This window comes from Amphiprion ocellaris, chromosome 21, assembly GCF_022539595.1.
Source record: "Amphiprion ocellaris isolate individual 3 ecotype Okinawa chromosome 21, ASM2253959v1, whole genome shotgun sequence".
NCBI lineage: Eukaryota > Metazoa > Chordata > Actinopteri > Pomacentridae > Amphiprion > Amphiprion ocellaris.
In genome coordinates, this window is record NC_072786.1 from 20,164,820 (window position 1) to 20,308,998 (window position 144,179).

Genomic DNA, 144,179 nt, shown 5'->3' on the forward strand with positions numbered 1-144,179 from the left:
CCACATGCCACCAGCCTGCAGTACAGCTACAGCGCCCACCAGGACGGCCAATCCAGCCCCCGCAGCCCACCAAGAGCCATCGCACCAGCCTGGACCCGTCGGGCACGCAGGAGAACCCCCCCCCGACCACAGCCCCCAGGTCCCGGGGACCCCCCAGCCACAACAACACGGATGATGGTCCACCCCCGCCACCCCATAGCCATAAGGGGGCCAGGTCCCACCAGCGAGGCCATATTGGTGAAATCCCCCCCATTACTCCCTATTAACATGTCTCCCGATCCCAGACTGGAGACATTATCCCTGCACCGTGATAGTGTAACCCTGAGTGTCATGTGGTGCATTAAAAGTGGGGAGGCTGGGCGAGGCGTCCAGGGGGCAGGCCAGAGGACCACAGAGGATGGCTACTCTGCAGCCTACCCTGACCCAAGTTCCCCGAGCCGTCCCAGACCTACCCCCAAGCTGTGAGTGTGTGTGGTGCATTAAAAAGAAATTAGAGAGCAGGGGAGGCAAGCAAGAGGGTGATGGGGAAGAGACAAGGCCGTAGAGCCCTGCCATCTGCCCCACCACAGAGCCCATCGTTCCTGCCCCCACCTGCTCTCGGGGCCCTAACTGTTGTGTCCCTATATGTGCCTAAGAGTAACTATATACAGTGATGTGTGAAGTATGTGAAGTGCACAGTAAGAGGCAGTCTGGTGTGGATCCGGCCCATGAGGAGAGAGCAGCGGGGAGACAGGTAGTAAGACCACCGGTACTGATGCAGAGGGCCCCCAGAGCCCAGAGGCAAGAGGCCGAGGTGGGCCCACCCGAACCCGACCGGCCCGGCCAGCACCAAAACCCCGAGAAGTCGGAGCGCTAGACCAGCGCCCCGGCAGACGCTGCAGCCCCACCACGGGCCAGCCGCATGCAGCACCCCGCCCCGGAGGGAGGACCAGGCCGCACCACCAGGGAGCAAGGGCCACGAGCCCCCATGCCTACCCCGAAGCCGGCACGTCCAGGATGCAGGGCGCCCACCCCGCAGCACCACCGAGACCCCACCCACCCCACTACACCCCAGGACCGCACCGGGCCCGGACAGAAGCCCCCAGCCAGCAGAAACTGATCTCCAGTGGCGGCACACAGGCAAGTACCAAGGCCTGTGCCCAGATGAGGCAGAGCCACCCCCCCAGAGAGACCACCCGGCCCCCATGCCAGACCCCCAGGCAGCGGAGGGCCCCCAGCCCCCCCAGGGGAGGGAGAGGGACGAGGACGAGCGGCCAGGCAGGAGAGGAGGGAGGAGGAGGGAAGCAGAGCAGGAAAGGACAGGGGAGCGACCGGAGGGCCGACCCACCCCAAACCCCAGGGCCAGCCAGGGCGCCCCAGAAGAGACCAGCCGCCGCTACCCCCAAGGCCCCGGGAGAGCGCACAGACCCAGCAGACCCAGGGCTCGAAGGGAGAGACACCGGGGACACCCACCCCCAGGCAGAGGGGCCCGAGCCACGCAGGCCCCGCAGAGCCAGAGAGCGACCCCAAGAGCAATAGGGAAGGGACACCATTAGTGCATGCACACAGCCTTGAAGTCCATGGTGCCATCCTACTTAAAAAGGTAGAGGGTTAATAAACTGAAATAAAGCAGACAGAAGTCAGACCATACACACAGACAGAATAATAATTACAATTTTATGAGGGAAATGGCATACGCCCACATACAAGCGGAGGCTATAGATTAATATTTATTGATTTAATAAATGCAGACCATTTTTCTTTGAAGGAGTCCAATTGGTTTTTTCTGATAGCAGATATTCTCTCTAGTGAGATGTGTTCTGTGAGGAGGTTCAGCCAATGGATGATGTTGAGGGCTTTCTTATCTTTCCAGTTAACTAAAATAGTTTTTTTGGCGATGGCGATAGCTGCAAGTGTGGGTTGGATATGAATGTCTGGAAGGGCTGTTTGCGTTAGATCACCAATTAGGCAAACGGTCGGGGAATGTGGAATCCCGCAGTCCAAAATATTGGAGAGTTTCTGTGTGATCGTTACCCAGAATTGATAGACGGGTGTACAAAGCCACAGAGCGTGAAAGTAAGTGTCCGTCATGTTTTGGGTGCATTGCGTACATGTGTCTGAGCGTGAGAAGCCCATTTTATACAGTTTATATTGTGTTATATGTGTTCTGTGAAGCACCTTAAATTGGATCAATTGTAAGTTGGTGTTTTTAGTCATTTTAAATGTGTTTTCACAGATCTGGGTCCAAAAATCAGAGTCAAAAGATTTGGATACGTCTTTTTCCCATTTTTGAGTTGGTAGGTGTATAGAGTGTGTCTTTGAGAGTAAACTATAAATTTTTGAGAGATTCTTTTTATTTCTTGGAGACAGTTTCACAATGTGTTCGACAAATTCGGGTGGCTGTAAATCCGTTGGCTGTAAAGTAGTCTGAAGCGATGGAATTCTACTTGTAATCGTCTTCTTTACCTGTAGGTACTGGAGAAAATTTCCATTTCTTATTTCAAATGTTTGGAATAAGTTTATATATGTCCTAAATGTGTTGTCATCCAGAAGGTGATGGAGGTGAGTGACTCCTCTCTCTGCCCATGTGCTGAAATAAAGAGCTATTTTGTTGTTTGCAAAGTCAGGGTTGTGCCAGATTGGGGAGAGTATACTGGGTTTTAATTGGGAGCCTGTGATTTCCAGTCCTTTCCACCAAGCAGACAAGGTGGAAGCGATCATAGGGTTCTTGAAGCAGGAGTGATGTTTAAGGGCAGAAGTGATACAGGGAAGGTCAGAGATTTTGATCTGGTTACAATCTAACTGTTCTAGTTCTAGCCAGGAGTTATATTCTTCATGTGGATGTATCCATTTGGTGAGATATTGTATTTGGTTGGATAAATAATAATATATGAAGTTGGGAGCCTCCAGCCCCCTTCGGATTTATTCTTCTGGAGGGTAGTCAAACTGATTTTAGCCTTTTTATTCTTTGAGTAGAATTTACCAATAGCGGAGTCTAACGATTGGGAATACTTAATATTTAAACAACTTGGCATGAAAGCACAAGAATTTTCCAGTGTTTACGTGCTCCAGTGTTAGCAGCTAACATTAGCATGTCCTGCTAACTAGCTCGCTGCCAAATGTACTCCAGAATTCCAGCGTCAGTTAGCGGATTAGACCCTCGAACAAACCATCACAGTTCAAAAACTGTAAGTCGTAGTTTAAAAATTCTTTCCCGTGAGAAGCAGAATCTAGTTGTGAACATTCTGATGTATTTTTGTGTCTGTTCTGTGTTTTCTACAGATTTGGTGGCAGGTTAGAGACACTCTCCGTTTCTGCTTTTAGAGCTCACATATAATGGGAGTCAGTGAGAGTTTTGGTCGACACACTGAGCTCTGAGGAGATTTATGAAAAAACTATAAATCCTACAGCAGTGAGACTCACGCTGGGTGGAAGAGGACAAAAATACCACCATATCTATGTTTTAATTGTTCGTGTAGAGGAGAAACTGTGAGAAAGACACAAGGTTAGCTGCACTTCATTTAAAAAAAAACAAAATAGTTCTAGTCAGTCACCCACTCTAGTTGGAGGAAAATTCCAAAATTTAGAAAACTTCATAAAACAAACTGTGGCTGTTTTAAAACCGTAACAGACATGAGAACACGGATTTCCACGGATAATGCTGAAAGCCTCGTGACTCGTTTAAAGTTCAAACCAAGTTTCTGCTATAAAATCTGCCAGAGCTACAGGGTTCATCAGCAACACTGATGTCAGAGCTGCTCAGTGGTTGTTTACTTTCAAACTTGCCTGCTGTTGCTGTGGCATCCGCACACTGTCAAAAGATGGAAGGCACATTCTGTTGATGATGTCACACATGTGTCATGATGATGTCACACACGTGTCATGATGATGATGTCACAGAGGTGTCATTATGATGTCACGCACCCAAAAGCATATAAAGCCGGGCAGAAGCTATGGTCCAGTACTGACTGTAGGCACACAGAACCAAGATGGGAGCGAACGAAGGCAAACAGCTAGTGAAAGCCGGAGTGAAGAGGCAGATCGAAGAGTGGGAGGCGTCGGTTGCCGAGAGCCTCCGACGGAACAAACTGGAGCTGATGAGGGCTCGGAGCTCAGCAGAAAGAGCTCAGCTCAAACTACAAATCGAGATCCAGAATGGCATCCTGGATTTCTTCCACGGAAGGAAAACAAACGTGAAGGACGGCTCCAGGGATCAGAGGGATGATGAGATCTCTATGAGGATGGAGTTCACAGCGTCCCAGAACGAACTGAAGGAGGCCAACGATCGTCTCGAAGTTGAGCGGAAAATACATCGAGACCTGAAGCTCCAATTGAACGAATACCGGACCAGGCTGCTGGTGCAACAAGACAAGAATCATAAGCTGACAGCTCAACTGCGGCAGGAACAAGACAAGAACCAGCAGGAGCTGACAGCTAAACTGCGGCAGGAACAAGACAAGAACCAGGAGCTGACAGCTAAACTGCAGCAGGAACAAGAGAATAACCAGGAGCTGATGGCTAAACTGCAGCAGGAACAAGAGAAGAACCAGGAGCTGACGGCCGAACTGCAGAAGGCCCAGAAACAGCTGCAGCAGGCTTCCAGGAAGGCTTCTCTGGATGAACTCAGCGAAAAGCTGCTGGAGGCACAGGATCAACAGGTGGAGACAGAAAACAGAAGCTGTGAGATCCTGAATGCAGCTGAAGAACCTACAGAAAGTCTGCAGAGTCTTGAACTCCAAGCAGCTGCTGCAGAACGTCTAGAAGGTCCTGAAAGTCCAGGCATTGTGGAGTCTTCAGATGATTCAGATGAAGCTGATGATTCTGAAGAAAAGTTAGAGGAGGATAAAGTGGACGTCTCCCAGACCGGCCAGGTAACGGAGACGGAAACCAGATTTTCCTCAACTGGAGGAACCACAGCAAACGAGGCTCCTTCTGAAAACCGAGTAGAAGAAAAAGAAGAAGAAGATGAGCTTCCAGAGCTGAAAAAGACAGACAGGGAGAAGAAAAAGAAGAAGTCCAACTGGTTTGTAAGGTTGTTTACATTCGGTTGTGCAAGAGTAGAAGAAGATGATGATGATGATGATGATGATGATGATGATGATGATGATGATCATCATTTCAACAGCTGCGGAGCAGATCTGTGGTTTACCCCTGATCTCCTGATACATGATGATGGTCGTAGATCTCAGGCTTTATACGACCATCATCTGGGCCCAGAAGTTTAGTTTAGAAGGTTTAGTATCTAGGAATACTTCAGCAGAGCTGCTGTTAAAAAAATCAACAAAAAAAGCACTAAAGCAGCGATGAAGGGCAAAAGTTTTTTATAAATAAGAAATAAAATGCAAAAAAATTCAAACTTGTTGATTGTGAGCTCTGTTTAACGAGCTGCCTTCTTTTGAATCACTTCTGAACCACTTTCATAGACTTGTTTTGTTTTCATGTGAAGTTTACTTTCAGCTTGAATTAGTTTCAGTCTTCTGTTCCGCATTCTTTATTCTATTCAATTTCAGTTTTAATAAACATATTTCATTTAACACAAATTCAAATTATGTGATTGAAATTAAAATTTTAAAACAGAATTCTTTAAGTGGAGCAATACAACTTCAATTCATGATTTAAATTATTTTTAAAAAAATACATGATTATTCAAGTTAAACTGCAAAATAAATGATTCAGATTCCATTTTTATTGGATTGTAATAATAATTAGTATTGAAGTTTAACCATATGAATTCAAATTATGATTCAAATTAGATTTTTTAATAAAATTATTTAAGTTAATGCAAATTCATATTATTCGTGTCAAAACGTACTTGAAAAAATATATAATTATCTAAGTTAAACAATGCAAAATTAAATTGCGATTCAGATTCTATTTTAATTGTATTAATTACTCAAGTTAAACTGTGCAGATTTAAATTATGATTCCAGATCTGTTTTTAATACAAGTGGTCAAAGTTAAACAGTGCAAAATAGGAATTATTTGATGAAAAAAACTAAAAGAGAAAATGTGTAAAATAACAGTGAATCATTTTGAGTCTTGTCCAGTTTTTTAGGGTTAATATGTGAGTTGATGTGTTTTTTAAATGTGATTTTTCTTGATATTTTCTGCATTTTAGCAAAACAGTTAAAATCTGTGAAATAAGAGCAATTCGTACTAAAAATTACACCAAACACATTTTTTAAAAAAAATGTAAAATTAATATTTTTATTTCAAACATTCAGTACAATCTAAAAAAAATAATGCTTTGGCTAAACAACAAGAAGACAGTTTTTAGTTTACAACAACTTCTTGTGAAGTTTTCTTCAACCAAATTATTTCCACATTATTTAAAAAGGAGTTTTCTGTGTTATATGTTTAAAAAAAATTACCACAGTTATTAACAGAAGTTTTCAAGTTTTGATGATGAAACATTGGACATCTAAAGTAAAGTTTCAGGCAGATTGGACCATGTACAGGCTACCGACACAGCACTTCCTGTTTCATGGCGAAAAATCCAAAATGGCCACCAAGTGGCACATAGATGTGATTAGGGCCGGACTCTGATCATACATGTAAAATTTCAGGCAGATTGGAGCATGCACAGGCTAGTTAGACAGCTGCAGATCACAACAAGCTGCAAAGTCCCAGGCAAAAGAGACTGTGACTCCTGTCTCCAGGCAGAGCCAGTAGCTCTAAAAGACAGAGACTGGGTTGCCATCAAATATTACATTCACAATTAGTCCATGGACCAGACCAGATATTGGTACCACCTCAGGTGACCAAACCTAAGTGTTACTAAAATGTGCATTGGGTTAATAGAAGTACATTAGGATGTGATAGCCTTTCCACACTGGCAGCTTTATCACTTATTTAGTGATAGTATGTGTTTTTCTGGGATACGTGCTTTCCATATATTTTCTTTAGCTCAAGAATGTTAAACAGAATGAAACCATATGTTGAAACGTTTACTTTAGCTATCATTCATCACAGGTTGACCTGTGGGGTAACCTAAAGGGACTAGGGACCTCCTGGCTCCCTCTTTCTCTCTTTCTTCTTCTCACGCGATGTATCCTAATGTATGCCAGATGTTGAAACCTATAAAGATCTAGTCATTGTAACTCTCTTCATTCATTCACCGCATGATGCTTGAATCACGAGCTCGTCCGTATTAAATGTACTCTTTAACTTGATCTACCTGTGTCATCTCTTCATTGATGAACATCCACCTTCAGATCAACATCATTTCATTTAGGAAACTGTCACATTCGCCATAACCACTGTATTGCAATTCATTAAACTCTCTGAGGCCCACAGTTGTAAAATTGCACCATTTTTTTTTTCAGGCTGCCTAGCTGTACCTATTTCTGACTGAATGTAGACAAACACTACATTTCCCAGCCCCCCACACTGAACTGCAAAACAAATAAATATTTTTGGCAGGAAAATATTAATTCTGTAAACAACATGTCTTCCATTGACCCCCAGCTCTCTCTTCTGGAACAATTTCAATAATTTTCCAAGTAAGTATTTGACCTGTAGTATTTTTTTTACTTCATCCTTAAAGATGTTTAGTGATAGACAACTCAAATTATTTTTTAAAAGTATAATACAGTTGAAGACAAGTATAATACAGTTGAAGACAAAATTATTAGCTCCCCTATGAAATTTTACATTTTTTCCCAAAAAATTCCCAAATGCTGTGAAACAGATCAAGGGTTTTTTAACACAGCTTTTCCAAACACCCTAGTTGTATTTTAGATGCTTGCATTATTTTGCTTTGCTCAAAAAAAAACTAAATTATTCAACAAAAAACAAAAACTACCAGGGTCAAAATTATTAGCCCTCTTAAGAACTGACCTTTTTATTGAGCCAAAACACAAACCACTGTTGTGCAATCATGTGCTTTAACTTTGTAATACACACAGCTTTTAATCAATCAATCAGTCAATCAATCAATCAATCAATCAATCAATCAATCAATCAATCAATCAATCAATCAATCAATCAATCAATCAATCAATCAATCAATCAAGTTAAAACTGAGGGTTGTCCTGCACTTTACACACAGTATAAAAACTTCCTGATGGATTTGAGCTGTCACTTGAGAAAGCTTCATGACAAACACAAAAAGAGAAAAAGAATTGTTGATGCGTACAAAGCAGCAGAAGGGTCTACAAAGTTATCACAGCGTTTCCAGGTGTCAAGAAGTGGAATGAGAAGTCTCATCAAGAAATTCAAGGAGAGGCACACAGTACAGAACAAGTCTGGTAGAGGGAGGAAGACAAAGATTTCAAAGACTCTGGAAAGAAAACATGTAAATGTGTCTAAAGATGTTAGAACGACCACCAAAACACTGGTTAATGACTTAGAGAAGTCAGGATCAAAGAAGACACAGAAATGGACTGAACCCTAACCCTCCACTTCTACAGAAGAGACACCTTCAAGCCAGACTGAAGTCTGCTGAGGACAACTTGGAGAAAGATTATGAAGACTGGAAGTGTGTCCTTTGGTCAGATGAGACCAAACTAGAGACCCTGCTTATGTTTGGAGAAAGAAGAAGAGGCGTAGAACCCAAAGAGCACCGTCCCCACAGTTAAACACGGTGGTGGCAGTATTAAATTCAGATTCAGATAACTTTATTTTTCCCCTAGGGGCAATTCAGTTTGCAGACATGGGTCGCAGCAGGACAGGACATGAAACACACATTCCACATACATTTGACTTGGATCTGTCAATAGTCCGGGTTCAGCAATAAAGTGCAACAGTGACAAAGTGCAACAATATCAATATATACCTCACTACTTTTAAAACTACATGTAAAACTACAAAACAACACGGTCACTGTCATTTAAAAGCCTAATGGCGGAAGGAATAAAAGAGTTGCCGTATCGGTTTGTTTTCCTCCTGGGAGTGAGATAGCGCCTCCCAGAGGGCATCAACACAAACCTGTGTGTCAGTACATGGTCAGGGTGTGCAATAATGCTCTTAGCTTTGTGGAGCACCTGCCTGCTCCATAGAGAGTGTAGGTCGGTAGTCTGCACACCCATGACTCTAGCACAAGTCCCAACTATGCTGGACAACGTGTTTTTGTTTTTTACTGACAGCCCATGAAACCATGATATAAAAGAAAAGGTTAAAAGACTCTCAATAAAAGAACGATAAAAGACAGATGAAATGGGTTTAGATACATTAAAAGAGTTCAGTTTCTGCAGCAGGTAAATACGTTGTTGGCCTTTTATTGAAATGACCTCCGTGTTTTTGTCAAACTTGAGGTCGGAGTCGAACATTGTGCCCAAGTATCTGTATGAGTCTACGATTTTGACCTCTTCTTTGTTTATGATGCTGACTTCCTGTTTTGCAGGTTTTTTCCTGAAGTCAATTATCATGTCTTTTGTTTTTGTAACGTTAAGATCAAGATAATTGTCTTCACACCATGTGATAAAATCAGACAGGGCTCTGCCATGCCCTGATTCAGAGTCCTGTAGAAGGGACAACAGAACACTGTCATCTGAAAACTTGACCAGGTACCTGCCCTCCTGACTGCAGGCGTCTGTATACATGATGTACAGCAAGGGCAAGAGAACACAGCCCTGAGGTGAACCAGTGCTGGAGGTGACACAGTCAGACATTTGGCCATTCACTAAAACGCGCCGAATTCTATGTTAAAAAGTTTAAAAGCAACAGTAAAATCTGCTCTGAGAGATCAAAATAAGATGCTAAACGTTCAATTAAAATATGTGGTTGCATCTTATTAAAAGCAGAAGAAAAATCAGCGAATAAAATTCTGACATGGGACCGGGGTTCTTCTAAATGTTCATAAATTTTATCCAAAATAAAAATCTTGGCCTCATCCACTCCTTTTCCTGCCTGATATGCAAACTGCAAAGGATCCAGCTTGCCATCAATAAGGCCAAGAATCGTTTCTTTAAGGATTTTCTCAAAGTTTTTCATCACAAGAGATGTGAGAGTTATGGGCCTGAAGTCATTCAGTTCTCTAGGCTGTTTATATTTAGGCAGGGGAATGATGTTGGAGGTTTTCCACAATTTAGGGAGATATCCACTGTTTAGACACAATTGAAACAGTTGTGTGAAGACCCCACTGAGCTGTTCAGCACAGTTGTACAATGTTCTGCCACAGATGGAATCAGGGCCAGCAGCTTTATGGACATTCACCTTTCTTAGATGTTTGGTGACACTTTCCTGAGCTATCACCAGGTCATTTATCTTATTATGTTCAAGAACCTTTTTGAGAATTTACATCTGTAAATTCTAACTAAAATAAAACGTCGAATGTAAGATTTACCCCATTTAAAGCAACTGATTTTATGTACCTGCCTCTGACACACACAGGCACACTGGCTCACAGTTAGACTGACAGACTTTTGGTCACTGTCTGCAGCCCTGCTGGTGGACCTGCAGTCTTTAGACCTGGGGTGTCAAACATACGGCCCACAGGCCAAAACTGGCAGGGGGTCCAATCCGACCCGTGGTATGACTTTGCAAAGTGTTAAAATTACAGAGATGACTAACTGCAATCTTTCAAAAAGCACTCAGAGAGCGCAGTACTCAGCCAGGGCTGTTCATTCCCCCATATGGCATTGTCAAAAATGCAGCTTTTTTTTTATATATATAAATGTATCATTTGTTTATTAGTTATTGATGATTACAAATCACAGCAACATAGAATGTGGCCATTTAATATAGATGTACCCACCAACAAAATAACATTGCGTTGAGCACAGGCGTATGTTAGGCATGTGTATGTTATGTATAGATACCAAATCATGTGTACTAAAATGTGTCGCGAGCGGCAGGAATTGATGGGACTCAGAAACACCCTCACAATTTAATCAATTGTTCCTTGTATCATTTCTGATGGATAAGTCCTGATAAGTCCTCAGTGGTAGATTTGTAGTAGGATCACAATCATGTGACCATTAGCAGGTAGCTGACGCAGTGTTCACTTGTCATGGTTACAGTGACACCGTGCCACTATCTCACAATGATACAGAAATCTTTAACAAATCTGTGGATCCAGACTCAAGCTGCATCACTGCCAGAATCTAATCACTTGGGCCTTGTGTCATTTCTGACCTTCCTTACAAATTTCATCCAAATCCGTTGGTCCATTTTTGAGTAATATTGCCAACAGAAAGACAGACAAACAGATGGACAAACCAATGGCGATTGTCACATAACTCCGCCACATTCCTTGGTGGAGTAATAAAAGTTACTGCTGTTTTAAATTTGTCCACTGCACTGCCACAAATTTTATGTATGTCTTTTGTATAAATTATCTACATTTACAAGACAGGGGGATAACGTAACCTTTTCCTTAATAGTTCCTGTTTAGTTTGTGTGGTGTGTCAGTTCAGGTGGTCAGGATTACTACGCTGATGTGGAATAAATGTAAATGTAAAATCATTTCTACACTTTGACAAGTTGTTTTGACCATAAAGTGAAATACTATATTGTTCAGTTTCAGCGACTAAATGTTTAGTGCCTTTGTAAAACTCTATGATCTGTAGGTTGTGATACACAAACGATAAACTGAGACATAACGTTGAAATTTCATTTATTTTTCTTAAGAAATTTCAGGATGTTAATATTTTACAAAACGGTCATTCATTAAATGTGAATATTTCCATAATGTACTTTTTTGCACTAAACCAAAGAACTGGGCTGCAGGGACAGTTGCAATGCTGAACAAATCAAGTTCTGTTCCTTGTCATGGCTTTTGCATAGAGGATCAGAGCACTAGTGAGACATAAACCTAGCAGCAGCAGGCTTGTAGGTTTTGGGTTATAAATAGAAATAGCTGTTGTAGTAGCAGAAGCAGTAGTAGTTTACGACTGCTCAATCACATACCATGTACCCTGGAAGCTAACACGGTGTAAGTCCAGACAGACGGCTGTTGATTGGTCCGTGGACAGACCTGCCCTGTAGCAGCTGCCGTCATCCCATCAGACGTGCTGGGGATGCTGGGGATGCTGGGGATGCTGACTGCTGCTGATCCTCCTCTCTCCTCCTGCTGCTGCTGGCCTCTGTGAGGACCAATCAGGTACGTCTACACTGACTCAGTCTAAGAGGCTCACGTCATTTGCACTGAATAATGATACGTGTTTCCTAGTATATATATAGAGAGATATATTTTATTTGCAGACTAGACTTCGGTTAAATGTAGATTTTCTGTGATTCCATCATAGATTTCTACCGTCTGTGGTTTCCACAGCTTTTACTGCCCCCTTCATTGTCTGTCGTTTATTTCAGAGGGTGGGTATACCTTGACAATATTGTTTTGTGCAAAATATAGCCTAATATATGCTTGCTTTATATGCTTTACTGAAAAGCAGGACATGTGCTGATGTGTTTTGTGCTCGCTGGTGTCGCCTTGCTCAGATGAATGCTGTGGATCAGGGCTGAGATGAGATAAGCGTCCTCTGTCTCCGACCTGCTGCAGCGCCTCGTACGCAGGAAAGACGTGAACACTGGAATACACGGGTTTGACGTATTCTTCTGTCTGTGAGCCGTGCCATTGGAAAGCTTCTGTTTGCACATAATCGCCACCTCGACGATGGTCCCGACGCTGCTCTCCAGAGGTGATGTGAGCTGAGCCATCGGTGGAGCCGCAGAGGAGCTGTGCGTGTGTCGAGGTGCTGATGCGGCTGTGACAGGAGCGAGCATGGCTGCCGGGAAGTTACTGCTCTACGCCGGGCTCTCTCTGTCTCTTTGCGCCCTGGGAATGCTGGCCGTGGCGATGTGCTCCGATCACTGGTACGAGACTGACGCCAGGAGGTACAGGGACCGGTGCCGAAGCTACTCCACCCGCCGCAAGGACCCGGGCTTCATCTACATCCCCAACAACAGCCTACCGCTGCGGGCCAGCCGGAGCAGCCTGCCCCGCTGGGAGGAGAAGCTGCTGCTCGCCCGGAACCGGCGGCAGCTGTTCGCCATGAGCGCTGCGGACGACTGTCACCGGCAGTATAACTCAACCAACATGGGGCTGTGGAGGAAATGCCATCGGCTGGGTTTTGACCAGGAAATCGAAGATCTCATCCGGAAAGGTAAGAGTGAACTGGATCTAAAGTTCTTGCTCAAACAGCAGTGTGCATTTCAGACACGGACAAGGCAGGCATTGTGTAGCTCTGACTGTCATTAAATATGAATCGGGCTGCTGGGTGCTGCCTGTGCACCTGAGCAGAGGGCGAATACAGCACCGAGCCGTTTGTCTGATGGATGCAAATGTTGGTTCCAGGCTGAGCTGTGTGTGTGTGTGTGTGTGTGTGTGTGTGTGTGTGTGTGTGTGTGTGTGTGTGTGTGTGTGTGTGAGGGGATGGATGGCCTGTGGCTGCAGACTGCTTGTTGTCATGCTATTTTGCAGAAGAGGCGCGCATGTTAATGATGACGCTGCGTGGCAGTGCGTGTCCTGCGTGTTCTCAGGTCTCTGGTCGCCTCCTGAAGTGGCGCTAGCCCGAGCTGCTGCTGCTGCTGCTGCTGCTGCAAATAATGACATAATCATTTCAGCCAGTCAGAGCACTCATGAGGCAGGAAGAGGTCTCGGCTGGGGTACAGTGTTTTGTGTGAGCAGTCTTCTTACACCATTTAATCAGTCTAATAACTGTAATAAAGCATGGCCCAACCCAATGAGGGCCGTTTAATCAGGTTGCTTAATACTCAGCATTTCACTAAATGCAAAAATGTATTGCTGTTTGGTTATAAATATAATTTTACTGGGATTTCTGGCTGAAGGGCCAACAAAATGAGTCATATGAAAATAATACAAATCAACACATACATGTTCTACCCAGGGCTGCACAGTGGATTGGTGGTCAGCACTGTCGCCTTGCAGCTAGAAGATCCGAGGTTCACATCCTGGTTTCCCCAGGATCTTTCTTGGATCTCTGCACATTCTGCCTGTGCATGTTTGGGTTTTCTTCAGGTACTCCAGCTCCCTCCCACAAAAACATGCTTTGGCTGAATTGTCCATAGGTGTGAATGTGATTATCTCTATGTGTAGTCCTGTGATAGACTGGTGACCTGTCCAGGTGTCCCCTGCCTTCATCCTAAATCAGCTGGGATACACTCCAGCCCCTCTGTGACCAACCCCTGGATGGATGCTCTGGTCAAGTCTGTTTGCCCAAAATCAGAATGAAGAGAGTGAAATGATCAAATCACATACATTTATCTTTGATGATGTTGAGCAATGGGAGCAACTTGGACCCTGCTCAAAGGAGGCCCAAGGGCCGACTGAGGGCCACAGATAGACCCCAGGAATGGTAACCAACGAACTTTACACTCTGCTTCCTCAGTTTCCAGCATTTAACTGCTGTTGTTGCTACCAAGGGTGGACCAATCAGTTATTAGGTTTAGGGGGGCAAAAGTTTTCAATACATCTTTAATAAATCATCACTTAAAAAAATATTCTGTTTTGTGGGTTATCTTTGTCTAATATTCAATAAATATAAACATTTAACTGTGAGAAATATGCAAAAATAGATAATAAATATACATATATAATATAAAAGTTTATTGGCTACAGCTGCTGACTCCTGAGCCAGTTTAAATAGGCCCATTTGATACACTCATTTTACTCAGCTACAAATACAACAATGGGAAAGTCAGGAGCTCAGTAGATCTGAAAAAGGAAATCATTGTCTTCAGTCAGAAAAGTCATCTGGAACCATTTCAATGCAGCTACAGGTTCTTAAATCGACCATGCAAACAATTGTTTTGAAGAATGAAGTGCATGGCAAAGCTGTGTCACTGTCATGATCAGGAAGAAAACAGATTATCACCTGCTGCTGAGAGGTGATTGGTTAAGATGATCAAAAGTCAGTAAGAATCACAAAAAGCAAGTCTGCCATGAATTAGAAGGTGCTGGAACCGAGGTGTGAGTGTTCACAGTCAGTCATGTTTTACATAGCCGTGAGCTGAGAGGCTGCTGTGCCAGAAGTAAGCCCTAAAGATTCAAATGAAGTTTGCTGCTGGTCACATGGACAAAGAAAAGGCCTTTTGAAGGAAAGGTCAGATAAAACAAAAATGTAGCTGTCTGGCTAGAATTATGTCTGGAGGAGAGAAGGTGAGGCCCTTAACCACAAGAACACCAAACCTACTGTCGGGTATAATGGTGGTTGTAAAATGCAAAACTCAAATGCAAGTGTCCATTATGTTCCTGCGAGTGGTAGTGCTACACAGGAAGGCTGTGTTCAGACAGAGAGGATGTGGTTTCTGATTGAGGGAACTGGTCTGAGTCCAATCTGAAACCAGAGAGAGACTCTCTCTCTCTCTCTCGCTGTGTGTGTGTGTGTGTGTGTGTGTGTGTGTGTGCGTGTGTGTGTGTGTTGCAGCTGTGCCTTCCTTTGAGGATGCCTCAATGGCCTTGATGGCTCACCATCTGCAGTAATGGGCAACCCACAGTCAGTGTGCTCAGTGATCAGATGAATGCCTTCATAGAGTGATCTGATCTATTTCACTTCTCAGTTCCATTTCTGTGAAAAATAATGTGGTTCATCATCTTGATGTATCTGACAATAACTTCATGTTGACGGGTCAGTAAGGGTGGAGATATGGAGATGAAAGACCATATCTCTGTGTACTTTGCATGTATAGCAGTGTGATCCCCCATCAGCACATTCAGCTCACATTCAGCAGCTGCATGGTGACGGAGTGAGATCCTATCCTGTATCTACCCCTGCAGCTACTACTACTGAAATTACTGCCATATTGATCATGAGACGACAGTCTACTGGGCACAGACATGTAAAAGGCCATTAGTCCTCCTACAGAGGACAACCAGACTCAGAGAGACACAAACCTATTTTGAAGTTGCTTAATTTTCTGTCTCTTCTTTGTGCTGTTTATTCTGGCAACTGGTAAATATAAGAAAACCTCTGGTGAGCGGGTCGGCCGTCTCGTGCACAGCACACTAGGTAGCTAGCTCACAGAGTGTCTCACACTCCCCAAATACATGTTGAAACAAGTTAAAACATTAAGTATATGTCAACACACTCCAGTGAACATCCAAACAGATCACAGTGTACATGAGTCATTCCAGAACTGGAGGACATTTTACGTCCCACCCATCAAATTTTAAATAATCCATGTACAAAATACTAAAACATGCAGTTGTTGTCCTGAGACCAAATCTTAAAAAAAAAAAAAAAAAAAAAAATAGGGGAAAAGAATGTTTGAAAATATTTTTAATAATACCAAATAAGTCTGGAGTTCACCCTAAAATGTCAATTTTCTCTTGTCCCACCCCCCTGATGACCAAACTGAATGTCAAATAAAACAGTTAAAATTAAATTTAAATCTCCTTTATTGATTTTTTTTTCATTGATGTCTCTTGTAATTGTGGGAACATTTTTTTTTATCAACATAATATTTTAAATAACAATTGTTATGCATGGAATGTATGTCCCACAGCAACCCTGTTAGCGTAACCGTTTTAGCTGGTAGAAGAAGAAAACAGTGAATCACATGAAACGCTGGAATTAACATCATCTAACAGTTTTCCTAAAGAACGGGTAGCGCAAAGCTATGTCCTTACCTATTATTGATCAATATGGAGCAGAAAATTATAACACAGAAGATTTTGAAGCCCAGATGTCCTCCAATTCTGGAATGATCCATATACCCAAAAGGACATCAAGAAAACAACCATTTATGAGCCTGTGCTGTGCTCCACAACCTACGTCGTGCACACCTCTCAGGAACTAACAGCGTGGCACCAACGCCAGTTACACACTAAAGCTCCAAAGAGGGGGCTATGGAGCCAACAACAATAAATGCAAACCAAATTACAGCAAGTGGAATTATTTACTATATATACACTGTTACACTAATCCTATAAATTCATCTACCACCACTGCCACTACTGCCCATGTTCATTCCACCTTTGCTGCTCTCACTGCTGCTACAGCTGATATTCTTTTTGCCATGGCTTCTGCCACCACAGTTTATGCTTCTACCACTAATACTCTGTCTGAATGTTGCTGTTGCTACCTCTACTGCTACCGTTTCTCTTACGACTTGTGTTACTGCCACTTCCTCTTCTACATCTATTGATGTTGCCCTTAGTCTAATACTATTGCTGCTACTACTGAAACTGCTTTTGCTGTTGCCAGTATCTCTACTACTGCTGCTACAACCACTTCTGCTCCTAGTGCTACTGATACTGCAGCTGCTACTTTTACTTCTCCTGTTACAGCTACTTCTGCTGCTGCTTACTATTGCTACTGACATTTCTACTGCCACTACGATCCTCACTACAACCATTCTGTACTATTTCTACTGTGATTACTGCTCCTCCTGGTGCTGCTGCTACTGCTCCTACAATGCTGCATCTCTTATAGCTACTATTGTTACTCTGCGAAGGAACGCAGCAGAGTTAGTTGTGTGATGATCGGTGGTGGTTCGTCTGTTTATTCGCAACAGCACTAAAAAATGGACTAACGGATTTGGATGGAATTTTCAGAGAATGTCAGAAATGACTCAAGGACCAAGTGATTAAATTTTGGCAGTAATGCGGCTTATAGTCTGGATCCATGGATTTGTTAAAGTTTTCTGTATCATTGCGAGGTAGCGGCACAGCGTCACTGACAACAAGTGAACACTATGTCAGCTGCCTGCTGATGATCACATGATTGTGATCCTACTACAAATCCACTGCTGCAGACCACAAGTTTTTGGAAATCATACAATGACTGAGCAGCCATGGCAGAGTACTGTGCTCTCTGAATACTTTTCTTGGTTCCACTGCTACTACTTCTTCTGCTATTGCTACTTCATGAAAAATCAGAAAAAGGAATATTAAGTGGACACTTTCCTCTTTGCATCCTGTGAGAATCCTCCCTGGAGGGGGTGTTTTGGAGTGAGAATCTCATTATTTCTGCTGCTACAGGTCATGTTTAGTAGTGTAAACCTAGTGTACTGTGATGTTGCTGTTAGACTCATACTGTCCAAGCGAGGAGAGTGGTCAAGAGTCAGAGCAAAGCATAAAGCCTTCCCTCTCGTCCTGTTTTACTTTACATGTAGCTTGATTTATGCATTCACAAGCTCCTTTACTTTCATCATTGCTCCATATTCCCCACTGTGCTCTTAAGATATTAGGACCTTGTGAAATGACAGCATATATAAATGTAGTTATTAGACATATAATTTGAATAAGACAAGACTGCTTTTTCTATAAATATGTGTGATATTGACAGTTTATATATGCAAGGAATGCATCATAACCAGAAAGCACTCACATTGCTATAGACACATTAATTCTGATTCCCTTTCACATTTAACTTAATATTTAACAATTTTGAACCTAGTCTTTTGATGCTTATCCATCTATCAGGCTTGTACAGTAATGATGCCTCAGCTGTTAGCGTTTGGCCAGATCAGCAACATCCATTCATCTCCTCATCGTGCAGCATCTTCTATAATCACTGACCGCATAATTACTTAGATTTATGGAAGCAGTGCAGAGAGAGGGAGAGAAGCAACAGTAGCAGTCACAGCAAGAGGATAATGTCTGAGTTTGTGAAGATGAAGTGTTGTAGGACGGGTTATCAGAAAGTGACCAATGATTTGTCACTGTCAATAAATATCATGAAAGACTCCATCCATTAATACTTGCACCCCACTATGAATTTCTGCAGTGGTGTGGGGGATGTGAACAGATTACCTCTAATACATGTAAATTGCAACTTTGAATCGAGTAGACTTGAACATTAGGTTTAGTAAAATAAAATCCATCTTAAAATGAATTCAAATGAACACTTTCTGAATTTGAGTGATCGTGTTAAATGAAGATACTTGAGTTAATCTGATGACACTGAGAGGTCAGATTTGACAAAAACAGTCAGGAGCTACTGCAGTAGAGCATCAAATGTTGAGTCTGCCATGGCTGAAAGTAGTATCCAGCAGATTCACAGTTTCCTCTTGTCCTAGGAAATGCAATGTCAGTTCAATTTATGAGCGTTCCTGAGCTGAGAGCCATTTACAGTGTAAGGATGTTGGAGAGTATTAGGTGACGGACTAACACTTTGTTGGTTCTGATCTTTTCATTAGATTTGTTAATGTGAATATTTACAATGCTTGTGCACCAATTTATGCCATTTGTACCAATTTATAGTGGAAATATTTAGTTATGTTCTTCCCCTTTTGTTCATTTTTGCTTTCGAGTAGTTGTTCTCCTACAGATCAACTTTCATTTAATATACTCGCTGATCCATCTCATATACAGGTTGGATTTACTCTTCTGTCCTCTGCTGTGTCTTTTGTTAAGGGTAGCAACCTCTTTAAAATCAATCATGACATCAATAATAAATTCATTCAGTTTTATTAATTTACAAATTCCTGGAATGCATATCACACATCTTATGTTAATGAAGCTTACTGAAAACCAGAATACAACACACTGGCCATAACTTCATTGGAGAATGAGAGTCTGTTAAAGCCTCTAAATATACACATTGGCACTACTTTGGACAAAATCTTACATGCAATATTCAAAATATTATGAGAAATCTTCAAATAAACTTCAAACATAGATCCTGTTTTTAAACAAATGTATATGTTAAAAAACCTGATCACATTTTTATGAGCAAATATTTAGACACTTAAGGATCAAGACTGGGATTAGGAGTAGGATTTTAGCAAACCTGAGATGAGAACATCTCCACTTCTGAACCTTCAATTCTCAACATGGTTCTGGGCCCCCTGACTCTTTGGGTCACCGTGTCTCTTTTCTGTGTTCATTGCCTATTTTAATCTTACAGTTTGCTTATTTGATGTAAATCTTTTCTTTGGCCTTCTGAGTTGATGTCAGTTCTATTCTCAGTAATTGTTTTTGGATTCATTGTGGTAAATCTGATAGCCATCAGCAATGACAGAAGAAAGGGTGGGTCCGAGTCTTGGCTTCTTCAGCATGGAACGGATCATTAGCACTGTCTCTGACCTTACATTAGACTTAGAAAAGTTTTGTTTTCTTGCTCATAGTGAAAACAAATCCAATTCAATAAGGTAAAGAAAGACAATAGAATAAGCATTATCACAAAACATAATCACTTATTGCATATGCAGAAGTGATGTCACCTGAAAAGATCAATAAATTCAAGGCAGTAGGAATATCTAATCACATATTGTGTGAGTGAGACCATAAAGTACAGGAAGTCCCTAAAGTCTGGACACATAGGAAGTCTCATTTACTAATTTTTTTTTTTTTTTTTGCCTCCACAGATTAGCTATAGCTTTGTCGAAAGAAGAATGAGTTGAACTGGTACTTCTCACGGGACGGACATATTGAAAGATAGCAGATGAGTTTAATGAGTTTAATGCTCGACATCCAAGGAGGATTCCACTTGACTTTTCCTCGATAGTGAATATGGTTAAAAAGTTTAAAGTGATGGGCAGTGTCATGGACAAACCCCGTTATGGATGACCAAATGTATCAGCCGAAACTAAAGAATTTGTTATGTCCAAAATTAACCCTAACCCCAAAAAATCCCTTCCCTAACCCTAACCATAACCCTAAATATAGTTAAAAAATATATATAGTTAATGAGATTTCCTATATGTCCAGACTTTAGAGACACCCTGGATAGTGTAGATTGATTAACCATTGCTTTACTTGTCAAAAGCAACATAATACATATACAAAATGTATAATATAAAACCGAAATGAATAATTGTACATTCCAGGACATAAATTTTGCATTTGAGATCTTCAGCTGTTTTGGGTCCATCCTCCCCTCTAAATAGGTCAGTCCATACCAGCATGTAATTGTTGGTGTTCATTCCATACAACTTATGTTGATAATCCTAACAGCTGCCATATGTTAGCTTTCTCTCTGATGCTCTGACTGGGCACAATATGTGAAATCCTGCTGTAGGAGCTGCTCACTCTCTCTCATTCTGTCTGTCACAGGGAAAACCTGGGAGAGGGAAAGGGACTTAAAACAGCAGCAGCAGACATCGGGCTACGAAGTGGTTTGAGACAGTATGAGAAGAAAGAGAAAAAAGAAAGCAGGAGAGCTGGGGATGGCAGTGGAGAGCAGGGTGCTGGAGAGGAGAGGATTACATAGAGAGGGATGGGGGTGGGGGAATGAAGCCTACTCATCTTGTGCCATCTGTCATTGCACTGTGAGGAAAAGGCCTTTCTGGTCCTGATCAAGACATTCACATTCCTGTCCAAGCGGAAAGAACAGAGAGAGACCTCAGATTGGATTACCTGGCTCTCCAGGGCGCCGTATCATAGGGAGGGTTAAATTAGACTCTACGGGATGCTAAAGGTGGCTCATAGTTTCCCTGCCAATGAGCCCTCTGGCAAAGCTACTCATCTAATAGACATATGGAAGTGGTGGAGGTGGGAAGCTGCTTTCACTTCTAATTTGACATGCTGCTGGATGATTATCAGGTTAGCTGGAAGAACATCATTTGCCTTTGAGTTTTAAATTTAGTGTCACTTAAACAAAACATGACTTTCTTTTTTAACAATTTGTCTTCTCACTATAGACCTGTACTAAACATTTCGAAGTCAAAATGACAAATACAGTTTTGGTTGGGTCTGACACCTGCAAGTTTGAAAAGTGAAAATCTGTGTAGTAGATGTAAGTTCACTTCCTGGAACACTGTAGCAGCAGACTTCAGACTGTATTCATCTCAAATAGTAAAACAACAAACTATTAGCAGCTCAGTTACATTGTGGGTAATATAAGCAGTAGAGGTGGACATTGAGAACTGGTTCCAACTTAAAACTGTTTCTAAATCCCAGTTCAGATTGCTTGTGATCAGTCCTTTATGTCACCATAGAGGAATTTTGGTCCACTCTTCTCTGCAGAATAGTTTTAATTCAGTCACATTAGATGGTTTTCCAGCATTAAATGCACTTTTAAGATCTTTTCACAGCATCTTTATTAGATTCAAGTCTGGACTTTGACTCTGATACTGCAAAACCTTAATTTTGTTCTTTTTGAACCACTCAGAGCTTTAGGCCATGAACTGATGGCGGATATTTCCAGGAGGATTTTCTGATAGAGAGCAGAATTCATGGCTCCATCATTTATGACAAGTCATCCAGGTCCTCAAACCATCACACTACCACCACCATGTTTCACTGTTGGTATCATGTTCTTCTTGTGGAATGCAATGTTAGCTTTACACCAGATATAAAGGACCCATGTCTTCCATAAAGTTCCACCTTTGACTCATCAGTCTACAGGATGTTATCCAAAAATCTTGGGGCTCATTGAGATATTTTTTTTCAAGCGCTAGATTAACCTTTTTGTTCTCTTTGGTCAGTAGTGGTTTTCACCTTGCAACTCTCCCATGGAGGCCATTGTCACCCAGTGTTTTCCATATTGTGGAATCATCTAGACAAACCTTAACTGAGGCCAGTGAGGTCTGCAGTTCTTCTGATGTCCATCTGGGTTCTTTTGGATGAGATATTGAAGCACTCTTGTAGAAATGTTGGTCATTGGTCCACTCCTGGGAAGGTTCACCACTGTTCCGTGTTTTCTCCATTTGTGGATAATGTCTCTCAGTGTGGGTCTCTGGAGTCCCAGAGCCTTAGTAATGGCTTTGTCACCCTCCAGACTGATAAATGTCAGTGATTTAGTTTCTCATTGGTTCTTGAATCTTTAGAACGTAGCATCATGTGCTGCTTTTTCAAACCCTTTAGCTACTTCACAATACCAGACAGGTTGTATTTAGCGATGTTTACATTCAACAAGCCTGGATCTAATCAGATGTGGGTGTGGCTGGTGAAGCTGAACCCATTTGCCAAATGAATTTGGTCATTTGGAAGATTGGTAGCTAAAGGGGCAATTACTTTTTCATATAGAGCAAGATGGACTGGACAGCATTTTTCCTTCAATAAATAAAATCTTCATTTAAAAACTGCATTTTGTCTTTTCTTGGGTTGTCTTTGTCTCATATTAAAAACAGTTTGATGATCTGAAACATTTATGAGACGTGATGAATATGTAAAACCAGAAGATATCTGTAGAGGGGCAAATACTCAGCACTGTATGTCAGCTATGCTCATCAGTTATACTAAAAGCAGAGAAGAGCGGTGAAGCTGATAATATTTTAATAAATATGTAATTTATTCATGTATTTGTTATTGGTAGTACAACAAGCAAAATGTGCTTTAATAGAGCCTTTATGCTTTAAAGAATACAGATTGCATCCTTCATAAAGCAGAGGAGAAGCAGTCAGATTATTTATGTGAGAGATAGTTTGTTGTGGCCACAGCAGAAGACACAGGCGTTGCCTCGTCTTCTTGGAAACAGCTAAATTATTTAGATGTGTGGCAACACTACGCTCATTAGTGCCCCTGCAGTCTGAAGCCCTGCTGAAAAAAGTGACTGACTGTTAGCTGCTGCTGCTACAGCCATTAAGCTATGAGACTAATGAAATACAGTGCAATCCTAAATCCGACTGAAAATCTCTGAAAAGTTTTTCAGAATGCACATGGATTTAGGCAGAGTTATGTGTAAGTGCACTCAATTATAATGATGCAGTGTTTAAAGTTCTTTGTCTTATGTGTCAGCTGGAATGCAATTCACTTTGTAGTAATTTAAAAGAAACACATCAAATGTATCATATCAGAATGCTAGCTGAAATTATTAGTTATTTAATGAGTTTGTTTATTGACAACAAATGTATTGACAGCTAAATTGATATTAATTTAGAGTGCTTGTGGCTGATTGTCTCACTATTTTCTGAATTCTTACAACCAATTTGTTTAATTATTAGAAAAATAATCAACAGATTAGTCTATACTGAAAATAATCATTAGTCAAAAGTGGGTACAAAATAGTTTAATATGAGCTCCAGCATAATTAACTGCACTGTCAAAGTCCTGATTTTACATAAATACATGAGAAACGAGAAAAGCACTCAGAGAGCGCAGTACTCCGCCAAGACTGCTCATTCCCCCATATGGCATTGTCAGAAATGCAGCATTTTTTATTTTTATTTTTTAACAATAAATGCAGCATTTGTTTATTAGTTATTGATGATCAGAAATCACGGCAACATAGAATGTGTCCATTTAATATAGATGTACCCACAAACAAAATGACCTTGTGCTGAGCACAGACGTGTGTTATGCATGTGTACATTATGTACGGATACTGAATCGGAGGGTCTAAATATGTAACGGGTGGCGGGAATTGATGGGACTCAGAAACACCCCCACAATTTAATCAACTGTTCCTTGTATCATTTCTGATGGATAAGTCCTGATAAGTCCACAGTGGTGGATTTGTAGTAGGATCACAATCAAGTGATCGTCAGCAGCTGACGTAGTGTTCACTTGTAGTCATAGTAACAGTGACGCCATGCCGATATCTCACAATGATATAGAAATCTTTAACAAATCTGTGGATCCAGACTATAAGCCGCATCACTGCCAAAATCTAATCACTTGGTCCTTGTGTCATTTATGACCTTCCCTGAAAATTTCATCCAAATCTGTCCATTTTTGAGTGATGTTGCGAACAGACAGACAAACCAACGGCGATCGTCACATCCGTTCTCCTTAGCAGAATAATAATATTCTAAGTATATAATAGCATAACATGCACAGGGGACATTTTGCTGCAGTGATTTGTTCACTTCTGTAGAATGAAGGAAGGGAGTTTATTCGTTTCTGTCTTCTTTACATGTATCAAAACAGATATACTCTACCATTGAAAACTTTGGGGTCACCCAGACAATGTTTTCAATGAAAACTCACACTTTATTCATGTGCTAATACAATTGCACAAGGTTTTCTAATCACCATTTCAACACCATTAGCTAACACAATGTAGCATTAGAACACACGAGTGATGGTTGCTGGAAATGTTCCTCTGTACCCCTATGGAGATATTCCATTAAAAATCAGCTGTTTCCAGCTAGAGTAGTCATTTACCACATTAACAATGTCTAGACTGTATTTATACTTCATTCAATGTTCTCTTCATTGAAAAAAAATGCTTTTCTTTCAAAAATAAGGACATTCTAAGTGACTCCAAACGTTTGAACAGTAGTGTCCTTTAGCTCCTTCTCCTGCATCACTCAGTTTGATGAAAGCAAAGTGAGTGAACCTGACCCTTGCTTAGATTTTACTGAGTGCAGTGCTAGCGAGCCGCTCTACTCTTCCTGAAGTCACTGTGACTCCTATAACCACAGGCTGTTAGATGGAGGGAGTCAGAAAGAGAGCGGGATAAGGAGGAAGAAGCATGATGTGGGTTGTTTCCCCACAGCCATGCAGTCAGCGGTGTTTGATGACCTCATGCTCTCTCCCACAGAGCAGCCATGGCAGTACGGTCACATCCAGCTCCACATGGAGCATGTGCAGCCTCAGGACAGTCACCATTTATAGCTGATGCATGCACACACTAATGCACATGCACAAAATTAATCTTTATCCAGATGGGTAATGTACAAACCACATACATCACACATGTACAAAGAACATGATTTGTCCACTATAAATAATGAATTATACACTTCTTTTGTGCTGTCTGAACACACAGCTTGCATGAGAATGATCCACAAACATACTGAAAGAAGATGCTGCTGATTCTCTGCTCTCTCTCTGTTCAAATGAAGATATCATTTTAAGTTTAAACCTTTAGGCGCCGGGTTATTAGAATTAAACAATATGTGAACTGAGATTCAACTAGTATGCTAGTCTTGTTTTGTCACTAGAATGGATTCACACTCCAAAATGAACCCTTGAAATTCAAAATATATGTGAAGTTGAAGAAAACTTTGAAAACCTTTTGAGGCCTGAGCTTTTTTTCTCTACAGGGATTATTTATCTGTTTATTTATGACTTCATACATTGTAATAATATGACAGAAAATAAGAAGAGAAAACCTTCAAAGTCCTCCTTTAATTTGACTCAGGTTTTATGAATCAGTATTAATTGCACTGTTTGTCAGGGTCTAGGGAGTTTTCACACTCATTCTAGTTCATGTGGACCAAGAAATCAAAACAAGTGATGCCTTTAGTTAGTCTTTAATGTCTTTTTGACCTGTTACAAACACACTGTTACAAGGGATTCTGAGACTCAGATGCAGACAGTCTAGACACAGCAGACCAGGAACTCCAACAATAATTTATTTACAACAATAAAAGCACTCAGAGAGCAGTACTCCGCCAAGGCTGCTCAGTCGTTGTATGATTTCCAGCGGATAAGTCCAGATTAGTCCGCAGCAGTCGATTTGTAGTAGGATCACAATCATGTGATCGTCAGCAGGCAGCTGATGTAGTGTTCACTTGTTGTCATAGTTACAGTGATGCCATGCCGCTATCTCGCAATGATACAGAAATCTTGAACAAATCCGTGGATCCAGACTATAATCCACATCACTGCAAAAATCTAATCACTTGGTCCTTGTGTCATTTCTGACATTCCCTGAAAATTTTATCCAAATCCGTTATTGGGTTTTGAAGTAATGTTGTGCACAGATGGAAGGACAGATTAACAGACAAACGTACGCCGATCGTCACATCACCCTGCCGAGTTCTTGGCAGAGTAATAATAATAAGTATAACAATACAAAATGCACAGCTTGTGGGAAGGGGAAGTGACATCATAAGTGCACAACTGGGCAGAGCTCTCCCAAGGGCGACCATGAGGGAACAAAGAGGAAATGACTCTGATTCTGACTCTGCTTATAATTCATAATGTCTGTACCTTACTATGCTAAGCACTGGGTTGATGACATACATTATGACTCTGCACTATATACACTACTATTCAAAAGTTTGGGATCATCCAGACAATTTCATGTCCTCCATGAAAACTCACACTTTTATTCATGTGCTAACATAAGTGCACAAGGGTTTTCTAATCATCAATGAGCCTTTCAACACCATTAGCTAACACAATGTAGCATTAGAACACAGGAGTGATGGTTGCTGGAAATGTTCCTCTGTACCTCTATGGAGATATTCCATTAAAAATCAGCCGTTTCCACCTAGAATAGTCATCTACCACATTAACAATGTCTAGATTGGATTTATCATTCATTTAATGTTATCTTCATTGAAAAAAATTATTTTCTTTCAAAAATAAGGACATTTCAAAGTGACCCGAAATTTTTGAAAGGTAATGTAAATAAAACTGAATTGAACTTAGAATGCCCCGAAATGACAAAAATATAAATTGTGGAACTACGAGCAACAACACAGATTAATTGTAATGCAGGCAAAATATCTATAGGATTGGGAGCTAACCAGAACTTGGTAACACCAAGCCAGGAAAGTGTCGGGGACAGAACAGGATCAGAAACACAGCATGGCTACAGAAATACTACACTACAACAGATTATTTAATACAATTAACGTCAACACGGCAAAACATTAAATGACTTCATGACACGTGAAGTAACACACAACAGTGTACACAAGCACAAGACACAGGCTAACTCCAATAAGCTAAAGTGACAGAGATTCTAACTAACTGTAAGCTTCCAGTGGAAATGGGAAGAGTGGTTGAGGGGGTAATGTAGGCAGAAGAGGTGTGTGGTGTGGCAGGGAGGATCGCTTCATGGGTGCAGGCGCCAGGTGGGGAATCCAAGGAGCAGAACTGGATCCGGATGGTTGAGGGTGGAGCCAAGGCTTGGGCAGGTGACAGGTGGTGCAGGCAGGGAAGGTTACAGAGCTGAGGCACAAGAGAGTTCAGGTTACTGTAGCACAAAGCACAGAGTAATGGCCTGAGTTGACTAACGAGAGTTGTTCGACAGTCCGGCGTTGAGCAGTGGTCTGAGTCTGGCTTTTATGGAAAGAGGAAATGAGTAACAGGTGGACCACTCCCTGTCACAGGTGTCCTCGATCAAATGATCATCCACTGGCCTGCACCTGTACACTTACACAACACACACAAAGCGAAGAGGGAAATGAGGGAGAAGGAGGACAGGGAAGGCTGCCACTAAGCAGAATTGGAGGCGGAGGACATGACAGACACCAAGAGCTGGGAACATCTAGTCACATGGACTGATAACCAACTCACTGATTAGATGGCTGTAGTGATGTCATCATGTCCAATCATAGAACCATGGACTCACGTGAGAAAACTGACTTGTAAGAAGAATACAGATTGAAAGACGGCGTCACTGTAACCATGACAACAACTGAACACTACGTCGGCTGCCTGCTGATGATCACATGATTGTGATCCTACTACAAATCCACCACTGTGGACTTATCAGGACTCATCCGTCAGAAATGATACAAGGAACAATTGATTAAATTGTGGGGGTGTTTCTGAGTCCCATCAATTCCTACCACCTGCTGCATATTTAGGTCGCAAGATTCGGTATCCGTACATAACGTACACATGCATAACACACGCCTGTGCTCAGCGCAAGGTCATTTTATTTGTGGATACATCTATATTAAATGGCCACATTATATGTTGCCGTGATTTCTGATCATCAATAACTAATAAACAAATGCTGCATTTCTACAGAAAAAATTGCTGCATTCCTGACAATGCCATATGGGGGAATAAACAGCCTTGGCAGAGTACTGCGCTCTGAGTGATTTTCTTGTTTGTTTTGTTTTGGTTTGGTTTTTTGCTGCCCTCATACAGAGGTATTTCCCTGGATCCACCCATGTTCAAGCTTTGCTATCCCTTCACGGAAGAAAGCTTCATCTTGAGACTCCAGATTCTCCTCAACTCCTCGACTTCATCATTATTCTAAAAAATGCCAAACACGCATGTTAGATTTCAGTTTGGTAAACAGAAGGTAGACAGTGCCAGGTCAGGTGAGTAAGGTTATCTGGATCTACAGGTAACTGTAGCTTTCATGGTTAGTCACAGTCTCTGACTCTTCACCATAACAAAAACTGTGACTGAAATAGGCAACATGGGATCATATAGATGGAATTGTTTCTAGGCGGCTGAATATTACACAGTAAAGTGGCTTATGTTTGTAAGGTTCCATTATAATGACTCTGCTCCTCAGAAATGTTCTGTAACCTGTGAGTGGTGACACACTGCATGAACTGAGCTTCAATGACTTCTGTAAGTATATTTAACCTGCCAAATAGTGTCATTACAGTGTGACATCTCCTTGGAGACGAGGTGTCCTGGACATGTTATATAGCAGTCACAGACTTTTTGGAGATGAGTGGGCAGTAGCAGAATGCACTCATCCAACACCGCAATGAGGCGTGAACACGCTGTTCACTATTTCAGACATACATTTGCTCTCTCTTTATCGGTCTGTGATGCCAAGTTTCACTGATGAATATGTTGATCGGTGGTATTCTAGTAGAGTGTGTGTCATCCTTCTGTCCATCCTTCCATCTGTCTGTCCATCCATCCATCCATCCATCCATCCATCCAACCATGTCTATACACTGCTTTATCCTATAGAGAGTTGTAGGTGGGTTGGTGCCTAAACCGGCTGACGTAGGGCAATATACAGGGTACACCCTGGACAGGTCGCCAGTGCTGAAGAAAATAGCACACCTTTTGGTACTAGTGTCACGTGTCATCCCCTGCATTCCATTTTCCATGGTTATCCACAGTTCTGTTATCTTTCTATATTGTTACTGTCTCTCTGCCCACCCCCTTAACTTTTGGTATCACACCTTTCCATCTGTATGTCAGATCCTTTGATTGAATTACTCTGTTCTTTTGTCTTACCCTCTATTGACCCTTGCATTTACATACAGCCACCTCCCTACCCTCTGATCCACCCTCTGACATCTCTATAAAATGGGTACTCTCCAAATGCTCTGGGTCGGCTTACCTTCACAGACTCATGCTCTGTGTTGGTAAGCCCACCGTATGCTGGACTACCAATAAACACCCCACTACAGCAAACTTCGCAGAACTAAGAGTGAAATTTCTTCAACACCAGTCTGAGGACTGAGTGTGTATCAGCAACATATTAATAAGGATCCAGTTGCACCTCTCAATGTCAAATTGCATTTAAATTATTATCTTGTAAAAAGACAGAACACATTTCAGAACTTATTTAGTTTTAGATATCCCATATGTTCCCATTAATCTGTAGAACTGGTTTAAGGTTGCCTTCTGCCCTTCTAAATGGAATGAACTACAACTTCCCCTGTAGTCTTTCAGTCTGATCAGTCTCTAATTCAAAAGGTGTGAACCACCTCAAGATTTTAGTACCATAGCAGCAGGAGAAATATATTGTACTTTGGACATCCTGTACTGTCTATACACTGGGACTTTGTCAGCAGACTCTTTGGGTGCTATGAGATGTGTGGCCCTCTGCCTCCTGCAAATACTTGATCAGACTGGGATCTGGAGACTTTGGAGGCTGGGTCAACATCCAGACTCTTTGTAGTATTCTTGTTACAATGCAGTTTATTCTGCATTATACTATGTATAATTGTGTTTGTGATAAATAAAGGTCATCACCACTTGAATCTTGAATTTTGAATCCACGTGAATGTCAGAATCCAAGGTGTAGTGGCTGTTAGGTGTATAAGATCACATTGCATTATGGCAGGGTATTTATACATATTTTATACACTGCAGTAAGCGATCTGGAGAAAATAACCGACATCCCAGAGAAGTTACACAGTGAAAGAGACCAATTTTAATGGCTTGAATTGACCTGATCATCTGGCATCTCTCGAGCTGAACCATGTCACGTTCTATGAGATGAATGTACAGGGGTTATTTTGTTTGTTTGTTATAACTTATTTGATTCAAATATCACATAAATTTATATTTTGTATTTGCTGAGTATAGCTAACATCTGACAGTTAATCTACAGATAGTATAAGATTCGAAGAAATAGCCACAGCAGCCCAAGTTGTTTATGTGTGAATGTCATTCATTCATCCGTCATTTGTTTTACTAGAGAATGTCAGCTCAGTGACCTCTTTTTAAATGGCTAGGCTGGAGTCCATTAACTGGTCTGAAGAAAAAAAAGTCAGTGTATTTTGTTTGTTATGTGATCTGTCTCCCATTGATTTTAGTCATATTTAGTCATTTTTTAAACACTTGTAGCTAACTCTTCTTGGTCTTCTCTTAGTTTAAGAGAATCAAAAACATTTGAGTCATCCAAAAACTTTTTATTTTAGTTATCATTTTATTAGTTATATTACCTTTATATTAATTCTCAGTGGCAACCTTAAATGAGCATTTTAATCAAAGTGCTGTCAAATACAAATTCATACAGGTGATTTTAGGCTGAATGAGCCACGGCATGACAGGCTGTATGATGCAGAATGCAGCTTTGTAGGGAGGGACTCTTGTCATCTACACATGATACATGTTCTTTGTTTATGTATACACTACTGTTCAAAAGTTTGGGGTTTTTGTTTTTGAAAGAAATTTTTTTTTCAATGAAGGTAGTATTAAATGAATGATAAATCCAGTTTAGACATTGTTCATGTGGTAAAAGACTGTTCTAGCTGGAAACAGCTGATTTTTAATGGAATATCTCCATAGAGGTACAGAGGAACATTTCCAGCAACCATCACTCCTGTGTTCTAATGCTACATTGTGTTAGCTAATGGTGTTGAAAGGCTAATTGATGATTAGAAAACCCTTGTGCAGTTATGTTAGCACATGGATAAAAATGTGAGTTTTCATGGAAAACATGAAATTGTCAGGATGACCCCAAAGCTCTGAACGGTAATGTATATGAAACCAGTATGATTCAACACCGGAGGCCCCAGAAAGACAATTATTACAAGGACAGTCTTGCTGTTTTAGTTGTGTCATTTTTTGAATCTTAGCTGTATTGTTATATGAGACTGTCTTATTAAGTGTGCAGCTAAGTATCAAACAGCTGGCTACTGCCCAGAAGATTTATTTCAAGCTATACAAACAATGTGTTTTAATAACCATTTTCACAGCCTAACTTTATTAAAGCCATACATAATCAACAAAACCTATGCCACAATAAAAAAAAAAGCTTGTCTTTTGCAAGACGTTCTTAAATTTTTCTGACCAGGCTACTGGTTTCTTTGGGGTTTTACACAACCCTATCTGCAATCAATGTGCTGTCTCAAGTAGTACCTTTCCTAACTTTGATGTTTGTCATCCGACATCTAGCTGCTGCCCAAAGGCTTCTCTTCCAATATTTTTTTTTTTATTATACTCCTTCTTCCTTTCCATTGTATTATTTGAAGTGCAGTTGGATGTCTACCTGTTTATAACTGATTAAGTCCATCTGCTGCACATCAGCATGCATCTTGCGTCAGACTTCAGCGCTGTGGTTGGTGTGCAGAGACACTAGGCACTGGGGGAATGATTCAGCTGTGCACCCATCCAAAAACAAGAAGGGACATGGCTGAAAATAAATGAGTCTATGTGATTTTGTCACTCCTTTTTGATCACTGATATTTAGAGATTTAGTCACCGTCATGTTTTGATGAAGATGGTTTTGTCTAGTCTTCATCATGGAAAATTTCACAGTTAAAACCAACGAAATTATTTTAATTTAATATACTTTCAGTCAAATGTAGCAAATTTATCATCATAGTTTTCAAGCTGGGCTGCGCAGTGCCTTGGTGGTTAGTACCGTTGCCTTGCAGTGAGAAGATCCCTGGTTTGCATCTCGGCCTTCCCGGGATCGAGTCTGCATGTTCTCCCTGTGCATGCGTGGGCTTTCTCTGGATTCTCCGGCTTCCTCTCACAGTCCAAAAACATGCTGAGGTTAATTGGTAATTCTAAATTGTCTGTAGGTGTGAATGTGAGTGTGATTGTTTGTCTCTATGTGTAGTCCTGTGATAGACTGGTGACCTGTCCAGGTGTCCCCTGTCTTCAATCTAAGTCAGCTGGGATAGACTCCAGCCCCTCAGAGACCCTAATGAAGATTAAGCAGTGTATAGATAATGGATGGATGGATGGTTTTCAAGCTGACCGTTCTGTGTGTGTGTGTGTGTGTGTGTGTGTAATGAAAAACATGTAAATGTGAAACAAAACTAAGTGGCTACCTAAGTTCCACATAATACTATTCCAGCATTTATACTCATGCATATTTGTGCTTGTGCACTGGACAAGGTGAAAGGGAGGAGAGATGGGGACAAAAGAGAGGCAGTAGGATCAATAGGGATGGTAAATAGGGTACATTCTTACTATTTAAATATCCTAACTAGCTAAAGAAGACCCCACCTTTAACATGAAAAGCCAAATATTGGATTCTGTGAGCCATCTTTCTATAGTGGTGTTAACCTTTTTGGCTCCCATTTTGAACTGTCTACTTTGCCACTGCCTACAACCTTTTAAATCAATGAATAATCTTTTATTTTATTTCAATAATTTTTAGAAGTAAAATTTTCTACAAGAAAAGAAAACATAGTGTGAAAAGTCTAGAAACCATGAAAGCATGATTTTTTGCAGACTTTTGTTTGATTTTTTTAAGGTTTTCCTTTCCTTTTTCTGTGATCCCTTCGGCTCCAGACACCTGTTCTGAAGGACCTCTGCATGCTGCTCGTTGTAAATACTCTTAACACATTAATACAGTACTGTGCAGTTGGCACCCAGGATGCAAGACAATAGGAAATCCCACAGTGTAAAAATGACAATGCAGTTCATACACAAGACAGTCGGCTTTGAAGCACTGCCGAGACTTCCTGAAGTGTTTAGGATGAAAATCAAGTTTGATTTCACATCAGTGGACATTTCCATCCTTTAGAAAGCAGCTCTTTCCTTTGGCACATCTCCAGCCACATTTTCCTCTGGCCCATTAAATCAATGGCTTATCAAGTCAAGAGAGTGCTGTGGGCCTGTAGGAAGAGCCTGCATCAATCAGGCCATTATTCTGCCTCCCCAAAGACTGGCTGCCTGTGGGGAGGTAGAGCAGATGAAGGGAGCTCTGTGGCCACAGCTGCCTCCCTCACAAGAAAGCCCTTTTTACTGCTTTGGACTGTTGGACAATACAAGAATTCTGTCCCATATAGGGGCTACTGTTGTGCAAGTAGAACATCCTGGCTGGGTTTTAAGTGAAGGCAGTAGTTAGAGTCATGCTTCGTCTTTGCTCTTATCATAATCTCACACTAACCAGAAACTGCTTATTTGCAACCACTGATTAACACAGAAGGGACTGAATTAGAGCATCATCATCATCTGCCTCCTAATAACAAACACTAGGGATGTCCGATAATATCGACCCACCGATATTATTGGCCCGATATTGGCATAAAAATGCATTATCGGTCAATATCGTTATCATTTTTTTTGGCTATTATGAAAATCGATAAAATAGTGCCTGGATTTCATTTACCGGCATGCAAATGATCACATCATCAAACTGCATCATGAAGCGTGCAAACAACCATGCCGGGGTTCCAGCATGCGGCGCCGGCGTTTGGCTCGAAAAAAGAAAGATTGGACTACATTGCCAGTTGAGTTTGTCTACCAATGGAATGAGGGGAACACAGCTTTTGCTCTCAACCAAACTAATATCACTAGCCAATGGGAAGTAGAGTGGGGGCGGGTCTTAGAAAGACGTTGCGATCCAGCTACAGGTGAGTCCATTGTTGTCATGGTTGTAATGACGCAGTGATACAGAAATCTTTAATAAATCCGTGGATCCAGACTATAAGCCGCATCATTGCCAAAATCTAATCACTTGGTCCTTGTGTCATTTCTGACCTTCCCTGAAAATTTCATACAAATCCGTTATTGAGCTTTTTTGAGTAATGTTGTGTACCAACAAGTAGACGGAAGGACAAACGTACGCTGATCGTCACATAACTTCACTGCGTTCCTTGGTGGAGTAAAAGTAAATGGCGCTTCGCCTGGTTGGAAGAGTTAAACAGAGACGGAAACCCCTTTGGTTGCTGGTGTAAAAAACTGAAGGATCCGGGTGCTTGCTTCTGTACTGTGTGTTAAAAAACACCTCATGTACGCAACTAGCAGCAAAAAAGTGTCGTTCACCAGATCTTAGCCACTTGTTAATCTGTACTGAAGATAAAAATGCTTTGTCAGAACTGTCCGTGTGAAATCAGCATGCTGGTTTCATAACTACACATGGCATAGCACCAGCATTTAAGAGAAGTATTTCTGAAAAGCTCCAAAAAAAATGTGTGTTTTCATTGAATATTGATGAAGCCACTAGACAGAGCATGGACACAATTCTTCATGTGCTTGTTCGTTTTTTATGATGATACGGCCAGAGTAAGTCAACATCTGGCAAACAGAAAAGTGAACACTGCCTCAACACTAATGGAAGAAGTAAAAGATGTCAGAAAGAAAGAAGAAATAGATAGCTTACCAGTTCTTGTAGCTCAGTAAATGTTTTTTTTTATGGAACTGTAGTTGTCTGTAGAAAACTGTATTTGTTTATTTTCTATTTTGTTACTGTTTCATGAGTTTTTTAAAAATAATTCTGTTAAGTCACGGTTCAAAAGCAATGTCTGATTTTCATTGGTTAATTTTCATAGAATTTTCATTTATTATTACTTTTATCAGATTCACATTATTTCTGTGGCCATTGTGGGTTTTTCTTTCATTAGTTGTACCAAGAATTTTGTCCACGTGTGTCGTCCTGTGATAGACTGGTGACCTGTCCAGGGTGTCCCCTGTCTTCACCCTAAGTCAGCTGGGATACACTCCAGCCCCCATGACCCAAATGAGGATTAAGCGGTGTATAGATAATGGATGGATGGATTATTTCTGTTTTTCAGCATGTTGTATGGAGGCGGGGGTCTTGTTTGGTCATACGGTATAACCTTAATTTTAAGACATTGGTCTTAGAAATGTCTTAGTGGTCTTCATTACAGCTGACATTACAAACACTGGAAAACAAAATGTGGCATGTTTCTTTGGCATTGAAACCAAGTCTCCATTGGTCTATTTCATGGCAGGCATGTAGCAGAAAATGCACAGGTAAAATGCGTTTTGTGAAGGATTTATTGCTCTGTTCCATTCCAGTGCCCCAGTGGTCCATGCCAGTACACTATCAGCATGCGCAACAGCAGGACCTCCACTGTAGTCGTTTTAAATTTTAAAGATTTTACCTGTGCTTTTTCTGCTACAATTAGGCAAAAATATCTAATGTGAAATAGGTCTATTCTCAAGAAGCAGAAGAACACATATTAACATTCATGTGTGCATGCAGTCATTATGGCCTGATACGTGAAACAGAAATCCTGAACACACTGTGACATGTTCACATTGGGTTAGCACATTACCGCATGCAGCAGGTCTTGATCCTCATAGAGTCTGAGATGCATTTAATTAATGGCCCTGACGTGGCTGAGGCTCAGCAGGTCACTGGAATAGCTTTGACATTTTGAGTGACATCCATTTCTCTCTGAATAATTGACTGAGGCCTGTCTGCTGTCAGTCTCAGACAGGTGTTGAGCTCCAGAACACTGGCTCTCCTCACCAGGATCTCCTCTCAAGATACAGAAAAGACACACACACACCCACAGCACTGACAGTCACACTCATTTCACAGTGATCCTATTCACTGCATTCATTCTGCAGTAGCCACACCCCACCCCAGACAGTGTAAATTAAAACTGTAAACAAATTATTCAAGTTGAAATAAACAGTGCTATCAAATGGCTGGTTTTAGCTCAGTTCAGTTTTTTTACTCCACCAAGGAATGCAACAGAGTTTTGTGATGACATTTGTCTGTCTGTCTGTCTGTCTGTCTGTCTGTCTGTCTGTCTGTGTCTGTCTGTCTGTTCGCAACATTACTCAAAAACGGATTTGGATGAAATTTTCAGGGAAGGTCAGAAATGACACAAGGACCAAGTGATTAGATTTTGGCAGTGATGCAGCTTATAGTCTGGATCCACGGATTTGTTAAAGATTTCTGTATCATTGTGAGATAGCAGCATGGTGTCACTGTAACTATGACGACAATTCAATTCAATTCATAGCACCAATTGCAGTTCAAATTGTCTCAAGACGCTTTACAGAACCCATATGCCTGAACTCCCAGAGCAGCCCTAAGGCGACTGTGGCAAGAAAAACACCCTTTCAACAGGGAAGAAACCTTGAGCAGAACCCAGCTCTTTATGTGGGGGGACCCATCTGCTGCTGGCCGGTGGGTTAAGAGAGACAGAAGAGACAGAAGAGGGAGAGAGGTAGAGGTAGAGGGGTGAAGAAGGGTGAGCAGGAGGGACAGAAGAAGAGAAGGGTGGGGCACAAGGAACATATAACACACAACTGAATTCATGCATAAGATAGATGATACATACAAAGTACAAGCTAACACTGAAACTGATTCATAAGTTTACTGTTATGGTGTAAGGCTCTGGCATTAAATATACTACATATATAGCTGATAGTGAATTTCAAACAGTGTATAGATGAGCATATCAAGTACAGTAAGGGCGATGCAGAGTAGATTGGCGGAAATGGGCAGCTGGAAGCAGTGGGCTGGAAGAAGGTCAGCAGCAGCATCCCACAGTGGACATGATGGAGACTAGGCTAGTTGGTGGGACAGTAACCACAGATCTGAAGCATCCAGCTCTGGGACCAGGGACACTTGGACAAAGGACACAGGGAGAAACAGAGTGAATGTAATGCAATAATTAGGGCTGTGCAGAGACCTTTGTAGGGGCAGGTGCTCAAACTTAAAGGGGGCACAGGGAGCACGAATTTGAAACACAATATAGAAACATACCTTACAATATAACTGGCTGAATTCAAGCTGTGCATTCATTTAGGACATAGGAAGATCATGTACAAGAGGGCAGCAATGCTGCAATGGTTAAGTCTCAGGACTACTGATCAGAAGGTCAGTGGTTCAAACCCTGATGAAGTCAGTTGTGACCCGTACATGAAGACCCAAGTCAGCCCTAACTATAAGATTTGTCAAAAAGGAAGATTTTAAGCCTGGTCTTAAAAATAGACCAGGTTTAAAACCCATTTTGAGTCCGCCTCCTGAACCCAAACTGGGAGCTGGTTCTACAAGAGAGGCGCCTAATAACTGACAACAAGTGAACCCTACGTCAGCTGCCTGCTGTTGATCACATGATTGTGATCCTACTATAAATCCACCACTGCAGACTATGAACTGTTGACAGATTTCATCCATAGGAAATCATACAATGACTGAGCAGCCTTGGCGGAGTACTGCGTTCTCTCAGTGCTTTTCTTGTTTTTTTAAAAGTTATAGTTTAAAAACATTGTCTATCAATCAGTCTTCTTACAATTGTATTGTTTTGTACAATAAAAGAGGTTGCTTGATGTTATAGCTACAAGTCTTCTTTCAGTAAACTGTAAAGTAATACTGCTTAAAATGACAATTTTTTTTCTTTTAAATTCTTTTTAAATTTCATTTTAATTCTCCTGGCTTTCCTCGCCTTTGGTTCTTGGATACTTCGTTACACTTTTCCCCTCGTTGCAGCATCCCTTCATGTCAGAGGTACATGAAAAAGAGCAAATGGAGGAATAGTTTTTTTCTTAATTCATTATTTATATAAAAAAGTTTTCTGAATGAATTTTCAGAAGATTATTAATTAGAATTTCACATGGACACAAAGAACATTAAAACAGAAAGAAACTGTCCTATTGACCATTTAGTTTATTATTGGTACCTGTCCCTACATATTCAGCCTTGCTTATATAACACCAAAGTTCTATAGGTAGAAGCACCACGGTGGCTTGATGAATGTCAACGGCTCAACTCCTGAATGACCGGACCTTTGTGGCATTTAAACACCTCCTCTCCATTCCTCCACTTCCTGTCTGTATTCATTGCATCTAAAAGCAACAAAGTCATCCCCAAGTTGATGTGGCTACTTAGATGTTATATCCATGTATAACAGGTGAACTTGTGAACACCATGCACAATGTATATATTTGGAAAAAACAAAACACTTGTCTAAAATACTGTATGCAATAGTATTAGGAGTGTATTCTCAGCTGGTGTTCCTCTATTGTGTGTCTTTGATAGCCTTAAACACTGTCAGATATCAGAACAAGCTCATTCAAGACAGAAAATATGCAGAACATTAAATAAAATGATTTGAGAACTGATGTACTGTGCTAAGCTTCAGCTCTTCCCTATTTACCCTCCATCTGTCCCTGTCTCTGTCAGCCCAGCTCCTCATGTAGCTTCTTCATTGTTAGAATAGATTAAGAAAGCCATATCGTCAAGGTGGCAAGGAAATTTGGATGTCTCCGCTCGGCTGCTCTGCCTGTTGTAATCTTTTTATCGCTCCAGATGGATGTGTGTGGCTCTTAGCAGTTTAGTCTGGTGTGTAGGGTGAGATAAAGGAAGCAGGGACTGGTACCTCCACTTTTTCAGGACACATTATCAAACATCAAGGTGAATGCCAAGGTATTGACTGCCAATCAGACAATAAAATCTTTAGCTTGTTTGCAAATGATGTGAGATAAAAATAAAACCCAAGATTAGTTTATATTTTCAGTATTTATGGTGATTATGATATTTAGTTTGGTTTTATGAGGCTAGAATTGCTGAACAAATGTAAAATCTGATGTACAACCTGATGAGAATAATTGGATTATGTTCATTTTGTCATTTCTTATTATAGGATAGCATTACTTTTTAACCAAAAACTGAATAAGGAAAGTATGGTTTTACCTTGCTGACATGTTTCGACTGCATCTGCCGTCTATTTCAGGGCGTCATCTGACCGATGTGTGATGACGTGTTCCTTTTATCATGTGGCCGATCTGACAGATCTGTCAGAATCTGTCAGATCGGCCACGCCCCCCGCCGTCCGGTGGTCTCTGGAGGATGGATTCCCAGGTATGTGAGAGGGTGCAGGTCCCCTCGTCCTGGTTCATGGAACTGCTCGCCCGCCTCCTGATGGCCTCCTTAGAACCTGGGAACAAAAGCCATCCACACAGCACCCACACACTGTAGACACACTTCGGAAACGGTACGTTGACGACATCCCGGAAAGAATAAAATCTGGACACACACAAGAACTCACTGACCATCTGAATAACATGGATGACATGGGAAACATTCGATTCACACACGCAGAAGAAATAAACCGGACCATTTTATTCCTGGACATGAACATTCACCACACAGAAGACGGCAGCATTAAAATAACAGTTTACAGGAAACCCACGCACATGGACCAGTACCTCCTCTGGACATCAGAACACCCCACAGCACACAAACTCTCAGTTGTTTTAACATCGGAGACCAACAAATAAAAAGGATGGATTAAGGAGGCCATCGAGATCAGGAAGCGGGCGAGCTGCTCCATGAACCGGGACGAGGGGGTCTACACCCTCTAATACCTGGGATTCCATCCTCCAGAGACCACCTGACGGCGGGGGGCGTGGCTGATCTGACAGATTCTGACAGCTGCCTGCTGACAATCACATGATTGTGATCCTACTACAATTCCACTGCTGAGGACTTATCAGGACTTGTCCATCAGAAATGGCACAAGGAACAATTGATTAAATTGTGGAGGTGTTTCTGAGCCCCATCAATTGTTTGTGGATAAATCTACATTAAATGGCCACATTCTACGTTGCCGTGATTTCTGATCATCATTTACTAATGATAACTAAAAATGCTGCATTTCTAGAAAAAAGGCTGCATTTCTGACAGTGCCATATGGGGGGACGAACAGCCTTGGCAGAGTACTGCACTCTCTGAGGGCTTTTTTATTTTTTTGTTATTATTTCAGTTGCGTGAAGGCAAAATAATAATTCTATCACTCAGGGTAACCACTGTGCTTCTGCTGTGTAAATGACAATAAAGTTCTTCAATCTTGAATCTTTGAACTTCTTTCCCTTTCTGTGTTCAACTCAGTACTGTATGTTTGTCTGCTGTTAACTAAATGCATTCTTTCTGTACTTCCGCAGTGAGCACATGCATACAGTTAAGTAGAAAGGTTAAGGTCAGAATCACTTTAGCTCCCAACCAACTGAGTGCTCCCAGAATAATAGCCTTCTCAGAGAAATGATAAGCTCTATTACTCCTGTAGGCCTTGATGGAAAATCAACAAGAGGTCAAATGAGCTGCTAGAGGTACTGACTTATCGCTTTCAAAAGCTATTTGCCTGATGAGATTTCTTTTAAGAGAACCATCTTGGCTGTAGAAGACTGCAATGATGAATGCAGCCAACATTAACACACACCATAGCAAATATTTCCCATAAGCATCCAAACACAAAGGAAGCTCCTTTCATGTTTAACCAGAGAGAAAGGGCTGCTGGGGCAGATGAGTTGCTGTCAGTGAAGAAGGTGTTGTCACACACTAAGTGAACACATAGCTGCACTGTTTGTGTTGGTGTGCTGCCTTGTGTAAAAGTTGGTGGGAATTAGAGATGGGATTTCCGGCTCTTTGAAGGGAGCTGGATCTTGAGGAGCCGTTCCTTTCAAAGAGCTGTTCAAAACACTGGCTCATTGTTATGTTCATTTATTTTAGAAGTCAACCAAGGGTAACTTGTTTTATCAAGGAAACAATCACTGGCAGCAGTTCTAAGATACGATATGGATCAGAATAATTCAAACTGACACAACCCACCAATCTTGAGTTTTATTTCTATTTTTTATGTACGTGTATACATTTTATTCTCGTTTATTATTTTAATTTTTTTTCTTTATTGTTAAAATGTTTTTGTGTGGTTTACATAGCTTTTGTTATTGTTTATATATTGTTGTCTTGTTGTTCAAGACACTTGAGCACAAGTGTCTTGTGTTTAAACCAAATATATACATATGGTATATGGCTGTGTAAGTTGTTTGAAAGAGATGTTTTTCTGATAAATATTTCATTGTGCTCTAACTTCGTCCCCAGAAAAGTGCATCCAAATGCTGTTACGTTTCCTTTGACTCTGGCTCATTTTATGTATTTATTTTCTGTCGCTAACATTTCCTCTTCCCCGATAAAGCGCTAAATGTGGCTCCACTCCAGTCTCCAGTCAGTCGGACTCGGGCAGCTCTCACACTCCTCCTCCTCTAAGTTAGCTGCATATATAACCAGCTGCGAACTGGTTCTCATCGTTCACTTAAAAGAGCCGTTCAAACGACTGACTCGTTGGAGAATGTCACATCTCTAGAGGGAATTTGACTTGTGTCGAGTGGTGTCAGTAATGGGTGTTGGTACAAACACCCATGCTTGCATCGCTCAGGGCTGCTTCCTCACCTCCTCCACGCTCCCATCTCCAGCTGCTCTGACAACAACGTGAGGCACATAGTGACCTCCCTGCAACGCTGTACAGTATAACCTGTGAATTCAAAAAGCTGATGGATAGTCGATTATGAGCATATGAACCAGGTTCTTCTCAAGCTTTCTTCCTCAGTGTTTTCTTGCCACTGTTGCCTTAGGGCTTGCTTGGGGGTTCAGGCATTTGGGTTCTGTAAAGCGTCTGGAGACACTTTGAAATGTATTTGACGCTATATAAATGAAACTGAATTGAATTGAAAGCTGTAGTTTTTCTGTAGTTACGGATACAAGACGCAAGTGCAGACTAGGACTGGGAGTGAAAGTAACACCAACTTTTTACACAACAAACACAGCTTCTCGATGTGGCTTGCCCACATGACCTGCAGATATTTTCACACAATAAACAAAGGTGTCACGAATAATACAACGGAATTCTGCATTGCATTATAATAATAGCTGGAAGACGTGGTTGAAGGAATGGAAGTTGCTGGAAGGAATGGAGACATTATTGTTAGTTCCATCAGTGCTTTTCTTGCTGTGAATCTGTGAACTGTAGTGGTACAAGCTTGCTCTGATCCTGGTAAGCTACTGAGATTCATCTTAGTGAGGGTGTGTGTGTTCATTCCATGTCGCAGCTGGTCAAAATCGCATATTAACAACTTTATTTACTGCTGGGTAGCTGGGCTCAATTAAGCTCTATCGGAGGTAAATAAAATTAATAATAAATAATAATAATTTGTGTGCTGTTCTGTGTTGTGATATTAATCTGAATATACAAAGTAACAAGCAACTGAAGTTACTAAATTAATGTAGGGACTATAAACTATTATATTGCTCTCTGAGCTGTGGTGTAGAAGCATAAAGTAGCAAAGAATGGAAATACTTTAGGAAAGTAAAAGTACTCCAAAATTGTATTTATGTAAAGTACTTGAGTAAATATAGTTTGTCACCTTGTACCAGAGGAAGAACACAACAGTTAAATGAAAAGTAGTTGTTTTCTGCTTCAGTGTTTACGTGGATTAAAGGAACCAGACAAATTACTGAATTGGGCAAATTTACTGTTGAACAGAACCTGGCTAGCTGTTCTGTTTCATTCAGTTCAATTCAGTTTAATTTATATAGCACTAGTTCACAACATCTGTCATCACAAAACACTTCACATAGCAAAGTGAAGACCTTACAAAATTTACACAGAAAACCCAACAAAACCAAAGTTTTCTTGGGATCCCCTTTGTGAATTATAGCAGTGGAGACAGGAAAAAAAATATTCCTCTATACCGGGAAGGATAAAACCCTCAGACAGAACCAGGCTCAGAAAGGGTGACCATCTGCTTTAAATGGTTGGGGTGATGGAGAACAGACAAACAGTACAAAGAGAACAATGAACATTTTTGAGGTTGGTGAGGCCAAAAACTGCAGATCGGAGACATGTAGCTCCAGATCCAGAGACATCGGCAGAGAGAACAAAATACAAACTACAGGAGAGAGAAGACACAAAGTTACTGATATGTAGTGGTGGTGTATAGCTTTATAAATTAAGAAAGGAGAGCTGAAGAGAGGAGCCCAGTGCATCATGGGAATCCTCTGGCAGTCTAAACCTATAGCAGCATAACTAAGGACAGTTCAGGTGATCCTGAGCTGCCTTAACTATAAGCTTTATTGAAGAGGAAAGTTAAAACTTAGAAGCCTAATCTTAAAAGTAGGGATGATGTCTGCCTCTCAAACCCAAACTGGGAACTGATTCTACAGCAGAGGAGCTGATAACTGAAGGATCTGTCTCCTATTCTGCTTCTGGAAACTCTGGAAACCACAAGTAAACCTACAATCTGAGAGGGAAGAGTTCTCTTAGGATAATGAATATATGGTCTTTAAGATACGATGGAGCTTGGTCATTAAGAGTTTCATATGTGAGAAGCAGGATTTTAAATTTTATCCTGTTTTTACAGGGAGCCAATCAAGAGAAGCTAACATGGGAGAACTCTAAGTTTGTTTTTTGTTTTTTTTTCAGGAAAATTGAAGGCCAGGGCAATGCCATCCAGAGTAACTATCAGGTTGCACCACTAGTTTCTGAGGTGTTTAGGGCCAAATATAACAACCTCAGTTTTATCTGAATTAGGAGAAGTAAATTTTAAGTAATCTGGACCTTTATATCTTTAATACATGCTTGGAGTTTGACTGACTGATTAATTTCATTTGGCTTTATGGATAAATATAATTGAGTGTGTTTTGCATAACAGTGAAAACATGCAGTGTTTCCTAATAATATTGCATAAGGGGAGCATGTAAAAGGTAAATAATATTGATCCTAGAAAAAGAATCCTGTGGAATTTCATAACTAACTCTGGTGTGAGAGGAAAAGCCATCATTAGGTTAATCAGCTGGACAGATACTGTCAGGAGAAGCATTCTCACGTTACTCCCTGAGTCGTCTCTGTTCCAATGGGTTTTGTGACTTTATACTTTTTCTTATTCTGCGTTTCATTTCCATATTCTTAGACTAATTTTGCATCCCAATGCTTTCGTAATCACTGCTGTTAAAAACTGCTTGGCTCTGTCAGGTTCCTACTGACTAACCACAGGTACTCAGTTTATGGCTGACTTGACTTGGTTTGTTGAGCTGTGATATTTAACCAGTAATTAGTGAGATTGTGGGGCGTCGGCTGTGTTCAAGCCTTGTTCCGTTTCACTTGAGTTGTGTCTTTTCAGAAAAGGGGACGCTACTTTTTTAAACGTGCTGTTTAAAATTTGCATACTAGAAACCTTCACTAAATGTTGTTGGATCCTTGTGAGGCTGGTTAAAAAAGAAACACATCCACATAAAGTCTCAGCAGTTGTCACATTGCACTAATAAAACCTAGTAAAGGATGTTCCCTCACTTCTTCCTGCTTTTGCAAACTTATTTGCTCTCTCCTTGGCTAAATCGTTTTGGCCTGGTTTTCTATTTTAATACTTCTGAATCAGCTGTCTGAAGGTCCAAGACTCCATTTCCAGAATGCCCACGTCCCCTCATTAATCCAGCTCACCTGAACTGCTGTTCTGGATGCTATTTGGTCTGACCAGCCCTGCCATGCTGCTGCACTAATTGAATTTCACTTACTGGCAATGGGCATGAGATTGTGTTAATGTGGCATGAGGAGCGTAAATGAGGTCCAGACATCCGAAATAATTCTCTGCACACATTACCACTGTAAATATAGCCCGTACTGACTAGCAGTTCCTCCATATTAGCATCATCATTGTTTTTGTGGAACACCTGTGAGCCTAAGAAAAAGGTTCAACATATTTTGTGATCTGTGATCAGCAGTACGCATATATTGTTTTTAAAAATGTGACTATAAAAAGCTGCTTCTCATGGTTTGATATTTTGTGCAGACAGAGTCAAAACATATATTCAGAGGCCATTTTATAGCTATTTAAAATTCAGTTCAGATTTATATTTAGGCTTTACAACCAGCTGAATTATGCTGGCAATTTTCCTTTATACTTTAGTCTCACTTTACTATTTGTAGGATAAAAAAAATAAGATAATCGGCTTTATTCTTAAAACAGTTTAGCTTTAGCAAATAGCTTTGTGGATTTAAAACATTTTCTTACCCAGGATCCACTACAGTACATGAATCCTGCACAACATAAATACACTAACAAAAAAATCATTAATTTCAAAATAACATTAAAGGATCAGTACCAGGCTGGATTAGCAGTTTGGATCAATATAAAAACATTTGCAGTTGTGGTCTTCTTTTTTTTAATGATACAGTATGCTCTTTTGTGAACTTGTGAGGTATTGATTGCTGTACCTTAGACAGGATAACTGTTTACATCTTTACACTGATGCCTCTGATCAGACTGAGACAGGATCCTAGAGCAGACTCTTTGGGATCAGGCTGCAAGTTTGGTGTGAATGGTTTCATCTTCTTCTTCGTGGTTGTTGCTGTGTTTCGTCAGATTCTTTTATTTAAAGTATACACCTGATTCATCATTTGTTATTCCAAAGTTGCATAGAGCTACAGGGTGATTATAGTGCAGGCAACATGCACCAGTGCTCTGCCTCGCCTCGTATGCGGATCACTTTGTCAGTGGCTTCCTGGCAACAAGCATGGACGGGAATATCAAACAGTAGAGAAGAAACAGACACACAAGAGCAGCTGCAGTTCATTGACGTCACACTGAGCCCAGCCAGGTGCATGGGCCTCAGTTTCACAAATATGGATCAATATCAGTCCAGTCTGGTATCAGGCCTGCAGGCACGTCTGGACTCTAATGGTATTCTACATCCTGTATTAGGTGGTATATGTACCATCTTAACAGCAAGGTCAGTCAGAGAAATATCATACATTTAAGTGTCAGCTTACTCACTGAGGTGGGTCAGTAATGATGTTAATGATATTCTAAACATCTATCCATACATTATCTATACACTGCTTAATCCTCATTAGGGTTGTGGGGGGTTGGAGTCTATCCCAGCTGACTTAGAGTGAAGACAGGAGACACCTGGACAGGTCACCAGTCTATCACAGGACTACATTTAGAGACAAACAATTAATTGGTCATTCTAAAATGCCTGTAGGTGTGAATGTGAGTGTGATTGTTTGTCTCTACATGTAGTCCTGTGATAGACTGGTGACCTGTCCAGGTGTCCCCTGTCTTCACTCTAAGTCAGCTGGGATAGACTCCAGCCCCCCATGACCCTAATGAGGATTAAGCGGTGTATAGATGATGGATGGATGGATGGATGGATGGATGGATGGAGTGAGTGAGTAAGCCAAACATTTTGTTGAGTGTGTTGATGAAATGAATGAAAACAGTCATCAGCTTTATATTTAAGATCTTACAAGACAGTGTGTGCTGCATTCAATTCCATCCAGATTACTAAGATATTAATAAATGAGCAATTTATCTGTAATTACAAGCTGATAACTTAAACCAGATGAGACACACACATACATAAACTTAGCAAGATAAATGTGTACATATGCTCACTCAAATGTTCAGCCCACTGTCAGCTCTGCCATACAGTGTCAGAATTTGCAGGCACCCTCCAGGATGTGCTTTCCCTGCATTTGGAGCAGTGCATGCTGGGATTATAGAGCTTGATTGAGTTCCGGTCCGAGGCTCACGGCTGGTCCAGACCTATCCCTCATTTTACAAGTCAGATAGGTGGGGCTGAAAGAGGAGAATAGAGGACAGGAATTAGTGAAACAAGGAAGACAGAGGGAGAGAGGAGGCGGATGGGGAACGCAGCCTGCAGCCATGTGAGAGGAAGGCTGTCATCTTTATTCAGATGTGATGCAAATTTCATACTTTCAAATGATTCCACATTTTGCTGGAAATAGGACTTTGAATCAAGACAGTAACAATATGAGGAAGGCGCATAAGCCAAAAACATCAAAAGAGAATGAATCCAATCAAAACTGAGCCAGTGAAACAGAGCAGGCCTTATCTAAGAAACAGGGCCAAAACCTTTCTCATTGACAAATTCACTTTTACTTCCAATTCTCATCTTTCCCCTGTTATGCAATGTCAATTTCCTATGCCGAAGGGCACAATAATTGGACTTGCCCGTTCTGGCCTGAAAATCTGTTCCATCAATATGTGAAATAACCCTGCAATCTTCCCTCTGTGGCTTATCCACCATCACACCACTATTTGAACTGCTCTGTAGGGAAGCAGCATCAGTTTACACCACATCTGGACATTATGTAAACTGATGCTGACATCAGGTAGACATGAACAGTGGGAAATTTCCTTATGCTGTTGATTTGTAATATATCCATATTTATGTCATAACTAGGCCACACAATATGTCCTCCCTTGCTGTTAACTAAAGTTAATCAACGGGAGCAATATTGAACAGTTTATAATTTGAACCCTTTAGTCTTCCCTGGTTTGTTCATCTGTCAGACAGGAGCAATAATGTCCACAACTATAAATAAGATTCCAAAACATTCATTCCTTCCTCTGGAAATATGACAAAATCTGCAACTTTTGTACATCAGTTGTGGTGATGTACAAAACTGTAATTATCACTTTTTTTTAGTGTATGACTGCTTACTTTCTAATGAGTTATTATGTTTGACTACAGCTGCTGACTCCTGTTCCAATTTAAATAAGGCCTCTCTGATACACTCATTCGACCAATGGGAAAGTATGAGAAGCTCAGATAAGATCTGAAAATACAAATCATTGACTTGAAAGTCAATTCAAGCCATTTCAAAGCAGCTACAAATCCCTAAATCATCTGTGCAAACAATTACTTTTAAGTATAAAGTGCAGGTTTGTAGTAAATTAAAAGCTGAAGTACAGGTGTCAGTGTCCACAGTCAAATGGGTTTTACATCGTCATTGGCTAAGACTATGACATGCAAAAGGGAAGCTCTTCCTGTGGAAATGGCACCTTTGGTGCTTGATTTACATTTGCTACTGATCACACAGACAGAGAAAAAAACTTTCTGAAGTAAAGGTCCTGTGTTCAGATGAAACAAAAAATTAGCTATTTGGTTAGAATGATTGGAAATATGTTTGAAGGAGAGAGGGTGAGGCCTTTTACCACAAGAACACCAAACATACCATCAAGCATGGTGGTGGCAGTATTATGCTCTGGAGCTGTTTTGATGCTACTGGAAGTGGTACTTTATGCAAAGTAAAAATAAATGTTCAATAAAGAAGATTACCTCCACATTCTTCAGGAAAAATCCAAAATCAGCCAGAAGGTTGGGTCTTGGACATAGTTGAGCATTTCAAGAAGACACTGACTACATATACACATCAAATTGCTGAGAAAAATGACTAATTCAGGCCAGAATTCTCACAGAACAGGACAGAGACTGAAACATGGAACGATAAAGACACAGCAGACAGGAATTTTGAAGAACGAATTTATTTACACTACAGATTACAACATGACAAAGCGAAAAGGAATGGATGTAATGAGGAAACACATGGAGCTGACTTCTCCCAAAGGAGACTACTGCAGGTCAGGAATGGAATTACATTAACCAGAAATACTACAGAAACCAGGGCAGGACAAAATACAACAATACAAACTATCACACTACCAAACAGACTCAACCTTACGAAAGCAGAATATAATCAAGGCTGAGCTAACCAGGACTTGGAACAACCAAGCTAGGAAAGTTGAGGTCAGAACAGAGCTAGAGATGCACACACGGTGTGTCAACATGATTAACACTGCAACATGTAGACACAGTGAATCAAACCAGAGCGGTATGAGAAACATGCTCAACAGTATACACAAGACTAGTCACCTGAGAGAGAGAAGGGCTAGACTTAGCTGGCAGCCAGACAGGGAGCGAGGGTAAGGGAATGCAGATGGTGTGGCAGGAATAGCATCTCGACAAGTGCAGGAACCAGGTGGAGATTCCAGGAGGTGAATCTGGGCAGGACCAGGTTGGATATGGACAGGCAGGAGCTGAAGTTGCAGCAGGAGGCAACTGAAGCAGGGAGGGAGGGAAAAGGCAAAAGTTTTAGAACACCCCAATTTTTCCATTTTATTTGACTGGAAATTATGCATGTTAATGTCTCATTGTACTCTGAAATGAAAGCATAGAACAAATAAATAAATGAAGTAAAAAATATATATATATTTAGAAACCAAAATGTATTCTAAACTTTTGACTCATCAAAGTACCACCTTTGGCAGATATAACAGCTGAAAACACTTGTGGAATTCTTTCCACAATGGAAATCAAATATTCTTCAGAAAGTTCTTCCCAACTCTGTTGCAGAAGTTCCCATAAATGTGTGGCACTTGTAGGTTGCTTTGCTTTCAGTCTTCTGTCCATTTCATCCCAAACCAGCTCCATGGGGTTTAAATCTGGAGACTGTGCTGCCATTCCATGTTTTCAAGCTTACCATCTTGTTCTTTTTTCCTAAGGTAGTTCTGGCAGAGCTTGGACTTATGTTTTGGGTCATTATCTTGCTGTAGAATGAACCCCTGACCAACTAGGAACATACCAGAGGGTACTGCATGGTGCTGCAGAATGCTGTGGTAGCTGTTTAGGTTCAGGGTTCCTCTCATTCTGTACAAGTCATCGACCCTGGATCCAGTAAAACAGCCCCAGACCATCACACTTCCTTCTCCATGTTTGACAGTTCATGTCACACACTGAGGAACCAGAACAGCTTTAAGTTGTTAACCCATTTCTTGTTCTCTGAATAAGGCCTTTTTGTATAATTCTGACATGTGCATTATTTTTCAGTTTTGGGTAACCTTACCGTTTTTTAAACCTTTGGCAGTTCATCACTTACCTTTGAACCATTTCAAGCTATTCATTGGACTTGAACTACTTGAATTTCAATTTTTTTTTTAAAAAAATGGAAAAATTCAGCTAAATCAATGAGGTAATGTTTCTGCCAATGTGCTTTGGTAGTTTCACACACTGTGGATGTGAACATTTGTGTCTGTTTCATGAGTCCTCCCCAAAAAAGAAAAGGTTACCTATCCATGAGGGCTAGCCCTGACATTTCATCTAGAAAATCTCAAATTGTGCAAAAACAGGTCTAACATCAGACAGATCATGAGCATTTCTCCCATTCTTTGGACAATAATGAATTTATGATACGTGAGCATTGTTTCACATATAAATATGCTGTCTAAATCCATTTGAAGAGTAAAGTCTTTTCATCAGATACACAGCAGTGAAAAACATTGCCTTGTGTAAACTTACCTCTGAGGTTATTCAGAAGTGCTGTGTTTAATAAGTGATTTGCTTTCATAAAAGCAGCAGGGCTTGCTATTAGTTCGCATTGTGATGAAATAACACAGTATTCAAATCAAAATAACTATTACTGATTTTAAAGTAGGACTGACTTCCTGCAGAATCTGTGAGAAACGTGGTAGCACTAACTGAGGTGCCAGTCACAACAGAGAACAAGTGTCCCTTGGGCCACAGATACTTTACAAAAAGCTTAGAAAATCTGTCACAACTCCTGCAGCTCCTTAGGGACCACACATAAAATCGACCTAACACTTTGTAGAACTTCACCTGGAGAATAATTGACTAAACTTTAAAGCTGCCTTAAGCAGGATTTTTTGTTCGCTTTCTGTGGTTCTAATAGATATGCTTAAAAATGTGACTTCATGAAAGCTTCACTTTATTTTCATAATTTAACTGACCCATAATCAGGGATCATTTGACCTGCTTACTAGATTCTGAATCAGTGTCATGATGAGAAACAACCGTGAAAATATTAGGCTTTTATCATGAACAGTTCCTGAGGTAACATCATTCAAACATACCCTCAAATTTCAAAGCATTCAAAAAAACATGCTGAATCCATTGGTCAACCAGCAGTTTTTAAATTTTAAATCTTGCGAAGTGTTTGATACATCATTTTAAATATCTGTAGTTTGTGATAAAAAAAAAACAAAGATATTCAGTCAGTCCTCAGGGATGGTTGAGCAGAAATTCAGACGGTCCATCACTTTGATCCACCAAGGAGAATTTCGACTATTAAATGTATTGCAATGAATTTAGTAAAGATACATATGCTCTTCAGAAGTCGGATCCTAATAAATTTGATGATTCCCTGAGTTTTCCTCTGATACCACCATTTGTGATTGCACAAAGTTTTTAAGGTTTTTATTTTGAATTTAGGCTGTCTCAGTGTCTTCTGTCTATGTATTCCCACACTGACTGTGTTGTGCTGCAGTCTCTGCAGTCTTATCATCTGTTAGAGAACCCACACTCACACCTGGGAGTACCTAACTGCTACTGTCGAATTTCAGATTTGACTGAAGACCAAAGGTTACATTCCTACCGGGTCTTATCCCTCTAATGACGATGTTTGCCAGAATCAACAAAGAGGCTTTCTCAGGAAAGATCAAGTTCTCCGTGATTGTCAGTTTACACAAAGCATCAGTCATACTGGTGAGCACTGATTATTTTAGTCATGGCATTGACTTTCCCTAATGTGGTCAGATAGTTTTAGTCAACTGAAGTGATGCTGAAAGACTTGTTGGTTTTAACCAGGTCCTGTCAACCATATCACAATAATGAGCTATGGTAAAATTGTCACATGTATCGCAATATTATCACAACAGCCTGATTTTCCTGTAATAATGTCGCCTCTGCTTCCCTTCCTATTCTCCTTCTATTTCAAAATTCATTATTAAATACAAATAAAAGCACTATACAGCCTTGGCTGCAGTCAGGCTGTGGCGTAGGCGTATTCCCAAGCTTTGAATTGGTCCAGGAAAGGCAGGCAGACTGGGCCTGGTGAAATCCTGCGAGCTTCTTAGGAGAAAACACCAGGTTTTCTTCTCTTTAATTGGTTATTACTGAAGAAGTGGATATGGCAGTCCTGTGTGTGGCAGAATTAGGCCAGCTAAACATAGACAGGACCATGCTGCAAGGTGATCATGCCTTTTCCGTTTCAAGCTAACTCTACAGATGGGAACCAAAGGAACTGCCGGATTTGACTGTTGTGAAGATTCATTGATAAGAAAATGATTTTAACACATTAGTCTTTTTAGATATGACCGGTGTGAGGAGAATGGTGACAGAACAGTGATTTGTCAATACTAGATTTGCACAATGTTTAAAAATACTGACACTGCAATATTTGTTTTCTCCCATGATGTATATTGTAAAATTCAAAAAATAAAAATCAGGAATTTTCCCTAAATCACTTGAATTGCTCTACTTGGAAAGAATGAATTATTCTAATAATCCAGGTAATTTTGTCAAGGAATACATCTGCTTATACAATAAAAAATTAAGCAGAAAAATCTGAAAAATGAAATATTGCTGTGACGACCTTTTGATTGTGACCTGTGTGGGATCTTTCTGATAGTGTCTAACGCTACATCTGAATTAGTTTTCCACTTTGGAAGCAATTCAAATCTGGCATTGCACTTGTCATACCGGGAATTGTTTTGCTGATTTGAATAGTCAAACAAATTTGTAGCCCTAACCCTAACCCTGCTCTATGTAGTGGCAACAATTGCTGCTGGTACAGAACCTACTTTATTAGTCCCACAAGGGGAAATATGCAACATCAGAGCAGCAAAGTGACATTAAGAAAAGCAAGAAAACACAACTGTAAATTAAACGATGAAGTATACACGCATATATACACTATAAACTAGAAAGACTCCTCCAAGGCTGCTCAGTCATTGTATGATTTCCGATGGATAAGTCTGCAGTGGTGGATTTGTAGTGGGATCACAATCATGTGATCATCAGCAGGCAGCTGATGTAGTGTTCACTTGTCATGATTACAGTGACGGAGTGCCGCTATCTCGCAATGATACAGAAATCTTTAACAAATCCATGGATCCAGACTATAAGATGCATCACTGCCAAAATCTAATCACTTGGTCCTTGTGTCATTTCTGACCTTCCCTGAAAATTTCATCCAAGTCTGTTGGCATTTTTGTATCAGGAGACACATAATGTTGCACAGCATTACACCCCTTCACTTAGTTTTGTGTCTGGTCCGAAAAGCCCTTTTATGTAGTGCCAAAATTTTACTTTTGAATATCGGAATATGCACCAATGGTATTTAATTGTCTCCATTTACAGACACACACAGACAGAGACACACACACTGGCCAATTTACAAACATGATAGCCTGATGATGTTACTACACTATGCCTAAGTTGTACATGAACTGTATTGTACATATGCTATATCATAATAGTAGTAGACATGGTGGTTGATGCTGTACCACATGCAAAAACATGCTGCATCACTGCCAAAATCTAATCACTTGGTCCTTGTGTCATTTCTGACCTTCCCTGAAAATTTCATCCAAGTCTGTTAGTCTGTTTTTGAGTGATGTTGCTAACAAAGGGGAAGACAGATTAACAGACAAACTTACGCCGGTTGTCACATAACTCTGCCGTGTTCCTTGGTGGAGTAAATATAAGTGGATATAACCAAAATTTCCCTTTAACAGGAGATCCTTATAATAAGCTCTACCAGCCTTTTATTTGCAAAATTTGTAAAGATGCTGTGCATACAAAGTGCTTGATGCATTTGGAATTTTATCTCGGGTCGAGCAGCCGAGCAGAGATGTGTAAGGTTTTTGTTTTTTGATGAGGGGAAACACACAGTAAAAGCATGCAAGCCATAAGCTGCACTGTACTGTAGCTGTCTGACTTCCTGACTAGCCAGTGGTGCATTAAGCTCTCTGTCGCTTGTTCGTACAACGTTGCCCAAGGAAGCCTAATCCCAAACCCTGGGGACATTTTTGTATCAGGAGACACATAATGTTGCACAGCATTACACCCCTTCACTTAGATGTACTTTTTGGAGCCCTAAGACAGAAGCGTATCGCTCCCGCTCCCCTAAATGGAATTCTAGCTCAGTCATTTTAGCCAAATTGCCCTTCAGTCTTCTGTAAACATCTCTGAGCCAAACACCATTTCCTCTATATTACTGATTGTGACTGCAAGTGCGCCTGCACTGAAAGAGAGGGTTTGTGTGTGTTTCTATGCATATCTATCAATGTTATTTTACTGTATTATCCAAATGCTTAAATAATTGTATTTTTATGGGTTTATTTTTATGCGATTAGACTTCAGCCCAGACAGTTGAAGACAACACTGTTTATTCCCATCCTCAGGTAGAGGTGACATTTGAGTAAAAGTTAATGTCCATCCATTATCTATCCACTGCTTAATCCTCATTAGATTCATGGGGGGCTGGAGTCTATCCCAGCTGACTTAGGGTGAAGGCAGGAGACACCTTGGACAGGTCACCAGTCTATCACAGGACTACATATAGAGACAAACAATCACACTCACATTCACACCTACAGACAATTTAGAGTCACCAGTTAACCTCAGCATGTCTTTGGACTGTGGGAGGAAGCTGGAGAACCCATGCAGGAACAGGAGAACATGCAAACTCACAAACCAGGGATATTTTACCTGTGATATGACAGTGAAAACCTCTGAAATATAAAAAATGGCTGCAAAAAAAAAAATTCTGAAACTTTTGTCAATAAACAAAAACAAGTTCAGGATGTGTTTAGTCTAGGTTAACACAAAGACTGGAAGCAGGAGAAACTGTTAGCAAAGAAAAAATACTCTCCAATTTTCAAAGAACTGTGCTCTAAACTGAAGGCACACTGAACCAGCATGGCTACCACAGCATCCTGCAGTGACATGACATCCCATCTGGTTTGGCTGGGATGTCATGTCAAGACCTGTCTACTGCACAAAAAGAAACTATGTCTGTCTTTGGGAAAGATTATCTGACAAAATTAACCAATAAGCTATACACTACAAAATTGCCTTGCTTATTTTAATAGCTTATTGACTTTTGAAACCAGTGAAGGGGGAGGTGGAAAAACTCTTTAACAAATAGCTGCAGGCCTTTTGTTTTCTATTTTCTTTTTTGTCTGTAAAAGGGAATTATCTGGATCTAGAAGCATGCTGTCACTGGGGGACATGTTAATCAATCAGCCTCCTTTCATTCAGATGCATAGAATGTAAACTTCTTCCTTCCACAACACAGCTAGAAGTCTAATCACGCTTGACAATGCAAAAACAAACAAACAGACAAAAACAACCCACAATGATGAGTAGTTGTGAAAGTGAATTAGTTGCAGCAAACAATAGTTGTTTATACTGCCTAACAGGTATAAGGCTGTAAACACCAAGAGAGTGTGTGGGGCTGTTTTAATGTAAATACAAAGTTTCAAATGAATCATTTATTTGTGTTTTTTTTTTATTATTAAAAATGAGCATTATATTACAGAAGACAAATGTTAAAAACATGAGAAAATACTGTTAACTCTGCACTGCTGAATTGTGAAATTCGACTGTTAAAGGTTTCTCATAATTTTTGTGCCCAGGAGTATCTAACCAGACCAGAAACCATGGTCCAGTGATGCACAGGAGCAACTGTTTGTTCAAATTTGCAAAGTTTCCAAAGTGGGTTGGTGTGAAAGCAGCCAGTTGCACCCTGGTGAAGACCAAATAACCCAACCATCCATCCATTATCTATACACTATCTATACATTAGGGTCTTTGGGGGGCTGGAGTCTATCCCAGCTGACTTGGGGCGAAGGCAGGGGACACCCTGGACAGGTTGTCAGTCCGTCGCAGGGCCACATATACAGACAAGCAATCACACTTGCATTCACACCTACAGGCAATTTAGAATCATCAGTTAACCTCAGCATGTTTTTGGACTGTGGGAGGAAGCCGGAGAACCCGGAGTAAACCCACACATGCACAGGGAGAACATGTAAACTCCATGCAGAAAGATCCTAGGAAGTCCGGGACGTGAACCAGAGATCTTCTCTCCGCAAGGCGAAAGTGCTAACAGTGCTAACCACTACTCTGTGGTTACTCTACTGTGCAGCCCCCCAAACAACCCAACCATGACAATTTAAAGAGGTAGGCTGGTCTGCAGTCCAGTTTCCACTGGTGCAGTTCAATGTGTGGAAGCAAGCAAACCAACAAGAAAGCTTAGCTTTACAACACAGCTAGTAAATGAGGCGTCACTTTGTCAGGTGATTGACCTGTGAGACAAGCTTGCCTTGTGCTGCAGTTGGGTGTGGTTTCATGTCTTCAGCAGACATGCCTCCCTAGCAGAGAATATTGCTTCATTTTACACAAAGTTTAAAAACTAGTTTTATATACTAAATATGATATGCTTTACATTTTATATACACATTTTTAATTATTCCAGTTTGGCTGAGTGGGTCATGTGAAGCAGGTTGTCTATTAATTGCAAGGTTGGCTGGCCTATCCTGGACACCCCTCATGCAAAAATATCCCTGGGCAAGACACTGAACCTAAAGTTGCTCCCGATGGCAAGCAAGCTGTGTTTCCACTGGTGTGTGAATGAGTGAACAAAAAACATTCTAAACATTTTGAGTACAAATAAGAAAAGCTTTATATAAGTGAAGAGCATTTACAGTGTGAGCAACTCATAGCATATATTTACTACTGCCAACAGAATGTGAGCAATGTGTCATTTATGCAAAGCTGCCTTCCTTCATTTTAAGAGCATCAACACCCCATATGTATGAAAGCAAAAATGACAAGAAACCAAAAGCAAAACATGTCTTGTACAAGATATATTGATGGGCATAGATTACTTATATCACTTATCACAGTAAAGGGGTGCAGCAGGTTGTGATGTCAGGTGATAACATTAGGCTAGTTTTTTAACTTAGCCCACAGCTAACAGAGCGAGAGGATCGGTAACATTCAGAATGCTAAGTATTCAAATTTGCCAAAACATCTCTTAACAAGATTCTAAATCGTACCACCCTAAAAACTTAAAAACAAACAGATTAGATTTGCGTTTTATTAAAAATTACAGAAAAAAATTAAACTTAGAAAAGTAATTTTTTGACCTTTTTAGCCTTTATGATAGAAGACAGTGGAGAGAGACAGAAAACGTGGGGAGAAGAGTAGGGAAAGACGTGACGTTGAGCTACTGGGACACCCACTTCTATCACTTCTTATTCAGGTTGCCTAAACAAATGTTTAAAAAAAAAAAACTACATATTAAGCATTAAAGTCATCCTTTGTGCATTGAAGAACATTGTATTCAGACTAAGAAATAGCCCCAGTTCAGACCTGAGCCAGCTGCCTTGACCTGTTTCATTCGTGCCAATGGTGGATAGGTTGGACAGTTCTCTGACAGATGGGAGGTTTGCTACAGTTCAAGCCCTGCATGGCCTCATTTTTGTGTGACCCACTTCATCTTTCCATCCATCCCTCCTCCCTGCTCCCACACCCAGACCCATGGGATTAGAAAAGAGAGCAGGCAGTGAGACAGCACAGCCATCCCAAAGCTGTGTTCTTCCAGCTGGGGGGAAGCAGAGGGCAGATGGAGGCTGGAAGCGTTTGGGTTTAGTTGAAGGGAGGGGGTGACAATGCAGCCTACCACCCTGTATGTATTTAAAGTTGCTCTCTATTATTTTACCTAGATCATTAGTCATGCACAGAGACGCTCATCTACTTCTGGATCGTTGCAGCTGTGGGTCATCAGCTGTGTGTGTGGTAATGTGACTTTTCACAGTGGATTTATACAGCTGTTAACAAGGTAATTACCACTATTAAAGGATGCTAAATTGATGCTCGTCACATATATAAAACTTTCAACCTGCCAACCTGCTGAGGTGTTTGTGCCTAAGAAGATTAATAAAATATACACAGTAGTAACAAGAAGAGCACTCAGAGAGCGCAGTACTCCGCCAAGGCTGCTTCTATGATTTCAGATGGATGAAATCTTTGAAAAATTTGTAGTTTGCAGCGGTGGATTTGTAGTAGGATCACAATCATGGGATCGTCAGCAGGCAGGCAGCTGACATAGTGTTCATTTGTTGTCATAGTTACAGTGACTCTGTGCCGCTATCTCACAATGATGCAGAAATCTTTAACAAATCCATGGATCCAGACTATATCTGGCATCACTCTAATCACTTGGTCCTTGTGTCGTTTCTGATCTTCCCTGAAAATGTCATTGAAATCCGGTAGTCTGTTTTTACGTAATGTTAGAGACAGACAGACCAACCAACGTTCCTTGGCAGAGTAATAAAACACTCTGGTGTACAACAAATGGATGAGATAAGATCAGATAAGATATGATAAAAACTCTGTGAATATTGAAAACAAAATTTTGACAACTCCGTCAGGTTTAAAGAAGCTTTGTGTCTGGTCCGAAAAGCCCTTTTATGTAGTGCCAAAATTTTACTTTTGAATATCGGAATATGCACCAATGGTATTTAATTGTCTCCATTTACAGACACACACAGACAGAGACACACACACTGGCCAATTTACAAACATGATAGCCTGATGATGTTACTACACTATGCCTAAGTTGTACATGAACTGTATTGTACATATGCTATATCATAATAGTAGTAGACATGGTGGTTGATGCTGTACCACATGCAAAAACACATTTGTTTCAAACTGAGCCTTTAGATTTTTAATAAGAATTATGTTTATCTAATTCTATTACATTGTTGCTGTTAGATCATGTCACATATATGATGACAAGATTCTGATTGTTGGGAGCAAGAGTGTTGATATTTTTAATGCTTTTAGTGCTGTTAAATGCTCAGCATATAGTCACTACTTTAAGCATTATGTCAGCTAGATTTACTGATCTGTTGTGATCTTAATTAGGTCTTTTGAGGAGAACATGAGTATATTTCATCTCTTTTCATTCCAATCAGTGGTACGCCAACACCATCAGATGAGAGTTTTGCTTATTTTTTTTAAAGAAATGTATTATCAAATTTCAGTGTTTTCATTTTCCAGCTGACTTACATGGTTTTATTTGTTTAAAAGGCTTTGCTCCTTATAGAAAATAAGAAAGAAAATGTTGACATTTAGAGTGAGATATATTAGAATTGTGAAGAACAAGAGCAAAGATGTGTATAATACCTTTCACTGCTTTATTATTGAATACTATATTAGATGCTTGGGAACTTGTTGGATTAAGTGTGTCTAGGACTGATATTAATGAAATTATGGTGTGCTTCAGTATCCAATTTTTTGAAAAAATGTTCAACCAAAACCCCACAGGATTGCTAGTTAAGATCTATGTCTCAAATGCATCCACTTAAAATGAAATATTAAGAAATTAAACTTGAAACTATTCTTAAAATAGTTGCCAATTTTCTGTCATTTGTCTAAATGGTTAATTGACTGATCACTTCAGATGTACTTGTATAAACTACTGGGTTTAATTTATTTTAAAACAAGCAAACAAATATTGAATAATATTAGACACACTGCTAGTGTTGCTCTGTGTCTTCTCCAATAAAGGAAGATCTTTACTCACACATTTAACATAACCCAGTAACAATCTGACTTTATAATACCAGATTTTCTCCTGTGCTGATTTCCTTCACGTTCCTGTGTGTTTGCCAGGCCAGGACTGAGTCATGTTGCTGCTGCTCTTGGAACGGCTGCTGACTGCTGCTCATTGCTGCAAAAAGCTGTTGACTCATGTTAGCTCACATCATAGGTGACCCAGACAAAATGACTTTGTTTAGGAGTGAACACAAAATTGCTCTTCCACAGGTAAATATTTGGAAATGATTGGAAGTATTCTGCTGACTGCTGTATTTGAAATGATTTAGGGTGTGATGCCTTCTACTTCAATAAATATTTAAATTGGCAGACTGGATTACCTGAGGCATGAATCCAAGTAGAGAAATGAGGAAAGCAGAATTCACAGAATTAGTTTCTGTCCTCACTCTATAGTCTGTGTCGTGCTAGTTACTGATATCAAACTACAACTAAAACTGATTCTAAAAATCTAATCTTTTGTGGGGAAAGTGGAGTGTGTGTCAGCTATGCAGTTAGTTATTGTCGTGAAGGTCCTGTCATTTGTGATTTATTTCAAGAATAATAGCACATGCCATAGGTGGATTCTGCCCACAGCATTTAACTGACACTCAATGATACTCATTTATTTTCATTACTATTTACATTGTAGATTCCCACTGGAGGCATCAAAACTATGAATGAACACATATGGAATTATGTAGCAAACTAAAAAGTGTGAAATAAATTAAGACATGTTTTATATTTTAGATTCTTCTAAATAGCCACCCTTTGCTTTGATTCCTGCTTTGCACAGTCTTGGCATTCTCTGGATGAGCTTCATGAGGTAGTCACCTGAAATAGTTTTCCAACAGTCTTGAAGGAGTTCCCAGAGATGCTGAGCCCTTGTTGTTCCTTTTTCCTTCACTCTGTGGTCCATCTCATCCCAAACCATCTGGATTGGGTTTAGGTCAGGTGACTGGAGGCCAGGTCATCTGATGCAGCACTCCATCACTCTCCTTCTTAGTCAGATAGTCCTTACACAGACTGGAGGTGTGTTTGGGGTCATTGTCCTGTTGAAAAATAGAGGGTCCAAATAAACACAAACCATCACACCTCCTCCTCCATGCTTCCCAGATGGTCAGCAGCAGATGGGTCTCCCCCATATGAGCCGGGTTCGGCTTAAGGTTTCTTCCTGTTAAAAGGGTGTTTTTCTTGCCACTGCCACCTCAGGGCTTGCTCTGGGGGTTCAGGCATATGGGCTCGGTAAAGTGTCTTGAGACAATCTGAATTGTAACTGGCGCTACATAAATAAAATTGAATTTAATTGAAATGAATAGACCAGGCAGACTTCAGACATGGAGGAAGGTTGAATACAGGGTGGGAAGACATTTCATAGAATGGCAGTGCGGAGCGAACTCGACTTGTCAGTCAGCATTGCAATGAACTCTGTGTGTCACAGGAACAAAGGAAGGCCAACAGAAGCACTGATTCCAGACTAGAGGTTGGAACATAGGACGTTGGAACATACTGGTGCCTTACGATTGGAGAACAGATGTCAACGGAAAATGACCATAATTAATAAATTTTGCTGCACAAGAATCGTGGGTGTTTTAAGTTCCAGATGGAGGTGAGCAATATGAGACGGAGCTGTATAATGTAGCGACTTTGAATGATGGAAAGGAGGAACAGAATCTGCTATGGAGGGAGAGAAGAGAGTCAGTGATATTGTGACAGTCACCTGGAAAGTGTTTGATGTAGAGGAGTACCAGGTTGGAGACTGATGTCCATGTGAGGCGTTGCATGAAAGGCACGACTTTGGGAGAGTAACGTCAACATCAAATTATAAACACAACAAGGACAAGGTTATTGGAATGAACGAGAATGGATTTTTACTTGACCATCTGTGACTCTGAGACGGTTGCAGTGGTGGGGTAGATTTTGAATACTACTGAAGATGGCTGGAGAGGTTTTTGAAGGAACTGTGAGAACTCAGGAGGCTCGTGGAGAGCATTGTTAACCAAGGAGCCCCTAGCAGAAGGAGCATGTCTGTGAAGTGCTGACTGCTGCTTGGGATCTTGTTTGTGTGTGATTGAAGACTGGAGCGTGAGATGGGAAGGTATCTTGGTGCATCATGATGTGCCATGATGAAGAGATTATCAGTGTTATTCACTTCACCTGTCAGTGGTCATAATGTTATGCCTGATTGGTGTGCATTGCTGACTGCGGTTATTTTCAATGTTTTTCTTGTGCATTTACAGTCTTGTATTAAACTTTTTTTGTCATTGATGTAATTATAATTTAGTGTTGAGTGACATGGTTTTCTTGTTTATATGAAAGAAATACTGTGTCTTTTGGTAAAGCTGTACATCTCAATAAATAAGTTGATGAAGGCACAAGCGCAAACAATTGATAGATAGGATTAAATAATTCAGTAATGCAGGAAAATATTATTGCTTACCCATTGTCTTACAGAGTCATCTGCACCTTACACACAAGCATTGCTTTTTTATCGTTTGATGAAATTATTTAATACATTTAGAGCTGCTTGTGGTGGGACCCATCACTGCAGTGTTGATAGGAGAGTCCATCCAAAACATTTGCCCTGCACGTAAAAGTTTAATGGCTACTGGCAAGATTGCTATAAAATATTCACTGTACTTTGTCATTGAGGTATGATAATTTGTGGCATCGATGCATTATACCTTTTACAGCTGAACTGTCAGCATTAGAATGCCTTGTTAGTGAACCACACTGTTGGGGATTCCCACAACTTAATTTTTTTCAAACTACCATGTCTTTTGTCTTTGCATTAAGCTTAAACACTTTCAGTTTTTAAATCTGGAAGATAAGAGGCCTGCTAGAGCACTTCTTACACTTTTATGTTGTGCCACTGGAAGGAGGAAATGGTTATTTTCATCCACTCAAAATTAAACATTTCAGGACATGACCTTCATTCCCCAGATCCCACTCCACTCTTAAACCCAAGTACATCTTCACAAGATAATAGAACAGATGTCTCTGTGTTACAAACAGCCGAGCAAAAACATCGACTACCTGAATGGTAAGGACTCGTGAATGAGCACCAGTTAAATACAGAACATTCTTGAATGTAGCTGCTGTTTTTTCTCTAACCACACAGCCAGTAGAGCAGCCTTTTAAAACCCTTTAATGTCAGTTATTGTAAATTCTGCTGGAGATTATCTCCAGTAGGGTCTTCCTTGATGCACCGTCTGTATATGCATTATGAAATGGGAAGTTATTCAACAGTGGTGAGCTGTGTTTAGATTGGTACTATTTGGAGAAGTTTATCACCTGATGGCTCTAGTGAGCTTCTTGGGTCATCAGTTCTGTTGTCCTATTTGAAAGCCCTCCAGCTCCCAGAGGCTTCCTCAAACATCAGGAAAATCCATATTAGCTCCACGATTACACAAGATAGATTACAACTTGCCATTTTTCCGTTGAAGCTGTAACATCAGTACAAGTCTGTTCTAAAGCCAGTGGAATCACAGAGAGTTACAGTTAAGATCTACTTCAAACACTACACATGAGAAGCAGGTCTAAAATAATAGAAGGTATCTTTTAGGAGCCCAAGGTAAGCCTTCACTGAGTACTCAGAGTTTACATGAACACTGATGATTAATCAGTTTGCATTATGATTGTAGCTACTCATTGAATTCTGCTCAGAAAACAAGCACATATTTAGAAACATAAATACAGTTACTTTTAGTGACATTAATGTAAACTATGACAGAAGTATGAACTGATAAATGTTTTTGGTAGGAACTAATCAAAATGTAAAAAAAAATGAAAAGTAACTTTTGGAAACAACAAATGTTGCATTATATAAATTGAAAGAAAATTATTTTGTGAAAGGCATAGCATCTGACATAGTCTGCTGTATTTAGTACAGTATACTTGCCGTCACTTTCCTGACTGTGTTCCAAGCACAATTTATACTACGATCCACACTGGGATGAGTCACATCAGAATCAGAATGTGAACAATACTGTAAGAGTGCAGGTGTATCCTTAACTTGAGTCATGTAATCAGTGAGTCAGCAGGTTTCAAAAGGATCTACACCCGAAAATTAACAGGAGCAATGAACAAAGCGAGCAAATGGTTGTTTTATCTCTATTAGTGACATTCCACAAATGAACCTCACCTCTAAAGGGCTGCTGTTAGTTTGGTATTTTATTAATGCTAAGTTACTGTTTAAATCCTGACCAGACTTTTCATGCTACAAAGAATTCACACTAATGTTATCTCAATTGGTGTAGACCTCAAGTGACCTTATGAAAAGCCATATTTAGGGTCTTTAGCAGAACACAAAGGAGTGCCAAATTCAAAAGATGAAATAAACCTCCTGTGAGATTTGACCAAAAGTATCCCGCTTGGGTTCAGGTAGCCCAGTTGAAGGGATTAAGGTTCATTAGGTTATGTTCTATATCATATCCTGAGTATGACTGAAATAGCTAGAATAGCACTCAGAAAGCGCAGTACTCCAAGAAGGCTGCTCATATTGTCAGTCCCGATGCGACCACAGTGGTGGATTTGTTGTAGGATCGCAATCATGTGATTGCCAGGAAGCAGCTGATGTAGTGTTGTCATGGTTACAGTGACTCTGTGCCGCCATCAGTGATACAAAACTCTTTAACAAATCTGTGGATCCAGACTATAAGCCGCATCACTGCCAAAATCTAATCAATTGGTCCTTGTTTCATTTCTGACCTTCGCTGAAAATTTCATGTAAATCCATTAATCCGTTGTTGAATAATGTTGCTAGCAGACAGACAAACGCTGATCGTCACATAACTCTGCCACGTTCCTTGGTGGAGTAATAACATACTTAATAGGAACTTGTGAGTATGTAAAGATCCCCAGTGTTGGTTATGATATGGAACAGAACAGATTTTACATTAAGTAAGTTTATTACTAATACAATAAATAAATAGGGTAAAAAATGTAACAATAAGATACCTACAGGGTGCCTTATTGTTACTGAGTTTTCTTGGACTCACTTGCAGTGGTTGTTTGGGATAATGTGAACAGCCAGCTAGCATCAACTTGTTGTCACCTACCAATTACAGATAAACAAACAATATGAAACCAGAGATCCAGCAGTTCTGCTGCACTGATCATTATCTATCAGTTGGGCCAGTGCATCTGTATATTTAGACCTTGGTTAGTTATGGTCTGAATTAGGTAAAGCAATGTTAAAATGTATCACTAACACATGTCCTCTTCAATTATTGCACCAATAATTATAATGTAACAATATAAATTGAATAGCATGATACTCTGAATGAAGCCATTGCATACTTTCTCTGTTGATGTGAACTGAAAATATTTAGCTGATAATGGTTACTACTTCACAAAAAAATAAATAAATGTAAAAGAATCATAGTGATTTTGTTGCTTAGGCTTAACCACCAGATGTGGATGAAATCTGTGCTGCCACCCCATCCTCATTTCCCCATGTGACCACATGACTGACAGACAGTACCACTGACATCCTTTCTTGGCGTAGACCCAAAGTGTGTCGGCATTTACATATCCAAGGCTGTCATCATATGCCTCATTTACATCAAGGTCTCCATACTTGTGGTAACCAATGAAGAGATCATTTTCATGCTGCCTTCTGTTAAGATATTTTATTCCTGACAGTTTGTAAAGCAAAGCCTATATCCAGACAACAGTAACAAGAATAAATATGAATCTACAGCCCCAGTCCATTGTTGGGAAAGGAAAAAAGAAGATATTATTATTTGTAATGGTAGTAGTTATAGTATTGAAGGCCTGCAGTGTATTTGCTGATAGTTTTGTCAAATACGCCATCTCTCTGTGAGCAATGAACACCGCAGATAAAGAGATAGGCATGAATGGGAAATTCAAAATGTCAACAGTTTTGGTCTTCTGGGTGTTGTAATTTCTAACAATGCACAAAATGAGTACCAATGCACTGCTCCAGGACAGAGTAGAGGCAGGGGGATGTTGTTCTGCCTGTCTCTGTTTGTACAGTTCAAATCTCTCAAGACTCCAATAATGAAATTTTCAGTAAGTGAGAAAGAGCGGACATGGAAGGAGGGAAAAAGAAGCAGCTTTTTCTCAACCTGCCAGAAAATTACTGTCTTGGTATGAACACAAAACAACAGGATAAAGACAGGTACATGCCACACACTAATCATTGTAAACTAGAAAAGTTTTGAAATAAAGAGATTTTAAATATACATAAAATATTGTGTAATATTGTCAATATTGAATATATATATATGACAGGTGACCTATCCACTACTTTAGCCCAATCTGAAATATCTCAGCAACTGTTAGGCAGGATTATCATGAAATCTTATCTTAAATCCAAATAACTTTGGTAAGCAACTGACTTTTGCCGTGATGGTAATACTATGGCATGAGTGAAAAAGACATCTACTCATTCTCATTTGTCTCAAAACTAGAAGATCCCCGGTTTGAGTCCGGGCCTGGACCTGGGATCTTTCTGCATGGAGTTTGCATGTTCTCCCTGTTCATGCATGGGTTTTCTCTGGATTCTCCAGCTTCCTCCCACAGTCCAAAAACATGCTGAGGTTAATTGGTGATTCTAAATTGTCCGTGGGTGTGAATGTGAGTGTGATTGTTTGTCTCTATATGTAGCCCTGCGATGGACTGGTGACATGTCCAGGTGTCCCTAAGTCAGCTGGGATAGACTCCTGCCCCCCATGACCCTCATGAGGATGAAGCGGTGTATAGATGATGGATGGATGGATGGATGGATGGATGGATGGATGGATGGATGGATGGACGGATGGATGTGAAACAAGTTACTTTCTATCAGCCTCAGCTATTCAATGCTTTAACTAATGCTGGGATCATTAACATAGTAATCCAGATAGTGACAGTAGATGTTTCCTGCTAAAAAACATATTTACATTGTAAATGACAGCTTGTTGGCATGTTAACACTATCTCAAAACACTTCTGTGTCAAAGTACAGCTTCATAGAGCTGCTGGACTGCCTTTCTTGACACATTTTACAGTCTTGGTTAGTGACTTCAAAGCTGATTTTCTAATTTTCCACTGGATTTGGTGAAGTTTGTGAAATTAAAACAGTTTGGTTAAGGTTATGGAGAACATATAATTATGGTTGATTTGATCATTGGTGTGAGATTTAGTAAAAAATACAATTTCTATTTGATGGATGGTTGACTTTCTAACTATCCATTACAATAACTTCTGTAAGTGGTTTAACAGCATCACTTTTGCTATTCAAAGCGAGAGCAGTCATTATTCCCAGGATCAGAATGGATTATTTGCTAGACAGTTTTTGACAAAATTACCCACTGTGTCTTGTAGAATAACATTTCAGTGCTTCTCTTAAACATATTTAATAACCTCTTCAGTTGTTGTTCAGTTACAGCTCACAATGTCTCCATTAACTCAGATGCCTTTATGACTCAGTCAGTCTGATGCAGGTCTACATTGCCAGTAATTCATCTAGAATCCTTCAGAGATTTAAAGGGGACGCTCAGGGATATTAATGATTAGAGAGTGAATAGTTCCCATGACTGATTAGTTAATATTTATTGAAGAACATATAGTTTCTTTTTCTGACAGCCACTGTGTCAGAGATGTAGTGAAGAGAAATTTATATTGAAAGTATTTCTTCAGCTCAAGCTAAACCATGTCTCCCTGGAACCTTCTTTTCGTACTGTTCTGTGTATCATCAGAGTGAATGACCTGTGAGTTAATGCTGGGTCTGTTTTCATAAATAAATCTTTGTTTTGCAGGTTCCATTGTAAGGTGCTCCTACATCAAGTATCACTACTCCTCGGCTACGATACCCAAAAACCTCTCCAACAACATCACCAAGACAATTAGGCAGGACGAATGGCACTCCCTACGTAAGTCTGCTCCTGTGTGACTTTCTACTCTACAGCTTAGCCATTTGAGGCCAGTGATATTATAAAAACAGGGAAAATTTATTGTGATTAAAAGTAAAGTGCAGTACAGCTGTCATCTGTTTTTGTTTTTTGTTGCTTTTTGTCATTGGTGGTTAGGCTTAATTTTTGTTGCTGGCTTGGTGTTTGACTTAAAGACTGAAAGTGGTTAACAATCCTTCTGAGCGCCTTCAGTGTGATGCTGTAGGACAAAAACTCTGACCAATAACATTTCCTCGACAGTGCAATCACTTCACCATCACTATGCAGTTATGCTGACCAGTGATCAATCATTTTTGATAGTGTTAGTTTGTGGAACTGGGGAACTGCATTCTTCGATGCATCACTTTGTTCCAGAGCAATAACTTTCATCCACTTCTGGCCAGAATCCTCTGAAATATATTGGTTTATGGTCAAAATCATGGCTCACATGCAAAAATGAATAATGCTTCAGATGATCCCTCTTTAAACTGCGTATAGGGCCAGATCTGAATCCGAATAGACTTTAGATCAACAGGACGATGACTGAAAAGCTGATCTAGAAAACTGAATTCCCTTTAAAGTTCTTGTGGATGTTCCGAGTTAACAGAGAATGCATGCTGTCTCTCTTAAGCTTTCTTGAAGGGTCTTTATCATGTTAGCACCTCTATGAATTATTTTATAAATTATTTATGTGTGTTCATTCACTGGTTGGTTGCTAAGAGCTGAAGCTTATCCCAGCTTACATCATGTGTCAGTGAAGCTAACCTGTATGTGTTGGACTGTGTGAGACAACCAGCACTCCTGTGTTCTAATTTGGGCCCCACCGATATGGATTTTTTTGAGGCCGATGCAGATTCCGATATTTGGCAGAAAAGAATACAGATAACTGATTAATGGGCCGATTAATTTCAAAACTATATAATAAATACAATAACTTCTTTTATGGTCCCTTAACTCTTGTAACAACAAAGATATGAATTACAGGCAGAACATTTTACTCTTTTACAGTACTTTGTCCTTTTAGTATTTGTTTAACTGTACAACAGAGACAAATTTCCAAGTACAAAAACATGCAACAAAGCATTAAAACTCGGAAATTATATAACCTTAAAAAAGAGTCAATCTATAAATGAGTTGTGAAATACATCTTGTCTTGTACTTCTTGTTGCTGCAAAGCAGAGGTGGATTATACATACATATATATATTTACATATATAAGAGAAAATGTGATTTAATATTAAAGGGCATCAGAGGGCTGCATAAACAATGTTTTACAGTCACTTCACTCATTATGTTGCTTATATCGACATTTATATATCGACATCTTATATCAACATATATATAAAATTGTGAGTTTTCATGTAAAACATAAAATTGGCTGGATGACCCCAAACTTTTGAATGGTACTGTATTACATGTACAAAAAGTATTTAAATTTCTATTAAGCCACTTTGATGAAAGCAATACAGACAAAACAGTGGATAAATAAGTGTTCTAGTAGTGTTTGTATGAATGATAAAGTAACCAAACAAAGTGACTAAAAAATCTATCAGTTCAGTAAGTTGTTCTAAAGTCACATGTTGTGTAGTAAAATATAAATATTTGAGTCTGTTCAAACAGTGGCTGCGGCACAAATCAAATATGGTTATACACTCAAAACAATGAGCTCTGATGATGGGGTTGCCAGACTGCAGCTAGTTGACTGCTTGCCTCACAAGCACCCAGTAACCCTTTATTGCCACTAAGACAACGACCTGATGGACTACAGTAAAGGCACTGACCAACCTCCATTCTCTGGAGGCATTTTACAAGGAGTAAGCTAACACTGCTCAGCTGGCCACCTTCTGCCATTGTTCTATGATCCAGATCTGTTCACATGCCCATTGTAGGGCCTTTTGGCAGAGTCAGCTTGGGCACTGTAATCATCCTACATCTACGCAACAGGCTGTGATGCACTGTGTATTTTGAAGCCGTTCTGTCATAGCCAGGCTTTCAGCAGTTTGTGCTTTGCTGTGGGATCTGACCACAAAGACCAACCCTCACTCTGTGTATCGATACATTGTGGGTGCTCATGATCCTGTCACTGCCTTTACCAGTTGTCCTGCTTTAAAGTAATTTTGGTTGCTACCAACAACTGAATTATGAAGAAAAAAAACACTCAAAGTAATATGTACATTTAACCCTTAATTACTTACAAGTTATGACCAGTAATATTTGTGAGCACTTGAAGATGTAAGAAGTTTTGTGGAAAATGACCAGAAACTATTAGCTATTCCATTAATCATCTCTTGGCCATTTAAATGTATCTTTTTACCCATGTGCGGTTCAGGAACAAGAGTCATATTTGTAATATACTTGCTTCATGGTACTTTTTTGTTTTTATTCAAATCAATGACTGAATTAAAACAGTTTTAATCAGATGAATGACTTGATTATTGTTTCATATGAAAACTGAAGTAGTGCACATTTAGCATTTATTGCCTTTAAAATTTCTAAGGGTACATTTTATCAGTATATTAAAAAGAGATAATGAATCATCATAAATCAGGTTTTTCAATTATTAAAATCAAAATAAAGCTTAAAAAGTTAAACAATGATTTAACTGTATTTCTAAAAAAAAAAGGTATTACCCTAAGTTATATAAAATGTCACTTTTCTTCTTCAATGAACTTCTAAAGAATCATGTTTAGTTGTTCAGTTGTTGAAGGTTTTGAAGGAGTCGAGATATTTTTCATCGTGTTCATCTTGAACGCTGTTGAATCGGCTCAGCACAATGCAGTAGGAGCAGTTAAAATCATAGAAAAAACACATTTTCAGGGAAGGTCAGAAATGACACAAGCAAGGACCAAGTGATTAGATTTTGGCAGTGATGCACCTTATAGTCTGGATCGATGGATTTATTAAAGATTTCTGTATCATTGCGAGATAGCAGCACGGCGTCACTGTAACTATGACAACAAGTGAACGCTACGTCAGCTGCCTGCTGATGATCACATGATTGTGATCCTACTACAAATCCACCACTGCGGACTTATCAGGACTTATCTATCAGAAATGATACAAGGAGCAATTGATTCAATTGTGGGGGTGTTTCTGAGTCTCATCAATTCTCGCCACCCGCCGCCTATTTAGGTCACATGATTCGGTATCCGTACATAACGTAACACATGCATAATAGACGCCTGTGCTCAGTGCAAGGTCATTTTGTTTGTGTGTATATCTATATTAAATGGACACATTCTGTGGTGCCCTGATTTCTGATCATCAATAGCTAATAAGCAAATGCTGCATTTCTACAAAAAAGTGCTGCATTTCTGACAATGCCATATGGGGGAATGAACAGCCTTTCCGGAGTACTGCGCTGTCTTTCTTGTTGTATATGGAACAGTATGAGGAATCCAACACAAACTAATTTTTCTTACAACAAAAATGTTCTCTATGCCTTTCCCCTCTGGCTATACGCACTCTGCCCCTCACATTATACTCCTACTTGTGTATATATATTTCATTTTGTTTACCCTCCAATGTAACAGACATACCTGACCAAAATATCACTGCTGCATGATTAGTGCTAAGAAATATATTGTGCTTTCTGCAGTCTGAAGGAATGTACACTTTTCCTCATCTAGTTTAAATGTGTACATCAGTGAAATAATGTTTTTTTGGGTATATATTCAACATATGTAGCTCTAAAAAATGTACAGTTGCCAACAGAATATCACAGACATCAATTAATGTTCTACAGTTCATCTTTTCAGTTTTAGCCAAGGACAAAGGGCGTCATTTTTATTGTTCAAAATCAGACTGCTGCTGGTACGTATGCAAGTACTGTAAAATGTCTGCCTGTGCTATTGTCATCCCCCACTTTGGTTTTGACTTAAATGTATGAGAGAGGGATGGATGGATGCCTAATGCCTAATGTTCACTAGCTTGGTAAGCACATAACTCATATTTCTGGCAGGAAGGTCACCCTTTTCCAGTAAGAGATGTTTAATGTCCTTATTACAAGGCCTACCCACATGCCATCTGAGTGCAAGATATCTCTACTCCTCAATGGATGGACTGTCATTTAGTTGTGGTTGTGAAAAAAAGAAAGAAAAGAAGTCGAAATAGGAAAAGCTTGAACAAACTAAGCCCTGTTCTCCGAGTGGGCATCTGCATCCACTAGCAAATCAATTACAGGTCAACTACTGCAAGATTAAATCACAGCTCTGAATGACCCACTAATAAGAAATTTCAAGTAGGCCTTGAGCTAGGAAGTCTGAGGGCACAGTCAGCTTCTAATGAGTCCAGGCCCTGACAGCAGGTAGCGTGACCGTGAATAAGCTCTAATAGACGGCCTTCAGACAGACAATGCAAGGACCATCCAAAACCACTTCTAAAATGGTCATAGTAACAGACAGTTTTGTGGTTAACACGAGAACCCAGAAAAGACAAAGCAAAAGAAGAACATAACAGGCGTGGAATAGTGTCCTCACATATTCCCAGACTAACACAGAAACGTAGTGTTGATGTCCCATATACTACACATGATTCCACACCGATGCACTGCATTCTGTGTATGTGTAAATAAATGATCTAAGATTCCACATGTGTCAGTGATGACGCAATGATGATGATTTATAATCTCTGTTATCCTTTGTCCTATTTCACATTTCCACAGGTTGGAATGGATTATTAGGTTTATTGACTACAAAAGTGTCCTTTAACACTCTGGCTATGATCGATATGGAGCGGTGTTGAACTGTATAGATTAATATCAGCTTTCTGCAATCACCTTTATGCCTGCATTTTTAAAAATATGTGAACACTTTTACATCATAATGCACAAAGGTCTGGCAGGGCTTTAAAAATGAAACCATGGGGTAGTAGAGCAGATGGTCCACTAATCGTACAGTTGGTGTTTCGAGACACATTGTAAAGCGCTTTGTAGAACCTAGTTCGGGTTTAAAGGAGCTATGTAATTGCAGATCATTTACTTTCTACAAGACAAGAATTGGCTGACATTTAGCAGTGTTAGACCAACAAAGAAGGTTCAGAGATCATTTGAGGCAACTGCTTTGCTTTCATCCTGAGTTATTTAGTGACGTTGTTACTGTCAGAAGTAAAGAATATGTGTGTGTATTTGAGGAATAGATGTATTTACTCTGCTTCAGCATCTGGCACATCAGACAACTTAAAATTTAACCAATTTAATTAATTAAAAACAAAGACAGGCTGAGCTCTTTTAGTGACTTGAACATATCTTTATGTAGCCAGCCCCTGGAAATGGAACACCAACTACTGCTCTTTACAGCTGAGCAACCCCACTTCATCTTAGCCCTTCTAGCTGTTTGGTCAGCAGGCACAGTTTAATAGTTTGCTGTTAAACTTCAGAGATGTTCTGCACCAAATCCACCCACACTGCCTTAGGCCTTGAATGGATTAAGTAAGAATGACAACCTAGTCTTGACTTTCATGAAGTGTGTGAAATTGAGCTTAGGCAGGCCTGACAATTTCTCCCACTCTTATTAAATAGATTTGAGGAAACATTGGGGTGACATTGACATTTGCTTCAAAGACTCTGAGATGAACATGATACTCATTTGTTTCTGTCAATCAGAAAAAGCCACAGTGACTCGCAGCACAACCAGCACAACTGGGTTACAGAACTCCCTTTCTATTTCTGCTGAACATCAAAGCAACAGCAATGAGTACACAATATCCCTTCTCCCACCCCCATTGTCTGTCACAGATGCAGACAGCAGCAAGGGTGCATACATTTTTAACGCAGGCTTTTAGAGAAGACAGGATGGAAGGAGGTTTTCTCATACTGCAGCTTAGGGATTTTGTTACTTCAAAAGGATGCATAAGTTGGGAGCTGGGGAAAGCGTTCATTGAGTGACAGTGTGTAATCCAAGGTAACAGTTAAAGGTTGTGGCTAAGGCTAATTGTTCACCAGGCGGCCACTCCCACTCAATCTCATAACACTGATATGGCAGCTGCAGCTGGTAGATTATGCAGTGAACAGACATGCATAAAGATGCCAGGGCTTTAACTCACTGAGACGCATTGATTCCCTGCTATTTAAATGCTTTCATCTTGTTAAGTTGAGAAGGTACATCGCCACCCTTCAACCTTCCATCTCATCACTACCTCTTTCACATTACCACACCAACAGTACAAACAGTGTGATGAGTCAGTTGCTCTGTGTTCTGCTGTCTGAGGTTTGCTCATATTCTAAAGTTAGAGCAAATAAATGCTGAGCAACTCACTCATACCTCAACACAGAAAACAGAGAACCTGTTGGAAACATCCCATCCATACACAAACTGGAAGAGCTAATACAATGAAAAATTAGTACAAGGGCAGAATGCTAACTATTGCATTTACATTATGATCAAGCTACGAACAGTTACAGCCTGTTGCTTAATATATGTTGTTTCACAAATGCATTATCATTGCACAAGTCAATATGCCATGTAAACAAGCGGACCAATCACAGATATGTAACAATGCAGTCACATGTCTGGGAAGGTGCACATCAGGCAGTGGGTACGTGGCTATACCATACCTGCAGACTAGATTAGACCGAGTATATCACAGACAGCCTAAACCTGATGTTTCAAAGGCATAGAAGAAGGAGGTTTCCAAACCTCTGCAACCATCCAAAAGTCAAATCAGATCGAATATAAAGTAGATCTCAGTCTGGCTAGAGTGCAAAAATATGAGGTGGGAAAAGCACCAGACCTCATACTGCATGTGAGTCTTCTGGTCATAGAGGATGTTGGAAAGCTGGGGTCAGAGAGGAGCTTTAATAACAGACAGGGTTTCCTAATCATTCAAGTTTTCTCACTGAGTTTTGAAATTCTTCCATACACATGCAGTCTGTTCAGCTATTTAAGTACTGTTAGCAACATGCAGACACAACAAAGCTGTACATGAACTTCTCATGTCATTTAGACTGAATGGCATAGCTTGTGCTTTGGTCCCAAGGATGCTTGAATGACTAATACTAGTACTAATACAAATTATAAAGAGTCAAAAATGCAATTTAAGTCAGTGTTTTTTCTGTTTTTTATGAAACCATCAGAGTTCTTTACTCACAAAGTTCTTTTTTTTTAGCAATGTGACATTTTTTTAATGTTGCTTTTAGTTTACAGACATCGCTTTAGGAACACCTGGCACAGACATTTCCACGTTTACCATCCAAAGGAGTTGATGTGGGGGAGACAGTAGGCAATACAATAATCTCTCACTAGTCACTACATGGTGTCGTATGTATAACCATGAAAAACTGAGCCTGTGATCAGTTCATCTATCACCGCACCATCACACCTGAGGAAGGACTGAGGTGATAATTACAGACCCTGATGTCCTCCTGACAGTTCTTTTGAGTTTTCTTTATTAAACACAGAGCCCAAACCCATTCAACCCCCCTCCACAAACCATTTTATTAGTGAAGAGATCTCAGCTAGAGAAGAAGCAGGAGCAGCAGTGTTATGTGCATCACATTATTACACCATCTTTCACATGTGTCTTCAATGTACATTATTATTCATTACTCTGCCAAGGAACGCGGTGGAGTTATGTAACGATCGCCGTTGGTTTGTTAGTCTGTCTGACTGTTAGCAACGTTACTCAAAAACAGACAAACAGATTTGGATGAAATTTTCAGGGAAGGTCAGAAATGACACAAGGACCAAGTGATTCGATTTTGGCAGTGATGCAGCTTATAGTCTGGATCCACGGATTTGTTAAAGATTTCTGTATCACTGTGAGATAGCAGCACGGCGCCACTGTAACTGTGACAACGAATGAACACTCGGTCAGCTGCTGCTGACGATCACATGATTGTGATCCTACTACAAATCCACCACAATTTTTTTAAGAATTTCATCCATCAGAAATCATACAATGACTGAGCAGCCTTGGCGGAGTACTGCACTCTCTGAGTGCTTTTCTAGTTTAGAGTATATGACAATATTTTAACACAAGATGCCATTGTTTATTGTTTATTGTGTATTCTCAACCCGCTGGCCAGCGGCAGATGTGCCATATGAGCCGGGTTCTATGCAAGGTTTCTTCCCATTAAAAGGGAGTTTTTTCTTGCCACTGTCGCCTTAGGGCTGCTCTGGGGGTTCAGGCATATGGGTTCTGTAAAGCGTCTTGAGACTAATCTGAACTGTAATTGGCGCTATATAAATAAAATCGAATTGAACTGAATTGAATTGTTTTAATCATGATTCCCAGTCTCTGTGCTCATCCTCAGTGTTATCCAGGGTTTGTGTGTTGTTTTTTGGTGGTGAAATGGAGAGGGGCTAGTTTCTACGTTTCTATATAAATGTCTTGCCTTAGAGTATCACTCTGATATGAGGCAGATCATATAATCATCGGTGTGTGTACAGTGTAAATAGCTTTAGAGTTGTTGGAAGGCATATTGTTGCACTTTTGACAGAAGCGAGCAGTTTTATCTGCCTGCAGGTTTTCAAGCTAAACACAGCTAAACACTTCTCAGACCTCCAGTGCGTCCATAGAAACACAGAGATGAAAGCAAACTGTTTTTATGTGATGAAGAATGATCTAGATTTCATATACGTTTTTATACATCATTACATCTCCACAGACTTTTGAGGATTTTTTGCAGTAGAACATGGCAGTTGCTGCATTTTTTTAAAAGCCGATACTGGTATAGAGATTGATAGAAAAAGTAAAAGTAGAGTGTGCAAGTTAAAATTTCACATGGTCACATTTGTGCAAGTGTATGATGATGTTCAGGCTACGTTGGAGACTCTTGGAAGTAGTTCTTTTTTCTTCATAGACTGTCTCGCAGGGAACATGAGGGAAAGGAGGAGTATATATAGACTGAGGCAAGGCAGATAATCACACACAGGTGGAAAAGCAGAAAAAGTCCAGGGAACATAAAGACACCTGAAACAAGATGGCACACAACAGTAAGTACCAAAATAAAACAGGAAATAACTAAACTTGAAACATGAACTATGGACATGAAATAACCTAGTATGTTTTCTTATTGGTTGAGGCACACACCCAGACCTCTCCAATTCCCCCGTCAGCCAGTTTGATGCACAGAGTGGGTACGTTAATCAATACTTAAAGGGACATGACACCAATTTTAGATATTAAAATCAGTGTATGTGATGAAGACTACTAATCGGAGTGTGAAAGTAGATATAGCATGTCTTCTCTGCCTATGAAGGACCTTAGTCTAATCTGAGAAAATATACCAAATTATGTTGTAGTAATATCATCAATAAATCATTGTCATGGGTTTAAGTTCCATAAAAGAAAGTCTGCATCACAAATTAGAAAATATAGAATAGAAAGGTAAAATTAAAAATGTTACTGAGAACCACAATGGAAGACCAAAATTTTGAGGGATTGACCCTTTTAAAGGTCTAGAAGTGAGGATATCTCTGCCTCTGCTGAATAACAATTCTTTATTAGATCTATCCCTTACATGTCCCCCAATTTATTTAAGATGTAATATTAAATCCCTTTAAATCTCATTCTACACAGAGACAACCTGAACCTAATTGTGAGGTTCTGTTCCACAAAAGTTCTGTTTATAGATCATTTGTACAATGTGTTAATCTCCAACTACCTGCTCCTCAGGATTATTGAAATCAATATTGTCATTCAGGTTATTTCTGTTCTCAGTCAGCCAGGAATTGCAGTGTACATGTAAAGATTTGCACACTGGTGTGAATAACTGTTAGACAGCACAGTCTAGTCAACAGACACACTGCATAAAGTCATTAAAATAACATACTAAATGAAATGATCTTGATAAATTTAAGTTGCAAACATTATTTCTGATGAACTGAGTTGACACAGTAACACTGGTAATTGTATCACCTTAATGTTGTGTGTAGTTCAAACTCAAAGTTCTGCGTTAGTTGGCTTACAACTAAATTCAAGTTCAGGTAACTCAATGAAATTGGCTTGATAACAGCATTTTTCCTCAGCTCAAAGTCAATATTTCAAGTCAAGTTAACTTTAAAACTTGTGTTCAGAATTATGACAATCAAGTACATATGACTGAAAACTCCTTTTGAATAATGTGGAAATACTAGTGGGAACATTTTTTTTCTTTTACAAATAATCAAATATTCTTTTTAAACTTTTAATGTTATCAGTCATTAAGAAAATGGAAATTAAAAGCACCTCTGATGATAGTAGAAAAGCTCATTGATCTAAGTCAATATTGCAAGAATCACTGAACTGCTGTTAGGATACTGCATCACAAGTCGATGGGCAATTATTTTCTTGTTGCAATACTGTTCATAATCCAGGATCCTCATGATGTCATGCTTATTTATCATGCTTACTGTCACCAGTCACCATGGATATTCATACATACATACTTATATGTATATATATATATATATATATATATATATATATATATATATGCACAGTGGCTCAGTGGTTAGCACTGTCACCTTGCAGCTAGAAGACGCCCAGTTCCCGGGATCTTTCTGCATGGAGTTCATATGTTCTCCCTGTGCATGCATGGGTTTTCTCTGGGTTCTCCGCTATCCTCCCACAGTCCAAAACTATGTTTAGGTTAATTGGTGATTCTAAATTGTCCGTAGGTGTGAATGTGAGTGTGATTGTTAGTCTCTATATGTAGCCCTGTGATAGACTGGTGACCTGTCCAGGGCGTCCCCTGCCTTCGTTCTGGGTCAGCTGGGACAGTCTCCAGCAGGAAGCAATTATGGTGACATTTGGTGGAGAGATCAGTTTGTTTCGATATTTGGCAGTGAAGGGACTGCTGATTGGCATGGCAAGCATTACTCACAAACAAACTGTCTCACACATTGTCTCATCACCTCTCACATAAGCATGCAGTGGATCTGGAGGTATAGCAATGAAGCAGCAACCAATATATCTATGAATTTATTCCCTCCTATTGTGAATGATTGATGGGGAGTACAATTAAGCATAATTAATAGGGCAGAAACGCTGCAGACACATAGCTGTCAGTTCTGGATGTATCTCATTACAATTGTGAGTTTCAGGCACTCCAGATTAGAGGAAATCTGTAGTATACAGCCATGTGACCACAGCTCCTGCAGGCCAAGTGATTCATTACTGCTCATCCATGTGAAGATTCCGTCCAGGGGGAAGATCCATGAATTGTCTGAGTCCACAGCCCAGCCTCAAAAAAAAGTGTAACAGCTATATTTGTCCACAGCTCAGAAAGTATCATTTTCACCAAAAGGCTGTAAAATTGTGAGATACTTACATTTTTGGAGGACTACACTTGGGGCAGGACTTATCACCCCAGCAAAATAGTAAACAAACTGAGATTTGTGTTTAGCATTTGCGCTGGAGTATTTTAACTCAAACTCTGATATTTCCCTGAACTAAACCAAGTGTTTTTGTTCATAAAATGAACAAGTACATTTGTGGTGTGAACAAAAGCAGCACTGAAAACCACAGTAAACAGTGACAAAACAGAGATTGATTGTCAGCAGGATTACATAAAAACTACCAAGATGATTTTCAGGTGGTGAGGCGTGGGCAAAGGAAGAACCTATGAAGTGCTGGTGCTGATGCAGACCACCTGTTTTTAAAATAAATAAATAAATAAATACATCAAGAAAGGACATTGGCCTTGGCAGAGGACTGCATTCACAGAGTACACTGCTAGCTCATAACAATGTTAGTTACTTCCTTATATTTCATCTGTTGTCAGGGTAAAGTTGGAATTTCACCCTTCTAGCTCATGTAATGTAAATAAAAATTGACTTGGCACCTGTTAGCATTAGCCATTCATTTTTTACAAACAACATGACTGATGATAAACAGATAAAATAACCAAGGAAAAATTCTATCATTTAACACACATGCATCTGCTGTGATTCATATTTCTACCCAGTAACAGATGGACTCCACATTTTAACCCAGTAGGATGCCAATGGCAGACACTGTCTCATGACACCCCAAGATGCTACTGTTCAGTTAGTCTCAGTATCAGTATTGGTCTAGTCAAGTTCAACTTTAGTCAAAACGTGTAAATTTGTGAGATTGACCAATAGCGAGTCCTAAACAGGGCAACCTATACACATACTGCTTCAATGTATTATCCATTTTTATGTAACAGTATGACTATTGTGTCACACAGTAGGATACTTGGGGGGGAAAACACTGAAATGGGGTGGCCATGGCTCAGATTGTAGGCCAGGTTGTCCACTAATCGTAAGATTGGCAGTTTGATCATTTGCCAAGGTATCCTTGGGCAAGACACTGAACCTCAAACTGCTTGTGATAACAGATGAGCATCTTGCATGACAGGTCTGCTGCCATTGCTGTGTGAATGTGTGTGTGAATGAGAAACACATTGTAAAGCACAAGTACATTCTACTGCCACTGAATGGACAGTAAATCACTTTAGACTATAAGCTTTCTGCTTGTTTAATGTTGAATTCTCTGTCATGAGGAAAGAATGTGGAAGATCTGGGCTTGTTCAATTATGTGACATAGCTGTGATGAGTAAATGAGTTTAAAAAAAAAAAGCAAATTAATGACTAATACTTTGTTATTTTTGGTGATTAGTAGAGTTATAGCAAAAAATGTAGCCTAAAAGGGGTACAAGACAGTGTCCTCCATGTGACCTTTAATTGGCACTATATAAATAAAATTGAATTGAATTGAATTGAATTGAATTGAATTGAATTGAATTGAATTGAATTGAAGTGAACTGAATTGAACTGAATTGAAAGTGGATATACTGTGTGTTCAGGAAAGCAGGTGGAAAGGTAGCAAGGCTAGAGGTTTAGGAGAAGGGTTCAAGCTGTTTTATCATGGCATGGACAGGAAGAGGAATGGAGTAGGAGTTATCTTGAAGAAGAAGTTTGTTAGGAATGTTCTAGAGGTAAAAAGAGTGTCAGATAGAGTGATGAGTCTGAAGCTAGAAATTGAAGATGTGATGTTCAGTGTTGTTAGTGGTTATGCCCCACAGGTAGGATGTGTGTTGGAAGACAAGGAAAAATTATATATAGATAGTGAATACTTTTTTCCTAGAAGAAGCAAGAACATAGGGTGACTTATAAGAATGGAGGTAGGAAGACGGCATAGTCTGAAGAAGATCAGTGACTGCAAAGTAGTGGTAGGTGAGAGTGTAGCCAGACAGCAAAGGATGGTGGTGTGTAGGATGATTCTGGTGGTGAGGAAGATGAAGAGGGCAAAGGTAGAGCAGAGGATGAAATGGTGGAAGCTGAAAAAGGAAGAGTGGCTTTTATGGAGGAGTTGAGTCAGGCTCTGGGTGGTCAGGAGGTGCTTCCAGATGACTGGACAACTACAGCTAATGTGATCAGGGAGACAAGTAGGAGAGAATTTGGTGTGTCATCTGGAAGAAAAGTAGATAAGGAGACGTAGTGGTGGAATGAGGAAGTGCAGGCATGTCTACAAAGAAAGAGGTTAGCTAAGAAGAAGTGGGACACTGAGAGGACTGAAGAGAGTAGACAGGAGTATAGGGAGATGCAGCACAATGTGAACGTAGGTGTTCAAGGCCAAACAAAGGGCGTGGGATGACTGGTATGCTAGGTGGGACAGTAAGGAGGGAGAGACTGATTTATACAGGTTGGTGAGGCAGAGAGATAGCGATGGGAAGGACATGCAGCAGGTTAAGATTAAAGATAGATATGGAAATGAATTGAATGGAGCCAAAAGCTGATGAGCTGATGAATGAGGAAAATGAGGGAGAACGAAGAGTAGAAGGGGTGACTGTTGTGGACCAGGAAGCAAAAAAGATCAGTAAGGGTGAAGTGAGGAGGGCATTGAAGAGGATGAAGCGTGGAAAGGCAGTTGGCCCTGATGATATACATGCAGAGGTTTGGAAGTGTCTAGGAAAGGTGGCAGTAGAGCTTTTGATTAGGTTGTTCAACAAGATCTTAAAGAATGACAAGATGCCTGAGGAATGGAGGAGAGGCTGGTGCATATTTTTAAGAACAAGACAGATGTGCAGAGTTGTGGCGACTACAGAGGAATAAAGTTGATGAGCCATACAATGAAGTTATAGGAAGGAGTAGCGGAAGCTAGACATGAGCATTGCTGAGCAGCTGTATAGGTTCATACCAAGAAAAATACTACAGGTGCAATATTTTCTCTGAGAATGTTGATAGAGAAGTACAGAGAAGTTCAGAGGGAGCTGCACTGTGTCTTTGTAGATCTAGAAAAAGCATATGACAGGGTGCTGAGAGAGGAACTGTGGTATTATATGAGGAAGTCTGGAGTGAAGCACCTGCCCCTTTGCTCCTTGATGCCCTAAGTGCCCTTTTGTCAAAGTTGTTTTTTTTTTTTTTTTTTAAATTTTATTTAATTTTGTTTTTTTATTTGTAAGTGTGTGTGTGTGTGTGTGTGTGTGTGTGTGTGTGTGTGTGTGTGTGTGTGTGTGTAAAAATCTTTGAGGCCCAAAATAATAAATAAATAGTAGCATGTTTTGAACAATGAAACTTCCACCACAGCGTTTTTGCCATGATTTCTCATCTTCATTTTAAACAAATTGTTGGCTCACTGTTGGAACTAAACAGAACTAGTCGCCCATTCATAAACTGAAAGGGGAACATTAATGGGGGGACCAGAATAAAGGAGGGGTGGAGGTACAGCCTATATCCACAAAGCCATAGTTCAGGCTGTGCATTCATTTAGGACAAAGGAAGATAATTTAGGACGGGGCAGCAGTGGCGCAACGGTTAAGTCTCAGGACTACTGATCAGAAGGTCAGTGGTTCAAACCCCGATGCAGCCACTGTTGGGCCCTTGAGCAACACCCTTAACCTTTCCCCCTCCCAGGGGTGCTGTACAATGGCTGACCCCAATTGGGATTAGCGAAAAGCAACATTTCACAGTGGTGTAATGTATTTGTGACAAATTATTACTTTGAAGTTGAACTTAGATCACCATTAGACACTGGACTGTTTAACTGTGGCTGCTCTTCCTGGAGTCCTTGCTTTTAAATTTCATACCTTTTCCAGACATATACTGTATAGCCACGGATTTGCTCCATGGTGCTGATTCATAATCTGTCCTTTATTATTTGTAGTGCTAATAATAAAGTTTTTTTAAAAATGATATAGAAATGATATATTTGAATGTATTTGTGCTTTTGTTCATTTTGACTATCCACTTTGCGCAAGACTTTGCCCATAACAAAAGAAAGATACTGAAACAAAAAGAAGCCTGGCAGACTTTATCCTCTCAGCACGCTGTGGTTAACTAGCGGCTATAACTGATGAGAGGTGAGTGCAGAGTCAGAAACACAGGATGCTCACTTCACTTCGTTAGTCATCTAGAATACACCGTGCACAAACGAACACCACTGCAAAACCTCCTCACCGGACCATCAGTTGCTGAAGTCCTCCCTCGGTTCTCCGGTTTCTAGACTAGCGGCGTTAGCGCTGAGCTACAGGGCACATCTGGGCACCTCAGGGCAGTGAGGGACGTCTACGTAGACCATGTGACCAACCGAGGGTAGATCTGAGTTATTAATTTTATTTTGTTTTATTCATTATTATGGGCCTCAAAGACTGTTACAAACGCGCGCACACACACACACACTTACAAATAAAAAAACTAAATTAAATAAAGTTACAAAAAAAAACAACTTTGACAAAAGGGCACTTTGGGTATCAAGGAGCAAAGGGGCAGGTGCTTCAGCCAACCCCCCACTCCCCACCCCCCACCCCCCAATGCACATGCCTGCATGGAGCATTTTTTAAAAATTAAATTCAAAAAGGCTTAGTGTTTATAAAACAGAACACAGGCTGTTATCAGTGCAGGAGAGGAAGGATTTAAGAGGCATGTCATTTTTTTCCACACAGCATTAACATAATGTGTGTGTCATATGGAAACAGCCCACAGCTCCCTCTACCTCTGGCTGGGCCTCTCTACAGAGCTGCCCCTCCCACCCTGTAGACCTGAATGATGTGATGGGGGTGGAAGGCTGATATCTGACCTATCACAAAAGAGATATGGTCTGGTTGCCACCAGTGACTGCATCCTTTAAGACAGCCGTGGATTATAAAACTTGCTCTTCTGCAGCCTGAGCTCTTCAAGTTCATTTAGTGCTCCAGTGGGGGATAATAGCTCTCTGGTTTATAGCTCTCATAGAATGATGTGAAGTAAACAGGAAATGATGATTTAAGAGAACTAAAAACTTTCTTGTCTTTATTTATTTGATCAGGGACCATGCAATGAACATAGAAAACATCTGATGTATTGCATATAGAGTGTATAGCATTAAGCTAATTTTCAACCCCTGTCCCTGGTTGGACTTTTCAGTGAAAGTAGACAAAGAGGACCAACAACACCTACCATTAATTTGATGAAGCAAAGATCGATGAAGCTTTCAAAACTCAATAAGTGATTTTTTTTATAAAAAATAAATAAATAAGACAGTGATGCCACCAAATTGCTTTTTTATCCATAATTTTCAGAGCTTGTGTTTTATTATGTATTTATTGTAGATGGGGCTAGTTGAGCCCAAACTGTCAGATGGGATGAGATATGGGAGAAGATCACAAACGTATTTAGATTATTTCATTCATTTTCTTTAGCTCTCAGTGCTTTTAGGTGTTTTAGTTCTAATCTCATATGCAATGATTAATACACTTAGCAGAATAGCTGCATGAAGCCCATTTTCCTTACTGGCTTTGTACATGTAATTCAGTATAATGTCTTGTTCATGTAATTAAGCTTGCATATTTTAAAGTACATATTTTGCAGCTATTTTGCAAATGTGTAGATCAGCAGTAACTTCCAAATGTACAGTTCAAACAGTGTAGAGTGCACAGGCATGCAATAATAATATCACTGTCTTGTTAAAATGTAAGTTTGATAAACCAGTACAGCAGATACAGTAATATGCTGACTTCACAATAGCCGTAGATTAATCCTTAAATGCATATCTCATTGACTTATTTTTCAGTCATGCACTAAATGCCCTTGTGTGGTTAACTATTTTTCTTTACCTATGTTCTGTTGTGACAATATCCATATTAGTGATAAAAAGCATGGTTGTGTCTCGTTTTCATATAAAACTGTGTATGGTTATGACTCAAACTCTGTAATAGCACTTTCTTTACTTCAGTGTAGATGGATGGAAATTATAAAGGGAAATGTTGTACTTTCTTCATTACATAGAATTGTGTCTGTGTGGAATATTGTCAATATAAAATGATGATACAACAGCTAAGTACAGGTTGAGTCCAGAGAACCAATTTCTTTGACATAGGAACATTCTGATATTGTTACTGAGACAACTGGAAGACAACAGCATTGTAAATAAAAACGTACTAGAGAATATTGATGAATAATAATTTCATCCAAACTTCCTACTTTCCTGGCAAATGCTGGCCTTCAGCTGCTCTGCCAAAAGTGAAAGAAATTAGAAGGGTTGCCATGACTACCAAAGGTTGTTTGAGAAGGCTTTAACTGACCACTTTAACTGAAGTAAAATAGCCACTCTGCAATAAGTGCAAGTGTGTGACTGTGATTAGTGGCTAACGTTGGTTGGTGTCAGTTAGTTAGTTTGGGCTGTGTGCAGGACGCAACAGTGGAAACATGAAATATGTTCGTCTAAAAACTTATTTTAGTTTTGAAAAAAAAAATCTGACAACTACAAGTTATTGTACAATAATAAATTATTAAATGTGTTGTTGTGAATCCTATGTTCATAAAAGGCTGCTTCTGACCCAAGGTAGGCATTAGTGTTATAAAAATGTGTTAGTTCTTTGTAGTTTAAAAACAGCCAGACCAGGAGTATGTCACTAAACGGCATCATAGTCCATCTAAAAGTTGTAGAGATAGTTCTCATATGATACCACAAATGTCAATTTACTGGTGACGCAAAATCCAAAGTCAGGAGATGACCAAAATCTGTGAGATTCTCTAGAAACCATGAATGTTTGCAAAAACCACAACATTACATCTAACAGGGCACACTGATCGATGACCTGTTTTACCATCCAAAGACAATGCATAATCCTGCATGTGTCACATTTCTAACAAACATTTTTGCTCAGTGTAATAGTATTAAATACATGCTACATGTCTTTTTATTTAAAGTGTCTAATAAGCTAAATAATGAATGAATGTACATTATTTCAGCACTGAATGTACATCTGAGCATTTATGTAGAATGTGATGCCCAGTCAATAACATAGACGCAGCAGATTCAATTCAATTTTTTCAATTCAATTTCATTTATATAGCACAAATTACAGGTCAAATTGTCTCAAGACGCTTTACAGAACCCATATGCCTGACCCCCAGAGCAGCCCTAAGGCGACAGTGGCAAGGAAAACACCCTTTTAACAGGGAAAAAAACCTTGAGCAGAATCAGTTTCATGATTTCTATATGGATTATAATTGAAATGAGAGAGACGGTGTTTGGAATTTGGAGAATCTAGAGAGACTGAAACATTTGAGTACAACCACCCTTTATCATCAGTGACAGAGGTCCACTCCTTACAGACAGAAACACTGAGAGATCCAGACAAGCAAACAAAAAGACAGGCAGAGCTTTGACACAACTCAGATTGTGTCAGAATTTAGGTTGAAAACAGTTTAACTGGTGTTGAAAGGCTTAAAAAACAAAATCTTTTTGAAAATGTCATTTCCTTTTAATTTTTTGCTGATTCATGATGATGCATGCTGCAGTCAGCAGCTTGGAGTTATTTTCAGGCTGGATTCAAGGTTGAGCATAGACCTTATTACTGTCCTGGGGGTCATCACAAGCAGACAGGAAGCCTGAGAGGCAGAGATATGTTCAGGGAGTGGACAAGTCTATAATCAGACCAGCGTATGACGTCCAACAAACACGGTTCACACATTATGAATAGTTTGTAATGCAAGCATGCTACCAGGAACTTCTTATTTGAACTTATGTGTTGGAGAACTGAGGTTAACCTGACTGTCAGTGATGCCTCTCTTAAGCAGTTCTCTATGGTCGTTACTGCCACCCTTACTATATGATCCATCAAAAAAAGTAAGTGATTGATTGCTTAAAGCCTTGCAGTGTAGCAATGGAAAGATGAAGGAACTGCAGGGTTGTATAGATGGTTTTTAAAGGGTGTTGTCCCATTTGTTATTGTCCTTGCAATCTTTCTGAAACTGCGATGTACAGATGGATTTCAGTCCCATATCTATGAGTGAGGTATGGCGCTGGAGTCGGGATGTAGTTAGCGTAGCTTAGAATAGGGGCTCGTTTATCCTTTCTCTGAGCAGATTCGCACATTGTTCTGTTCATGCTACAATAGCTATGTGTTGATCTGCTACAGTCTCATTGCCCCTCATATCAAACACAGAAAACCACAAAGGGATATAGCTGCACATTACAGATTACAATGTAGCACCATGTTAACGTGAATATTCCCGAGGTGTGCTCAACACAGCAAGAAGACATAACACAGGGATTCTGGGGAATTTAAAACTTGTAAATGTGCTTACTTTTTTTCATATGACTAGTTTTTGTCACAGCTGATCAGAAAACCCAAATGCAAACACAAATCATATACCAACTGAAAACAAAAACTTACATTGACTAAACAAAGACTTAAATGACATTGATTGGGAGTCGGTTAGCAGGCCAGAACCAAGGTGCAAGGAGCATGGGGAACAGAGTTAGCACAAGCGCTAGCAGACTGAATCTGGAATACAAAGAACAGGAATTGACCGAACTAAGACTAAGTACAGATGAACACAATGCAGTTGTTTACGACAGACAGTTATCAGGCAGGTGTGTGAGAACAGATTAAGCAACAGAACAAAACACAGGCAGGATTACAGTGGTTTCAGGCAATGGTATGCTGCTTAGCTGGTGTGGGGTCTAGTGATAACAATCAAAATCTGAGCGCCAACGGCCAATGTGCTGAGCAGGAGACAAGAGAAATTGAGGACAACATGGGCATGCCGGTGGTAGAGAAATGATGTGTTCAGAATTCCGTGAATCAGCTAAGTCGAGGTGGATTGATAGAAGTGTTGTTGGAAGGAATAAAGAAGGCTAGGAGGAAGACGAGGTAGTTAGCTGGTTGGAGATAAGTGGAAGCAGAGCAAACTCGAATTACAACCAAGAAGTGATAAACTGTTAGGTAACCTAACAGAGAGAGATAGGAAGAGAGGGAGATGCCTACTAACCAGAGGTTGAGGCAGGGGAATAGGCGTGACATTATTTCTCAGAATTCACATAGTAAACATGACTTCATAATGCTAACAATATTTGTTTGAGAGTATTATGTTTATCTGTCTGGACTTTTTCAAACAGCAGCAGCGTTTCCAAAGTTCTTCAATTTAGGGTCTAAAATGGAGGTCTGTTATAAACTTTACACATACGCTACTGTTGAAAAGTTTGGGGTCACTTAGAAATGTCCTTGTTTTTGAAAGGAAAGCATTTTTTCCAATGAAGATAACATTAAATGGATGATAAATCCAGTGTAGACATTGTTAATGTGGTAAATGACTATTCTAGCTGGAAACAGCTGATTTTGAATGGAATATCTCTATAGGGGTACAGAGGAACATTTCCAGCAACCATCACTCCTGTGTTCTAATGCTACATTGTGTTAGCTAATGGTGTTGAAAGGCTAACTGATGATTAGAAAACCCTTGTGCAATTATGTTAGTACATGAATAAAAGTGTGAGTTTTCATGGAAAACATGAAATTGTCTGGATGACCCCAAACTTTTGAACAGTTGTGTAAGTGCAGCAAAAGCTTGGTAGTTTAAAAAGTAAATATATTCATGTGGATGCAGGCCTGGAAAATGAATGGTTTAAAAATACTGGATATTACAGTGGCGTTGTTAGCATCAAGTGGCGATGTTAGCGTCAAGACTAGAGAAGGTCTAGCGCAGAACCACCCTTCATTCAAATTAATTTTCTTCAAAGGCAGTATGAGTAAAGTGCAGCAACAGCTACAGTATATGCAGTGTGTTTGACCCAGACACAGGATGGACAAGACAGTCCCAAATGCAGTCCCAGCTTTAAGAAATTATTGGTAAGCTGTGTGAATGATTAGGGCTGTTCACTTTAGCTTAGCACCACTAAAAATAATAAATTAAATACAAATAATGGTAAAAGAGATGGGGTCTTTACGTAAAGTTAAGTTGGAATGGTACATGATCTACACTTGTATAGTGCATTTTTACTTTGGTGATATTCAAAGTGCTTTAGAATGCTTAGGATTCACCCATTTACACATACACACACTAATCATGGCAGAGCCGCCATGGTAGGTGCTCACTTGCCATCAAGAGCAACTTCTGGTTCAGTATCTTGCTGGTTCAGTATCAGGGACACTTTGGTACGTGGAGGGCTGAGGATCAATCAGCCGCCTTACAATTAGCAAGCGACCTAATCTACCAGTTGAGTCACAGCCTCCCCTTCCCTCAACCCAGACTCTGAGCAGACTGAGCTATTAACATAATAACCATGTACAGTGTTTGAACCAGAATTAAATGGGTATTCTTCTGTGGGTCGATGTTTCATGTTGACATTGGTTGTTTGTCATTTAACTCCTTGACGTCTATTGTCGGGAATCATTCAGGCTGCAGCCGAGATAGCGCATCCATTCCCCCAATGCTGGTTTGTGCATATTCAGTATGTACCCCAGAACCTTTAGCAAGCACTGGTTTCTCATAGGACCGGTCAGAGTGGGACCTAATTATTATATATCTGTTATTATTATTATATATCTGTTCTATGTGTAATAGACAAATTAACAATCTCCACTTAATTTAGCATCAGTTGGAAAGCAAAAACATGCAAAAGTTTTTTTAAAAATTTAATTGTGAATAAATTCAGGCAGCAAGGGGTTAACAGGATAAATGTCTAAAGATTGATGCAAACACTATGATTTTATTTTAATAGTCCTGCCTCTGGCAGCTGGGGTCTGAAGTAGATACTCACCTTCACTAATCTTAGAAACTTCTCTGGATGTCATGGAAGAAGTAACAGTGATTTAGATGCTCATGGTAAAAACAAAAATTTTCGAAATAAAACATGCAATAATGCAAAGAAAAAAGGCAGGCAGCTCAGACACCATGAGTCTGACATGTCTTTTCAGATGAGTGAATTTAGTTTGCTTATACCTGCACAGAGCCATAATTAACTGGAAACTGAAAGTCCCGTCTCATGGTTACAGCAGCACTTTACAGACTTCAAAGCAGTTTCCGGCTACACCTCAGCAAATCTCCTCACAAAGACACCTCTCTCCCACTATGCAGCTCCTCTCTGGAACAGAAAAATACTCCTCCACCTCCACCTCCACCCGCTGTACTGCTCAAAGCTCCATATTTATTACCAAGTAATAGGCCAAACATTGCAATTAGTCACATCATCTGTCCCCTCTTTTATGCTAGCTGTGTTTGTATGAATGTGTAAGGAAGTCTATAGGACAAGAGACCACAGTCTGTAAGCAAATACTCACAAAAACAGTCAACAGAACTGTTAAATTGGCATTGAAGGCTGTGATAAACTTCAATCATAGCTTTCCAAAGTAGGACACTGGTGGAGACATCTGCTCAAGATAATGCACCTCAGTTTGGATGGATATGGATACATACAGTAGAATTTTACTGAACTCTTGTAATCTGAGATTTATAGACAATACAATTAAAAAATAGCATAATATTAGGACAACTGTAATTTGGTTTTATGTTCCTTCCTGTTCCTTCCCTTAGTCATTTCAGACCTAGCAAAAGAATATTTTCTTATGGAACTGCCATGTTTCTCAAAATTCTGTGAAATGACCTAATATTTAATTCCAGCACCCCTGGGTAGATGGTTAAATGATCATTTTCAGTTATACAGGATAGTACAGTCCAAACTTTCTTTCATCCTCAACTTATCATTGACAGTAAAGTTGTGTCAATGTGAGTGTTCTTTCTATATACTTACTGCTATATGCATTACCGCAGTGCCTGGGAGATGATGAGTCCACACTGCATTTTTCCTCCCAAGAAGTCCTAGCTCACCGTTAATCCAGTTAGTCACATCTCAGAGCTTCTGCATCTACCAGCCCAGAAATCCTCATGTTACTTACCCTGACTCAAAGAACGACGACTAAAAAGAGAGACAGCTTAGCTAACTTCGACCAAGTGCCACCTGAGATTTCACAGTGCACCTCCTAGTTTACTGTAATTAGCTCACATTTAACCACCTAAAGAACAGCTGTCCTCTCCCTTCCATTATTATTACAGTATGTTCTGAGCAGACTGCCAGACATGCACAGGCCCAGTGCTAGATAGAACTGAATCAATGAATTTTGTTGATAGTTTTGTCCATGTTTTTTATCAGTGACATTGCACTCTGCTGGGATCTAGGATGGTGATAGAAGATCTAGAAAACTGAGACAAAGCCATTTGTTCAAATGTCAAAATGGGATCAGTGTTCAAAGTTCCTGACCAAGACTTTTAGCAGGCATGTGACTTATGATTTGACATCCAAATAAATATATATACATAATCTGCTTAAATTGTTTGTTTGCAGTCTGTGTCCATCTGACTGTTTTTTTCACCATGTTCACCAGGTCTGAGCAAATATATTGATTACTAGAAAAATAAAAGCCAAGTTGGATGTTGTAAATTCACCAAAAAATATGGTAAATGGGTCCAGTATTGGTGATGTCTGTGTGAAAATAGGCATTTAGTGGTGAGAACATTGAGGGCTGATATTTGTTTGCTCATACAACATGGGATTATTAAAAATGTGTTTGTCTGTTGTGCTAGTGTGAGGCATTGTTTTCTTATGACAAGTGAAAGACGATGAACTTCATGCCAAACATCATGTTGTGCTGTTCACTGTTACTCAGATCTTACACCTCACCACTGCACTGCAACTGCTTCAGCACCGGATGTGAATGTGGCAGAATTGTGTGACAATCGGCGTTAGTTTGTCTGTCCATCTATATATGTGTGTGTATATATATGTATATATATATATATACATGTCACTGTGCTATTTCGGAGCAGTGATTTGATGATTTGAATCAACTGTCCAGAAGAGCAGCAATTTTATCACGTCTGTTTTCTTTGCACTTCTTCCAAGATTCCCTCAACCAACCCTGAATGACTCTATTATTAAGACCTGGTGTGTGTATTTATGACCTTCAGAGGATACATTTTATGATCTTTTTTAGAGCACCGCTGACCAATTTTTGTAACCCCTTTTCCTGAGGCGTTATTTACAAATGAATCCAAAGCTGTAAGAAATAGGATTATTAATATTAAATGAATCATATACAAATGCGTCATACTTCATTAAAAGACTTTTGTCAGACTGAGGAAAATTCCCCTCCCACATTTCCTGTCTAGTACTGGCTGACCACCCACCGTATGGAAAAGGGGTGTTGGACATCCAGAACAATTACAAAAAAAAACACTAATACACACTTAAAAGTCCAGAGTTGAAAGGATTGTAGAACCTGTTATTCATGACATTAATAGTAGTAGGTGGCTGACTAACTTTAGGACAAAGTTCAAACTCTGAGTTGTTTTTAATGTTGTTTTTACCAACACTTAACAGCTTGTCAGATTGTGTATAACTTATTAAATTGTTATTCTGAACTAAGCCTGCAGTGTAATTATCAATGTGCAGTAAATAAATGAACTCATTTCAGATGCCTTGGAGCCCTTATTCAGAAAGTCAAGCAGTAAACTGATAATCATTCCAGTGAATTAAAGTCTTCAGAGTCCAAAAAATGACCTCCGTCCAGTCTAAAAAGACTACAAAATCGATCATGATGGAAGAGGATTTTCTGCAATATGGCTGCCGTTGCTCTTATTATTGTCTCATAGCTGACCTATGAACATTAGTAAATGATGTATTAACCATTAATGTAGTCATTGCACCTTCCCAGCCTTTTCATCAATGCCCATTAAGATTCTAAAACGTTTTATTTCGGCCTTTATTTAGGGTTTTCTGTTTTGCTCACATCAGTCTGCTGTTCATAGTTGTTTTGACATTTCACTGAATTGTGACACTAAGACAGGGATGCATTCATGTATTAAAATGAGAAAAGGATTGTGAAATTGAACCAGAACCGACATGTGAGTTCCTCTTTCTGTTCCTATCTCTGCTCTTGCAGCACTGCACATCCCTTCTAAATGAGCGACACTCTCATTTCCATGCTCAGAGCATTTTAAACTGCAGATATTAATGGCTAAGAGCTTTTACTATCTCGCTTTTCCCAAGCTCTGCCTTTCATGGTTTTCTCTTTCTCTCCCTCACTCTTGCTTTCTGTGATGCCTTTGAATCATTCAATCTGCTTTTGGGGTCCAGTCTGGAGCATCACTCACTTAACAACTTGGCACAGGTTCTGAAAAGATTAAGAAAATCTTCTGTCAAAAAATGCTAAATCAGACAACTCCTGTTTTATAGGCAGTGCCAACGCAGTGGCCCATTAAAGCAGTGCCATACAAAACCAGTGCTTTAATGATGCTGTGCAGTGATTGGTTGTCAGCCTCTCTGTACCATCTGCAGCATGCAGTCCTGTCTCAGCCTCACAGCCTTTTAGAGACAGAATCATATTGTATATTTGTGGAGGAATATGTCATACGACTTGGCAGGGGGGTAAAAGACTTCCTGAGGCACCACATTTTCCAGTTCCCCTTTTCGTTTTGCCAGCAGATTCCTTCCAAGTGCTGATCAGCAAATGTTGAGATATGAATTCACTTTGCTGAAGCTGGTGATTTTCATCTCTTTATCCTTTGATTGCAGTTCAAGACCTTGCTTAATTGAAATCATTACCCTGCTTATACAAGTTTTGACACCCAGTAAAGTTGGTAAAATGTCTTACAATTGCTGAATGATTCTGATAAAGATCCAAATCCTGATTCCAAGTGTATTCATCATGTTTTTTGGAATTAAGGGTTCAGAGTAAAATATCGACACAATCACTGTTCAGACTGCCATAAAATTCCATACAAATAAATTATGAATCTAACTGACCATAATGCTATATAGTCAAGTTCAAGAACATGAAAGGTTACATAATTCAAACAGCAACCATAAATCATGCATCGTGACTTTTTTTTCTGCTCAGCTCCCAAAATAGAGAATTTCAAAGATGGCCCTCCTCCTTTTGCCAAAACATACTCAAGATATCTCCTAATCTAATCGACGGAGTCTCGTGAGGTTTCTGAGCAGGAAGGAATAAACTCCCTGGACTTTAATAACCCAGTTCCTAACACAAGAAGTGGACCGTTTTTGTAACTGTGCTGTTGAACAGCCAAAAAAAGTTCATCCTGTTCAACACATGGATGGGAGGTGGTGTGAACTCTGAGTCTCTGAGCCAGAGTCCAATTTTTTATTTTGTTTTGGTTACACATTGCTGTTCAAAAGCTTGGGGTCACTCAGACAACTCCATGTTTTCAATGCAAACTCACACTTTAATTCATGTGGTAACATAACTGCACAAGGGTTTTCTAATCATCAATTAGCCTTTCAACACCATTAACTAACACAATGTAGCATTAGAACACAGGAGTGATGGTTGCTGGAAATGTTCCTCTGTACCCCTATGGAGATATTCCATTAAAAATCAGCTGTTTCCACTACAGTAGTCATTTACCACATTAACAATGTCTAGACTGGATTTATCATTCATTTAATGTTATCATCATTGAAAAAAAATACTTTTCTTTCAAAAATAAAGACATTTCTAAGTGACCCCAAACTTTTGAATGGTAGTGAAATGATTGTTTTAATGTTTACATGTCATATTGAAAGTTATGTTTTTGGTTACCATGGAGACTGTGATAGACAGCTGCTAAGAGCATGCCACTGTTGTGACATTTCCATACGCCAGCTATGGTGACAGCACCATCTTTGCTCCCCATGTGTCTGATGTTCTCTGGGAGACGGCTGTCAGTGATAATTCCCCATTCGTCCTCAGTCTATCCTTCCCCCTGTAAGTGCTATTCTGGCTCCCTTGGGCCCTTGACTCAACCTGCAGGGGTGCTCACACTGCCGCTGACTGACACACCGTGAAATCACCCATATGGCCCTGACCCCAGAGGAAAAGTATGAGGGTTCTCTCTAGTGTTACAAAACCAAAGGGCATGTTGTAAAGGCTCTCTCAGCACATATGTTTAAAGAAATTGACTCTGCTGCCAACTTGTCCTCATCGTACCCCTTGGCGCCCTCCTTCCTGCTATCTTCCATAATATGATTTTGCCACTCCATTGTTTTCTCCCCAGTGACAGCTGACATGGGGTAATGAAATTAAGCTCTATTCCTCCTCCCCAGTGAGTTGTGGCTGCAGGCAGACTCTGTGTCAGGTCCACTTGCTTACAGCACTGAAACCATAGCAGTCTCACTGAAGCCCCTCTACTAAAATGTCTCATCAGAGATGATCTGATCCTAAAAAACACACTTGATATAGTTAGCTTTATATAGTCAGTCAGACCTGAAGAGGTAAACTAGACTCTATTAAGATTCTCTGGTATTAGGATTAAATTTCAGACTTCCATCCATCCATTATCTATACACCACTAAATCCACATTAGGGTCGACTGGAGTCCATCCCAGCTGACTTAGGGTGAAGACAGGGGACACCCTGGACAGGTCACCAGTCTATCACAGGACTACATATAGAGACAAACAGTCACACTCACATTCACACCTACAGACAATTTAGAATCATCAGTTAACCTCAGCATGTTTTTGGACTGTGAGGGGAAGTAAGAGAACCCAGAGAAAATTTCATACTTTAACACTTTTTTTTTTCAAAATTAGCAATAGTCCCCTCACTTTGTCTTTGTTTTGTAGTTTTTGCTCATAATAACTTTCAGTATGAACAGCACTGAACTCATCTCACTTCTTGGTGACATCAGAGAACGTGGTGGCAGCTTTGGCCTACTGTCCATACTACACAGGCTAAAGTTTCACAATAACCTCCAAGAGTTATGGATCACATAAATTATGAAACATCTAAGCAGATACTTTGGTCACAATAATAACGCATAGATATTTCCAGGGCTTTTAATAGTACCACAAGATCTACATCAGTGAATAGTATATTGCTCAGTTGTTAAGCTAAACTAGCTTTTCCATACAGTTAGCAAGATTGTGAAATGCAGTCAATATCTCTATAAAACAGCTAGTCAGTGGTCCTGAGACCCAAGTTTAAAAAAGCTTTGCTTTTGATGTTATACATACTGTACCCTTTCAATGAACTTGGAAACTTCATCTGTGGCTGTAAGTGGTAAAAGTTCCATCAGGTTCTGGAAGGTTCGGTCATCCCTGTCCCATCCCCATTGTCTGTCTGTAGTTTAGTGCCTGCCCTTAAAATAACCAATTTACTTAAATAAACCAAAAGACTTCTTTTTCTGAGCCACTGGAGACAGGTTCTACCACAGTGGCCTCAGTAGACCGGTATGCAGTATAGACACCAGTATACAGTGCAGACACATTGGTGTTAGGCTAATCATAAGTCACACAGACTGGTCGGATACTTATTGCATTCCTATGAGCTTATACTCTACCATTTTGGTATTGTAAGGTGTTCTGGGAAATGCAGGAGTCAACTCACAAATTAGAGGAGGAGTAGATTAGGCAAGTGTGTGTTTCCACCCAGGTCACAGACTGAAGATCCACTACAGCCACTCAATGTGCACTAAAAACATACTCAAGATTGACATCTCTGTGCTGTGTATTCTGACGATGTTGTGGAATATCCAAGGCAGCAAAATGCTGGTTACCAAACAATCTTTGACTTGGAGCAGATAGGAAATTTTGACCTCCATCAATCTGACTGAGAAAACAGCATTTCCACACAGACACCCAAAGCCATTTCCTTTTTATGAAAGAATGTTTCATTGGGCTATTGGTCCTGCAGCAGAGAACGTAATTAAAAGGTAATTGCGGCACAGAGCTGAACAATGGAACCTATTAAGCAGCAGAGAAAAGCAGCCAGACAGCAGCCTGTCATATGCTGATACAGTAAACAAATGAGAACAGTTATTATCCACAGTTATTCACAGCAGGGCATCAGCAATCAGGAGGATTAAATGCAAGCTTTTGTGTCTGTCTTTGAAGGCAATGGTTGTACTGATCATCTGTGCCTCTTATTCTGTAATCATTCTTTTTCCATTTGTACATTTTGGAAGTTTATTGTTTTACTAAACATTTAGTTATTTGAATTATTAATGTTTAGTTTAACTATTTAACTTAGAAACATAGAATAGTGGCAACTCCCCAAACTTTAATTCAACAGAAGAACAATGTCAGCTGGTTTCACTGTGGGAGCACGGACTGGTCTTTTACAATCAGTGATGATTGTATGATGCTGCAGCTGTCTGAGCAAGTCTGGTTAAAGTTGTGGTGGCTTGTAAGGAACAGAAAGACAGGAGTCACATTTTTAAATATAATAATAGGGGTATGAGACAGCTGTCACGGGTTCATCTTTAGCTGAGTAAACTTGCCCAGATTTCTGTGTCTCCCTTCTTACTCTCTTAAGTTACTTGATATTTAAATCCCCTAAACTGGTCAATGTCAGCTATATCAGCCAAGCAGGCTTTGACATTCAAGGAGTGAGTGAACATACAGTTCTGTTACGACTGTTTCTGTCCATGGTGCTGATCAGAACACTGGGCCCTGACACCAACAACAATATTATGGTGTAAGTAGTTGTTTGTTGACCTGGACTTGAAAGAGATGTGTTTCTGATAAATCTTTCTTTGTGCTCTACCTTCGTCCCCAGAAAAGTTTCCTTTGACTCTGGCTCATTTTATGTTGTTTTTTCCATGGCTAATATCTCTGCTCCCTGATAAAGCGCTATATGTGGCTCCAGTCTTCACTCCTCCTCCTCTTAGCAAGCTGCATATATAGCTGCGTTCACATGAATGGATATAAAGCCTTTTATTTTCTGACGCTGGCTCATTTGATTTAAGCTTTTTTAAACATTTTAGAGATTTATCTTTTTCAAATTAGAATTAGGATAAGATAGGAGTAATGAATATGGAGTAACAATAAATTTGTCAGTGAAAGCTGCAGGTCAGTTATGGGCCTCACACCCATCCACTCTATCCCTAACCTCCACTTGTTTACTGTACTTCCAGGTCTCTGCATGATGGGTACGCTTCTTCCAGCATTAGCACTAAACAGCTCAAGTCAACACACAGGCTTGTGTGCCCAGTCTGAATCCTGACTGCTGTTATCTAGGATCCACAGACTAAGACAGACAGGCTGACAGCTGCAGAGACATGCATCAAACTGTGCATCAGGGTTTAAACAGATCTCTCAGCGAGGTGTCTACATCAAACCTGACAATGCTCAGTCACCCATAAACAGAGGCTGAACCTGTATGCAGATGCATGAGGTCAGCTTCTGCACTGAAGTCACGTGTCACAGAAACACGTTGTGGTATGGAATTTGAATATAAAATATCAGACAAAACCAAAAGCTTTTTTACCTGTTTCTTCAAATATAGACAGTGAATGATGCCGTTGTAACCCTGGTGTAGTATTGGAGGGAGACTCACAACATAATTTTTCCCTGCACAGGGGCCACAGTTCTCATGGCATCTGTGCTTTAGCAGTGCCACAGTAGTTGATGCTTTCAGGGAAATGTTGACAGAAATTCTGCTTTTTGGAATGAACCATGTCTTCCTTTTAGTAGCACTTTGCACATTACCAGTTCCTCAACTGTAAAACACGGGCAATAACAACTTATAGCAATATTTTTACTTTTAAAAATCGTGTTACAACCTTGCCTTGTGTATTTTTGTAATCTTTCTTCTACAATTTCTACAATTTTGTTTAGCATATGCTTTTATCTTCCTCCCACAGTCCAAAAACGTGCTGATGTTAATTGGTCATTCTAAACTGTCCAGGTGTCCCTTGCCTTCACCTTAAGTCAGCAGGGATAGACTCCAGCCCCCCATGACCCTAATGAGGATTTAGTGGTGTATAGATAATGGATGGATGGATGGATGGATGGATGGATGGGTGGATGCTTTTATCCAAAGCGACGTACATCTTTCTATCTTGAATGAGTGATTCCTGTTCTTCTGTAGTTGTATTACCTTTTACTGGCAATACCCACTGTTGATATAGACACAATGACATGGTGAAAACGGACCTGTTGGAGGAGTAGTTGCTGCTGCATGATGGACAAGATCCACCAAAGAGACCTCCAGTGGTATTTGATGATGTGTCTTGCCAACTCAGAAAGTTACTGAAACTATGTCTGTGCAGCAGTGGGCAAGTGTTTCAGCTTTTTGTGCAACTTAGTCAATGTGCCATTCAAAATGATTGTATTAATTGTACTCCATCCGGGATTAACTGCTATACCTTTGTACTGTATAAAATATCTATCTATCTATCTATCTATCTATCTGTCGGTCTGTCTGTCTATACATAGTGTAAATGCTGCTATTTATGGGTGTTTTTATTGCTTTTATTATTATTGTTCCACTTTATTTCTTTACTCCTAAACGTTTACCTTAATTTTAGTACTTAGTTGTTGTTTTTTCTAATTACTGTACACAGAGAGCTGAGATGCACCAGAGTCAAATTCCTTGTTTGTACAAACTTGGCCAATAGAGTTGATTCTGATTCTGAGATCAATTCTTTGATAACGGCAGGATATTCTTAGTATAGGTAATTCTCTCAAAAGTATCATAATTATTTTTGTATAGAAATGATATCCCAGTAATCTCATGCCAGTGTTGTGATTTGTTTGTTCAGAATAATTGCCTTTCACCAAGCATATGTAATCACACACTTGCACACTTGTCCTCTGATAGCTCTCCTCCCACTCACTGACTGACAGCCCAGTCTGCATGCCTGTCTTTCTCTTTCCTCCTTGTGTGCAACTATTAGCCTACATGCCAGAGGAGTGCTGACTCAGTCCTGAGAAAACTGTAGCCCTAAAATTCATCCTTGTATTTCCTCATTTCCATACTAGCAGCTACAAACAGATACTGTATGTAGATCCCATTTTTACAGTACATTTTTTTTTTTGTCTATAATTAGATGACAAGATCAGGATTGGTGTACTTCTAGGTGTATATTACAGAGATAGATTCATGCATTTAGACTAAATTAGCACAAAGTTTGAAAGCAGGGAGAAATTAAGGGCAGGTATGGCTCAATCAAAGTGGGTTGTCCACTCGTCTTGAGGTTGGCAGTTTGTATTGGTGTGTGTGAATGGTTGTATAAGAGACACACTGTAAAGTGTTTTGTAGAACCTAACTAGAGTTAAAAGTTGTTATGTAAGTGCTGATCATTTAGCGTTCCATTAAAAGTGACAATACAATAGCTCCCAATTGTCTGATGTATATTTACCTTGTGTGATTCTGTGTTTATTCCTATACTTTGTTTTTTTATTGAATGGTCCACTGAGAAATAAACCCTTTGCCATGACAGTTTTTGAGTTCAAACAGTCATCCACCAATGTTTCCTGACATGTCTGGTTCATTATAAAATGTCTTGACTGCTTGATAGATATTCATGAATTTGGTTCACATATCTGGTTTGTGTCAGGATGAACTGTGAACATTATTAGATTTTTTAGATTTTTCATCTGATCATTACAATTTCAGTTTCACAGCCAAATACCTGCAAATCTAAGGACTGCTGTTTATCAGTTAATAATACAGAAATTTAAAGCACACACAGCAAGTTAAGGAGATGAACTTGCTAAACATTGTCTGCTAATGACTGAGCAAGTTAGTATGCTTCAAAAACCATCTGATTTACAGCTAGTTTACACATTGTGCCCCCCCCAAAAAATACTTTTAGACTATATATTATATTTTTATCAAGCACACGGTTATATTGTCAAGTTTATCATTCTGAGACTATGTGAAATGTAATACTGTTAAGCAATGACTACTAAATGCTCCACAGTAACCCTCACATTCTCCGACAAACACACAGATACTCAGCTCACAGGACCACAGCTTAAAGCACAGCTTAATAGTGGTCGTAGTAAGAAGTCTCAGTTTCAACTATGAAGAGAAGACTTGGAATTGGAGGTTTCACACGTCGAGTTGCAGCAAGAAAGCCAAGAAAGACATCAGAATAAGAAAAAGAGGCTTGCCTGGGCCATGAAACACCACCAATGGACTACTGAAGACTGGAAGACGGTATTATGGACTGATGGATCAAAGTTTGAAATCTAAGAGTAAGAGAAAAGGAGGGTTCCTCAGTGTGTGACATCAGCTGTTAAACATGGAGGAGGAAGTGTGATGGTCTGAGGCTGTTTTACTGGATCCAGGGTTGGTGACTTGTACAGAGTGAGAGGAACCCTGAACCTAAACAGCTACCACAGAATTCTGCAGCACCATGCAGTACCCTCTGCTATGTTCCTAGTTGGTCAGGGGTTCATCCTACAGCAAGATAATGACCCAAAACAGAAGTCCAAGCTATGCCAGAACTACCTTAGGAAAAAAGAACAAGATGATAAGCTTGAAAACATGGAGTGGCAGCACAGTCTCCAGACTTAAACCCCATGGAGCTGGTTTGGGATGAACTGGACAGAAGACTGAAAGCAAAGCAACCAACAAGTGCCACACATTTATGGGAACTTCTGCAACAGAGTTGGGAAGAACTTTCTGAAGAATATTTGATTTCCATAGTGGAAAGAATGCCATGAGTGTGTTCAGTTGTTATATCTGCCAAAGGTGGTTTTTTTGGTTCCTTGTTGAGTCAAAAGTTTAGAATACATTTTTGTTTCTAAATTGATTTTTTTTAAACTTCATTTGTTTATTGTTTCTATACTTTCATTTCAGAGAATAATGACACATTAACATACCTAACTTCCAATTTTAAAAAATAGAAAAATTGGGGTGTTCTAAAGCTTTTGACTGGTAGTGTATGCTTTTCTTCTTTTCATTCATGCTTCCCAGCCAAATGTTATGACCTTTCTCATCCCACACCATGGTATGCTGTATCCCAGCTATGTGCCAGTACCAACTTTTCTCTCCCTTCCCCTCCTCCTGGCAGAGTATCTAAGCCATGACATTCTGATCTACTTCAGAAAGAACAGTCAGGGTTTTGCTTGAAGCTCTTCCTCTTCCTCTTCATCATATTTCAGACCATCTCTGCAGCCAGTCGCTGCCGCTCTCATACCCTCCTGCAGAGCACACTGCTGTCCTTTTGGCAGAGCCTGGCCTCCACACTTTGTCTCTTTTTCTGTTTATCTCACAATAGTTCAAAAAAATAGGCCACATTTAGAAAACTGCACTGAAGTTTAATATTTAATCTGATGGTAAAGATACATTTAAGCAGTCTCTGGCTCTGCTGCTGTCCATCAGCAAGAAGTTCTCTTTTCAAATCTGAAGTGTACATCATAAAACAGACGTTTAAACAGCAGCTGGTTCCCTAAGGCACAGTTGAACAAGACTTTCCTGCATGATCTCAGAAGAGATAGCCCTACATAAGATCAGCTCAAGTGTTCTTAGTAGAATACATAATTCAAGTGTGAACACTGTAGGAGACAGAGTTTATGACAGAGAGAGGAAAATGTTTATTAGGTTGTCATAGCTCCTAAAAAGGTGCAATCATAATTTTAGTCTTCATCTAACCACATAACCATATCCTAGTGACATTTCAACCTTCATTCACGGAGGCAAATGTTTGCTGAGAGTAATGCTTCCTGCTTTAAAACATACAGATGCAAAACTACACAGAACCATACTGTAAAATGGCCTAAAAATACATCATTATTTCACAAAGGCAGTCTTACTGTAAAAGAAGGAAGATATCATCGTCTGTGGACTAATCAGCTGGTTCTCAATGGACTCAACTGTGTTCCCTTTGGTTAGTTTAATTCAGGAACATTTAAAACTTCTTGGAAACACATTCAGAATATTTCAGTATGTCAGAAACCCGTGAGCCCCTGACCATTTCAAGTTAATGAGATGACATCATATCTGGTGTTTGATCATAATGTCCAAAGTTACACCACTGGTTTTCATGTACTGGAGTTTCTACCTTGTCATTTTTCTGCCAAGGATTGTAAACATGTGTATGTCAGCAGGATTGGTCATCACCAAGCCAAAACTAAATGAAACATCTTAGAATGTTTCTCTGTTGTGTCTACTTCTCTGACAGCTGTGCTCTGACTTCTCATCTTTGGGACAGAGTAAATAGGAGTGTCAATTTTTCTCTCTATACAGCTACAGTAGTCTGTTTGGTGTTAACTTGATGTTAAACTCTGTCCCTTTGTCCTTCCTCAGACTTGCGACGGATGACAGCTGGTTTCATGGGCATGGCTGTGGCCATCATCCTATTCGGCTGGACCATCGGAGTGCTGGGCTGTTGTTGGGATCGAGGCCTCATGCAATATGTGGCCGGCCTTCTCTTCCTCATGGGAGGTGAGTGTCTCTCTCTCACACACACATGCTCACACTTGCACAGACACAAATCTGATTTTATTATCAGCATCAGTCATTCTAATAGTTTTACCAAACTGTTTAAAAACAAATCAGGAAGAGTGAGACATTGAGCGTTTAAAACTGTTGTACATACCAATCGCAGAGTTTTTATTAGTATCATTCATTAATTAATATGGCTTCTTTCATGCTATAGCTTCCATATGCCCAAGCATTTTAACTCATCACACATAGATACATTTCTATTGCAAGAATGGAAAAAATAAAAATAATGTACCCAAAAGGACATGTAAAAAGCAGTTTGTTCTTTAAGGAAAATTGTGTACAGTGTATTGCTCTTATCTATCATAGCGATATAGTATTATATGATATGAAAGATGTCCTCGAACAATCTAGTGGGGATGAGGTCTAACAGACATGTTGCTGATTTAGAAGAATTTACCAGCAAACATGTTTGTTTGACCCCATATCTGGTCCTATGAACGTTTCCACAGCCACTTCACCTAAAGGCATGTTAATGTTTTTTGTCTAATATTCCAATTATTTGTGTAGAAGATCATGAAGTCATCATTACTGAGAGGTAAAGAAACATGAAGCTCCAGAGCTGTGACTCTTTGTCAGCCTGGCTACAGTGCTAAAAAGAAACCTGGGGTTGTTCTTGTTTTCCTCTATTTAAGATGAATATTAGGCATTTATTGTCCTGTGAATAGCTTTTACGTGATAAAACTATCTTTCCAGGCTGGATGAAATTCTTCTGAATTTGTAGAGCACCACTGCCTTTCCAGTCTTCTAGCTTTAAAATGTCATGGAGCTATTTTATTATAATTTATTGCTTCTTTTTCAGAGGGGCAACAGTGTCAATTGATGTACGCAGTGAAGCTGCAGTCCTATCACTGACATTATCCACCTGTGTAGGACTAACATTAGAATAGTTTCTCTCTATTGTGTTAGCATATGACATTGAAATAAGTAATAAAGGAATCATTTCCTTAAATTTAGTTACTACATTATCAGATAAATCTTGTTTAAACATCTTTAGGGACACGGGATTTGGCAAGATGTGCCCTGTCACCAATGTTGGTTGCTGGTGTTACTGTTGAGTTCAGTATCTACTTTCCACTGTTTGATTTCAGGGTTTTACATCCTGCAACATCTCTTCTGTTTCTGTTGTTACAGGAACATTCTGCATCATCTCCCTCTGTACCTGTGTTGCCGGCATCAATTTCGAGCTTTCCCGTTACCCACGGCACCTGTACGGCCTGCCTGATGACATCGGCCACGGCTACGGCTGGTCCATGTTCTGCGCCTGGGGAGGCCTCGGCCTCACCCTCATTGCTGGCTTCTTCTGCACCCTGGCACCCTCTGTCCAGCCAATACCCCGCTCCACCTGCCCCAAGTCTCGACAGGAGAATGGCACCGTCTGCTAAAGCTTGCAACTGTGAGAAGACTAGTGAATCCACAGATTGACAACACACAAACAGAACACCTGGTCCATGTGTTCATCAATCTACTCATCTCCACTCTATCCGGGTTACAGATTTAGTTTTTTTTTTTTTTTTTTTTTTAATTTGTGTGTATGTGTGTGTTTAAAATGGTTGTCTAGATGATCTGCTATCTTGAAAATACAAGAAAAAACTGCAGAACTACTGAAATATTATCAAAAATTTGAAGTTGTGCTTGTTTTATTAATATAAAGCAGATACAGAAATGGACAATTATACCCAGAAAGATTTGGAAGAAGACTAAACTGTGACGAATAAGTGGCTGTGGCAGACGAGTGGCTCTAGACCTCTGGTAATGGACAGTGATGGTTAGCCTGAGAACTACTTCTATTAACTGCTCTACCGTAATTGTGGAGAATTAAATGAATCAGCAGAACTAGACGGATAAATCGGATCAGTTCAAAATCTTGTGGATGTTTCTGATGGATTTCACCTCTTGGAGCCTCCTGTGGGATAATTCACAATGGAATGGAGCAGACATTAAACCACGTGACTTGTCGGAGTGACTTCATGTTTGGTGGCGATTAGTTAAGTCTGTGTTCCAGCTTCTGAGGTCCCTCCACTTACATGTGACAGGCAGGCGATGAGGAGCTCCAGGACCTCCACTGTTGTACATTATTGTACAGAATATTCCAGAAAAGTGACAACCAGGAACTGTCATTTTGGACTATTTTTCTTCTTGTGTACAGTTGTGAACAAAAGTTGACATACACTTGCAGAGACTATTTATATCATGGTAGTTATGAGTTTTATATCCATCTGTGTCACAAAAAAAACATGCATTTAGTTTTTTCATAGGTTTATTATAGGTCTTTGGAAATATGACTAAATATGCTGGATCAAAAATATACATACAGCAACTTGAATTATCAATTGTGGTGATGTAGGAAGCTGTGTTAAATAAATTTCCTTCGTGGCATCTCCTCTTAACTTCTGAGTGATTACGATTGACTACAGCTGCTGACTCTGAGCCAATTTAAATAGGGCCTATCTGATACAGTCAGACTAAACCACAAACACTACAGCTGAAAAGTGTGAGGGCCTCAGCATAGATCTGACAAAGCAATCCATTGACCTGAACAAGTCAATACTCACTTGGAGCCATTTCAAAGCAGAGAAAGATCCTAAAATCATATCTGCAAACAATTGTTTGTAAGTATAAAGAGCACAGTTGTGTTGTTGCGACATTCAGAAAGAAAATGAAAGCTATTACCTGCTGCTGAAAGACAATCGATCACCAAGTATGATCAAAAAGTAGGTCTGCAATGAATTAAAACCTGCTGGAATGCAGGTGTCTGCATCCACAGTCAAGTCTGTTATATATTGCCCTGGTCTGAGAGGCGGCCATGCAAGAAGGAAGCAGCACCTTAAGGCTCAACTGAAGTTTGCTGTTGACCGCGTGAACAATTAAAAGGCCTTCGGGAAGAAAATTCGGTGGTGCAATAAAGCAAAAAAAATAGCTACTTGGCCACAATGATCAGAAATATTTTTAGAGAAGTTGAGAGCTTTATCCCTAAAAACACCACAGGTACCGCCAAGCATGGTGGTGGCAGTATGATGCATAAAATGATGCGTAAAATGATGTTCAGAGGCTGTTTTGCTGCAAGTGGAACTGGTGCTTTATATGAAGTAAATGGAATCACAAGACATGAAGATTGCCTCCACATTCTTCAAAAAAAAAACTAAAATCATCAGCCAGAAGATTGGCTCTTGGATGTGTTTGAAAGTTCCAACAAGACAATGACCCCAAATACAAATCAAACATGGTTTAAATTGAGGCTACAATTAAGGTTTTAGGCTGGCCAAAATCCTGACCTAAACCCCATCAAGAACCTGTGGACTGTGCTGAGATAAGTCTGTGTCAAAAAGCCAACAAATGTCATTGAATTGCACCAGTTATTTCAAAAGGAATGGCCAAAGAAACAACCAGAAACTTGCCAGAAGCTGTGGATGGCTACCAAAAGTGCCTAGTTGTGGTAAAAATTGCCAAGGGACATTTTACCAAATATTAGCACTACTGTATGTCTATTTTTGACCCAGCAGATTTTGTCATATTTCCAGAAGACGTATAATAAATCTATGAAAGAACCAGAATTAGGGATTGTTTAAAAATTCATGACTGCTAAAATGACATAGTCATTGAAGGCTGAAGACAGTCATCATACACATGGTCTTTACAAGTGTATGTAAACTTTCATTTACAACCGTAGGTGCATTCCATTCCATCAGATAATGCCATATAGTGTTTTATACATGCATTCCTCTTTTATTCAAAGTGTATTTTCCTTTTTACTGAACCACTACTGTTGTGAACAAACTGTTAACTAAGCATACATTCAGACCAAACGTGTTTTTTTTCCATTCTAGTGATAGAGGTAAATGTATGTGTATGAGTGTGTGTGTGTGTTTGGGGAGGGGTTGTTTTGAAGTCGCTATAGAAAAAAAGCATTTAAAAAAAAACATAATGGCAAAGTGCAGCCCTGCTTAGAGTATGTAGAAAGGCAAGATCTTTGATGAACTGAGAGATGGACTGAAGAGATGCTGTATTCTGTTTAACCTAAAAGACATCTGCCTTACCATCTTTTGTGAGATTCACAGCATACATGGCAAATACAGTAAATACAGTGAATTTAAAGGGGGAAGCATATTAAGCTCTGTGTTCTGCTGCCTTGAGCAACTGTGGAGTAATTACATTTTCCCCCAGGAATCTGTGAAGCTCCACTGTTTCTCTAAGCACACAGCTTTTCCTAAAGATTTTTTTTTGTCAACAGCTGAGACCTGGGAATCCTGTCTGCAGACCCTCCTCCATCCAAGAGGAGGGTAAACAATGCAGTACCTAAGCACAAGATTAAAAAAGGTCACATCTTACTAAATGAAAGATGTCTAGACTGAAGAAGGAAAATGTTCTGTATCTGCAAGATAGGCCTCAGCTGCCAGCCATGACTAACAAATGGGCTAGCATGGGCTTTAATAAACCTATGCAAATTGAGGAGGATGGTCATTTACTTTCTCACTAAGGCCAAACAAAGCAGCTACCTGCAGGCACCTCCAAAGCTGAGCCTTGAACTCTAACAATGCAATGACAAACACTGCTACAAAAGGGTAGTGCGACCACAGACGTGATTGTTGACTGGAACCATGTATTAAAACCCTGCAGTGGATCAACTCCAAAAACAAAATCTGGACTGTTCAAGAATAATTCTGGTTGATTACAGCTTGGGTCATATCTTTGTTGCTTTGGCCATTTTTCAACAGTAGTGTTTCATTGTAACAGGGTTAATGGATTTCTCAGATATGTTTTTTGTGCATATGTGGTTTAAGAAACTCAGATACGCTACCCGTTGTCCTCTGAAACTGGATTACTGCAAAGATTTAGGTTTAGGTCAGTGAGTCTCAAGCTGTTTTGGATGTGGGGCAAGCAGGATGCTGCAGTGAGAGATGAGGTAAATTTGAGCAACTCTTTTCAGAAACTCAAAATCAAATGCTGTTTAGGCTACTAGTATGTTTCATCACAACTACTTATGAACAGGTTGAATAGCTTCAGTGCCCTTCTAATGTGGGAAACAGTGGTCTGTTTCTGTGACTTTCTGAGCGTGACATTGCAACACCCAACCACTTTACGATGTGATTAGTCAACTGTGTGGATGAAAGGAAGTAAGCAAGGTTTGAAATTGTTTCTTAAGTTTTTTTCTCCATGTAATAAACCATTTTCTGCCACTTTACACGTCAACAAATGAGTGTAAAAAAAATTATAAACGGTTTCAACGAGAGACTGAAAATATGAGGATGCTCAGATATGTGCATCCCCATACTTAAATGATTTCCATGTTTGGCTCTCTCACTGATGGCTGCCCTTTAATCCTGACTTTGATGGCAGTCATTTGGGAAAGTGGCAAAACCTTTATGATTTCCAAACTGGTTGGGAGGTGTTCTTTTCTTATTTTTCTGGCATATCAAGCCTGAATGAGAAGCTATATGTATTCCAGGGATGACAGATGAAAAGTAAAATGGCTAATGTGCACAGTAAGTAAATAAAATACTTCAAAAGTTCAATGTTGAAAAGTTAATTTTTGTAAGGCCATACAATATATGTGTAGTTATTGTGTGTTCTTGTCAAATGGCATCTTTATGGCCTCGTAGTCCACCGGCTTTGGACCTGCATTGGTTTGGTTAATATGCATTAACTGTTTGAAACCTGATCACTTGACTGTCTGTGTGTCTTGACTTGTTGGACCATTGTATCAGTGTCACTGTGTTCTCAGATCTCAGAAATTAACTTGGTTATTTGAATATAATTCTAAAATAAAAGACCCAAGACGTAATAAACCGGAATTAACCTTTAATAACAGAAACTGTTTGTTGCTTTCATGCAACTCTTTCTGGTGCTCTGGGTTGTAGTTGCATCATGTACCTTACTTTTCAGTCCTGGCCTACAGTATAAGGGGGGGCTCACTGTAGAACTGGCTTAACAAAAATAATTTCAGATGCAGATTAAAGGTAGACAATTTCTGTTTGTAAATTTAAAAAGTATTGTTTTAGATTGAAATAAAGTAGTTTTGTCTTCAAACTGAGTATACAGTAACAGTCTTTGTGGGTCTTCTGACAAAGAGGGAAGGAGATCAGAAGAAAGAAGTTTTAAGAGACAGCTACTATGTGGTTAACATCTTTGCCAGAGTTTGGATTTAGAGTTCAGATGGAGACAGCACATTCAAAAGGTGTCAGGTTGTGACTCAGAGATTCAAGCGCAGGACAACGAAGACACGACAAGTGAAAGCAAAGGTAGAAAATACTTTTATTTACAGGCACAAGAGAAAGTACTACAAGACAATGTATGGAACTACAGCATGAAACAGGAAGTTGCATAAACATGACTAGACTCACTAGAGGGCACTGAGGGTTCAGAGAGACTAAAGTAACCAGACTCAAGTTAATAAATCTGGAATTTAAACAAGAAGTGACCCCAGAAGGTTAGCGGACATCAAAGGCTCAATGTTACAACTGATGCCAAAACTTCGGCACAAAGGAATCTCAACAATAGTTCTGAAAATCAAAATAACTAAAGTGACTGGCTCCAACAGAGAGAAAACTTAACTGACGACCGCCTTAGAGAGGGAAGATAGGCAGGAGGACGGTGGACCGAGGTTCCGTGTGGCACAGCAGTGGATGGTGTCTAGGTGGTGGCTGTGGAATCCAGGACAGTGCAGACTGACGAGGGAACAAGGCGGAAGATCCAGGAAGGTGAAGACGAGCAGGTGGGAGTACAGAACTGTAACACGGGAGATCGAAATAAGTACACAACAGGACACAAAGGAGTCAGACGGAACTAGGATCAAATACTGACTGTGCAGTTCAACGGTCCGACAAAGAGTGGTGGCAGCTGCCGCCCTTCATGGAAAGAGAGGGTGATTGTGGACATCACTCCCACCTCCTGTCACAACAATGCTGCTGGTAATCATTGGAAGCACCTGACTGTGCCACACACCACGCTCACGCCTACCTGAAGAAGAGCAAAGAGGAGAAGGGAAGGTAGGAGAGCCTGCCATGACCTGGCGTCTGAGGTAGAGGCCGCGACAAAAGGTTCAGTGAATATCACTTATCCAACTGCACCAAGCTAAACCTTTACAACTAGATACAAAGGTAATGGCATATAAGTGATTATTTAATAACTGATTATTTACTTTTTAAGCACCTCTCCAATTAAAATCAAGTTTATTTTTACCTTGTTAAAATATCCCTGTGGTGTTTTTTCTCTTAGAAGACATATCTTAAACAGCAAGAGTAGTTCCATCTTGCAACTGTAAGGAATCAATCCTGTCAGCTTGAAGCGAGGAACTTTACTTATGATTGTTCTTTTTTGGCATCTGTTTCTGGTTTGAACATAGATCCATCCTTTAGCCATACCTGCTCAGTTCAAACATGTATGACTGAATAGCTTCAATTGTGTAGCATGAAGTAGTTTTACAGTATTTGAGCAGAGTCACAGGTGAGCTGATGTGCTCAAGCTGCAGCCAGTGGAGAAGTGTGAGTGGAAAAACAGGTGGGGACCTTATAGATCTGCACATTCAAGTAAATCAACCATGTAGAATTACATGTAAGCCATTTTAAAGCATAAAGAGATTATTTTAGGAGGAAAATTTCTATATGTGTCACTTTGATGCACAGAGATAAATTTTAGGAGTTTAATCAGTGTGAGTCTTGTGTTATCTGGAAAAATCATGAAACTCAATGTTTTTATTATTTCTCTGTTTTATCATACATCTCTGCTACAGTATGTTTTCATTAATGCAGTCCACATAAGTCTTAGGTTACCTTAACTGTTAGCTTCAGCAATGCCAGATTTTCTCTTTGGAGTCAGGGTACTTTCTGTCAGTAGGAGAAGAGATGTTCCCTTGGACACCAGCCGATAATGCAACTGAGCATGAAATTGCTTTAACTCTTTTGGACTTCAAGAGCTGTGCTGCTTAAACCTCCAAACACACACACACACACACACACACACACACACACACACACACACACACACACACACACACACACACACACAGAGTAACAATATTAGAGGAAGTCTAGACCTTGAGGAGCAAGGGAGGAATACATAAAGCAATGAAAAACATGCTTTTGTTGCCTTTGACAGTCTGGATTTGAATGTTGTGTTTTGGTTTGGATTTGGACCCCAGTGCAGAACACCGAGAGTACTTGTGACAAAAGATGGATTTTTGATCAAAGGTCTTTGAAAGGATTAAAGGAAGTGGCAGTGGCTGAGGGCTGGCTGGCTGCAGAGGAATAACCGGGGAATGTGGTGTAGTGTCTGATGGTGAACTGAGGACTGGGCACACGGAAAGCTAGAAAACAGCAGAATGAGCAGCTCTCAAGGCATACAGGACGATCAAGGTAGTGGGACAGTTTGACACTGGAGTACAGGGAAGCCAAGGGTTACACGGAGCTGTTGATGGGGGGAAATGAGTTGCAGGTATGCCGAATCAGCCAGAAGCCGAGCCACACCCTCAGCCTCCCACTGAAAGAGAATGAGGAAGAACTTAAAGAGAGGGGAGGGTAGAGAAGAAGAGAACAAACAAAAAAACTAAATCAACCAAAGCATGCAACCTACACTGAGGAGACAGCTACGTATATATAGTGTGTGAGTAATGAATGGTACTCACACTGGGTGAAAGAGGACAGTTTTATGTATACAATTGGAGTTGAAACTGTGAGGAGACAAAATTAACTGCACTTCTTTCAAAAAATTTCTCTGGTGAAAATTGAGAGTGAGTGATATCACACATGATGTCCCACAGTTCTGCACAAATTCTGAATTACATTTTTAAAAAAACACAAAAGTGAAACTATGACTGCGTATAAACCATCAAAGGTATTCTGACCAGTTTAAACATTGTTTTGGCATGTCTGGAAACCCAGGTGCAGACACAGAAGCAGACAGACTGGTTTGGATGAACAGCAACATGCTGAGCACTTGTTGGCCCTTTTGCCTTCACTCTGCATCCATATCATCATCCATCTCTCATATTCCAAAGAATCTAAAATATGAAACACCTTTTTAAAAAATGGGAAATAAAATTTTAAAAATTACTTTTTTTTCATCTTCAATTTTAACAATTTTTAAATTTCCTCATTTACTTTTAGTGCCTCAAACTCTTGCACACCTCTGTACATTGCTTTCTTTTATTGATTACTGACCACTTATATGGAACCCCAAAATTAACCCTAAAATTTATTGTCATATTGATATTTTGCAAATGACAAGTTTATGTCATGTAAACCTTTGCTTCATAACACCATATACTCTTTGCCTATACTTAGTCAGATTCATGGACATAGACTTCACATATAAGCCTGCCACTTTTATATTTTCATTAGCTGAAGGAAACAATAACAGTAACAACCTCTGATGCTGAAAGTGGCAAGTTTTGCCAACATATGGATCATGCAGTAAGGCAGATATATTGGGTTCTTTTGGTAAATTAATCATTTGAATGACAGTGCTCGCTTCCTTTGTGCAAATGTCAGCAAGGTGTGTTTGGCTGTATGCTTTGATTTACTATCATTCTGAAAGATGAACCATTGCCCCAGTTTTCAGCTGGAGCAGGTTTTTATTCAATGACCTCTATGCATTTGGCTGAATTCATTTTCTCAGTTCACACAGATCTCACTGTCCCTCCAGCTGAAAAACACCCCCACAGCTGATAAATAGGGATGGTCTTTACAAGGTGATGAGCAGTCTTTGCTGTTCTCAACACACAGTGCTTTAAAATCTGCCTAAATAGTTTTGTTTTTCATTCATCAGTTTAGAGAATGTTTCCCTTGTGCTCTCAGTGTTCTCTGAATACAGTTTGGCAAACTCCAAGCAGGCTGTCAAATGCTTTTTACCCAAGAGTGAGTTCTGTTGAACAAATCCACTTTAAAGGTCTTATTGATTAAGTGCTACTGAGATGGTTGTTCTTTGTCCAGGTTCTCACATCTCTGCTAAGGACCCCTACTGCCTTGATAGAGTTACCGTTGGGTCCCTTGTCACCTCACTGACCAAGGCCCATCTTGGTCATCGCTAGCAAGATCTCAGGTGGTTTCAAACAAAAAAGCCACCTGCTCCTGGGAACACCCAATCAAATCTTTACAAATGGTTGTATACCTTTGCACTAATCTATGCCTCGCTCACAGTTTTATCAGCGAGGTCTACTCATAGTTCCTTGGACTTCATGGCTTGGTTTTCATCCTGATATTGTGAGATCGTACATAGAAAGGTGTGTGCCCTTCTAGGCAGCACCAGTCAGTCCCAATATAGTCTGATTCACTGGATGTAGGCTGTGGGTATAATCCCCACCCTGGGCCAATAATCTCAGTCAGGGATTTTTTTTCCACTTCCACTATCTGCATGTTACAGCTTTGTACACCATGAGAAACAACAACAAGAATCTCTGAGCTGCAGCCTTCTGCACTGAAAATAAAATCAAAACCTGAGAATTTTGCAGAGGATTTGGATTGTGCAGTAAGGTAAGTCTGCCATTTTTTTGGAGTGGATTACCCATTTTAATCACAATGCTCACTGCCCTGCATGCAAATGTTCCACCACAACTATTCCAGACATCATGTTTTGAGTGAGTACTGAGGCTTAGCTCTGCCCACAACTGCGATTGGTTTAACGAAATATAAATAAGCCAGAGTGTTTTTACCCCTAAAGCAGAATGATAGTGAGGTGGAGCCAGATTGATATGCTCTGCAGAATGTGCTGCCAAATGGTCACTAGCCACAACAATAAAACTACCTGCTTTAAATTGCCTAATATTGTTTTCAACTTGTATGACTCTTAGGCTATGCTGAGAAAAATATGATGAGGAGGAAATTTTATGAATTTTAATTAATGTAAAATTCATTAATTTAGCTTTTTTTTTCCATTTTGATCTATTTACTGGGGAAGTCAGTGTAAACTTCTGTAGACATTTGTGGACAATTAAATTCTTAAATCCTGTTCACTGGCTGGCCAGTATATCCCATCCCTGGACAGCTAACATTGTAACAGATGATATTTACTTCACTTGTCAGTGGTTTCAGTGTTGGGTGTACGTCCATTCCGGTCAGTTAGCCACAAGGAGACTCCAATCAAGTTCCAAGCAAATCTCAAGAACCGTTAAAGCACACAGGATAGACCTAGCAACATTTTGGAGTGCCACAGGAAAGGCCTGAATACCTCTATAAATGAAAGATTTTAGTTTTCATTTTTTATGTTTTTCTCAAGATTTCTAAAAGCATGTTTCAACTTTGACATTGTGGGTATTATAGGAAAAAATGGGAAAAATTGAAAATGAAAGCAAAAAGCAAAGGAGTCAGAATATTGTCAAAGGTGACTCTATTTATTTGCACAAAGAGAAAAGAGTTCAAGACAATTTGAAAGACTTTTTTTGTGTAATCATATTCAAACTTTTGAAGTTTGAAGAGAAGCATACAAGCTTGGATTTACAGAATGTCAGAATGGATAGTTCAGACTGATAGGTGGAATCATGACTCACGGTGCTTCTCACCACAACCAGTGTAATAGTGCAACAGGTAGCAGTGTCTTCAAAGCTAAATGAAAACCTTACTGTTTCTGAGTTAAGAGACAAAGAAACACAAAGCAAAACTAGTAAGGTTTTAGGCAGAGACACTGCAACTTCCACTGTGAGCAAATGATGAAAACAAAACCGATATTTCATCCTTTAACATATGTAATGTGTTTGCTAAATAAAATAAGAGAACAATATAAGAATGTAAAATCCCAACAAAATAGAACTCAGTAGTGTGTTTACTCATGCTGTTGGTTGTTGTGCATGTTGGTGAGCAAAGTGTGTGAAGTGAGAAGGAGAACAGGGGATTTAAGGGATGGGGAATTTTAGGTAAATTATCTGTAAGAAACTATTCTCCACCAGAAATGGAAACATTCAAGGATAGAGGCAAACTTAGAAATACTCAAGGATGTATTTATATGCCAACATAATGAGTCATCATCATGGGCAGCAATGTGAATATTTGCCAACTGGTGATGAGAACAAAGATCTTCAAACTCCTGAACATACAAGGCTACTCACCACTCAATACACAAAAAACAGAACCTACCTATTGATTTAAATATTGTCTCTAAACTCTGTCTGATGATGACAGCCTGCTTGGCCAATTAGAAAGAAGACGAGCATTTTTTGTTGCAGAAAGTGTCATTGGTGAGTAAGAGCACATCTTTGCAATCAGAGGATAAGCATATAATTCCCTCTAGACATTATCTGCCGGCTGCAGCCTCCTCAGCAAGATAAAGTTAATTGAGCTACATTGAAAGCGCTTGAGGTCTGTCCTTTCAAATGTTTTACAGGAAGTGGTGCTGCTGTTACAGGCAGAGACGTCAGTGGAAACCATGAAAGCCTCTCCATGGCTGACTGTGATGAGGAACATGAGACCAAATGTGCTCAAAACCAGTTCCTATATGAAGAAGGGATCTGAGTTTGGTATGTGTGACAGCTGTCCACAGACTAGCTTGCTGATTTGGCTGAACTTAACAGGGCTGAAAACTTTGTGTATGACCTGAAGCTTCACTAAATTGCAGAGGAAAACAATTAATAAATATCAAAATCAAAAAATCTGATTTTGTCTTTTATTTATTTGACATTTAGATTTCTATTTCAGACCTAGTGTGATACTCATCTTCATTTCGGCATTGTGAAAACATGCTAGATTGCATCAGTGTCCTGACACACAAATCCAATTGAATTAGGTAAATTGTCCAAATCTCAAGAAAAACAAACTTTTAAACTACCTGAATGGTGAAGAGATATATAGGTCATTCTGCCTCAATTCACCGATTGGCCCCATGTCTGATCATCTTCAGTTTGACTGATTGTTGAATATTGATTGAGTACTGCATAATGTATACAATCAGGGGTCATAGGTAACATTAGTTTTTGAGTTACAATTTTTCAAAGATGGATAGGGTCAAACCGATTATTGCATTGTTTGTGCCTATTTGTGGAGCAATATTTGAAGTGCCATAAGTTGAGAAATAATAAAGTTGGAATCCTGAAATTTTATAGGTTCAGTGATATGTACATATGGTCTTCAATTTCAATGGTATAACCCTGAGACTGTAGTTGTAGACTATATAGAACTATACCATGTATATATATATATATATATATATATATATATATATATATATATATATATATATATATATATATATATATATATATATATATATATATATATATATATATATATATATATATATATATATATCCAGACTCCAGTTGCCACTGGAGTCCTGAATCCCTGCAGAAGACAAGGCAACATTCAGATACTGTATTTGAAAATGAAATCATGAAAAGCATTAAGAAGTGGCAAGAGAGTACTGCAATACAACAATAATCCTTTCACTCTGTCCCACTTATGATAGACTGTTAAAAAGATCAAACCCGATGCAGAACCACAGACAGCTCTTTTAAAATGCTTTGACTCTTGTTTTTGATACAGTACTCTTCAACTGGCAAAGCATTCAGACATTGTTTGCAGGATTCTTGTTTATAAACAGCACTAATGTTGTTTGTCCTAGACAAAACAAAGTTGGCTGGTCAGTAGACTGTCATACAACCAAATGTCCACTGGTCAAAAAAGTATTACAAAAGTATCAACATCCTAAACACAACACCCTATAAAAATAATGTACATTGCCACCAATAGTTCACAGTGAAAGTGGGATCATGACAGTTGATATGATAAATAGTCTGCACTTACATAGCATGTAATACTCAAAGCACTCTACAATGTGTTTCTCATTCACTCATTTACACACTCATTCACACACCAGTGGAGTTGCAAAGTGCCTGCCTGACATCAGGAGCAACTGTGGATTTAGTGCTTTGCTCAAGGACACTTCGACATGTGAATGATTGAACTACCAACTTTGTGATTAGTTAACAACCTGCTCTACTACCTGAACTACAGTCTAGTTACTCGTTTAAAGTAATAGGCATAATTTTGGTCACCGGAGGCAGATAAATTCCATAACAAGGTGACAGACATGCCTGACATTGCCCTGACATATTATTACATTATACAATTGTTGTGGGTTATGTTTTAGCAAGACACTGCATATTTATGACCTAGCAGACAGAGTGCAATATTGTTATTCATCTGGAGCTTTACTAGAGCGTTTGCTGCTTGCTGTTGCTGAAAAAAGGCTAATGTGACGGTAAAACCAGAACCATGATTTTAGGGGGCTGAAAAGGCCTGAAGAGCTGCAGAGTTGATGAGTATTCTCCATTCTAATATATATTATATCATTACAATATAGTAATTACTTTGCATTTTAGCTGGGTTAAAATATTTTTTTCAAAAATTATGTCTTATATGTCCCAACTGTTCTGTGCAAGTTGTAGCTGTTTCTGAACATGAATTATTCCACAACACTGAATAACTTTAAGATTAGGATACAAACTTGGCAACAAACCTGCAACGATTTAGACTATAAACCCATAAATTACAGAATGGGAATTGATTGTCAATTGAGAGGGGTTTATAAGCATAATTCCTCCCCAGTGGGAGGCACCGTGCTTCAAATCAGTTAGTTTAGTAGTAGACTCTGGCCCTTACAGAAACGGAAAAGGTAAAACTGCATGTATGGCTCAAAGGTAGGTTGGACTCCTTTTTCTGGTGAAACTCAGAATGCAAATTTGAAATTATTCCCTCAACTTTTAGTCAGTAACACTATTAAGAAATAATTACTTAATAATAATCAATAATATGAATTAAGTATAGCCAACAATTTTACATATATACAAAAATAAGTTAAATCACAGATGTCTGCCACTTACCACTAAATTGACTTGACTGAATTAGCCACCAGATTTTAGAGACATTGTCTTGTAGAATGCAGTTCCAGATAAATAATTAAACTCCGGCCAGAAGCCATTAATCACCACAGAAGCCTCTGTCATGGTCTATGTTTCCGCTAAAACCCCACAATGCTCTCTGCTTGCCAACACAGAACTGCCTGGAGTCGCAAAACCACATTCTCAGGTCACCACAGTATTACCATCTAATGTACAATAGATTTTCTGACATGCATGCCCTTTCCCCTCTGCCTTATAGGTTCATATATTTTTTAACTGGTTAAATTATTAATAGCAATTAAGCACCCTGTATAAATCCTACAACAATTGATCTGACACATTTTCAGAAGCCTCTCCGACTGTCTGTGAAAGTATCCTGTCTGTTCAACCAACTATTACCAAAGCACACCTAATTTTCCCAGTCTGAACAGGAAGCAAAATTAAACAGGATGAGCTCTTTCATAAAATAGCAACAGAGGGAAGCATGGTGCTAGGTAGAGACAGGAAAGCTGATACAACTTCAGGAGAGGGTAGCAGATGTCTTATTTCTGGTTTTTAAAAAAGAAGAAAAGAAGTTTAATTTAAAAAATAAAAACAGAGGCACTTTATTTTCTTGCAGAAGTGCTGGGTGACTGAGACTTCGGGGTTGCAGAAAAATATCACAGATATGACTGCAATATATCTAACTAAGAATATTTTCAAATTCGTTGATGTTGGGTCTATTTTATTATTATTATTATTATTATTATTATTATTATTATTATTATCATTATTATCATTATTATCATTATTATCATTATTATTATTATTATTATTATTATTATTATTATTTCGTCTTCAGGTATCTGTAGTTGTTGAGAGAAAAATAACAATATTAGCAACAATAGTAATAATAATATGCAAATCAGGGACATGGACATAATGACATAGTTATACTGTCCTTGTAAGAACAGCAACAAACTATAAAAGCACTCAGAGAGTGCAGTACTCCACCAAGGCTGTTCATTCCCCCCATATGGCATTGTCAGAAATGCAACATTTTAATTAATTTATTTTTTTTTAGAAATGCAGCATTTGTTTATTAATTATTGATGATCAGAAATCACGGCAACATAGAATGTGTCCATTTAATACAGATGTACCCACAAACAAAATGACCTTGCACTGAGCACAGGCATGTGTTATACATGTGTATGTTATGTACAGATACCGAATTATGTGACCTAAATATGTAGCAGGCGGCAGGAATTGATGGGACTCAGAAACACCCCCATAATTTAATCAATTATTCCTTGTATCATTTCTGATGGATGAGTCCTGATAAGTCCACAGTGGTGGATTTGTAGTAGGATCACAATCATGTGATCATCAGCAGGCAGCTGACGTAGTGTTCACTTGTTGTCATGGTTACAGTGACGCCGTGCCGCTATCTCGCAATACAGAAATCTTTAACAAATCCATGGATCCAGACTATAAGCTGCATCACTGCCAAAATCTAATCACTTGGTCCTTGTGTCATTTCTGACCTTCCCTGAAAATTTCATCCAAATCCGTTGGTCTGCGTTTGAGTAATGTTGTGAACAGACAGACAAAGAAACAGACAGACAGACAAACCAACGCCGGTCATTGCATAACTCCCCTGCATTCCTTGGTGGAGTAATAATATTAATTAAATAATTACTTTACTGATTGAACAGCTGTGATGACATTTTAGAAGAGAGGGAAACATGCCAGTCACAGGATCCCAAAGCCCACAGAACCATCTTTAGCGTACTGAGAAGAAAAAAACAAAACAAACAAAAAAATAAATAAAATAGAGAACTCTATTTCTGTATAATCACTCTAAGTCTAGAGGGAAGATTCTGCTTCATTTTCCCCTGTCCTCTCTCTGGTTTTTCTTTCAGTAATTGACTGTTGCTTAAATGCTTATAAACTCACCGATTTAAGTCTTAGCTACAAGGTAAGGTCTAAGTCTAAGGCAGTTTCACTACCTTATGAGTTCTATCTACATTAGAAAGTTTCCATATCCTTCAGAAGTTGTGCAAACTAGAATTTTTTAGGGATCTTTGGGATGGAGGTGGCAAAATGACTTGATAGCGCCCCCTACAAAACTTCAGAGCTGCTTCCCTGACTTTAGGCTTCACACATAAAAGACACATGAATCATGTCCTGATGTACAAAAAATCCACATGCAGCCATGTCTCACTAGAAGTCAGCCATTTTGAACTTACTCTTTCATTTTTGTGCAGTTTCTGTCATTGCAGCTGTTTTTCTTTACAAACTCCTCCAAGAGAATAAATTACAACAACTTTAAATGTTGTTGGTGTCATTTAAAGACTTTAGCAATGAAAAACTATCATATTCCAACTATTTATTAAGCACTGTTGTTGTGGAGATTTGGCTGTAAACTGTAAGATATTGCTGTAATTCAAATGAAAATTGTCCAGTTTTCTTCAAATTTGTCATGTTTGATAAGAGCCATGGCCTGAACACATTTACATGTTAATGCCAACGTTTGGTGACAAGACGTTACAACAGCTGTGCTTTTGTGATCTTTAACTAGGAAATTAGAATATACTGTGAAGCTTCTGAATTTTTAGAGCTCCAAAATCCTGATTTTCTTCACTCCATTAATAGAGATAAGAGCATCAGGATGTGGTTTTCTGTTTTCTGTTTGAGCAGCAGAGATGTCTGAGCTCTGAATAATAGATGAACAGGGAAAGGAGAGGAGGCCAGATGGAAGCAAGAGGAGCAGTAAGGGCAACTGTTCCTAGTACAACATGGAGATAGAACATAGTGTGCCAACACAAACATGGCTAACGACTTAGTACCAGCTTCCTCGTACAGCCATGTCATACTGCACTGGTGCAACAAGACTCATACAGATTTAGAGATCGCTGTCTTGGCCGTTCATGGCCAGCAGATGGATTTTTTTGAAGGTTAAATTTTGAATTCATGCATCACATCACATTCATCTTGTGGTTGGTCGTCTGTAGTCCTTTCACACAAATGAATTGCACTTCAGTTTCACAGATAGCTTTCATGCCAGCCTAAACCAACCTGAACCCAAGCAGCAGGTATGTGTTTTACACCAAGTGAGAAGGTCAGGTATTCACAGCTAATCTCTTTCCTTTCCCCCTTAAAATAAATGACACCTTTATTTCAGAACCAGCTTTAACTTCTTCAGCAATCTGAGCCTCAGTAGTTTGTCTGTTCGGACCACATGGGCCAACCTTCACTCCCCACATACATCAGTTAGTCTTGGCCGCCTATGACCCTGTTGCTGGTTCACCATTGTTCCTTCCTTGAACCACTTTTGATAGATACTGACCACTGCAGACCAGGAACACCCCACTAGAGCTTCAGTTGTGGAGATGCTCTGACCCAGTCGTCTAGCCATCATAATTTGGTCCTTGTCAAACTGGTTTACATCCGTGCTTGGCCATTTTTCCTGCTTCTAACGTCAACTTTGAGGACAAAATTCTCACTTGCTGCTTAATATAGCCAACCCACTAACAGGTGCCATGATGAAGAGATAATCATTGTTCAGTTCACCTGTCAGTGGTCAGAATGTTATGCTTGATAGGTGTACATATCCATTAGTTAAATTAAACTGCCAAAATATTGATTCAGAGAAACTATCTGTTCACAGAATAAGTTGGACTTGATGTAAATGATGAATTTTAAACATTGACAAAGGTCAAATGGAACTAAAAAGAGAAAGTAGCAAATATTTTAAAATCTGTCCAGTGCTATCCCCCAAAATAGTACATAAAGTATTTCAGTAAAATAAGTAACTGACCAAAAATGTTCAGGGTTAGCTGCTTACTTCATGGTAGGCACTATTGACTGTAAGAAACCCTGATATGTTATTATATCAGAGAGCAATACTTAATTTTTGATACTTGCACAGTTATTAAACTGTGCTGAGATAATTTAGTAATCACATGACATCAAGTTTCACCACACCGATATCATGTACCTGTGGCCAAAAATGCAGTATTTTCCATCAGATTGGCAATGTGAATTGCGTGCAGCACTGGGCTGGTTGTGCAGCTGCAATGTTTTCTTATGCAGCCTAATATGGCTGTGCTAGAATGGAATCATTTAGAGCGTTGTTTAATGAGACACTGTAGACAGCAGGCCCCATGAGGAGGACAGCCTCTCCAGTTTCCATGTCTCTGTGCATTAAAAATACTACTCATTAACCCCCACAACTAGCTTCCTACAAGATGAATAAGGAATAGACAAGACTATGGAAATGCTACCAAACATTGTTTGCTGTAATAGATGTTGAGATGTTTATATTATAGCCATTATTTCAAAAATTAAGTCTAAGGAAGACTCTGTTCATTATAGTAAGCTTCTATATAATTTGGTGTCAAGCAGTAACCCCCAAAACATGAGGGATTAAGAAGAAACAATCCTCCTTGTTTCCCTTGTGATCTTTGGTTAGCCCTCGTCAAGCCCCCTTTTTTCATTTTAATCAGGCAGTCAGCCACTGAAGCATCACTGGCATTAAAATTGGCACCTATGTTTCCATTTGCATCCCCAGGTAAACAAAAGCTGCCTGTTTAATTCATGAGACAGTGTTGCCTGCACAATCATTCTTAACCAAGTTAACCAAGCCAATCCTTGTTAAAGAGGAATTATTACCATTGCATTAGCTGATGTCTTTTCTGACTACTATCCGAGGGAGGATAACCTCATCTTCTTTGATTAGTCTAATTATTTAATCATTATTATCATGTGTTTAGACATTGCTAGTATACTGACACACTGTTAATGTGATCATTGCAGTTGAGAAATGTGAATAACTTCAGCCTAAGGCAGACAACTGCTTTGTATGAATAGTTTCTGCACAGATGAAAGTATGCAGATGTCCCTGTTTTTCTATGGTTGGACTATGGATGTTTTCTGGTAGCCTTCGCTATCCAGCTCATTGTCCTAGAGAATAAACCAATGTCGTTTCCATGGCAAAAGAGCATATTTTTACTACACATTGCACCCACAGTGTAGTATTCCCCATCTGGATGGGACTCTGCTGATACAACAAAGTTGAAGTTTAGACTAACATTCTACACTGTTCTTTATTTCAGTCTAGAGATTGATCAATATGCTTGTTATGATACTGATGCAGATTATTAGTAATCAAGGGGTCCAAAAATCTATATATGGAACTGATATACACTATCAGTCAAAAATTTGGACACACTTTCTCATTTAATAGTTTTTTCTTTATTTTCATGACTATTTACATTGTAGAGCCTCACTGAAGGCATCAAAACTATGAACAAACACATATGGAACTGTGTAGGAAACAAAAAAGTGTTTAAAAAAAAAAAGTCAAAACATCTTTTATAGTTTATATTCTTCAAAATAACCACCCTTTGCTTTGATTCCTGCTTTGCACACTCTTGGCATTCTCTGGATGAGCTTCATGAGGTAGAACCTGAAATGGTTTTCCAACAGTCTTGAAGGAGTTCCCAGAGATGCTGAGCACTTGTTGGCCCTTTTGCCTGCATTCTGTTTCCATCTCATCCTAAACCGTCTGGATTGGGTTTAGGTCAGGTGACTGTGGAGACCAGGTCATCTGATGCAGCACTCCATCACTCTCCTTCTTGGTCAAATAGCCCTTACACAGCCTGGAGGTGTGTTTGGGGTCATTGTCCTGTTGAAAAATAAATGATGGTCCAACTAAACACAAACCAGATGGGATGGCATGTTGGTGCAGGATGCTGTGGTAGCCATGCTGGTTCAGTGTGTCTTCAGTTTTGAAAAAATTTCCAACAGTGTCACCAGCAAAGCACCCCCACACCATCACACCTCCTCCTCCATGCTTCATGGTGGGAACCATGCATGTAGAGACCATCTGTTCACCTTTTCTACATCCCACAAAGACACAGCTGGTGGAACCAAAGATCTCAAATTTGGACTCATCAGACCAAAGCACACATTTCCATGGTCTAATGTCCATTCCTTGTGTTTCTTGGCCCAAATAAATCCCTTCTGCTTGTTGCTTTTCCTTAGTAGTGGTTTCTAAGCAGCTATTTGACCATAAAGGCCTGATTGGTTCAGTCTCCTCTGAACAGTTGATGTAGAGATGTGTCTGCTACTAGAACTCTGTGTGGCATTTATCTGGGCTCTAATCTGAGCTGCTGTTAACTTGCCATTTCTGAGGCTGGTGACTTGGATGAACTTATCCTCAGCAGCAGAGGTGACTCTTGGTCTTCCTTTCCTCATGTGAGCCAGTTTTGCCATAGTGCTTGATGGTTTTTGCAACTGCACTGACGTTCAAAGTTTTTGCAATTTTCCAGACTGACTGACCTTCAGTTCTTAAAGTAATGATGGACTGTTGTTTCTCTTTTCTTAGCTGATTGGTTCTTGCCATAATATGGATTCTAACAGTTGTCAAATAGGGCTGTCAGCTGTGTACCAACCTGATTGCTGCACAACACAACTGATGGTCCCAACCCCATTAAGAAGGCAAGAAATTCCACAAATGAACCTTGACAAGACACACCTGTGAATTGGAAACCATTTCAGGTGACTACCTCATGAAACTCATTTAGAGAAGGCCAAGGTTTTGCAAAGCTTTCATCAAAGCAAAGGGTGGCTACTTGGAGGAATCTAAAATATAAAACATATTTAGAGTTATTTCACAATTGTTTGTTTGCCACACAATTCCATATATCTTGCTTCACAGTTTGGATGTCTTCAGTATGTATCTACAATGTAGAAAGGATTAAAAATCAAGACAAAACACTGAATGAGAAGGTGTGTTCAAATTTTTTGACTGATAGTGTACATTTGCAATAAAAACACAATCTTGGTGTCAAAATTAAGAATAACACAAACTGCAACATAAAAAGCATAATTGAAAGTCCTTTGTTTATTTATATTTGATCACACTCACTTCCAAACTTTTACATTCTCACTGAAGCAAAATCATTGCCTAAGACAGCATTTAAATCCAGATTAGTAATGATGGTACTTTTAGGTGGGTGGTTGGGTAGAGCAAGGGTTGAGCAAAATGTAAAGATAAACCAACAGAAATACGACTGGGCATGTGTTTGTCACTGTGAATAGACTCTTAAAACAGACAAGAGCGTAAGCTGTGGAGGTCACCTGTTTTCCTCTCAACTGTGTTACAGTAAAACTGTGTGCTGCCACCAAGTGGTATACACAAGATTACCCACAATGCAATGTGCTAATATAATGTTATGTGCTCAATGTCTGCACACTGCACTCTGTGTGTCTTCCTGCTCAGATAAGGCATATAATCACAGACACCACAAAAGTATAGGCAGGCATCCTGAGGCAGATGCATACTCTGATGTAAGGTGCTATGATCTATGCAGTGCAGCTTGCTTTATCAGAAAAGATGTACTCTGGCGAGGCTTTGTGTCACTAACAAAATATCTGTAGCTGCATGGGTGTCAACATCTGTAACAGCTGATAAAACAACATGGCAGTCCTGATGTATGTATGTGTCCCTAGTACTAAAAATCCACAGTACACAATCATTTCAGATGAGATAGACTGAAGGCAAAAGGGCCAACAAGTGCTCAGTATCTCTGGGAACTCTTTCAAGACTATTGGAAAACCATTTCAGGTGACTACCTCATGAAGCTCATCCAGAGAATGTCAAGAGCGTGCAAAGCAGCACTCAAAGCAAAGGCTGGCTATTTAGAAGAATCTAAAATATAACTTAAACTTAAAAATCTTCATGAATTTCATAAAAATTGCAGAATGAATTGCTAACAGAAGTCATAGCACACCATTCCTGATTGAGCCACACATTATAATATATAATTTGTTTGGATTTTCTTCAGTTACACAGCAAAAGTCGCAACAGAAAAATCTGAATAAGCCCAAAGAATAATAATAAGTGTGCTTATGCATCAGCACACTTGATTACAGTGGACTGAAAACTGATTAAAACACGTCAATGGACAGTAAAGCTCCCTGTGTAAATTATACTGCTACTCTACAGATATGTAACAACAACCTAACAGTTATTACATCACAACTAAATCTTTACGAGGATGAGACTGGAGTTCACATTGAATTAGTCTCAAGGCTGCCTCGTCCATATGACATGTCAATCATTCCAGACCAGACTGTCAATCAAGCAGCCCTCAAACATCAATAACTTTTTAATGCTGTATATTGAATAATTATAGAATTTTGTTCAGATGGACCACCAGATCTCTGGTTTTGGCTAGGAATGCCTATTAAAACGCCTTTTAGTCTGTAAATTGTAACTGATGTCACATGTCAAATGGACTAACATCACCCATTGGGATATTCACAGCGTGGCAATACAAGAGTTATACTATAGAACTGATCTAAAAAGTATTGATATATGGCATATTAACATTACTATCAACATTCATTCAAGTTCAAAATGCCAGCGTGAAAGACAGAAAGCATCATATATAAACCTAGAGTTTAGGGACGTAGTGCACTGACATGAACACACAGAGCTAACAATAAAGGTATTTACCACATCTGTAAATATTAATGTACAACATGAGGGCACTTCTCCATACAAATGACGTTAGCAGCCACTTTCAAACCACTTGAAGATACTTTGAAATGATTTTAATTGAATTATTACACAACATAGTTTGGATATAGCAAATTGAGATTCCATCTGAATTCTAAACATTTAAATGCACACATTTAATTCATACAAATCAAGTGATTTAACAAAAGCATAATCAATTCTTAAAACATCCCAGTTAAATTCTTACACAGTATTAACAGTAAAGACTGAATCACACAAATTGCAAATATAAAAATGTCACACTAAAACATTGTTTTTCTATAAACACTTAGCATCAAGATGGCATATTTATGACGAATTGTAATTTTAATTGATGTCATACAAAAAGAAACAGTAACAAAAAGTGAAATATGCCATTTGTGAAAACAACTTTGTGGCAACTCATTCCTCCATGCATGTTGTCGCTCACCATTGCAAACAGTAGGTGGAGACAGTTGCTTAAGTTAAACGCTCCAGCCAGAGGACATGAACACAAGCAGAACAAATCATACATTCCTCTGCTACGAATAAGACACTGCATTACTTTAACATTTGGCACTCCTGAAATCATAATGTTTCTAGTCCTATTTTCATGATATTTTTAGATTTTTGACAAACAGCTGTTTTTCTGTTTGTTCTCATTGGCAAACCATAACACTGTAAAGCAATATTACTAACACTCGTAATTCATTCATGACTAACGAAAACAAAAAACGTATTCACTTTGTTAAAATCCTAAAGAATATAGTCTAAATACCTTCTAACTTGTTTTGCTGTTAGGTTTTATGAAACCTCTTATTGCAGATACCTGAGATTTAGTTTCAAAAATTTCATTCAGAAATATCAATTTAAAAAATAACTTATCATTATTAAAATGTAAAATATCTCTATCATAATATCGGCTATGAATGTGTCTAATTAAATATCACTATTAAAAGCTCAGAGGTCAGAAGGACATCTTAGTCTGAGTTATGATGATTAAGAAGTGAAAAGAAGATTTCTTTACATTACTGCTTGTATTATTTAAAAGTGTTTTGTGTGTTTTGGTTGTTTGGTTTGGTTTTGGCAATTTTTGTTCATTTTCTAAAAAGAAAGAGGACTGAGGATTTTTTAAATTGGAATTGTATCAGGAAAAAACTTCATGGATGGTATAAACAATATAAACACTGAGAGCAATTACAATTCTTTTCATTGTAAATTTTAGTATGCGTGTATTGCTTTTACATAGACTTATATATCTTTTATCTTATGCTCCTATAGGTCGTCTGTGAGCAGAGCTACTTTATCTGAAATGGCCAGTGCTACATCCTTCAGAGCAACAGATTTGTCTGCCATATGCAGCATAGATTTTAGACTCCTCCAGAAAACCTGCTGCTTCCGTTCATTGTTTGGCCATTCAAGGTATGTCTGCTCCCTCAGTATACTTCTAAGCCTCAAGAACTTCTTTGGAATACAGTCTGTTGGAATGGGTTCCAGTAATATGAAGACTAAAGAGTCCCGCTGGACACTGATGGCTCTGTGCTGCGCAAAGAACAGCTCGTAGTTGCACCATTCGCTCTGAACAAAATGTCTGGAGAGGACAAACAGCGTCTTGTAGCTGGACTCCACACAGTTGATAATGTTGTCTATAATCCATTCACCGGGCACAAAGTCTCGCTCATGGGTGCAAAGTGACAATCCAGCACCTTCCATAGAGGGCAGCAGCTGGCTGTCCACCCAGTCAGAGTCCTGATGGCTGTAGGATATAAATGCATGATAACTAAATGATGCATTCTTCATTAAGTTGGAGCATTTCTTGCCTCTCCTTTTCATCCTGATCCAGACCCATAGCATCTTTGTATACCAGACTCCATCACATTTATAGAACACCAGACCTATGGCAGCAGATATAACTATTATCACAGGCAAAGCAACTGCAACTTGAAGCCCTGTCTCGCATGACAGCTCACTGGTTTTGAACTCTGACAATTGCAAGCCTGCAAATGATGGAGGGGTACTGCAGGTGTAATTTAACGGCCAGTCCAGGAGCAAAGATTTGTTGAAATCAGCAACAAACCAATGGGAGTCACATGAGCAGACAAATGGATTGCTTCCAGCACTGAGGGTCTGGATTTTGGGAACCCCTCCCAGTGCCTCCCTGGGTATAGATGTGATAGCATTCTGATCTATGTAGAGACTGAGCAGAGTGGGGAGGCTGAGATCTGCAGGGATAACTCGGATGCTGTTAGAGCTGAGTTTGAGGTATGTCAGCTTGGGAAAGCAAGACAGAGCTTCTTGAGTTATGGCAGTTATTCCTGTCTTTGACAAGTCAATCCTCTCAAAGTTTGATGACAGGTATTGAAAGACGTTGTTTCCCAGGTTGTTGTTTCCCAGATTGAGTTCCTTCATCCCAGCAGGCCAAGAGCAGTCCCCGTCTAAGCTGATAGAGTTGAAGCTGAGATCCAGAGATTCTAAAGTTTTCATCTCATTCATTTTCTGAGAGATAAAAGAAAGACTGCTGAAGCGGTTCTTGCTTAGAGAGAGCTGCCGCAGTCTGGGAAAAACAGAGGTGTGTGAACACAGAAACCACCAGAAGCCTGACTCGGACAGAAGGTTGTCGGACAGGTCGAGTGTTTCCAATGACGGCAGGGCAGACATGACTCTGCAAGGTAAAATGTTCATTCCAGTCCCAGAAAACTTCAAATAGGTCAGTCTTGAGAAAGCTTCAAAGCTCATGTTGAAAGTAGGATATTTGTATTGATAATGATTTATGCCATTGAAAGTAACTGAAGAAACATTGATCGTGTGATTAAGGGTGTGAAATTGAAACCCATCTGGTGTATCTTCATTATACGTTATGTTAACAAATGAGAGGTCATAGACGGAGGAGAGCCACACATTCTTCAGAAACATCTCCATAAAAGAGCTGTTTATCCAGGTGTTTTCTATGGTGAGATTTTGTATAAATGGCATTGTTCTTAGGTTTTCAAAGGGGTCACTGTTCACCTGGCAGTTGTCTGGAAAGAAGGCAATGAATCTCAATGATTTTGCTTTTGTCATGTTCAAGTCCACAAGGACCTTCTCAAACATTCTGAAATTCCCACAAAAAGATGCACGAATGGAAACCTTTTGGAGAGACTTCATTTTCGCAAGAGAACCAGATTCATAGTTTTTCCAGGGAATTCCTGCTCCCAAAACCAGATGATGTACAGGTACATTCATCAGTGGATCAAAGTCACTGTAGCTGACTGATGGAGCAGCTGTGCTACCTATTGACAGCAAATCCAGATGTGAGAAGTTCTGAAATGATTCTGGTATTCGATAGCTGGTAAACAGATTGTTCCCCAAATCAAGAATTTTAAGCTGTTTCACTGAAATGTCTGGGATAACATGTAAGTTATTGTGAGATATGTTCAGAAATTTGAGTGCTGGTGTGTGACTGAACGCAGTGGGTGAAATTTCCTGCAGTCCACAGTGAGTTACCTTCAGGAAACACAGCTGGAACAGTCTGGAAAACTGAGCTCCATTCAGACTTTGGATGAGGTTGTAGGAAATATCCAAATACTGTGTGTTGTTGGAAAGATTTGAGGGAACATCTGTCAGATTTCGATGCGAAAGATCTTTAATTCCTCGCCTCGATGTAACACACAGTTTAAATCCATTGTACTCCTCCGTTACAGCTGTGCAGTCAGGTTTCATCAGGGATATGATGACGATGGTCCCAATCAGCAACACCACATTAGTGCTGAAACACCAGAATGAATCAAATAAATCTGTGAAAATAAATAATCATTTACAGCAAAAAGATGTGTACTGGAGAAAAAATGTGCATTACCTTTGCGTAGACATGGCTTCAGAAGTTATCAGGTCAGGGCTGAGCTGTGTGCGCTGTGTGCTGACTTTTATCCTCTGTGTTTTGAAAAGCAAAAAGCTGAAGCTGTCTTCCCCTTTCCCCCTCTCATTTCCTCTTTTCTCTGGATTTATGACTGTTCACATGACTGTAAATTGTGAAAGGGGATGATTTGATTTAGCTAGAATAAGACACAGAGTGTAGTTATGTTTGTATAACAGATTTTAACCTTAAAGCCTGTAACGTAACATTTTAAATTAAAAATTATAAATTAAGGCTGCAGAGTTTCTCGGTAGTTAGCACTGTCACCTTGCAGCTAGAAGATCTTGCCTTCCCAGGATCTTTCTGCATAAAGTTTGCATGTTCTCCCTGGTCATGTGTGGGTTTTCTTCAGGTTCTCCAACTTCCTCCCACAGTCCAAAAACATGCTGAGGTTAATTGGTGATCCTAATTTGTCTGTAGGTGTGCATGTGAGTGTGATTGTTTGTCTCCATGTGGAGATTACTCTTAGTCCAGACTGGAAAGCCCAGAAACCAGTTTTATTTGTTGTTGTGTATCGTCTGCCTGCTCCTCACTCTGAGTTTTGTGACTGATGAATGAATGAATGAATAGCCTTCCCTCAATATGATTTTGACTGACTAGCCACATAAGTTAGAGAATCACTGCAAGGAAGAATACAGTTTACAATCATAGCTAAATTATGGGAACCAAAAGTAGGATCCACAGGATGTTTAAAAAGTAACCTTATCACTCCCACCAGTGTTTTAAATCCACTCTGAGACCTTGAATCATCTAACAAACTCCATCTCTCAAAGATCCCAGAATCTGATAAAGGCTCACTGGAAGGAGCATTTTAATTGAATGTTCATCCTAAAGCACCCTGCAATCTGCAGGTACCCTCTGGAATCTCTTCAGTTACTCAAAAAAAACACCTTCAGTTTTTGAGGTTTCTCTAAAACCCTATAAAACATCTTGGAATTCACTCAAGGTTAGTTTCAGAACTTCTGGAATTCCCCTAAGTGACCACATCCCTAATTTGATGACTTCCCATGTCATTATTGTCAAATGTAAGTCCATCTAGGTGGGTCTTTCACCAGCTTAGCATCCTCATACACTACACAACACGGTGCATGGTCTGAAATTACAATGCTATCATAGAAACAGTTTTGCATTTTGGAGTATAATCCCACAGATCCACAGATACTAAGAATTAATCAGTATGTTAGTATGTATTCTGTGTACTTGAGTAACATGAATAAGCCTTGCCATCTGGTTTCATTTCCCTCCGTATGTCTATCAGACCTAGGTCTTCAGTGAAATGTTGAATAGTTGCTCTGCATCGGTTATGTGACTGATCATGGCCTGTAGACCTGTTAAGGATTGGATCTAGTGTGCAATTAAAGTCTCCTGCTATTATTTATTGCCCTGTAAATGTTGAAAGAGAAAGAAAGAGATTTGTAAAAAAAAAAAAAAAAAAAAAAAAAAAAAAAAGCTTGGATCATCTACATAAGAGCCATACACATTTATGAAGTTCAGCTTTTCTGACAAGAGTGAACCTTGGATAATAAGCTGCCCATCTGATCCTTGACTACATTTATTACTTGTAATGGGATTGATTTATGAATAAGTATCATAACTCCTCTTATCTGTGAAGTCAAACAAGCTATGAATACATCCCCCTGCCATCTCCTCCTAATCTTAATGCTTTCCTCTTCCAGAATGTGTGTTTCTTGTAGCAATATGATTTTAGAATCCAAATCTTTAAAGTTTATTCATAACCTGTTTATTTTTTTTGAAGTTTGTATAACCTTCTGCTGTTCCAAGATATGAAGTTAAGCTTTCCTCTTTGGGACATGACTAACAAAGCACTTTAGATCACCATCTGACACAACTTTTACTCTTTTAGGGAGCCTAACAAAACTTTATGTAACAACTCACATCCACCACACTGAACTTGTGTGAAAACAATCCCTTTCTTCCCACTTACACCCCCCCGCTACAGATTTCACCTCTAGCTTTCACCATTGGCTGCTCCACAGACTCTGTGAGGATCAGTCTATTACCTTTCCTCTAAAATAAACACAACAACAGAAAATGCACTGCTGCACTTGTTTCAGAAATAAACACTGGTCTGTCCAACCTATGTTGTCCCCAGAGACATATTAATAGGATTACTTTAACAATTATTGGGTGATAATGGCCTCCCTGAAAAAAAAGAGTAAATATAAAGCTGTTTCTGGTTTTAGAACAGTCAGTATCCATAGTTGGTATTTTTTCTTGTCGATTTTACATTTAACTTTCTATTAGATACACTTACTCTGTCACCTTTAGGACTGTACATTGAAGTCCCTCTTTTCTTTAACCATACCAGCTGTAGTTTACCAGTTATTACCTGCCGTTCAGTTATTTAGTTATTACTGCCTTGATGATGGATTTAATGTGTAATTTGTGTTGAAACTGTTTACTACGAAGTATCGCTTCAACTTAATGGTCATTTTGGAAGTTTCTATGATTTTCTGCAGCTGTTGATTGCATAATGTGTAAAATTTTTCCTGGAAATTTTAATTGTAGGAAATATGACAAATACTTCTCTAGTGAGTCCTCAAGCAGGCACAAAACAGCACAGGTTTTCCTGCCACTTTCTTTAAACTAAGACCGAGAAATCATTTCGACTAACATAATTAGACACAAATACAAAAACTCCATCTTCTGATGTGAATACAGTGCTGCTTGAAAGTTTGTGAACCTCTTTAGTAGTTTTGAGTTTTCTGTTGTTTTACCATGATGTTCTCATTATATCATTACCTGTTTTTCATATGGAATGTCAGGAACTGTGTCTGTAGCCAGCAGACTACATGAAACATGGAATCGGAGTACGTGTAAAAGGAAATGAACCCCAGCTGCACCGGTAAAGTCAAGTAGGTAATAGACTCAGATAAAACACGTGAGTGCTCAAGTAATCAGTTGAGCAGACCAATCAAATGAGACATCCTTAGGAAAGGTTTTGAGCAGCACTGGTTAAGAGAAAGAGGAAACCAACCAAAGCACTGTTGTGCAAGGAGGAATTTGGCAAAAATCCCCATTAGCAGATGTAAGACACCAGTTGGTTACTACAGAAAACGACTGGTTGAAGTAACGGCTGCAAAAGGGGTTGCCACAAGCTAGAAACTAAAAAGATTCATATACTTTTGCACATAGCAGATTTCAGTTTTTGAGAGGTAAATTACTTTTGTTGAGTAAATAATGAAAATAGATCTCTTTTTTTTGTGTGTTCCTTATTTGGAGGGTCTGCTTACAAATTGGAATTTGGAGATGGTCATTTCATCAGGTTGTTTTATTTTCTTGCAAGAACAATGATCATGTTTGGTGGGTTCACAAACTTTCAAGCAGCACTGCATATAATGGGCATTTTGGTATGTCTGAAATATCTGAAATCTCCATTTGTCATGGCCAATATTGTGATCCTTGTGTTTTCTCCTGTTTGCCCTTTCCTTGTGTTTCTTGTATTCCATTGTATGTTTGTTTGTTTGCTCTCCATCATGGGCAATGCACCAACTCCTCAGGCATGGGTAATAAAGTATGATCAATTCTCTAGTGAAAAGCCAAAAAAAAAAAAAAAAGGCAGAATTTCTGTCAGTTTTTAACCAAAATTCAAAATTTAAAACAAAACAAGAAAACTTCCGTTTTTCCAATTTTTCAATGTCCACTAAGAAGTTTTATTCAATGAAAATCAAGTGGAACTAAGTGGGGAAGATAGTTTGGTGGTGTCCCACCTTCCCTCCAATTTAATCGATGTAAAAAGATGCAATTTTTCCATTGTCAGTGAGCATTTAAACTCAAATGAAGCAAAGTTTTTTTCCCCCTTAGTTGTCATTTCCAGTTTTCCTTGCAAATTGGAGCCCAGTCACTGAAATCAAATCACAAAATGAACCAGGAGTAAAGTTAACTTGTCGAAACTTTGTCAGCTTGTTCAATCCACTATAGTGGTACTCAGCACTCATGGCCACTCAGTACTCTTTGGCTGTGTATTCTTAGTCATAATAGTCTAACTGTTCTTTTTGTGCCTCAAGGTGGGGAACCTTCACACTCAGTCTCACTCCTCTATACAACCAGCCTGCCCACTGTTCACCTGCACAGCTCCCACCTGAGACCTAACCACAGGCTGCATACATCTAATTACAAGTGAGCGGAGATGGCCAGCTAGCTGCAGCACAGACATCACTCATGGGAAAAAATGCCCTGGCATTCCAGACATGCTTGTCAGTGACAACGGATCCCAGTTAACATCAGCAGAGATGAGGGAGTTTAGCAAAGTGTACGATTTCAAACACAATGCAACAAGCCCGTGTCATCCTCGAGCAATGGACATGAAGGAAGACCCCCTCCTCGCTTTGAGCCACATCTACTGCTTCCATGGGAGTCAGCCCAGCAGAACTGTTGATGGACAGGAAACTCAGAACCACCTTACTGCCTTTGCAGGTTCACCTCAACGCAAACTGGGCCAACCAGGATGTCATCAAGCAGGCCGACGCCACCGCCAATCAGAGGGAGGCGTACTTCTACAACTGGAGGTACGGCATGAGGCTTCTTCTCATGAAATCAGATGGACAAAAACAATGGACAGTGCCAGCTGTTGTCCATAGCCCTGACTCCACGCCCAGATCCTACATAGTGGAGACGGTCCAAGGATAGTGCTACAGGAGGAACAGGCGCCACCTGTTGGACATGCCTAGACCATCACCCACATCTGTCAGCCAAAGGGATGAAGAGGTTGCAGCAGCACAGGATCAGAGCACCGCTGTGACTCAGGCCACAGAGACCTCTGTCGCTGCTGAGCCAGGGACTGGTCCTGTTACTCCCTCTGGCAGAGTAAACCAGTAGTCAGGCTGGATTTGTAAGGACTGCGGGCTGTGAGAGATGTTTTTTCCCTTCTTGTTGTGGTTGTTTGTTTTCTTATGTAAAAGGGAGGGGATATGCCAGGTGAACAGCAGAAGAAATAATAACCAGATAAAAAAATGTTTGCTTATGCTGTACACCTGGCAATAGTGTATGCAAGAAATGTTAATGGTATAGCTTGTGCAATTAGAGATTGTTGAGTACAGTGTGGTTGTGTTATAAAGTGGAATAGTTTGAGGGAAGTTTTGAGTAAATTTCTCTAAAAGGGGAAGCTGTAAGAGTGATACATCTTGATGCTTGACTGTTTTTGATATCTGGAAATATTGTGGGTAATGGTTACTGGGCTGTAGAGTGGGAGGAGAGGGCATGATTCTGTGTTGCTCATGTTCATGTGAAGTCTCAGTAAAGACACAACAAATGACGTCACTTAGTTGGCGTGTTTCAATTTATGTCAGTAAGCAGAATCTACTGGCATTACAAAGGAGGAAGTACAAAAAAGGGAAGTGAGGGGTACAACTATTTCACAAAAGAGGACGTATTTTTCTGCAGCCCCAGAGGCTTCACTCTCAGTCTGCAACAATATTGGTCAGACCACACTGCTAAGCATGCACGTTTAGAGCCACACCACACACACACACACACACACACACACACACACACACACACACACACACACACACCCACACACACACACACACACACACACACACACACACACACACACACACACAAAGAAACTAAAGGAAAATATCTTCTGACTCCCAACATATCTCATTACCTCCCAAGTGAGACAGACAGAGATAGACATTACTATGCACAAATAGATATAGCATAGATATATCCAATGAACTTTACAAAGTTAACTTTTTTGCTCTGGCAAAACACACGTTTTAAGAACAGCATATAAACCCCCTGTTGACGTGAGCCTCACCTACTGACTGAATGGTCTCCCTTCTTTCCTCAATCCTTTTTCTATCCTTCTACAAAATTTCCAACCAAAAAAGTATACAGATAATATTATCATATTATTGGTAACCTTTAAAAAGACTGCATTCATTAACACTGGTACTTATTAATCAGGGTATTGACTGCTGCTTTTAGTAAATAGCTTTTATATATGGATTTTAGCGTATTGTTTAAATAAATAAATAAATAACATCTACTTTTACCTTTGATGATAAACTGAACCAGATAAGTGGACCTGCTCAGCGTAAGGAAAAACTGGTCAAACTGAATCTTTTGAGACCATTTTGCAATCATAAATAAAGACAAAATAGGACTAATCCTAGAACTGGACATTTTGAATTTCCTGTCGTGTGATTCTGTGATTCCTGTGATTGAGTGTTAAAATAACCAAATGTCTCAACATTAAAAAAACAATGTCATAATGAAAAGAGTAACTATGAAAACACATACTGTGGATGGAAAATGTATTTTCTTTGTTTCACAGACCTTTTTCAGAGGTTTTGACTTTTCACAGGTGGAATAACCGAAGACTCGGGTCCGTAAGGGATCTTGGTGAGAATGACAGAGAACAGGAAGCAGGAATTCTACTAAGAGGAATGCAGCCAGCATCAGTACACCTCTGCTTTCTCTACTGTGACAAGTTAAAATGCCTGCAGTGAAAAACATCAAAATTCCATCCATCCATCATCTATACACTGCTTAATCCTCATTAATTGAACTGTGGGAGGAAGCTGGAAAAGCCAAAGAAAACCCATGCATGCACAGGGAGAAAGGGAGGGAGGCAAAAAGATCCTGGCAAGGCCGGGATGCAAACCATGGATCTTCCAGTTGCAAGGTGAAAGTTCTAACCACCAATCCACTGTGCAGCTTTCAACATCAAAATTATTAACATAAATAAAACAGTGAAACAATGAGAGTTAAACGAGCATTCACACTGACAGAGCTCATTTGAACATGCTTTTATCATCTTATTAAGTTTCATTAATTTGATGTCTGTAGTTAATTATCATTATCTCAGAGCTGGGGTGCCAAAATTGTGCCTTGACTCAATTAAACAAATAAGCAAACAAGAGTTGGTTTTGCAGCAGCTGTCATTAGCTAAAACGCTGCAATGCTTAATGACGAATTCAAACATATTTAGTTTGTCACACTTCAGCAGGTTAACAACAGCTTCACTGTGCAAATGAAGACATCAGAACTGTTTAAAGTGTTTAAAAAGGACTGAACTCCTGAACCTGTAAACCTCTGATCTGCACCCTTGGTCAGCCTGGCTGTCACCATGACATTTAACACAGTACTCAGTGCCAGCCGCTACTTCCTGACTTTCCAGGAGAGGAGAACCTTAAATGACTGTAGTAGTCCACTGCCCTGCTTTGCTGTGTCTTCCCTAAACCAGTGTTGAGCCTCTTTTTTATGCCATTTTACCTGCTGTATGGAGGCCAGCCTGTATACTGCAGGTGAAATGTACCAAGGGCTGAAGGAACAATGGGAACACATATGGAAGGTGAAGTCCTCGGTGGTCCAAGTGGTAAGAGGAGAACTAGGGGCTGTGACTCACAAACTGGGAGAGTGGCTCCAGCAGATTCTAGGTATCTGAGGTGTCCGTCCAGAGGAGTGCAGTCTTTACTGTCCAACTCCCAGGCCTCTGGTATTGGAAGAGACATGCCACCCAGAGGGAAACTTTTTACATAGCGACTCAGTCTACTCCTCGTTAAGTTCTCAAATGGACTTTTCTTGACAATCCTCTCAAGGATCTGGTCATCCCTGTTGTGTGTGCACCTTCTCCTATAACACTTTTCCCTTCCAGTCACATTGCCATAATATGCTTCAATACAGAACTCAGCCAACAGCCAGCCTGCCCTTCTTGTGGAGGGTGTCAGTGACAATCAAGTCAGCAGCCTTCACCATGATTGTGGTTGTGTGTATTAAACTTGACCGAAAGATACACAATATTTATGCATTTGAATTGTAATTTACTCAAACTTGAAATAACATATTTTAATATTATGATGTTTTTCAAAAGGGCTGCACAGTGGCGTAGTGGTTAGCACTTTCGCCTTGCAGCGAGAAGATCCCTGGTTCGCGTCCCGGCTTTCCCGGGATCTTTCTGCATGGAGTTTGCATGTTCTCCCTGTGCATGCGTGGGTTTTCTCCGGGTACTCCGGCTTCCTCCCACAGTCCAAAAATATGCTGAGGTTAATTGATTACTCTAAATTGCCCGTAGGTGTGAATGTGTGAGTGATTGTTTGTCTATATATGTAGCCCTGCGACAGACTGGTGACCTGTCTAGGGTGTCCCCTGCCTTCGCCCGAGTCAGCTGGGATAGGCTCCAGCACCCCCCGCGACCCTAGTGAGGAATAAGCGGTGTATAGATAATGGATGGATGGATGGATGTTTTTCAAGATTTCTTGAACTGTAGGTCATCTATCCATTATCTATACACCACTTACTCATTAGGGTCGTGGGGGGCTGGAGTCTGACTTAGTGTGAAGGCAGTGGACACCCGGACAGGTCACCAGTCTATCACAGGACTATATAAAGAGACAAACAACCACACTCACATTCACACCTATGGGCAATTTAGAAAAATCAGTTAACTTCAACATGTTTTTGGACTGTGTGAGGAAGCTGGAGAACCTGGAGAAAAACCACACATGCACAGGGAGAACATGCAAGCTCCATGCAGAAAGATCCCAGTAAGGCTGGACATGAACTGAGGATCTTCTAGCTGCAAGGCGACAGTGCTAACCACCAAGCCACTGTGCAGCTCACTGCAGGTCATATTTATCAAAATGAAACATTTTAATTTACAAGTAGTCCAAAAATATAATGCACTTTTACTTTTTAAATAACTGATGAAAAATAAAACACACACACACACACGCACGCACACACACATAGGTTGCTTAAAACGTAAAACAAATAAATATAGACGATTTAAAAAAAAAAAACACGTTTCTGTACAATTTCGAAAACTGAAAAATACACGCATTTGGGTGAAATTTTCCACATCTACTTAATACTTTAATTATTGAATCAGAACAACGTGGCAAGCAATGGTTAATTCTGAACAAAGATGAGCAGATCCTCGTGACTGTGAGTGCTGTTTTTGACCGTTTAAACTGCGGGATAAAGCCGATACAGCACCACCTTCCATAATCAGACATGACACGACGCTTGTCATTGGCGCCGCCTAGTGACCGGCAGCGGGCGGTGGAGCGGCTACGTCGACAGCTTTCGGTAAACTTCGACTCGAACCGTCCGTCAACGAAAGAGTCCGAGCCGGAGCGAGGCTGTCCGGAACATCCGGCTGTACCTTCTCAACATAAACAGCAATGGCGGAGGCAGCGGCAGCGTCTACGGCGGCTTCACCAGTAACAGGAGGTTGGACTAAACACGTAACCTGCAGGTAAGACCAGATAATCGAAGAGGATGATATTATTTATCGCTTGACTCCAGAATAGTGGTGATACGGCGGTTGGCGAGCGACTGACAGCTCAGTGTTTGTCGGCTCGGCTCGGCTCGGCTCAGCTGTTGGTTAGCTAGCTGTAGCGTCACTAGACTCCTGTGTTGTTATGTTCACTGTGTTGTGGTCACAGAGCAGACTAGCGTGGTAGGTTAGCAGACAGCTTGGTAGCTACGTTTTCAACAGTCAATTCGGCCCACATATATGTTACACTATTAAGCTAGACCACATAGGATAGCTGTTATGGAACAAAATCCAAATAAAATCCTTTACGCTAATGTTGACTAGAATTGTATAGGCACTCTGTGTACTTTCACTTTACAATTAGCTGATTGTCTTACGTTTAAACCATGTTGTGCGCTTCAGTTTCACGTTGATAATAGCACCTTCTAGGTTCCACATTCAGACTATCTTTGCTAACGTTGTTAGTCAAGTATTTTTTATGCCGTGCCCGTGGTTATTTTAGTGGTCTGTAAAAGTGAAAGATGACACATTCACATACAGTTGCGAACATGAATCCGTGGTTTCCGTTAGAATTCTATTATGTGTTGAAGAAATTTCACTCTTAGTCCTTTGAAGTTTGCTGTAATTTGGTGTTTATTGGTGTTCCGGCATACGGTGGGCTTACCAACACAGAACTGAATCTGTGAAGATAAGCAGACCCAGAACATTTGAATAGAATAGAATAAATCTTTATTGTCACTGTTACAGAAAACATAGAAAATCGGTTTGGTACTCTCTGAATAGCAGCATTGAAAATAGACTATATAACACACCCTAAAATATACAACATAAGAGCAAACCCTAAAAATATATACAACATAAGAGCAAACCCTAAAAATATATACAACATAAGCGCAAACCCTAAAAATATATACAACATAAGAGCAAAGAACAGAGGACACATTTTATAGGGAGGGAGCTGTATGTAAATACCAGGGTGAATAGTGGTTAATTTGCATATGGTTGCTAATCAGTGACAGGAGATAATACAACAAAGAACAAAATGTAACTGAATCAAGAGGTCTGGGTAGGCAGCAAAAGGTAAGAGGGGAGGGGCTCTGGCAAACAGATGCAAATAGCAAAGGTGCAACAACACAAGGTAAGAGGGGGATCTGACAGACATTACCAAATAACTAAAGATGAAAGAACTGTGGATAACCATGGGAAATGGAATAAGGGAGTAACACTAGAAGATATCTGTAGCAAAAAGTGTGTTGTTTTCTTCATTATACGTCAAAAGAAAACTTATTTGAACCATACAACTTTGTTGTTGTTGTTTTTATTTTCAGGTATTTCATGCATGGTCTTTGCAAAGAAGGAGACAACTGTCGATATTCTCACGATCTGACCAGCAGCAAACCAGCAGCCATGATCTGCAAGTTCTTTCAGAACGGAAACTGTGTGTTTGGAGACCATTGCAGGTAAAGCTACAACCAAAATATAATAAGTACCTGACTCAGATGTCAATGTAATAACAAAATAATGAATGTTTACACTCCGTTGGCATGTTCAAAGTCAGCCGTTACAGCCTGGTGAAGTGCCCCCAGTTGTCAGATGTGCTGTATTCTAACTGCCTTTCTAAATGTGGCTGTGCTCTCAGCCCCATGGCAGCAGGCAGTGTTGCAGGCAGGGTTTCCTAGAAGTGTTGCAGCCTGCTCCTCAAGTGGATCTGACACCTGAGACCGCTGCTTTCTTATGTCAGCATGCTGTTTGTCTGTGTGTGGCAGCTCCATGTAGGGCTGAGCAGTCTGAGTAACTCATCTGCCCTCACCACTTTTTTCTGTTGTATTGGAAAATGCAGATTTTAAATGTTCATTTTTCCAAGCTATGGTATGTTTCACTTTCCAACATGAGCTTCGTTTTGGCTGTGACCATAGGCCTTGTTGACATGAAAGGGACAACAATTCAAGAACACACAGGGATGTGTGCTAAATATATGCAAACATTTAAATATTGTTTTGGGAAAATTTTGCGTGTTTTGTGTTATAAAAATTCTCCTTATAAGATACACAAAAGTGTCTGAAAATAAAAAAAAAATATTTTTTTGAAGCACCATAACACTGTGCTAGGGTTAACAATGAGTAAGATTAAGTTTCAAATATAAAAAACAATAAATTGTTACATTTATTTAAAAAAAGAACAATAAATACTGCTCACGACAGTTTCCCAGATTCAAAATTGCTCTTTCCAACATCAGTCGGAAACCCTGAGATTTTCTGTTTGCCATCAGAGAAGACTAAACAAACCAGTAAATATTTACATTTAGAAGAATATTAGTTACTGTCACCATTGTCAAAGAATGTTCGGCCGGCGGGTGGAGGGGGGGATCCGAATATTCGGATCTCAAAATAAATATTCGGATACCACCGTCACGACCGAATATTAGGATATTCGGGTCCAGCCCTATTAAATACAGTTGCAGACTTCACCCTAAGTACCCAGGGTACAACCCGAGGGCTGTGCGACAAACCAAGTTTTACATAGCCAGGCTTTATTTGTGTAATTCAGCTTGACAAAAACTAAAGGCCCAGTCAGAGTTAACGGCTATCATGAAGATTTTTATCCATTTTCTTTGTCAATTCAGGCTTTCTGCTTCAGGCCCTGAGCTCCTTCACATAAAAGGAGATGTTTAACTTGCCATATGGCTCTTCTTCTGCACAGAATGCACTGATTGTGTCCCGCCTGTTTCAGTCAACAGGCTGTTTTAATGGAGAGCTACATGAAAATATAGAAAATTGTGACAGCTACCAGGAATGATGCTTGACAGGAATGCTGGTAGAAAACTATCAAACATGTGCAACATTTATTTTACAGATCGGTGCAGCCGCTAATTTGTAACGCAACAGCTGCACATTAAATCTGTGAAACTTAAAACTTCATATATTTAAACACAACATTATATCAAGGTGCGTTTAGGTCTGACACAGTCCCACAATGCAGGATATCACTTTAAATTTTGGCCTAATCAAGTGAAAATCATGATGTTGATTGAATATTTATTGTAATAGATTCTGATAGAACGATCCATTTTCTAATCGGTGTTCTATCAGCTGCCCTACGTGTAAATGGAATGAGTAGCAAATCAAGACCAAACAAAGAAGCGTATTTTTGCAATTTCTGCAAGCCAATGTAGTCTGCATCATGTGTGAGGTAGTTTGGAGTGATTTCTTGTTAATATTTATTAAGCTACAAGCAATAGTACTGGAGGCCTAGCAGTCTGCACATTTTGAACGTGCACTGCAATAATATGTTGTAAATGGGTTCAAACATGCAGTGGTGCGATGCTTTTGAGAAGCGGATTAGGCTCCCAGTCTGTTGTCAAGCTTGAGTGTACCCAGACATCAGTAGCCGGTGTGTACAGACAATGCCTGCTCCATGTCTGGCTTCCCAGACATGGAGCAGGCATTGTCCCATGTCTGCGATGCATCAGACACTCACATACTTCATCATTTTTCTTGAATAGTCAATCGATTTCCTGAAGGAAGCCTTTAGAGTAGTATACAGACACACAATCACATTCCTTCATCCTTGTGATGGGGTAGCAGTAAGGAGGGTTTCCTCATTATTTCCATGACCCCTTGGGGCTGTGCCCCCTGTATTAAAAGTACAGAGAAAGGCCCTCACTGTGGGGGTGTATTATAGTTGAATTCCCTGGGCTCTGTCTATTGTGATGGACTCTGTCTCGCTCTCTTATTCTCTCTCTCTCTCTCCCTCCCATTCTCTCTCTCTCGCTCTCTCCTGCAGCCACCAGGGCCAGACAGAGTGCACTGCAGCCTGCATGGCAATTGCATAACACTCTCTGTTTCACTCCTGTTCTCTTCCTCATAGCGGCTCCCCTCTCCCCTCCCTTCCTGTGCTGTTGCAGGGGTCCCCAGGTTCACTGTGCTGCAGCACCCTCCTCTCTAACTTCTGTAGACTTGGCTCTAGCAGCCCCCACTTGTCCAACGCTTCGGTGGCTTTCTGGGAGCAGACTGGTTAACAGTGTGTTCTGACAGAGTTTGCTATCATGCAGGAGGCTGCAGGGGAGACAGGACAGGTCTTCCTTTTGCATGCCTGTTTGCTGCCTTGTCCTGTTTATCATGCTGTATTGTAGCCATGGAATTGTCTTGTTTTCTATACTGAGGCCCCTCTAAAACACAGTTCCATATGCACTGCTGAGGATCTGTTATCACCAGGCCTGTGCCATTAATTGTATTAGAAATGTGACTTTGATTCATTGATATTAGAACAATTGCATTTATGCTACAGATGCAATGGTACACAAAATTCATGGCTTTTTTGGGGGTCATTTTCAATACAGCAGAGCCAATTAAAGAAAGGCAAAAAAAAAATAGTATTTGTCATTTATATTAAAAAATGTAAAAATTCAGCACTGTCTCTCAAAAAACAAATTAATAAACTTTCAAAATTTGAAATTATTAGTGGTCGAAAATGAAAAATAACTTCAGGCTTACACTCACAGTGAGTGCTACAGAGTGATTAGTTAATTGAGTGGGAGCAGAGAAGTTGCTGGTACTTGCCTTGCAGGAAAGCCCATTTCCG

At 39.8% G+C, this 144,179-nt stretch overlaps 3 protein-coding genes across 4 annotated transcripts in view; 2 read left to right on the forward strand and 1 right to left on the reverse strand.

The window, feature by feature from the left end:
* The first annotated feature begins 11,869 nt into the window (after positions 1-11,869).
* On the forward strand, positions 11,870-108,618 carry tmem178bb (transmembrane protein 178Bb). Of its 2 annotated transcripts, none has more exons than XM_023292819.3 (5): positions 11,870-12,022; positions 12,361-13,025; positions 67,585-67,698; positions 102,908-103,045; positions 104,240-108,618. In XM_023292819.3, the coding sequence occupies exons 2-5, from the start codon at positions 12,644-12,646 to the stop codon at positions 104,488-104,490; spliced, it is 885 nt and encodes a 294-aa protein (XP_023148587.1). In that variant the 5' UTR covers positions 11,870-12,022; positions 12,361-12,643; the 3' UTR covers positions 104,491-108,618. The 2 variants fall into 2 exon arrangements, with proteins under 2 accessions (XP_023148587.1, XP_035814329.1); XM_035958436.2 differs by lacking the exon at positions 11,870-12,022 and adding an exon at positions 12,084-12,234.
* A 16,180-nt stretch (positions 108,619-124,798) lies between these two features.
* LOC111583634 (toll-like receptor 1) lies at positions 124,799-130,356 on the reverse strand. Its single transcript, XM_023292814.3, has 2 exons — positions 130,292-130,356; positions 124,799-130,201 (listed from the first exon to the last, which is right to left on the reverse strand). The coding sequence occupies exons 1-2, from the start codon at positions 130,303-130,305 to the stop codon at positions 127,732-127,734; spliced, it is 2,484 nt and encodes an 827-aa protein (XP_023148582.1). The 5' UTR covers positions 130,306-130,356; the 3' UTR covers positions 124,799-127,731.
* A 9,069-nt stretch (positions 130,357-139,425) lies between these two features.
* Positions 139,426-144,179, forward strand: part of mkrn1 (makorin, ring finger protein, 1) — a 17,845-nt gene continuing 13,091 nt past the window's right edge. The window contains exons 1-2 of the mRNA XM_023292813.3: positions 139,426-139,577; positions 140,927-141,058. Coding sequence (XP_023148581.1) covers positions 139,504-139,577; positions 140,927-141,058 — 206 coding nt within the window. The 5' untranslated portion in view covers positions 139,426-139,503. The remainder of the gene's footprint in view (positions 139,578-140,926; positions 141,059-144,179) is intronic.

Bases quoted from the DNA above. Each gene is read 5' to 3' on its own strand.
- tmem178bb (XM_023292819.3), top strand. From the start codon at position 12,644: ATGGCTGCCGGGAAGTTACTGCTCTACGCCGGGCTCTCTCTGTCTCTT. The intron at 67,699-102,907 runs GTAAGTCTGCTC...GTCCTTCCTCAG, and splicing joins GGACGAATGGCACTCCCTAC to ACTTGCGACGGATGACAGCT. The intron at 103,046-104,239 runs GTGAGTGTCTCT...CTGTTGTTACAG, and splicing joins CCTTCTCTTCCTCATGGGAG to GAACATTCTGCATCATCTCC.